Here is a 131,197-nt window from a genome sequence, read left to right as displayed (position 1 = left end):
CAAATAAGACTATGAAATGAAGACAAGGTCATATCGTTTAGTAAAGGTGTAATAAGCTGGGGTAAGAGGAACTTAGTTAAGTCTGTTTTTCTCCATGAAATATCAGTCAATTACTTTATCTGATCTTTGCATGAGAAAACTTGAATTAAGCCCAAGTTTAAATCGATAGGTGTTCTATCCTGTGGGAGTCTCTACCATTGAAATAAACTGTGCAAGGCTGATTGACACATTTTTTATGCAGCTTATAAAGCTTTGTCTGATAGTGTGTCTCACATAACAGTGAATTCAACAATTTACCAATGAAAATTAACGCTTTTCAGAAGACTATTTACCATATTTCGGTAATGTTTGATGGATTGTTGCTTAATTAAAAAAAAATTAACAAATGAAAATTAGGAAGTCATTAGAGAATTTGTTAATGAAATATTAGATTTTAACTGTGACATGGAAAGTATTATACAAATAAAAGTTTTCAAGAATTAATAAATTCATATAATTAGTTGGCTAAATAAGTCTTGCCTTATCTGTCTCTTCATTATTTGTTAGACCTTCTATAAAAACCCTCTCTCAAGATAGCCTATTATGTGAATGTCAATGAACTAGATTCAGGACAGATGTTTTGCACAAAGATCCTTTGTGATGACAATGAATTTTTTCCTTAATTAAAAAATGTTTATTGTTAATTTCGAATAATCCTTATGTGCATTACATTACCGCTACATTTTATCGTTATTATTGCTACATACTCATTACCGCTACCAAAAAAGTATACATTACCACTACATTTACAAGTATACATTACTACTACATTTATAAGTATACATTACCGCTATTTTTCACGTGAAGATTTCTAGGCTTTTTGTGTTTCTGTATAGCCCACCCTTTGTAAATTTTTTGTTTGTTTGATCACCTTGGGACAATAAATTTAAAAAAAAAATGGGGGGGGGGGGGGGCTAATCGATTTTTTAGACTTATGGCAAATCGCATTGTATATATTTTTGGCAAAAAATATGTTCAGTTAAACCAAAATTCTCCACATAAATGAATGAAGGTTTCACTTAATTTTTAGCTTTTTTGGTGCAGATTTTCTTGAGCAATGATTAGTTATATTAATATGAAAGTTAGATAAGTTTGTTGAAATCATAGGACAGCTTCAAATTATACAACATGCATATATGCACGAAAAAAAAAATTCTCTAGAACAGAAAGACCATGTTTGTAACATTGATATTGAAGCTTCCCCGTGATGTGTAGATTCAAGATTGGTAACCCTGAAACCTTGAAGCTAGGATGGGTAAAAAAAAAATATTGGAATAAAGAGGAAAAAATCGTTGAAAATCTGCTGAAGAAGGCCAACAGGAATGCAATTACACAGGTGAGCAGTGTGGCCTATGGGATTCGTGTTTCCTGAATGAATTGGCTGTGGCTTGTTTCAGGCATGTTAGCTTCAGAAGGACGAAAAGTGTGCGCATTGACGCGAACCGTCCTTGATATAAGCAAGATTGTACTTTATTGACCTAATGGACAGGTAAACTGCCCAGAGTCCAGACACATGTGCAAAAAAGTGGGTCAAGCACGTGGCGACTCTGGAGAGGCCAGGTGATCGGATTTAAATCCCAGTCTTTCTATCATCTTTAATGTGGACTTATTCTTTAAAAATAGGATATGCTGAAGCTGGGGGGGGGGGGGTTATCGGTTAGACAGAGCGGGAGGTCTCGTCTTTCACAATGTATTGGCGCTGGATTTCTAAAATGGACTTCAAAGCCTAAGGCTCCCCTGAACCTCTCTTGGGGTATTAAGCGTCGTGTTTCTATTTAAACCCTTTCAAACTCTTTTTTACTAAAAAACAGAATGATGGAGGGTAGAGTGGCCCCTCCTATTGTCTAGTAACAATGAAAGAAACATCAGCATTACTATATTTGTCTTGTATCAAAGTAAAGGAAAAATATGTTGAAGTCTGTGCTAAATTTTTCCTCATTTTGGATTGCTCAAAAATTACTACGTATGAATATCTGCTATGAGGATGTTACATCATTTACACAGATATGCAATTTCTTCTAAATCATCGTTTCTATTTCACTGATGAGTACATATAGCCAAACTCACGATTTTAATCCCCCCCCCCCCGCTTTTAACTCAAGTTGCTTATGCATCTTAATTGTTGCTTTTAGAGTAGCATGAAAGACCTAACATGGAAATTTATAAACCCTGAAATCATCTTGAAAGATACACAATACGTCAATAATTTATAATGATATATGTTCAGGTTACATCGTAAAAAAAACGCATTAATAATCGTTGATTAATCTTGTGGAAGGATTGGTACATCTCAAACGTTTACATTAGAAACAGACAAATTATTGTGATTTATATCTACAGATCAAGGCATTGTGATATTGATTTTCTATTTTCCCCCGTTTATAATTACATGTGCTTTCTTATCTACCATATGACAACATATCTGAAGGAAGAACGAAATATTTCAGCAGTCCAAAATCTTGTTTCCAGAACACAAGCTCTGCATCAAACCTATGGCCTTGGCAAGACTCACCTGAAATGACTCAGTCTAGAACACCTGGTGTCCCCTGAGTCATTGAACATTGTGTCCACAACAGAGACATATGTGTATTGATATCTATTTTAACATTTATATGTAGCTATATATGATCAAAACGGTAAGACAGCTAGATAGAAATGTATTTTATAGCAATACAGAGAGAGAGAGAGATTCCATGCACACATAGTAGTATTTTCTTTCGAGAACCTATCATGTTCATTTGAGTTTCTATTCGATGTTTCTAACTTTTATTAATGACTAAATAATCAAGTATAGTTTTCTATTAATTTACAATAACTATACTAACAATATTTGATCCATCCTTTTTTTTTCTATCAGACCAGCATTGTGACACGAACTTTTCATTCTAAATATAACCTACATAAAGTGATCTTTCATTTATTGAATTATAATCAAAACAACAGAATGATACATGTGTTTAATAAATTCATACGTAGTTAAACGACACAGACACAAGCCTTAGAAAATTATCATATTTCCTTCCTTTATACATGTAGATAACAGAGATTTTTTGATATTTTGAAATATATACGTGTCGACAGTTCTTTAGGTTAAAAGGAATATATACGGGTCAACAATTTGTAAAACAAAAAGAGTATACGGGTCTACAGGTCAATAATTCAATAGATTGATAGTATTAAGAGTATACGGGTCTACAGGTCAACAATTCAATAGATCGACAGTATTAAGAGTGTACGGGTCTACAGGTCAACAATTCAATAGATTGATAGTATTAAGAGTATACGGGTCTACAGGTCAACAATTCAATAGATTGATAGTATAAAGAGTATACGAGTCTACAGGTCAACAATTCAATAGATTGATAGTATTAAGAGTATACGGGTCTACAGGTCAACAATTTAATAGATTGAAACAGATCGACAGGTAAACAGTTTTATAGATTGATAGTAATACGAGTATACAGATTAACAATTCAATAGATTGATAGTAATACATGTAGGAGAAAACAGGTCTACAATTCAATAGATTGATAGTAATACATGTATAGGAATACACAGATCTACAGGTCAACAATTCAATAGATTGATAGTAATAGAAGTGTACAGGTCTTTAGATCGGCAATTCTATAGATTGATGATAATAGAAGTGTACAGGTCAACAGATCTATAGATTTCTTGTCAGATAAATTGTGTCTGAATAATGATTCGGAAAAAAAGTAGAAAAATCAATACAAATCAAACTGCAACAGTAAGACCCACTTTTCAACTGAACCTAATCGAGATAAATTGTCAACAAGAAGTGAAAAAAGCAGCTCACTGTAGATTGTCGATTTGGAGACGTGTTCGTGCTCACAGTTTTATATCAAAAGAGCTTCTTCTGAGAAGAACACTAGACCTTCACCAACGCTTAAAGTTAAGAGGATGACAGATCCTCAATTTGGAGACTTCTCGGCACGACATTTCAGCAGTCAAGTGCTCACTGTTTGGGATCAAACAGATCTGTTATCTACCCAACTATGTTCGAAACAGTCGTCGACTCACGCAGTTCTCGCGCAAGAACTACTAGATATAAACACCTGTAATCATATAAGTATAGTTAACTGTTCAGAGATCAAATAGCCTAACATTCGCCTTCTCGCATTAGTAAAGAAACTATATATACAAAGTTGTAGATTTTATGCCTGTGAATAACTCAGATCATCAAACGTTACATAAATGATTGAAGAAAAGACATAATACGAAATGACAACCAATACAAAAATTTGCCCGAAATTTCAAAGTCTCTGAACCACTGAAGACTTCTTATAACATCACATAAAGTACTCTTACATCTCCCTGGCGTACACATAGGCGCTCCGAAATGGTAGTCTACATAGTCCTACCCTGTATACTATAATAGATTTTATAGTATAGAGGGGTAGACATGTGTAGACTATCATTTCGTCATCTACAAACTTACATGGGGAGCGCCTTTGGCCATACACTGAATATTGCATTATAGAATTATATATTTTAGTATTTCAAATCATCAAGATATGGAAATGCAAGAATATGTGGCTGCCTGGAAACCGGAAGGTTGCGGTTGTATCTAGTCTGAACAGCATAAGGTAAGTCTCGAGAAACAAGCATTCCTTTGTTGTACTTGAAAACCACACCACACTGGCATAATGCAAGTAAGCGTGCATATGAACGAAAAACAATTTGTTTTCTTTCTTAAGCACCTTATTATTTCAGCAATGTTGCTGGTATCTAATTACTGTGAAATTAATGTTAATATTTACTGGATAAAAATAATAACGAAATCACGAACTTGATATTCTTTCTTTGTGGGAAGAGACCTCATGCAAGAATTACATTCATACATGTATGTACATGAATAATTATTCAGATACTATAATATTTTGATGCTCTATTAAATACTACTCCTTTGACTTATTTGCATCACATTGTTGATACTGTAAGGTGAACAAAAATTTATAGCACAATTACAAAGTTTGAAAAAATATGCAGCCTTCATTTAAGAAGTTTTTCTAAACTCATCTTGCTCAAACTAATTAAATGTCAAATTATCAACTTTAAATAATAAACGTAATACTTCCATTGTATCAAGATTTCCACCAAGTCCTCTTAATACATAATTACAACCTTGAAGCAAAAAATTAAAAATTCTACGGAGCTCATACTGGTTTTCAGCAATTTTTTTGTCATGCATAACAATGAATAGCATGTACATCATTCTAATTTCAAAAAGATTAAGTCACATTTGTACAAGAAATCATCGTAAAGAAATAATGAATTCTTGTATTTAAACTATACTGATGATATAAGCGGAAAGCTCAAGTGACCTTTTCTGATCGACTTCTTCACTAGAACCACTTGGCCGAATTCTACCATGCAGGCTTGCCACATAGCATCCTTGTGTGAAGGGAATTCAAGTTTGTCAACCCCTTGATAATTAAGAAAAAGTTAAAATATGGTTGGGTCATTTAAAATTCTTCTCAAAACCAATGAACCAGAAAAGATGAAACTGAAACTTCTTTGAAATCTTCCTGAAACATTTTTCACACACTGAATTGTCTACGGATTTTTCCGTTTACCCGATCATGCATGACAAGGAGCACACGGCGGGTGTGTCCGGCCGACAGGGAATGCTTACTCCTCCATGGCACCTGATCTCACCTCTAATACTTGTAGAGGTCCGTGTTTCAATGCTCTGCTCCTGATTTGTGTTGTTTCAGAGGACTTTTGAGCTTGATCACTGTTCATTATCTCCATATTTCACAGTGTAGACTGTTTTTTTTTTTTTTTTTCAAATCATGCCCCCCCCCTCCCCGGGCTACATGGGGCAACAATAAGGGTAAAAAGTTTTATATGGTAGTATATTGGGATATTGGGAAATGTTTGAGGCTACGATTAGTCTTATTATTATGGTAGAATTTCACAATTCCATCTACATTTACCTTCTGTCTTCTAGCATCCTCACAATGTCAGGGGTCCTAAGTCAACATGCTGCCGTACGTTGGACCCCTGACAAAGATCATTCGATATTTTTCGGGCTTGCTTTTCTCTTTCAGAAGCATGCATCAATCAAATCGAAGCTTTTATACGTAGATAGATATGTAAACAGAAATGAATCAGTTGACAATGGGGTTAAGGTCGGGTTAACATAAATAAGGATTAAAACATGTTTAAATTCTTGTCTCCAGATCTGCAAAGCAATTTCAGTTATATAAATAGTGAAGTATTCCCATTTTGCCTTGATTCAATTGTCTACGGAATAGAATGTAATCTTTGTGGACTCGTTTATGTTGGTGAAACCAAGGGATCACTTAATAAAAGAACATCAGGTCATAGATTTCAGATAAATAATGGGGGTCAGCAACTTTTATACAAACATTTTAATTTACCTGATCATTCTATTTTGTCAATGAAAGTTAGAATTCTGGAAAAGATTTACCACCACACAAACAGTCCATCACTGAGTACACCTTTCCGTAGACAACGAGAAGAATTTTGGATAAGAAGTCTAGGGACAGCCTTTCCCTATGGATGTAATGACAGTGTCGATAGTGTTGGTAATCTTTCCAGTCCACAGTGTAACAATGTACAGTGTAAATGTGATGGCTTTTTAACCATACACAGAGACGTAAGCGTAGTCATGGGCATCGGTCTTACAATAAACCTTTAATATACGATGTCTCTTTTGATTCATTACTACCTTATGTAAATCAACAGTAAGGTCTACATCATATTCGCACCAAACTTTACTCTGTCCCTTTGAAACTTTTAAATAGTCTTCTTGAAAAGGTCAAGGAAAGTCCATTTTTTGATTCCTCGACACCAGAATATAGGCTCGGATCTGTAATTATGGATATTGCCAATCACAGGCTTTTTAAACCCCGCGTTTTACTGAAGAAAATGCAGCAAAAACAATCCGTTTTTACCTTAAACTTCAATATGCCAACAAAGGAATTGACGCGGTTAATATAAGTAATATTCTTAATCACAAAAGGGTGCAGTCTTGTATTTCACCATATTTCAAGTTAAAGACTACACCTTGTATTTCCTATACAAATATACATCGACTATTGCTTCCAAACTTTTTAATTACAAGAAAACTTTACAGGGCCTGGATATCGAATATCTGAAACATAATCCTCCATCGTGTTCATGTTCTTCTTCGCCCTATAACTATAGTCCTGCTGGACACGTTATTACTGGTGACGTAAATATAGTTAATAATGAGGACCTTAGATCACTAATTTTAAAAGGTCCTAAATTTAGGGAACCAGATCCTTCAACTGGCATCAGAATTTCATAAATATTATGGATTCTGTAGAGGACTACGCCAGGCGATGGGCCAGACATGAAAAAAAAGACCTTGACACTTCGTCAGAATGGATTAAATGTATCAGATGTATGTTAAAATCGCGCATTAAAAGATTGAGAGGCAATATGAAAACCATCTATCCTTCTGTATTCAATAATCCAGAAGTGAAAAAAGAATTAGATAGATTACATGATCAGTACGTACTGGTCCCTGCTGACAAAGCAGGTAACAACATTGTCTTTGTTTGTAAGGCTCATTATATAAAATGTATTTTAGAGGAACTTGGATTTAATTCTACAAGTGGTAATCCAACTTATACTCATAGTTCCCTTTCTAAGGAAGAAATTCTTGAAAATCATATGTCAGTTTTGAATATTTTTAATATTCCAAACAACCAAAATGAATTTGAATTACAGTATTTATATTGGATTCCAAAACTTCATAAAAATCCTTTCAAACAAAGATACATAGCGGGCTCCAGTAAATGTTCAACCAAGCCTCTATCTTTACTCCTCACTAAGATTTTAACAGTGGTGAAGGAGAAACTTCAAGAGTACTGTGCAACAATATATTCGAGAAGTGGTGTAAATCAGATGTGGATACTTAAAAATTCCAAGGAACTTTTGGAAAATTTGAAATCACAAGATTTTACCAAAATCAACAGCTTAAAAACTTACGACTTTTCAACTTTATACACAACCATTCCCCACGATAAATTAAAGTCCAGGCTTTATGATATCACTGACAATTGCTTTTTCAATAAAAATGGAACTCGTAACTATACTTACCTTGTCATTGGTCATTTGCAAAATTATTTATTTTGTTAAAAACATTCTGATTGTACACACAAGTACTCTGAAGTTGACATTAAAAAGATGCTTGAGTTTCTGATTGACAATATCTATGTGGTTTCGGAGACCAGGTCTTCCAACAATCTGTTGGAATTCCCATGGGTACTAATTGCGCCCCGTTATTAGCAGACCTTTTTTTGTATTCATCTGAAGCAGAATTTGTCCAAAATCTTGTTCGTGAAGAAGAAAACACTTGCTGTGGCCTTCAACTCGACATTTAGATATATCGACGACGTATTGTCAATTAACAATGGCTATTTCCATTCTTATGTCGATACGATATATCCTGGTGAACTTGAGATAAAAGATACCACAGAGTCTGACACATCTGTTTCATATTTGGATATTTTACTTGAAAAAAAAAACGTTAATGGTAATCTAACAACCAAGCTTTATGACAAACGTGATGACTTTAACTTTTCAATCGTCAACTTACCTTACTTATGCAGCAATATACCTTCATCACCTGCATACGGGGTATACCGGTATATCTCTCAGTTGATTCGATACGCAAGAGCATGCACTACGTATGTGCAATTTCTAAAACGAGGTAAATTATTGACAAATAAGTTGATGAAACAAGAATATCAGCTGTCTCGTTTAAAGTCATCATTTCGTAAGTTCTACGGTCGATACGATGACCTTGTCAGCAAATACAATTTATCATTGAGTCAAATGCTGACTGACGTTTTTCATACTAATTGTTAGACCATTATTTACACACTGAATTGTCGACGGATTTTTCCGTTATTTCCCGATCATGACAAGGAGCACACGGCGGTTGTGACCGGTCGGCAGGGGATGCTCACTCCTCCATGGCACCTGATCCCACCTCTGGTGTTTGGAGGTCCGTGTTTGCTCTGCTCCTATTTTGTATTGTTTATTGGACTTTTGAGCTTGAATACTGTTCGTTATCTCCATATATTTCATTTTTGTTAAGTTAAAATCCATTAAGACTTGGCTAACAATATGTGGACATAGATTTATATGGGAATAGAGAAAAATCATTGTTAAGTCTCCCGAACAGCAGGGCCAAAGTGACTTAGGTTAGCATTGTGAAAAAAGGACCTCTTGTTTGAGTAGTAAAAAGGATCTTTTACGAGGGTTGCTCCAAAAGTAATGTACAACTGTTATAAAACCTTTATTAATCAAAAGTATTCAACAAAACTTTAAATACTATAATACATCAATCTATTTTGACCTTTTTGCCATAAATTTCATTCAGATAAATGCAATACTTTATAACAGTTGAAAAAAACACAACGTTGGGTTTCGTCTATCGCCGCACGACAAGAATGTACCGACGTCATTATGACGTTTCTCTTCGACACTCGTTTTGAATCTGATGATACATAAGGTTATCGCTAAAAGTAATGAATTAAGAAGTAACAACTGGACAAAGTTCAAATAGTTTTATTACTAGAACTCAAAACAAGACGGTTTATAGCAAAATGGCAGTAAATGTTATTAAAAAGAAGCACGGGAGAGGTTAAAAAGTTATGCGGATGAGCTAAAAATGAGCGCCGAAAAGTAACTCATAAAGACGCGTCGGTAACATTCTTGTCATGCGGCGATAGACAAAACCTAACGTTGTGTTTAACTTGATATTTTAAAAAGTATTTCATATAATCGAATGAAATTTTAAGGCAAAAATCAAAATAGATAGGGTTATTAAAATGCCAAATTTAAATATACTATTACCCGCTGATTGATGAAGCCACGCCCTCCAGCGTAGCAACAGTCAACATTGCTTGACGACAGGTGATATTCCAAAAAAATAGTGACTGCGCAAAATTTGTGGGCGCAAAGTTCACTGTTATATGTATTTGTATAAAACATTCAGTACAATGTAATAAATATTGCATGTAGTTGAGTGTACACTCAACTGCATGCAATATTTATATATTAACAACAATTGATTATTAAAGATTTTATCGCGGTTGTGACATTACTTTTACCTATTTACTTTACGTATCTCGTAATTCTTGTTTTTCATCTTACTTGACCATACTTGGCTATATCGTAATTTTTCTTTATATCCAACTTCAAATTATTTTTTATTAACATTTTGACTCTGGTAGCCAAGTAGTTTCGGTTGTTATTTTTACGGTGTAAAAAAAGATGTCTGTAAAAAAAAAAACAATTTTACTCAAAGGAAATTTACAATATTTCACTGCTGAAAATTGAGGCATGGTACTGTCAAATAAGGTTGTATAACAGAGGTCTCAACAGAAACTTTGTATACTGTATGTCTGACTTGCGCCACATGTGGTTTTTGTCAATAAATAAAATAAAATTAAAAATCAACATAGCAAACTACAGTATATTGTGGTTATAATAATCCTTCGTTGGGTCAAATTTTTTGGACTGGCATATATCATACAAATTGTTAAGTTATTGACCATTTTTAATACAAATTTGACTTCAGATTACACCGTTTACCTGATCAGTGCACAGTAGAGGGATCACAGCGGGGATGCTCACTCCTATGAGGTGTCATATCCCACCTTGCTTCTGTTTCCAGGGGTCTGATATCCCACCTTGCTCCTATGTTTCCAGGGGTCTGATCCCACCTTGCTTCTATGTTTCCAGGGTCCGTGTTTTGACTCGTTCTCGACAGTATTACATGTATTTATATGACTTATGATATTGACCACTGTTAGGTATCTTCATCTTTTTTAAATATGTTTATGTATTACATTACCTATATGATATCACAATCGAGAGTGCATGCTGCAAAAAATTGTTTTTGTTTTAGCTTATATGGGAAAAATAGCTTAATACCAATTTTAAGAGAAATATTTCTAGAATATGTAAAATTGCTATCCATTTTGTCGTCAACAGTAATTTGCAATAGCAAAACAGATTCATTTCATTTTTGTAGTGCTATAAATAGTAGCTCAAAAATAAATAGTCAAGGTCAACTTGTTTACAGGGGAAAATAGGTCGACGTATTTGCTCGTACGAATTGTTTATATATGAGATGTGCAATCGTTAAAGTACTGAATACTTTAAACAGGAACCACTTTATTACATTGTGGACAATTATTCTTTGACCTGTTTCTGAAATGCAAAGTTCGGTCTCGTAAGGCGAAATTTAAAATGGTTGAATGAAAATAAAAAACAGCAGCAATTAAAGTATGTTGGATTCTTTTTTCATGTTTAAAACTAATTTCAGTATTTTGATACGAAGTGTATATAATTTTATACATATATATATTATTTTAAAGCACAAAAGATGACATTTCTTTGAAGGACTACAAAATTAAATCTATTTCTGTTGTTCCTTAAAAGGTGAACTGAAGATTTTGAGTCGTACATAAAACAAATCGATAAATTTGCTGAACTTGCAAATTCAGAATGTATGCTAAATGATTACTTTATACCGGTAATTTCTCAAACGAAAAAAAGTTATCATGACAAGTTATACTCAGTAATCCAGCAGATAAGGTGCCAAGGTCAAGTAAACATAGATATCGGTATCTGCAAGTTAGCATTATTTGAGTATTTTTCAAAACATTTAGGCACATATAATCACTCGTGTACTCTAAAACTGCACACGTGGTAATGTAATGATAAAGTATATATTCTAGTAGTGTCAACATTTTTTGTAAATATATTGATTATAAATAATAACAAAAGCATACTTAAAGACTTGTCTTGTACATGGTTCGAGAAAGCAGAAAAGGATTCACATAAATTGATAATGCTAAAACCTAAATATCACAAAATTAGAAGAAAAAAAAAATTCGTATCCCCCCCCCCCCCCAAGCCGGGTTAATACTGCAATCTATACTGGAATATATATGTACATATTCAGGGTAATTGTCTATAGGCGTTGGCATTACAGGGATTACTGCGAACCATTCATCCTTTCGTTTTCACTAAATCAGAGGTGAGACTACATGAACAATATGTTATGGTTCCAGTAGACAAGGCGTGTAACAATATCGTCTTTGTAAGGCTTATTATTATAATGTATTTTATAGAAGAACTTAGTTTTAATTCTACGTTTGGAAATCCAAATTATACTCACTGTTCACTTTCTAAGGATGAAATTTTTCAAAATCACATTTCAGTGGGTAAAACTTTTAACATTCCAGTCAACCAAGGTGAGTTCGATCTACCCTACCTGTACTGGATTCCTAAACTTCATAAAAATCCTTTCAAACGAAGATACATTGCTGGGTCCAGCAAAAACTGTACCAAGCCCTACACAAATATTAACTGCTGTAAAGGAGAATATTCAGACGCACTGCAGCATTTTCTGGAAGTGGTGTATATCAGATGTGGATTCTCATAAACTCCAGAGAACTTTAAGAAAATTTAAAATCTCCATTTTCCCCCAAAACTCAATAGCGTTAAAACGTACGATTTTTCTACAGAACCATTCCTCACGATAAATTAAAAACTAGGTTTTTTGATATATATTAGACAAGTGCCTCTTCAATAAAAATGGAACTCGGGAAATTTTCGTATCTTGTGATTGGTCGTCAACAAAATTATTTTGTTAAAAATCACTCTGATTCTACACACAAGTACTGTGAAGTAGGCATCCACAGGATGCTGGAGTTCTTCATTAAAATCATTTATGTAGTCTTCAAAGACCAGGTCTTCCAAAATAAGAAGTTGAAATTTCGATGGGCACTTATTGTTCTCCTTTATTAGCCGACCTGGTTTTATATTTTTATGAAGCAGAATTTATTCAGAAACTTCTACATGAGAAGAATGAAGCCCTTGTGGTCTTCAACTCGACATTTAGATATATCGACGACGGTTTATCAATTAACAATAGGTCCATTCATATGTCGACTCTATATATCTCAGTGAACTGAAATAAAAGACACTACAGAGTCTTCAACATTTGTTTTATTTGGATGTTTTACTGACTATAGACAATAAGGGCCAACTAACAACTAAATTGTATGACAAGCGAAATGACTTCAGCTTTTCATCTACTTTCCTTATTTAAGAAGTAATATTCCGCTATCACCTTTTTGTGTTTCTGAACATTTTGTTTCCATCTCTCAACTATTCGATACTAAAGAGCAAGCTCCGAGTACGATCAATTTTTAAACCGAGGCAGGCTACTGACAGATAAGTTGGTGTTACAGGGATTTCAACAACCTCGTTTAAAAGCATTTTGTAAATTCTATGATCGTTATAATGACTTTGTTAACCGATATAACCTATCAGTGGGTCGTATTTTGGCTTGTTTCATACCAATTGTTAGGCTATATGGTTGTTATACTAATTTTGACTTTGGAATATTCCGTCCACCTGAACTATACATAAGGCGCATGGCGGATGTGATCAGTCAACAAGGAATTTCTACTCCTCCTAGGCACCTGATCCCACCACTGGAATTTCCTAAGGGTCCGTGTTTTATGCCCTGTTTTACTGAATTGTATTGTTTGTAGATTTTTTTTTAGATCCACCACTGTTCGTTAACTTCACCTTTATGCATTAGTGAAGACAAGTACCTGCAATATCTCACTCATCATTTTTCCATATATGAAGATATCTGAATGTGAATAAAAATTCTATCTATTAGAAAATTGCAGGGATGTGCAACATAAACCATACATGTTAATAAGTGACTATAAGGTCCGTCTTATCAAAAGAAAATTCGACTTTACAGTATTGGAGACAAATAAAAGTTAAAATGGAAATTTAATGACATAGGACATTGGCCTTGATAATTTATTTTTTCCAAACGTGAACAACACAAGTAATTATGCCCTTAAAAAGAAATTTATTTTGAAATTTTATGCTCATTAAAATTTCGTTACAAATTCTTATGCCACATTCATTTGATTATCAATTTAGTGTCCTCGTTTAGTGAAACGTCTCATTGAAATTGTAGACACAAAAGGAATGTTTGCTTAATCATTCTAAGTTTTAGAATATAAACGAACATTCATTTTTAAATGATATATATTTCTAAAATTAAATAAAAACCTTACGTACAGAGTTTTATATTCAAATACAATATTATAATACTTTATACCTACGTCTATTTGAAAAATTCCCATATTAAATATTTTCATCACTGATTTTCATTCTGCATTACGTGCTTCTTTCCACGAAATATTCTTCTGATCGGAACAGAATCACTCATGTGTAAAACAACAATAACTTCTCTCTCTCTAGAATTTACGACCTTGAACTGATCATCGCATAACAACAAGTAGACAATTAATAATAAAAATAATATTTCAGGGGAAATAAGGACATGTAGATTTGGAATTTGCTGGTTGTTTGTACATAAAATCTTTGGAGTCTCCATTATTATATACATGTATAACGTATTTCTATGCTTTTAACAGCTGTTTAAGGTGAAAGGTAAATCGAATTGAAAGTGGTTAGGGGAACTCTCACAGATTCTGAGTATTCATGATTAAAAAAAAAGAAAAAAGAAAAAAAGGCTTCTCTCTTTCTCGATTGTGGTGTAGAGATAGAGGATATTCAGCGTGGAATGACGAGTGCCCGGGTCGGATCTTTTCCCGCGAAGCATGGATGTTTAGTTTTGGTAAGAATAAAATATTTGAATTTTTAGTTTATTTTTTTAAGACTTTCTAACTTGTGCTGCAATATGGTTCCGTGAATTTGAGATATACGTGCTGCGGTTTATATCTTTACACTAAACTGATTAAAATTTCAGTGTTGAAAATGTAATCGAAATACATCACTGTATACATACATATCATTATCTTCAAAAGTAAGCATTCATTGCATTGTAAATAATAATGCACCAATATTACTAAAAGGACGGAATGTTTAAAATATCAAATTAGAATATTTTATATACGAAAACACTTACATCACCTAAGCAGATCGGGTATCAAGCTTCATTTCTTCAATGACTTCTTGAAAAAATAGATTGCTTTGCACGAGTTTTACCTATCATATTAATAACTGTAAAGAGCAAAAGTCAGACAAATGCTTTAATTCTTTATTAAGATTTCATGTATTTCTCTTTCGATATTATGTCTAATTATTTTAATATTATAATATCCAAAGAATTTTTTTAAATGCATTATGACTATTTAAAATGTTCATTCACCTTATTGTGTCTGACTTTCTTGTTACTATGAAAAGATATCCACAAATTTCAGGTCATCTGTTATATCAAACTATACATCCACGTACGAACAATTTCTAAAACGATGCAGGCTATTGATAGTTCAAGTATATCAACAATCTTGGTTAAAGAAAACGTTTTGCAAATTGTAGATGGTCGATACAATGACTTAGTTTGGAAATAAAACATGTCGTTAGGTCGAATGTTGACTGACGTCGTTCATAAAAATTATTAGGCCATTGTTTTCACACTGAATTGTCTACGATTTCTCCGTTAATTCGAAAAGGAGCACACGACGGATGAGATCTGTCGACAGGGGATGCTTACTCCTCCGTGCCATCTGATCCCAGGTCTATGTTGGCTCTGCTAACAATCTCTTTGTTTTAATGGACTTTTTAGCATAATCATTGTTCGTTATCGTCACACCTCATCAAGAGAAAGTTCGGGTATATGTCTTTTTATATTTCATATTAATATGCGCGATAAGCTATTTGAATATGTGCTTAGGTTTAGCAATAAATAATTCTTAGACAATATACAACGTATAATGTAATATATTGTTTTAATTTGAAAAGAGAATATCATTAATTGACCTTTCAACAAAATAGCTTCCAAAGAATGAAAAAGGTGAAAATAACGGTGATTTTTCCCATACATTTATGACTATTAGTGATTTCTCAGTTAAATTATTACATCTGTAACTGCTACTAGTATATTATTATTTTTGCGCATGATATAAAATTCCAGAAATTATTTGAGCATTGTTAGATCGTTTGATTAATTCAAAACGAATGCATTTCCCTACTCTCTTGATTTTTTTTTTTTTTTACCTATAAGGAATAAATATTTTCAGAATGCAAGTAAATTACAGTAGCGTAAATGTTCCATTATGAACGATGTCCTACAATGGAATCAAGTTATTTTGGTAGTGACCACATATCGTTATCAAATGTAAGATGTGATAAGAAATTCTAAATTTGAGAAACGTATTTATTTTCTTAAAAGATTAATCATAAAGGACCGCCCCATTCTGTTCATATTAAAGATTGTTTTACTGATGATTTTCTCATTTTTAATTCAATTGCACACCCTGCAAGTCAAAGTTTGAATGACATTTTGATTTTTTTTAACAATTTGGAGAGAAATGACCTTTGATCTTGACAATTTTATAAAGGAGTAATAGCAATTTATTCTACTGAGAGCAATTTCTCCTATCAGAGGGTCACTGAACCTTAAGAAATGCAGATCCAAAATAAAAGTATAATTGGTGAAGAAAACACAGGCATGAATCAATATATACATGTCATAATTTCCTTAGTATAATCTAAATGATATTCCGGCTTCATTTAAAAAAAATATAAATAGCAACACAACAATTAAGAATTCCCAAGGCCAGCGTGTTTATCTTAGTAGTCAAATATATAGGTCATGTTTTTTTCACGTTCGCATTGTTTATTAATTAGTTTTCTACAAAACCATAAAAAAAATATGTTATCAATGAGCAGCCAAACTTCCCTGTAGACGCTTAATTACTCTTGACCTTGGTCCACTAAGTCGGGTCAGTTGAGGTAAATCTAACGTGTAACGATTTTAAGGACAACACTCCCTCAACGCACTTAATCCAGCTCCGCTGTATGTTTGCAATCTTATCGATCAAGTTTAAAATATACGCAATTTAAAAGACCCTGATTACTTTTACCTTTACACCTGTATGAGGTATAGACAGGACTTTACTACACTGAATTAAAAACATGAGTATATATACCTTGTACAAATTACTATCTAATGACAAATTGTCACATGAAACTAAAATCTGGGATTGTGAGGTAATAAATTGAACTCAGGTTAGATTTTGAAATTTACAAAACAGAATTATAAAGTAAGTATTTTAGTCTTAAAAGATTAAGAGATTGAATCGTTCTTAAGGTTAATTAATTAACAAAATATATATAAAGTATAGACTGATTAACAGGAAACAGTTTACGGTTGAAATCCCCTTGGGTTGTAAAGATCCTCTTGATTAATATCGCCAATATAGTGTACTCCAGTTAAAATTTATGTTCCTTTACAGAATTCTTTGATCTCTAGACTGACGTGTAATTAAAACATATAAACCCAAAACAGACGCTGTTTTTTTGGCATAACATTCAATACTGCATTTAAAATTGGACGCATCGGTTAAATGCGACGTAGAAATAAAGTTTTCCTTTTGCACATGTAGATATGAGCACAGACTAGTTTCCTGGTCTCAGTCTGAGAAATGTTTTATGCAACGTTCACATTATTTTCAAGTTACAGCATGAGGAAGTTACATGTAGTTTGAACGGTTTGAATATTATTTTCGATTTACCGATATGTACATTTTGTTTTTCTCTGTCAGATTGTATATATCAAGACTAATTTATTAATTCCTTAATTTCAAACTTAAATTTTATTTATCTAGTTATCTTGAAGGAAAACTCATATTAAGGAAGTATCTGTCGGTTGCTGACCTTCGACTTGTTCTAGTTTATTTTTAAAATAATACAACAAATAACTGTTTGTCATTGGGTGATAAAGGTATTTGTTTTATATGTATATGTAATACATTTTCATTTTATTTAGGAATATAACAATTTTCCCTGAATACCTTAAAAAAAGTAAACAACGTAGTTTATAAACAAGGTTGCTCAAGTTCTGCACGTCAGCATTCGCTGAGCAGACGAACCAGAAGGGTCTCGGTTCCAGATCAGCTGATTCCAGTGTCTGTGATATTTAAATTTTTTAACAAATTTAAGGTAAGCATTTTCACCTGAACATTCCTAATTTAACAATAGTTGGTTTTCAATCCTGTTTTAAATGAAGATTCTTTGTTATTATTTCATTCTCCATCAGAAACCACCTTCAAGTAACCTTCAGTTTCATCGATTCCTTGTGCCTGCTTCCAAGGTGCATAAAAGCAATAATCAGTTATCGTGCCTTGAATTAGATTTTTTTTCTACAAAATCAATTTGCATTCTGTATATTTACTACAAATTGTGAATATATAAACAAAATATTTCAAGAAAAACTACGTATCTTTTATTTTACCAAACCAGGACGTAATGTTCAACAAGAAAAACTATTTCCCTAAGATGTCTATAGCTACTTGGGACATAAATACCCTTATTCAATTGTTATATGAATTGCATGGAATGTTTTTGTGATTTACTGTAAGGTGTAAGTATTAAGACATCCATTCTTTAACTTGCTGCATTGTTTACTATAGTGAAGCATGTTTAGCTTTAGCCACCTACTTAAATATATGCACTCACATAATAAAATATTGTTTATTGGACGTTTTCATTTTTAACAATATTTGTATATTGATCCTTATTCATTTTGCATATGAAATTTTTATCACAATTATGTCGTCAAACTGAGGATCAATATATTGTAGTTGGATTTGTACACGTATTTTATGAGTGGGACGGGATTAAATACTTTGATAATATCCAACTTTTGTACAAAAGATTGATTTTTCTGCATATTAGATTTTCTTGGTTTTTTTTTTTTTTTTTTTTTTTTTTTTTTTTTTTGTTTTGTTTTGTTTTGTTTTGTTTTTTTTCATTTTGTCCCTATCTACTATTAGTTGTAAAAATTGAGCGACTGTGAGACATCATAGCTAAGAGAATGTGAGATTGAAAATTGGATTTTAACAGTGTCAAGAGGGTTTATTCACCATTATTATATATCTATAGAGAGTATTTTCTTTAAACAATCTTCGTGAAGGGAAAAAGGGTTTTGCTGCGAATTCGTTATTTCACAGTAAAAAAGAACACGCCTGAGAAAATATCAGTTTTATTCAATGGATAAATTACAGTTTTTTGTAAAATGTAGTGTATATAATATATATAATAATTAAAATATATATATTTGTAAAATTTCTTACTTAAATTTTTATCTACTAAAACTTAAAGAATATTAATTTAGGGGGAGGTGGGTCTTGTATTTTTAACATTAATCGTTATCTTAAAGATATAATTCTATATAAAAAAAAATTACCAACTAGATACGCAAAAATATGTACGTCGCAAAAACCAAGGTTTAAAGCAGGAGCGGTTTTCCTTTAATGGAATTCACCGCAAAAATTGTTGTAGTATACTTCTCTAATCCCTAAAATTATAACGCTTTTATGAGCACACGTTAAAGAATGTTCATGATCTTAAGTATTAGAATTCAATATTCCACAGTTATACAAATGTTCAACAGTAAACTTCTATTTCTAATCATACAGTGTAATGTTTGAAAATCAGGTAATTTGTAATATCTTTCAAAATCAAAATGCCCAAAGTTTTATGTCATTTTAAAACAACTTTTCACAATACTTTCCTGTGTTAGACTTTTCCCCCTATTTTGGCCTACCCTAAATTGAAAATTTGGAAAGTTCACACGCGCGCAAAAGACTGAAAGACGGATATCTGACACTTCGATAAAAAAAAATTACTTGAGATTTTGTCTCAGGTAACCTAGCATCCTCAGGAGTCCTGTGTTAACTCTTTGCCAGGGGACCCACAGTAAGGAATTGATACAGGGCCCTTGACGTTGTGAGGATGGTAACCTAGCAAAATTTTATAGACTCTTTCCATCCCACCTTTCTACACAAGAAAAAGTCAGCTAAATACACTTTATCTTTCATAAGTGACAAGAAATAGTAGCTATGATTTAACCAGAGCCACTAGATTTGATAAAATTATCTTTATTTTCAATTGTTTTATATTTAGCAATATCAATAAAGTTGCCTGGTAAATTAATCTTTAGAAATATCTCATAAAAATCAAATTATATCTTTGTCCGAATACCCGGTACTTCTCATAGAACTACTAAAATGGACAATGAAGCAACATGAAACAAAATGTCAAAATAATGTTACAACTGCTAGAGACCATCTTCGGACCAGTCTATCTGGCTGGAGTGAAAATATTCCTCAGACGTGTCAAAGGGTGCTCATAAAATAACAAATCATGCTGAGATACGGAGGGGAGAAACAGCCCTTCAACGTTACTCCTAGACATTTTAATATGTTTAAAGGTACTGCAAAATACTAGTACCTAAACCCGAACCGAATAAGAAATTAGAATGAAAGAGAATGCAAAATACCCCAAACAAGCAAAAACAAACAAACAAACATAAAAGCAAAATGCAAAACAAAACATAAAAAACAAAACAACAAAAAAAGGTTTAAGTTATTTCAGATGCCCACGATAGTTTCTCACATAGACTAAGTGAAATAGTAAGATAACGAACAGTAATTATGCTCATATGTCCAGTTAAACAATACAAACTGTGAGCAGAGCAAATATACAGACCTATGAAAACATCAGAGGTAGGATCGTGTGCCATGGAGGAGTAAGCATCCCCTGTCGACCGGTCTAATCCACCGTGAGCCCTTTGTCTTGATCGGGTAAACGGAGTAATCGATAGACAATTCACGAAAAAAATGGCCTAAAAATGTGTACTAAATGTGTCAGTCAACATGGATCAAAGTTCCAAACGTCAACTGCTGATATTGCACACAAAGTCATTGTTTCGACCAATATATTTGCTAATTGTTGACTTTAAACGAGATTGTTGATACCCTTTTAACTTGCAACTTAATTGTCAGTAGTCTGCCTTGGTTAGATACAGAACTTGCTCTTGCGTATAAAATCCACTGGGAGACATATCAAACACCGTATAAAGGCTTATATTGCTACATAAATAAGGGAAGTTGACAATAGAAAAGTTGAAGTCGCCACGTTTATTTTCATCATAAAGTTTAGTTGTTAGTTTGCCATCATTGTCCAGTAAAACATCCAGATGGAACAGATGTGTTAGACTCTGAGGTGTCTTATGAGTTCCTTTGTACAGCGACCATCAGAATTTCGGAGCGTAACATGGATCTGATTTTAATCAGATTGAGTGGGATATATCGTATCAGTGAATAATAAAAAGTTTTAATTGACAAAACGAACTCGATAGGCCACCAAGAGACTTATTTCCACTAACTTTAATTAAAAATAAAATAAATGAAATACATAAAATAAACCTCGTTCAGAAAATATAAGAAAATTCTATAATTCACGATTTTCTACTCAGTAAAAACATGTAATCCCTTTATTAGATTTTCGTATTTATTTGGTCAAGGAACATGAGATATACCGGTATGTGTGAATCTTTTAAAAGTTTTTATAATTAATGTTTTAATGCCAGTCCTTCTTATTTGACTAGTGATGTAACCTTGAGACTCGTCGGCAGCTAGCTGTAGAGAGTAAGGACCGAACCCTGAGATATATATAGCCTCTGGAGGGACAATCAGCTGATTTTCCTCTTTACAAGCAGCATGGCGGGAATCAACTTCGACAACAGCTTATCAGATGAAGAAATGGAAGTCTGTGAAACTATTGGAATTAACAGTAAGTATCACAACATTTTAATTACTGTTAGAGTTCATCTGATTCCATTTTTGTAAAGGGAGGTAAATTCGTAATAGTGCTGAATAAAATTTTAACACAAAATAGTTGTCACAAAGATTAAAACACCAAATGATGAAAATTGGTCTAGAGAGAGAGAGAGAGAGAGAGAGAGAGAGAGAGCATTGTATAGAGGTATCAATCTTACTTGTCTTAGTGAGTGCTCCCGTAAACTATTCTTATATCTTTGATAAGATCTATAGAATCTCTGGATTACACTTACATGTAAGATCAAGTGTTCTTTAAGATTGCCTTCGAAGTATATGTTTTTATAAGTCTCCTACCTGTGAAAACAGAGGGGACTATAGACGTCTTAATTCGGCTGTCTGTCGATCTGTCTGTCCCTCTGTCTCAGTCAGTCTGCCCCATTTGGTTTTCTGCTCTTTTTCTATGCTTGCAGATATTGAGTTGAATTTCGGGATGTGATTCAAGAATCACGTCCTTTTTAGTTTAAAGGACCTAGTATTGCTTTGATAAATTTATTTCCCCCTTTATGAAACATTAGAGCACATGAAGTCGGGAATCATCACAACTGCAATAAGTGTTTCAAAAATTGATAAACTTTAATTCAATCAACACATTTGACAGAGTATTTTTATTGTTGGATTATCCTCAGCCATTCAAATTAAAAGATATTTATTGATGAATTATGAATGACAGATTACAAAAATGTCCAAAGATAATTATCAGAAAGTACATTTGGAATTTATACACACACACACACACCCTCACACACACACACACAGAGAGAGAGAGAGAAAGAGTATCTATTAGTTGTCTTAACTAGTAAGTATTAATATTCCTTCATATATTATAATTAAGTTTGCATAAATTATAGGTGTAAAATTAATGGTATCCACCATCAAAGTTGTAATTGGGTATTAAAGAAAATAAAAAAAATATGAAACAATTGTTACCCCTATGTCATGAAAAAATGTGTGTAGGACTGTATAAGTACTACTTTGTCCGTCTGTTTCTGTCGGTCAACTTGATCATGTCTAGGCCATCACTTAATTGTAATGATATTGGATCAATTTATGAAGCTCTTACTTAAGAAAAAAGATTGCTAATGAGCTGTGGATTTGTCCCGACCTTGACCAGGGCTGAGCGTGATAGGCAAGAATACAAAATGTTTTATTCATATCCGAGCTCAGTAATAGAGAAACATTAGATGCTGCTATCTAATACACAAAAAGTGTATCGAGAACCTGATTCAAGGTCAGTTGTGTAAGTCCATTGGCATTGACAGAAAAAATATTCTCACTTGTACACTTACTAACTCGCTAATTAATAATAATGATTATAATAATAACCTGATAATGCCATGAAAGAAGCTCGAAAGCTATTTACCCCCATTTTCATTCAGTTAAGGTTAACAGGGGAAACGAATAAAGAGTAGCGATTGGGGGGGGGGGGGGGGGGGTTAACTGCCTTGAAGTAAACCAAATACTTTAGTAACCGTTTACCGGTATATTGATGATTTATTTTATTTCTTTGGAACTTTTATATGTACGTATACTATCATTGAAACGTAAAATATCTCCCTGAGTTCATTATTAGAAATAATTATAGATAATTATCAACAAAATCGGATAAAATTTGCCTCTCGACACGTACGGTATCTCGTTTATCTTCATCTGTAATGAGTCAGACAATATGATCAAATGTTTATCTTCAAACTAATGAGCATATTTTAATTTTTGATAAATTATCATCATCCTACATTTTCCGATCAATTGTTTGCATATTCTGCTACAAATTATTATGTCTGAATAGTGTTTATTTAACAACTACAAATCACATTTTTTTTCATTTCCTCTGAAAGATCCTGCCTGTTTACTGATATGATTCAAGGTCATCCTCTGTCAGCTTGAATATATCATGGTGTACTTTAATTCGGGAAATAAATTACACGTGCCGGACTTACCAATAAATGTCATCTGAATTAAGGTAGGAAGAAGGAGCGCGCCAATGGCAATAGGAATAAAAATTTACACAATGCGCTGTAGATATTCACTATTAACCTTAAAGGTTCCTATCGTTATTCGCCGATTTCTTCTACATTTCAATTGTGAATTAGCGATTTCGTTTTGCTCGATCGGATATATATGTATATATATATAATTCTTTAAGGTTCAGAGTACATTCCACTAGACATAACGAAACTTTAGTACTATCTTGACTTTATTTATGTTTCAGTTAAATGTATAAAAATATAAATGAATGCAAAAGCTAAAATAACATATTTTTTTTTCAATTTAAAATATACAATGTATTTTTTTTTTCAAAAAGTGGTGGCGCACCAGAAGCCAAATTTTCCCTAATTTATCTGAAAATGCTATTAGCTCTCTTATTGTGTTCAAATGAAGATAAAAATAATTCAACTTCTAAAAAAAAGTGTATGTGTTCAAACAAGGAAGCAGACTAGAATAATCTTCTTATGTCGGTTTCCTTTACAATATATGTAAGAATTCCTACATTGGCTGCTTTCCATTTAGTCCGTATCCGTAACTTCAGTTATATATCATTGTACTGTGCAGAGCTTTATGTTTTAATTTATTTTGCAAGGCATCAGCAGTTTTAAATGAACTTTAACTTTGTTTTTTTGTGTATGGTGGGATAAATCTGTCGCTTTTATCTGTAACTTAACACATCATCAATCATTACCTGAGCGTCTCCCAAATACACCAAAACCTTGACCCCCTCACCGCTAAAACGGGGTATTTATGAATGAAAGTTCCGAGGGTGTGTAAACATCGTACAGCTGGGTTTACCGATAAATGAACTTGTTTGCTTCGCAACAGACAGACAAGCTTTTTTGCGCAAAACCAGTCATTATCTTTTCCCGGGTAAAATGAATCACACTATTGATATATTACTATGTACTTAAAACACTTGGAAGCAAAGTAACGAGGACTCTTAAAGACGGTTATCTCTTGAAAAGTTTCATTTATTTCTAATTCCTTTTGCTTGTGTATGAAGGCAGGTTTCTTCAACCTATAAACATGTTTATAAGTTTTAAAAACAAAATTATCTCCACTTGCAAGATAATTATGTCAACATGCAATTAAAATATGTCACATGCAACACTTAAATGTTAACATGCAAAAAACAAAACAAAACAAAACAAAATCAAACAAACAAACAAAAACCCTAAGATTGGAAAAAAAGTTGCCAACACCTGTATGTGCGTGTCAGCATGAATAAATTGTATGTTAACATAAGCAAGCATGTCGACATAAATTAGATGCATTTCGACATAACTACGTATTTGGCATCCTGCTGTGTGAATGATGTATATGGTGACATATTTCCTGCTTCTATACACGTTACTTTTTATAGAATGTGTCTACATTCAAGATAGCTATGTCGACATGCAGAATAAATGAGGTCAACATGCAACATAACTAATTTGACATGCAAGGAAAGTCATAATATATCAAATATATATCACCATATATAACATCTAATATGCGAGATTCAGCCTATAAATTTCGGCATGCAACTGAGTTAGTTGCAATGCAACTTAAATGTTGATCTTGACATGCAACTTACATGTATTTGATTAGGTAAAAAGTATCGGTACCTTTACGGTTGTAAGGTGAAGGCAAAAAAAAAAAAAAAAAAAAAAAGAAGGACAAGGACAGAAATATTCGAAATCAATAGAAACAGTTCATTTTAGAAATGACCGAATTCTAAAATAATGAGCACCAAGTTGAATTTTGTTTTTAAAAAATCTACTACCCATAACATATTTTTCACTTATACATGTATCATCATATTGTACGTGCATTCTATAGTTAAAATTCCTGAAGTTGCAATAGAATAGACAATTGGATAAAAAAGTTTTAGGATTTTTATCAGTAAAACTTTATTTAAAAAAAGAAAACATCAATACATCCTAAAAGACTTTCGAAAATACATAATCAAATTTTTATGCTTCAATACGGTATCAGGGATATAAATGATTAGATCTAAACCTCGATTGAGTTTCTTCTCTTATATATATGTGGGAAAAAATTGGCTTTTTGATTGTTATTTTACATTATTTTTTTTTTAAATTCTGGTTTGAAAAGTTTTAATATGAAAGTAATATGAAACAATGAAATTCCCCAAAAAATACTTTTTTGTTCATTTAATCTAAGGCAAAAAATGAATTTCGATATACAAGTTTTCTTACAAAAAATACTAGATTTTGAAGTGAGACTATTTTACATTACAGGTGTATTGTGTTGCACCCCTGACATCTGATATGTATTTCATTTAATATTGTTTAAAAATTATAATACACATTCTTAGTTTGTAAATCAGTTTGTCATTTTGATATTCTTTATCATTTACGGCAAGTTTTTCATATTTTCAAAACTTCAAAACATGATTACTTGCACTGTGTAATTTATTTACATTGTATTTAAAAATATGTTACTTACTTATTTATCCTCTCCGTGCCCCAGAGGACGCATGAGGCATTTAAAATTATGTATTAGTGATAAAAACTATTATAAAACAGTTTTGTTGCACTCCTGACTGCAGTAAAATTAAAAATTGATACTATAGAACACAAAAAATTATAAAGTTTTGGCAACATCAAGTGGTAACGAAAATGTGCAATATTTACAAATAGTCCAATACTTCATAATTAAACCACATGGAAGTATTTAAACTTGACTTATGTCTTGAATTATTCTCTTTTTATGTCAAAAACTAACTAAAATATATATATTTAGAAGATAAAATATATTTTATAGTATGTTTTCCTTCATAGGACAAACACTGTTAGCAACTGAGGTGAACCAGAAACATTCTACTCATCAATTAATTTTTTCTTTATATTTATTCATATTTTATCAGCAATAATTCTAATATATTTGTTGCACTCCTGACCAAAAGGATGGGAGTCTTTAGACTAGAATTTTGAAGCGAAAATTACATCAGAACTTGTTCTGTTGTTCAGTTAAATTGAGGTGGAATTACTTGAATTCTGTAACAATTTTTCAAAGTGTTTATTTTTTTTACTTTCATAAAAATAATAAAAGAAAGGATAGAAACACAACTGAATTGATAAAATAGAAAAAGAGAAGTATTGAAATAACAAAACTGTCAATAATTTATATTGAATTATTCAAATAGATCATAATTAATCAAAGAATATTTCTTTGCATGAATAGAAGTATTTTTATCATATAACTTGAATCTTTGGTTTGAACATATTTTATTGTAGTTTCTAATTACAAAGGGATTGGGCACAAGTTTTAAAAACTTATTACGCCCTCTCCCTACATGTAAATTACAAAAATTAAATTAAATTTAATTAGGTCACAGTTAAATATTTACTTGAATCTTTAAAAAAATGTATTGCACTCCTGACCATAGAAATACATAGACATACCCTTTAATTGATAAATCTTTTTGGTAAAAATGTTCTTTGTGTCTCTATTTTCCAAAATAAAAATCAGAGAATCATAAACTGATAAAAGTTTTTTCATGCTGGGGAACAAAACATCAAATGTTGCACTCCTGACATTATTGGGTGTGCACAGCTACTTGATGCTGCTTGTGATTTATATAACATTTTAAAGTTTTAAATTGTATATCAGTTTTTGTTTTACACTTTGAAATTTTTTTGACTTAATTGTCTTTTAGATTTTTAAAATCATTTTTTTTTTGGTTTTTTGTTTTTGTTTTTGTTTTTGTTTGTTTGTTTGTTTTGTTTGTTTGTTTGTTTTTTTCTTTGCAATACTACATTTCTTCTGTTGCACTCCTGACATGGTATAGCATTTTTTTTCAACATCAGCTATGAGTAATGACCACAACTTGGTCAAATAAAACTTACTACAGTCTACATTTAATGCTCAATACTTTGAATATTATCAGGAAAGTCTTTATTGCCAGCATAAACCATTATTATTTATTTCACAGATCTTCAAAAAATATTAATTTTTCAAAATGTCACAAAAAGGTGTTGCACTCCTGACATTTTTAGTATCATTTTTGGGCATAACTTTTTTGTGAATCGAGATATCAATGAGATATTTGGCAGGTATTTAGACAGTATCTAAAGACATAGACATTTATTCCCATTGCCTGTATTTTAGTGCAGATTGATAAATATGTATGTGGTCATTTTTTTTAATTCACCCAAATAGATGTGTGGCGAAATCAAGACTACACTCGGTATTATTTTCAAAATGACAGTATGCAGTGTAAGAGTTGTGAATTGCTGACATTAAATTGAACTTTCAGTATATATATATATATATATATATATATATATATATATATATATATATATATATATATATATATATATATATATATATATATATATATATATATATATATAATTGTGTGTGAGAGAGCGTGTGGCGTGTGTGTGAAAGTTCAGTTAAATCAAATCATTTGAACATTTGAATTTAAAAAGATAAGTCTCATAATTAGGTCATGGTCATGGAAGAAATGCTTCCATTTGCAAGTTAGAAGTGCATTGACTAAGAGCTATCATGCACTTCGCAAGTGTTAAGGGAGATTTGGCAAAGAGTTTTACAGCAATAAAAAGGTGTTCTCTGACCAAGAGTTAGGGAAGATGTGGCAAAGAATCTTACTGCAATAAAAATTTGTTTTCTGACAAGTTTTTATGATACAGATCTTTACAGCTTTTATACAAAACAATTTGCATTTGACTTCCAAACTTTTATTATTTTCCTACTGTCCTTTCTGGCATATTTCATATTACCAAATAAAATTACCAAATAAAATCTGCAACATGACTTTTTTAAAATAGTCATGTTGCAGATTTTATTTGGTAAAATAAAATATGTCAGAAAGGACACAACCATTTTTCAATATTATTGAAGCATTTTTTCTAACAATTTTAAAGATAAATTTAAAGATAATTTTTTTTTTAAAATATTTTGTGTCAGAATACACTGTATTAATATAATTTTGATTTATTTATTATTTTCTACAAGTCTAAACATTTTTAATATTAGATAAGCAACTTTTGTGACAAAGACTTAAATATGTATTGTTAATAGTTTACTCAGAACCTTCACATTAAATAAATCATCATTTTACAACACCAATGCAGATTGTATTTTGCTGGGAGAAAAGTCACAAGATAATGTTAAATAAATGAATTTGTCTACTTGTACATGTCTTCTGAATATATATCTTTGGGGTTTCTTTACGGTTTATGATTTGTCCAGATGATAGAAAACTTAAAGGCCAAACCTTTCAATTTGCTGTCCATGGATTATATATTGAAGGAAAATTAAAAGTTTGAATACACATACACAATGATATATCGCCCCCATCCAAACAGTTATACTGCAGGCAAGAAGTACTAGTAATTCTTGTAATTGGGGCAGTTAAAGATACTTTTTAACAGGTAAATGGGTTTTTTTCTTTTCGATTTCAAAATTTAGCATTTTTATCTTTTCCTATCTAAACTGCACAGTATTGCAGCAGGATCCATCACTGTCACTACGTAAAGGTTTACATGTGTATTTGTTTTACACACCAAACGAAGTTTTTTGTTATCAAACGAGTTTTTGTGTTATGAAAATCATACTAAAAACGGGGGTTGGGGTTGGGATGGGGGCTTGAAATTTACATGTAAGAAATGGAGTGACCTCACGTGGACTTTGCGTGGACCATTGATCGATGTGTAAACCTTGGCCTCTTAGCAGGTTAACCAGTTGACAAGCCTGGGGCAGTTCATATGGACACAATACCTTTACGCTGTTTTACAATGTCGGAGGTCGACATATGTCATTACCCTGTGTTCTGATTTCATGCAGACCAGATTTCAAATCAGCACCAGAAACAGTAAAGATGTAGCTTGTAATTAATTAAATAAAGTTTTATCAAGGTACGTGGTATGTCGAGGCATATATAGAGAGATTGCACTTAAGAAGATTTCTTTACTTATTGATTTGGAATCTGCTTTCCTGGAATTCTGTAGTTTTTCATGTCCTGTCCAATGGTTGTTTTTACATGTACATGCAGTATCTCGCATGTTCTTTGGTCCTCTCGTAAGATATAGGGATTTTCTTGCTAGGATCAGAATTTTGGTGAGTAACTATGTACATATCAAAAGTTTGAATCTTAATTCAAACTTATATAACACGTTATACCTATCTCACATAGTTATACGTATAAGTTAAAATCAAGATTTAAACATTTAATGTTACAAATTGCCGATCAATTTGAGTTTTGATCCTTGCCACCAACTTTGGATTTTGAATAAAAATACCAATTTTATACTTGGAATGATTTAAAATTACATATTGATTTTAATTTCGATTCCTACGACATCCCTGAAACCAGATAAGAAATTTGTGACCTTGAATTTTGTTATTGTCTTACAAATACACTTATATAGAGAATTTTTTGGCAATGTTTGCAGGTATTTTTACTGAATATAATGGTGTGCATGTAAATCTATAATAAGCTGTTGCAGTACTCGTTGCAGATTGGAACTCGTGTTCTGCAGAAGCTGCTTAAATGGATAATATATATGTATATATAGGTTTGGCAGTAATCCGCATTAATTGTTTTCCAAGTCACTCCCATACAATGCTTTTTCCTCTTAGGAGACTCTTGTGTGTCATTTTGACATCCTAAATATTTTTATTGTGCGGGATTAAATTTATACCAAACCAAAAATTATCTGAAGATGTTTGATTTTTCCTAGTAAACATTTCTGTGAATTGCACTCACTTCTTTCGGTAATGAAAAAACACGAAAACTACCAGTAAGACGGTAAGTATAGGTGTATTCAAAGGGCCGTGTCAATTATTACTTGTCTTGGATGAATTTCTGTGTAGGGAATACGTGTTATTTTTCTTCTGATGTCAAAAAATGGCATGGGAAACACATGCTCCATTGTCTCTGGTCTTATTTATTTATTAATCAGTTAAAGGGATTATTAAAAAACATGCCGCGTGCATGCCTTTAAATTGTGGGACGACAGGATTGATTAGACGATATACAGTGTTTTTATGATCTTATTGCCTGTTTTTATGTAAAGGTTAGATCTAATTACAAAACCTCAATTGATTGTTAGTGCAGGGGTCTTAGGTTGTTTCTATGAATTTTTATACAATACAGAACTGTTTAGCATCATGGCATATTTCGTTCATCTTTAAAATCTTTTTTATCAATTATCTACTTTAATTCTTTAGAAGGTTCTAACCTTTGAGATACTCTGGTTATAAAACCACTTCATCATCATCATGACTTAAGACGTAATCATCACTTGGACACGGATGACTTTAGAGTAGGTCTGGCATAATACAAGATAATAGATCAATTCTACTTAAGAGAAAGGAGATTTCCTGAATATTCATTTATTACACGTCATGCAGATTCAATACAAGATTACAAAACTTTTATGATCAATTGTTGCCATTTTTTTTTCAATTTTAATTTCCGTGGTATGGTTATTATTTAATAAATAGAATTTTGTTTTAATTGAAAGCATGCAAAATATTTAAAATAACCTTGAACCTATATACTTTATAGGGTAGAAAACCAACGATATACTATTGAACACTAACTATAATTGGGACAATTACCGATAATAACAAACATCAATGCATGTACACTGATATTAGCATTCTATGCCTCTAGGGTTTTATTTTTTCCAGAAAGTTCGTTGTCCTTTCGGACGATTACTTTATCTCTCATGCAGAAACATGTGATAGTGATATATTATTGAATGAGTTTTTTTCCCTCAGACTATGGAATCAAGGTACGTAGTAACGTATGAAATTATGTTTTAATAATCGAAATAAATGTTTTGTTCAGTGCAAAATGAAACTTGTAATTTGATGAACATAATTGATAGTGTTATTTCGCAATACAGTTTGTTAACATTCTGAATTCATATTCATCTTGTAAATATCTTTATTTATTAATTATTTGTAAGTTGTAAATGAGAGCTTGGAAAATTGTGTTTTTGTCTTTTTGTTGTGAACACAACTTTACTTCTAAAAAAATATTCATGTACATGTATATTCTTTGTCCTTTCTGTCACATTGTACGTTCTTTCCTTCCGGTAACTATAGAAAACATTATCATTGCTCAAGGGAAAAAAATGTCAAAAGATTTACATCAATTTTCATCTTCTTTTATTTCTATGGAAAGAGAACATCTCAGGAAATTATTCCACATTGTGTGTAACGAATTTCTCACTATAGAAGATGTTGCGCAATATTCACATTTCAAGGTAAATCAAAGAAGGATAGGTTAGGTGAAGACGATATAAAAATTGAAGTCTAAACGTGAATGGAAAAGTTATACATGATTTCAGAAGATTATAGAAGCGTCAGCACCACAGACAGCATCGGGCTTTACAATACCTTTGTAAGACCAATCAATATAAATAAAGGAAGGAGAAACTCTTGTCAATTTTCAATAGAATTGCATAAAAAGGATGATAAAAATAAAGTAAAAGAAAAAAAATATCCAGACAGGCAAAACTGGACAACCTGAGAGATAAAAGGAACTTTATAGCAAAACTCGAGACCTGAAAATAACATGAGATTGACAAATTGACCACTTTGTTCTCTCCAATACATGCACTAAAATGGGTGCAGATCCATACTATAGTTATACACTATTGAATATGAATATTCAGTTAACTCAACATTCAGAATATTATATAATTATTATATGATAAAAGTATACAAGTTCATAATTAGATTTATCCTCGAGACAATAATTACTAAACAATGGCATGCTACTTTGCCTTGACAGCATTTCTGTATTTTTCCACAAAAGTTGTTATATAATATCAACTAATAACTACATGTGGAGTTTCTAGGATATCTTGATATTTTCTGGGGGTTGTGTCAGGAGTGGAGAACTGTGTGTAATAACTTCTTAAAATGCTGTCAATTCATAGACCTAGCATAGACAATATCATTAATCATCTTCATGTTTTAATTAGTCGTCTTCATGTCTTCATCCTCTGTACTCATTCTCCGGCACTTCCTATAGTGGTGGATCCACAATTCTTGAAAAGGGAGAGGGGCAACAGATTAAGGGTCTGGGTACATATTAAGAAATGCAATTATTATATTTAACATCAAAAGAAATGATTTTTAAAAAATATCAATATGTATATATGCATGTTTATTATGTGAATCCGTCCGTGACAGTTTTCCCTATGAATTACTGTAGTTAGGCCCCCCTTGGCAAATCTCCATAGGATTTTTCCTTTATTTTTTTTCATAGTTTGTCATGTTTTTGGTCTTTTTTCATCCCTGAATTCATGTTCAGTTATTTTCAGGTCTAGAGATATGCTATAAAGTTCCTTCTATATGTTCTGTCAGTTTGTTCATTTTTGCTTGTCTGGCTATTTTTTTTTCTTTTACTTTATTTTTATCATCCTTCTTATGCAATTCTATTGAAAATTGACAAGAGTTTCTCCTTCTTTTATTTATTGATTGGTCTTATAAAGGTATTGTAAAGCCCGATCCTGTCTGTAATGGCGACGCTTTTAATCTTCTGAAATTATGTCTGATTTTTCCATTCATACCTAGACTTCATTTTTTTTTTCGTTTTCACTTAGCCTATCCTTCTTAGATATATCTTGATATGTGAATATTGCGCAACATCTTCGACTAGTGAGAAATTCATTGTACAAAATGTAGATATAATTTCCTAAAATGTCTTCTTTACGTAGACATAAAAGAAGATGAGAAATGATATGAATCTTTTGACATTTAGTTTTTTAACTTAAGCAAGAACATTCAGTGCCTAATCTTATCTTAGACAATAAGTCTGGGCCCTGTTTCACAAAAGAACTTACGACTAAGACCAAAATATTATTATGCGAACATTTTTTTTATACATTTTTTACATTAATTTTAAAATGGATTTAATCTTTTTTTTTAAAAATTGAAAAGATATTTTTGTGCAATCAATTTTTAACAGAAACATTAGTACAGGTTTTGTAGGATTTAACAACCAACTAAAGTTTTTGGTCTTGTAAAACGGTCTCTGGTCTGCAAGTGACATTTGTTTTCACGTTATATGGATGTTCGGTTGCCCAACCATGAGGTGACTGATGTCTTTGGTTTCTTTACGTTTAGTAATTGATTATAATTTCATAGGAAAGATGTTAGCCTTGAATTTTATAACGACTTGATGAAGGTGATTAATAGTGTGTGTGTGTGAGGGTGTGTATGTGTGTGTACATCTGTTGATGATTTTCTTTGGTTTGTGTTATCATGAAAATGATTTAGAGCAAGGCAGTTCAAAATTATTAAACTGGACTCGGTATTTTTTTATTGAAATGACTACTAGCATGTGAATAATACATTCTCTAATTAGACATTTTTGCAGATTTTTTAAAGTGAGATTTTAATGTTGATCGACTCTTGATTGCTTACCATTTCTAGTAAAATGACATTGTGTTTTTCTATTCTCCAGTGTCTTACTGTATCTTTAATGCATTTTTAAAAAGATATTCATGCACTATATCGTATAGCTGCAATAATTACCAGTTTTATTGGTTATTGCTAACGCATTGATTTATGGATTCCTAATAGCTAGAACATATTGGTGTTTGCAGACGACAAGTGGACAAAAAATTGACGACATTTAGTCAAGTTCGTAGATTGGTTGTTTTCATGATGCATGGCTTTAATTTTGATGACAGTTACAGGTTGTGGAATATAATTGATTTTAAGCATGAAATTATCAGGAGTTCCCTCTGACTTTTGAAACAAACTGCTTGGTAATTTTGCCATATCTGAAGAAATGTAATGTTTTGGTCTCATCTCTTTTTTTTCTCGCAAGATTTTGCTGTTAGTTTGCATTTTGTTGTAAGAGATCAGGGGAGGTGTTTTTGTTTTGTTTTTTTTTGTTTTTTTTTTTTTTTTGTTTTTTTTTTTTTAGTAAATTTCCTAATTTGTGAGAAATTCGAGGCAAATATTGAGTTTCAATATTAAAACATTTAACAATGCTCCATTTTTCACTGATACATGTTATAAAAAGGGAAGATAAATTAATATATCCGGTTTAGGAAGTTGAACTACGGTATCTCGAATATTGATTTCAATGTATTTTACCCTCGATATCTCGAATCCTCGGATATCTCGAAGTTTTTTCTCGGTCCCATTGAGTTCGAGATAACGAGGTTTGACTATATATATATATATATATATATATATATATATATATATATATATATATATATATATATATATATATATATATATATAAGATAATTATATATATAACAGAAGTAAAAAAAATCCATATTCCAGACTAACTAAAGTAAAAGTACCTTGCCTATGACAACTGTTGCTCAGCCTTCACCGATACGATGACACTGACCTCAATCGAATAAATGTTAAAAAAAACCATTCTTTTGGAAAATGAAGTATTCACCAATTTGGGATGTCGCTGTATGTGCACAATTTAAAACATATATCAAAATACTGACAACACTGAAATGCATCTGAAAAGCACATATGTGCACTTTAAAGGCAACTGGAGGCCTTAGGTGCAAAGTTTGAGATTTGCTGTAGTTTTTTAAGGGGACAACCATTTGATTGGGGGGGGGGGGGCAAACATTTTCGAGTCAGGTTATTCATTTTCGTGCCAGTCAAGGACAGATCATTTATTTTGAAGATGATCAAGGACAGATTATTAATTCATCAATTTTCTTCTTTTCTGAAAAAAAGTTTGACAAGCAAAATGAAAAGGAAAATGCCCAACTCCAAAACTCTATTTGTTGGGGGGGGGGGGGTTAGCACTAGTCAAGGACAGATTATTTATTTTCTTGCCAGTCTAGGACAGATTATTTTATTTTCAACATTTTCGAGGACAGCTAGATTATTTATTTCCGTAATCTGCCAGCCCCCCCCCCCCCCGAATCAAATGGATTCTACCGTCATTTCAGAGATGTGATAAATGCAATGCAACGTAACACATTAACAACAGACATATGTACGTATAAAACAACTGGCAAGGAGGCTTCAATAAATATTGCAGTGTTGGATCAAGACGCATTTATCTATTAAGTATGCATTCCATTTAATTTTTGCTATTGCGTGTAACACAAGAGGTTTGCTTTTAATTATTAATTGTGTTTCATCTATAAATGCTATTGTTTCGAATGATCGAAAAAGAATTTCAAGTTTGTTTTCAAGTTCATGAAGCTCATTTTTCATTCAAAAGTGAAAAAAAAATGAAATTGAAAAAAATGCATAAAGATTACTATACTCTATAAAATATACTTCTTAATCTGATTCCATAACTTTAATTCTGTCTTTTCGCTGAACTTTATATGCCTTCTTTAATACTCTTCAATAATGTCGAAAAGGGGATGATTTAAAGAAATGAAGTATATGAAATGTTGAACAAATTAATATATTGCGTAATGCAAATTTTTATTTTACAATTTTATTTTCAATCATAAATTTACATTTTCTCGTTCTATTGTTTGTTTTTTTTTTAATTTATCTATTTTTCCATATCATAAACTACACTTACAGAAAAGGGTCACTGTATTTCCATATCGAAGTATTCGCACCGAGTTCGTTTACCTCCAGCTATGTGTGAAGGGAGGTGAACGATCGGGTAAAATAATTACGTCAGATGCTATTGTATAAAACAGATTGTGTATTTAAATAATAAACTTGCAACTGGCGGGAAATTCATTGAAATTTATAAAGCTTATGTTTACTTTGAATATATATATATATATATATATATATATATATATATATATATATATATATATATATATATATATATATATATACACACACACACACACATGTACTTGTATATACAGTGAAACCTGTCTAATCCGACATGCACTGGGAGACGAATTTTGTGTCGGAATAGAGAGGGTGTCAGATTGCACAGTGTAAAAAACATGAACATAGTAAAATTGAAATAAAATTTCACGTCAGAATTCACAGTGTGACGGATTGCACAGGTGTCGGATTAGACAGTTTTCACTGTATATATGCGGTCACATGTCCACGTGTATCTGGTAGTATGTAATGATAAAGATGAGGTACCATCAGTGTTCAGAGAAAGAGAGAGATGCGAAATTGTTTGTTTTGGAATATTTTTGACAAATACTTTAATTTGTGGAATCATCATTGTTCGTGGAGAACCAATGTTCGTGGATTTCATGGGTCACCTTTATACCCACGAATTTACATCTCCACGGACGATAAGGTTGTCATCTTAACAGTACAATGAATCTATTTTCCAGTAAAATTTTGGTCAATTGTCTTATGGCTCCCACTAATTTAAATGACCCCATTGTAGTAAAAGATTTTTAATAATTTTATTTATTGCTTTATTGTTTTAAGAAATTTGCAGCCATGCATCTATTATACAAATGCTGTGTATATGCTGGTATATTTAAGAGAGTGTGTATAGATTTATTTAAGGACATATAATACTCAGAAAAATATGTTATAGAAATTTATAAAACAACTTGAACAGGGTTTGTTAATGTATTACAAGGTTTCCCTGTCAAACCAGTCTTATTTTGTCACTCTCCCAAAATCTTGACCCTTAATTTAAATCTATACTTGACCCTTAATTAAATCTATACATGTACTGAAATTCATTTCAAAAGCATGAAAAAAAAATGCATGAAAATATAATTTTACCGTAAATTTAACATGAACACATTAATTTTAAGCTTAAAAAATACGAGAAGAAGCTATGATACTTATAGATTTCTGGTATCCCATGACCTTAAGTTGCAGCATGCATTAATAAATGAAAAGTTCTATACACTGTTCGATCACTGCCCTATCTTGTGCTATTTAAAGTCATCTCTGTATCCTGCATACAAGCATTCCTTTTATTATCTTTAAATATAATAATTTTGCACACTAGCTATAACTTTCGTATTTATAGCTTTCAGGCAGTGATCGTAGGGCTAAGGAAACAATTCTCCCCCGTCATGTATAGCATTACAATAAACCTGTGAGTGGTGTATGCATGGTAGGCGCGTGGCTTGCCCTCTCTTTGTACCATAGTCGAAGGTTTTATTAAAATTGTATATCAGCTGTTTTGATATGGTAAAAGCGTGGTTTATTTATTATGGCTTCAGGGCCTGTTATGTTAAGGTCAGAAAATCAGACACTTATTGAAATTGGTGATGGCCCAGTTATTTAAGAAAATTCTTCTTGTCTGCCAAGGCTACCTAGAAGGAAACTTTTACTCGATCTGCGAATGTTTAGGTAATTATGTATAAAGTACTTTACTTGATAGTTATTGCTACCACTAACTGTAATATTCCTTTAAAACATCAACAATTCGTTGTTTTTTTTTAATAAAAAAAAATATATTCTCACTGGTGATGCCATCTTATACTGGAATGATTGTGATGTGTGTATACGTGAATGATTTATATATTGCGATCAATACACTAGCTAAAATATGAAGTTCTGTAGAGGCAGCAAAGGAAACATATATAGGCCTATATTATGTGTGTAAGTCCTATGAGGAAGAAAAAAGTCATATTAATAATATTACAAATATTTGACGTGTATGGTTTTCTTCCTTGTATATAATTTTACTAAGCCACAATGTCGTCATGTCAAAACATTGTGCTTCAATAATGTTTATCATTATACTCGCAAGGAAATCAGTAACGAATTCATGTGAACTGTGCTCACTCTATAAATAAGGGATTCAAAGCTTCTAGCAGCTAGGGTGATATCAGTGACATTGTGCGGGTACAAAAATGGAGAAGTAAGTATATATATGGCCATGGTTAGGATATTGATTCACTTCTAATTTTGTTGTTAAAAATGGTGTTTAAAGAGGAAAAGTTACTGTTTGTTGTAGGACCTAGATCTATACACTGCTATAGCTTGCTTGAGTTTTTAGCCGACATTTAATTTTTTTTTTCATCTTCCTGTTTCAAATTTGATTGTGTCAGCATTTAAGTGAAATAAATTGTGTGGGCTGTGTTTGTAATATTCCTCATAAGTTCCTCTAGATGTTACAAAAATATATTGGAACCATCTATCTAGATATAATAATTTTGAAATTTTCAGATTTCTGGCAAGTTAAAAAAAAAATTTCATATCTTGCAAAGAGCAATTTTAGTGAAAGAAATTAAAAAAAACTGTTAATGAAAGAATATTGATTCACAAGTAATATATTGACATGTATGTCATTGTGGTATACTGTACATGTAGTGATGTTCTACAGCATTCAATGTCATTTCACGTGCGATCAGCCGGCAGACCAGCCGACTTTCCTGGGTGTTGATTGGTCGATATTAATAAGCGGCAGCTGAACACGTGAACATAAATCGTCCTTGACATTGTCAACAATGTCGGGGCTCGGTGAAATACACATGTACTGTGATATTCAGTGGGATAACTCAGAAGAAGTACATGTAATTCATACAGAATCGAATAAGGTAATTGTCTTTATGTCTGTTGTTCATGGGGTGGTTATAGTCTTTCGTATTCATTGTGGACTTTTGTTAGTGGAAGTGGTTACATGCAGTTTCCTCCCCGGTGTATTCAAAATTATTGATCAAGCAATTGGGGAAAAAAACTTTATTCATAGTTTTCTCGAGTGGAAACAATTTCGTTTTTGTTTTTGTTTTAATTTTAATGCAAATCAGGAGTGCTTTACAGGTATGTTATATGCGCAATTGCATAAATTATGATCATAAAACAGGTTCCAGCCTGGATATCGATATTTTTAGCCTAGTATCTCTGAGCTGCCGGTAAATTACCGGCAAGCAAAAACTGTAATTTTGTGTTTTACGCGCCTTGGGTTTACAATTTTAAACTCGATTTTGTGTATAGTTGTAATTTTTTGAAGTACATTTTATCTCATTTAAGATGTATGGTTTCGTCATTGATTGAAAGTTTTCATCGTTTATTTTTTTTTTCCCAGAAAAATATTGACTACAAGAAACGTAATCTTTGATGTACACGATTAGAAATGTTAGAAATGTTATTACATTTGAAGAAATAAGCAGATCATTGTAGTGGTGGTGATTAAACGAAATAGCATTGATTTATATGACTGCATGTTTGTTAATAAAATAATAAATAAATAAACGTACAACACACTTTCATTATGACTTGCAGGATAAGTAATATGCTGATCATTTGCTTTGTCATCTAATTATGGCTTTCATGTACTCAAAATTAATAATAGTTAAAAATAATTAATATGATTAAGTATTTTAATCTGATCAGCTTAAGAGTTTTATTTCTGTCTCACCTTAAATAACCAAGGTTAAACCAGCCATACCCTGAGGATTAGCACTCAATTATTACCAAATTGAGCTGTTACATTCAATTACATTATTTTTTTCATCTTTGAGCCCTCTACATTCAGACACAGTGGTTGCATGTTTATTTGTTAGCTGTTGTCTGGGAATGCCTGGAGCATAGTTTGGTCAGAAATATATTTGTTCCCTGTAACTTGCTCTAAAAAATCAGGTTGCTTATTAGGCCTATACAGTCAAACATCAATATCTCAAACTCAATGGGACCAAGGAAAAAAGAGATCTCGGAAGGTTCAAGATATTAAGGTTAAAATACAATAAGAAACAGTGCTTGGGAGTTTCAAATCACTTTGACATATCTATGGTATTATATACAAGGTACTGAAGTTCAAGTTGTATGCATATATACTTGCAGCTAAGACACAAGGAGTCTAAAATATCATTCACTGTGATATGACCCCCTAAATGCAACCTTGAACTTCTTCAATATTCCTAAGTTTAATGATACATGGGATAATTTTTCCATTTCAAAAAAAAAAAAAAAAAAAAAAAGACTGATAAAGCACATGTATATTTGTAACATCTTTACATTTATTCTCACAAATTCTTGATATTCTGATGGCTGATAATTCTTTTGTTTGCGTGTTCAGACTTTTACCTGTGGCCACTGTACGCTACACTGACCTTGATCATAAATCTGACCATGGAGTGCAGGTTTTGCATCTGTATTCTGTACCTGTGTGGAATATTTCACTGGAAAAAAAAGTGAAGACTGCATTCAGATATTACTTATCAGAGTAATACTAGTGCCTACTCAATCACTGAAGGTCTACAAGCAATTGATGTGATGGCACCTCCATTGCTAAATGTTGCAGAGGACATTTGCACCTTACAGTATCATACTTTCACCTGATTTTCCTTTACAAATGTAACATATCAGACATACTTGTTTCATCAAGTTTATCTAAAGAAATCAACAAAGATTCATAAACAAGAGTGTTTATTATTTGTGACAGATAGTTGGATGAGAATCAACATCTGTTTGGAAACCGTTGGACTTTCTGAGTATCAAATAAACATGATGAATAGATAGTGTATCTTATATATAAAGTGCATGGGTTTTGTTTTCCCCTAACCTTTGTTGGTTCCCCTAGTTTTGAGAAATCATCATGTCTAGCAACTATATGTGGTGGTGTGTAAATGGAATGTGAACACACAGGACTTTCTTGTAATTCATCAGTAGGTACATATTTGTTCTTTGAATGTGATGTAATTTTATGATGGCATATCTGAGAATTGACGAATTTACTTGTGGTCATGATTTTTTTAAACGTTCTGGTAATGCTGATTTAAAATACAGTCAAACCTTGTTATCTCTAACTCAATGGGACTGAAAAAAAAATCGAGATATTTGAAGATTCAAGATATCCAGGGTAAAATAGTTAAAGAATAGGGGGCTGGGACTTCCAAATCACTTCAACATATCTATGAATGGTATTTGAGATATCAGTGTTCGAGATATCAAAGTTCAACTGTATATTTGAAATATTTTGTGTATATATATATTTCTATACATAATTACACATTTTTGGATTGATATTAATATTGTGAATTCTTGCACGTATCATCTAAACCTCCCTTTCAAAGATGACACAGGGTTGGTATATAACATGTTGTAAGCATTTTTATTCATATCCGTAAATTAGATCAGTTAATCATAGTGAAGCTGAGGGGTCAGCTTATTTGATCAGGAAAAGGAAATACTTGAATCGGTGTAAGCTGATGTCAATGTGATTGAGGCATCAGCATAAATACCCTCTTTTCTGATTAAAAAAAAAAAAAAAAAGAATTTAAAAAAAAAATGATCATATGTACATAATGAATGAGAACAACAGAATTAAATGAAATGAGTGGAATTGTAAATTTTTATTTATTTTTTTTTTAAAAATTTTTTCCCACAAGGCTATACTTTTTAAAAAATGATACTTGTAATAATGAGGAGTGTTTTCCCTTAGAACCAGCCACTGGCCAAATTAACCACTTCAATTGATAAAAATGCCACTTAGAAATAAAAAATTTAAAAAATAATTGTTGTAAGATTTTGTTCATAGACCTTAACCATTAGCCTGTTACAATCGATCTCTAACCCTTTACTTTTAAATAATGGGAAAACACTGAATGAGCAATACTGCGCAGTTTGCTTGCCCCTGTTGTCTGGTTTATTTATACAACAAAAATAGATTAGCGTGACCTTGCTGACTAGCATATTTTAAATTGTTTATCAGATGTTTTGCGCTCTTACATTGTTGGTGTCAGCAAATTGTTGTCATTTCATTAAAAGGAATTGAGGGATACAGTTGGTATAAAAAAGATAAAAATGGGGAGCATTGAGTGAGTCATGGAGTCATCATATGGTCATGTACAATTATCTCTATTTATTTGGATTATAGCTTTAAAAAAAATGAAAGACTGTTGAGACAGTTTATAAATTTGAAGCTGTTCAGTGTTTTATTTAATATTGATGAGTAATTCCTTTGTTAATGAATTTTTTACAAATTTCAGATATTTTTGATAACAGGTGTTTTTTTTCTTCAGATTTCCAAATGCTAAGAACACTGTCCCACAGTTTTACACTTCAAGAAACAATGCCTGTGGATTATACAACTTATCTTCTGTCAACAAGCCCACCTGCTTCCATGCTGGAGCAGTTATTATCAAGTCACTGTGACAAGATACCTACACATGACTTGAATAGAAATGTGTTTTCGTTCTCGGAAACAGCAGCTGAGGTCAAACTAATGGAGAATGAAATGGAAAAGAAACCACCCAAGTCGATAATTCAGCGCTGTAACAGTTATGAAGAAGAAGAAGTTGAATCTTCTTCAGGGTGTTCATCCGGGCGCGAGTCTCCTACTCCTCCTTCACCAAAGGGGAAAAAAAGAGTTTCGTTTGCAGACAATCGAGGATTTGCTCTCGCAACTGTTAAAATCATGACAGAACCTTCAGATGTACCTCCAAGACTCAGACCTGAAATTCTGGAGTCAATAACTCAGGGGGCTACAGCTGGGGTTTGTTCTGGACCTCCCCTTATTCTAGATTTCAAACAACCAGCCTCTGACTATCTTTCCTTCAGAGACAAATTGGAGAAATATTGTGTTTCTTTGGAAAATGTCATAATTCGAGACTATACAGTCCTTGGAACTGTTAAAGTTAAAAATCTATCTTTTGAAAAGAAAGTGATTCTGCGATGCACTTTTGATTCTTGGGAGACACACATGGATGTAGAATCTAACTATGTGCCATATTCTGAGACTAACAGTATGTATGATACATTTTCTTTCGAATTTGAAGTGCCTACAAACTTCGACCAGCAGAAAAAGATGGAATTTGCCGTCTGCTTCGAGGCAGATGGAAAGCAGTTATGGGATAACAATGAAGGGAAAAATTACAAAATTTTTTCAGCAGATGCCAAAGCTTCTCCTCAAGAGGATGCAAAACCTGTCAAACCTGTGGAAGATATCTCCAAACTAAGAAATGTGGAGTCATGGACACAGTTTGCTCCATGGAACAAAGTAGACACATCTCTTCCATATTGGTAGCATTTTTCACGATCCTTCTTGAATTGCTGTGGTGATCAAACCCACAGGTCTAAGAACAAGGCTCTGACAACCAAGAATTTCTGATGAAGTTCCCCTTCACAGAAGTTTAGTCAGGTCTGTGAATCTAGAAAAAAACATGGGTGTCATTGAATGGACAAAAAATTCATCCATCAGACTAGTGTCTACCCAAGGTTGTGCTGGCTGTGATGTGATAAACAGTTGCCAATGTCAGTGTTTAACACAGGCATGAGACTGTACATTATGTGTACAAATGTAGAAATCATGTATATGTATAATCTATAAATACATGCATATGAGATACATTTTGTAATATAAGTTCATGTGTCACTCGAGTGTTTTTCATCTTGTTTGAAATCAGTTGATGAGGAATGTTATTAATTACTAGTAATGTAATTACTGAATACTGGCATACAGTCTAATTTCCTGTAAATTTATTGTTTAAGATCTCTTATTGACTTCAATATGTGAATATTGGAAGAATCTATATTGATTTCAGTGGATTTTTCAAATGTGAATGAATGTACAAGTCGACACAAACGAATGATGTTGATCTTATGGGTGTCCTCATAATGCTACACAAGTCATATCTGCACACAAATTTAATATTTAAGAAAAACTGAAGAAAAATCATATTGAAGTCGATACAATTTTTAAAAATATTTTTAAAGTAATATTAAGTAATTGCAGTGCAATTTTTTATATACTATTACTTGTGCATGTAATTTTTACATCACATATATATATATACTTGTAACTGTATGTTCACTGTATGTCTATGCACAGAGTGCACGTTATACTATGGTTTCATCAAGGGAACAGGTACTCCTTATCTCTGAAGAATAGGGCAACAGATAATATAACCCTGTCTCCTCATCATTCAGCATTCACACACCATGGGCATTATCAGTCTGACGTTACCCCTGCATAACCAACATAAAGAAAGATAACTCTTACTCTTTCCACGGTAGACTTGTATATGTCATAATAATAATATTTACAAGGTGGTACACAACCATCTGCAGGTTATGTAGGTTAGTTATTCTTTGTTGCTTTTATTGTTTTGTTATCAATATTATTTTTTGTTGTAAATTTTGTGTCACAGCTTTAACAATCAAATCATTACAGATTGATTTTCAGTACTAACTACTTGCTTTCTGTGTCATAGTTTAAGTATATATGTATTACTGTATTATCATTTTCAATCCTTGTTGTTTAATATCTATAACAATGTACATCATTCAATTTGAAATTTTATGATGAAAAAATTCATTTTCTTGATTTAGCTTATTCAAACATGTCCAATACATGAATCATTTCTGGAGGAATTAAGCTTAATTTGTATAGAATTTGCATAGAATCTCCTTCTGTTGCAAAGTTCTTTGTAATAAGAATGTACTGATTGATGATTGAAGCACTGATGTCCTAACACTATTGAAGAATTTAAACCTTATCAATGAGACAATTGTTCTGAATTTGTAATGATGAACAAGACTAATAAGTTACAGTTCAATTCTTAGATTTAAACAGGATTTTTTTTGCAATTGAAAAGGAACATATAATGATTTCTGTTCCATTTTGTATGTTCAGTATTACGCTATTTTTAAGGTAATGACATTTTCATGGGGGGGGGGGGGGGGGGGTGAGTGGAAGTAAGGTTACATTTCCTATTCTTAATTGTTTTTTGCTTTAAACAAAACCTTGTTACTGTGATAAGATAATGGACAGCCTGATGCCCTTTGTAAATAGCTTTACTTTTGTAAACCAACATGGTAGACAAACTTTTCTGTCTACTGTGGTATATATATCCTGTTGTTGGGTGCTAAATACATATTAATTAACCTGTTTATAAATATCTACATGTATACTATTAAATAGAAATAATATATTTTTATCATGAGAGAGAAACTACTTTGCACTTATAGAGTGAGTGAAGTTTGAGTCATAAGATCTGTTTTCTGTAGAGAAAAAATCATTTAAAAGCAATAAAAAATATCAAAAATCTGTTTGTTTGAGATTTGTTTAGCTTGCAGCTCTTACTTATATTGAGTTTGTCCAAAAATTGGAATTTAATTGAATGCTTTCAGTATAGATTCTGTTTACCATGATATCATCAAGTTAGCCCTGTCTTAAAATCTTTACCATGGGTCATTAATTTGACAATTTTGATAGAGTACTCTGTGTTAATTATAATACTGTAAAACATATTTACAAGGAGGTCACTGGGCCTCTGTATCACAAAGATTCTTCATTTCTACGTAACATAGGAACCTGGTGAAAACTAGTCTACAGGATCTGTAAAACTTTCCTTATAACTGGGGTATCCTTATGAGTAAATTCTTTATAATCAAGTTTTACTGTAATACAAAGATTGTCTGCCAAAAGAAGTTTTTTTTAAAAGTCAACGTATTTTCAGTTCACATGTTTGACCAACTTAGCTCCACCTTGATCATGTTGATTCTTGGTATACTTGATTTTAAAGTTTATTATAATCGAGGTAATTATTAATTTGCCCGATAAAAGTCCCTGAGTAATGACTAAATATTTTAATTTAAATATATGACCATCTAAGCCCCAACAAAGGGCCTGAACTATAGACCCAGGGGTTTTAGGAAAGGATTTCATTTTAACAAATCGAGATTTAAAAAAAAAATTTTCGTGTAAGGAAACAGTATGAACAAAGAAAGATAACTCTTACAAAGATACATTTAAATTTATATTTTCCTCATGTGTACGTTTCATGCTGAGAATTAACACGGATGTCACAAAGCTTCGGAAAATTTGTAAATCTTCGATAAACCACACGGCAAAAATTTGATGTGTTACGAAACTAGAAGTTTTTGTGGACACTGAAGCTCAGCATCTACTGGTGTGTACTTGGTGTATCATGTACTACAATGTCTTATTGAAAGCGGACCAAAACTGTGGGAGGAGTAGTGTTTTGAAAGAAGTTCACAGAAATTATTTTTAGTAGCCATGGCAACACTGTTTGTCAGAATCAAAAACCAGTATAGAGAATTATGTATCTTAATTGGTACAGTGTACTTGTATACTAAGTCTCATCGAAATTTGGAACAATGTAGGAGGAGTAGCGTTGTGGAAAAAAAAATGTTTACAGACAGAAAGACGGACGGACGACGGACAAATAAACATCGCAAAACCAGAAGTCTCTGATGTGACTGTAGTTCTACTGGTTTGTAATTTAAACAAAGGAAGAGAAAATTAGTAGCGCTAACATTTGAAACAATGCAACAGCAATGAATAGAATCCTTGATTTAGTTTCTTTTTGTGACAAAATTTATTGCAATCAGACTAAAACTGTAGGGGAGTAGCCTTTTGCAAGAGTTTTACAGAAATTTCTAATCTCAATAACCATTACAACACCATTCATCGAAGTAAAACACTCACATACACACACAAAGAGAATTATGTATCTCGGTATAGCCGGTGTACTTGCATGCCAAGTCATATCAAAATCAGACCAAAACTGTAGGAGGAGTAACAATTTGAAAGTATTTCACATAAATTTCTATTTTTAGTAACCATGGCAACACCATTCATCGAAATCAAAAACAGTTAGAGTTACTATAGTATGTACCTTAGTGTAGTCTACTTGTGTGCCAAGTTATATTAAAATCAGACCAAAACTGTAAGAGGAGTAGCATTTTGAAAGTATTTCACAGAAAATTTCTATTTCTAGTAATCATGGCAACACCATTTATCGAAATCCAAAATAGATAAACAGAATTATGTATCTTAGTGTAGTCTACTTGTACGGCAAGTTAATATACTGAAATCAAACAAAATCTGTAGGAGTAGCGTTTTGAAAGTATTTCACAGAAAATTCTATTTTAGTAACCATGGCAATACCGTTGATTGAATTCAAAAACAGATCTGTAGAATTATGTATCTTAGTGTAGTCTACTTGTGTGCCAAGTTATATACTGAAATCAGATCAAAACTGTAAGAGGAGTAGCATTTTGAAAAATTGTTTGCAGACAGATGGACACCATAAATTACTATGGCATTTCTGGTCTCTGACCAGTAGAGCTAAAAGGGGCATAACTGACACTAAATTTAAAACACAAGTATACATGTATATATAGGCATCATGAATGGACAGAGAAACAAATTCCTAGAATGCAGTAACAGCAGCAGTAATGTAACAGCTCATCAAGGAATTCAAAGTCAGCCAGGTAAACAAGGAATTTAGTATTCCTACATACCACTCTACACAGGCCATTTTGATGGCAACTTAGATTCCTTAATTCCTCCAATAAAATGTACGTGCAGTAAATCATTTTTATATAAAACTACCTGCTTTTTTTGTTATCAATTTCACAAACACAATTTTTTTCAGAGAGTGTAAATGTAAAATCAGTATGCCACATGGTGAAAGACGAGAGGCCCAAGGGCACCTGAGTTTAACAGTGGCAGATCCAGAGTTCCTGAAAAAGGGGGGGGGGTTGACCAGTTGGGGATCGGGGTGAGGGCCCAGGGACCACACCAAAAAATTAATTCATTAAATCTCTTTTTTTTTTGGACACAAAAGGGGGACTGGGCCCCTCTAAAATACAACAATTTAGAGGATCCATAAAGTATAAAATATACTGAAAGGTGAAACTTTGTTGCCCAAGAGCAAGATACATGGGATGATCAGGATCAACGAAATAATTAGTCTAGTATTCAGTAACAACTCATAAAGTAAGTTCTCATCTGTCCCCCATTTATCACTATCACCAGACTATTAACAAACTATTAGTCAAAAAGTACTTTTTGTATTATACGGTAAAATTTCTTTCATATTTCTCTTATTCTATTCTTATTCTATTACTCTTTCAAATACAAATATTTAAAGTAATTAACTAATTATTAAGCGTGAATGGCAAAGGGGAATAGCTTCTCTCAGTAGAATACAAAAATTAATAGAGCCTTGGCCAGGACTAGAACACTTGACCAAATGGTCCAGATGTTCAAAAATCTGGTAAAAATACCCTTGCTTATTAAAACTTTTACACTGTTAGCCTCCAATATGCCCAGGAGCAGAGAAGATTTTCAAAGAAATAATGCATTTTCACTACAGATTCAACACAGCCACAACCCAGGATCATGAAATTCAGAAATTTGACAGAGGCACCCTTGCTCATCATAACTATGTACTTAGTCTGTTTAATACCCAGGAGAGAAGATGATTTTGAAAGAATTAATGCATTTTCATTATATTATCAAGAGCCCCTTTCCTAACACCAGAACCCCTGACCCAGGGGCCATGGAATTCACAATTTTGGAAGAGGCACCCTTGCTCATCATAACAATGTACTTAGTTAATTTGTTTAATCCCAGGAGCAGAAAAGAAAATTTTCAAAGAAATAATGCACTTTCACTATATGATCTATATAGCTCCACCCTAGCACAGGAACCCCTGAGCCTAGGGCCATGAAATTCACAATTTTGGTAGAGGACTCGATGCTTATTACAATAATGACAGCAGTTCAACTGCTTGATGTCCAGGAGTAAAGAAGAATTTTTTTATGTAGAACTTATATGTTCATTATCCTGAAATCAAGGAAAAAACACCTCTTATTTGTAAGAATTCATCAGACCCCCATCAGGGCTTTGCACTGGACCCACTGGGGCTTCAATACAGCCCCCAGGCCTTCTACTGCCCCCCCTCCCCCCCCCATTATAAAATTCCTGGATCCGCCACTGATAAATGCCTATATTCCAGCAGTACCATATGATAATGAACTGTAACAAATAACCCTGCTTAAGATTCTTTATTTTAGTTAACTTTTATGTACACATCACAAAAATACAGAACATTAGTATATAAGGTGGGAAAAAACAATAACCTTCTCCTTGATATCTTACAGGTATATATATACATATATATATATATATATATATATATATATATATATATATATATATATATATATATATATATATATATATATATATATAATCCTTTCTGCTACAACTGAAAATTTGGAATTTTATACCAAGAACGATTTCAATATACAAAATGTAACAAGTTGTTGCAAATATAACAGTACTGTATTACAAAAAATTCAGTTATCTTTCTTTCATTTCTTTTAAAAATAATTTACAGCATTTTCAACTTAAAAAAGGAAAACTTTAACATAAAACAGTTATTAATCAAGCGAAAATCAATTCTATGCAGAGTTATAATTACTCAAAGTTGTAGTAGAACTGATATATTTTTTTTTTATATAAAGCAAGACCCTGTTTTACAAAAAGACTTTACCATTATGACTGAAAAATCACACTTGCTTCTAAAATTTCCCTACTTAATAATGTTGTGAAAACATACAGCTGCACATGTCTAAAATAAAATCAATTCTTTTTTTTTTTTTTTTTCCATAAAATCATGTATAGGACACATTTTTGGTTTTATTATGGGTTTTTTTTTCCACAAAAATAAACCCAAAAGATTGAGAATACCAAAACATGTAGGCAACGTACACCCTTATGCATGTCTTATGATGGTGCTAGGGTAAATGATGAAATGTTAAACAAAGAAGACACAAAAATCCACAACCTTAAAGCTCTCTTTACAGTGTACCATGGCTTCTCTTCCTAGTGTGCATACAGTTACATCCAGCAAATACAGTTACATCCAGCAAATGATAATTTACAGACTTGACAATGACACAAAATGTGAACATCCATCCATATAATATTCAAAAATTAAGTTTTGAATTTTCCTTCAAATTATCTCCCCTCCCACTTTGATCTCTCTTCTTCTTCTAAAACAAAAAATCTCAAACACTATTCAAACTTAAATATATGAAGAATATAAGAATATGAAAGAATTTGGCAGTTCAAAATGAAATAAAATTATTTCACAATACTGAAAACTATAACACACTTAGAACATTTTGAATACTGCTAAAAGATATATTGCTAGGGGTTAAAAATATAGATGAAACATGAAGGATTGTTATTAATGATTTATGGATTTGAATCATTTAGCTGTGGAAAGGGACATCTGCACCAACAATGGAGAACTTCTGCACCAATAATTTGCACAAAGTTGCAATTTTCTATTTAACTGCTTGGAGCTTACCTTGAAAACATCTATTGGTCAAAACATTTTTACTGAAGAATAAATTACACAATTTTTTTCTTCAAAAACTTCAAATAATTTGCTTTAATAGTGACTGACTCTCTATAGAAGTGATATCTGTTTTGTTTAAACTTTATGTTTGACCAAGCCACATAATTTGAAGGGGGAAAATATAACCTTACAATTTAATCTAATCTTTGAAAAGTTTTAGAATTTGAAGTACAAGTATGTGAAGTTTTGTTTCTTAAAGTTTCTGGGAACATTTTCAAGAGCCTATATTTACATTAAAATTTCTTATTGGATTTCAACTGCATGAAATATCTTTTTTAAAAAAAAGAAAAAAAAGCGCCATTTTTTGTGTACTTATTCTTAATTAGCACAGGCTTTAGATTCTAGGAGTGATTTTTTTTCAATACCATTGGCTGCTTTTTTTAAAAACAAAATTTAACAACTTCTTACAAAATGCCAACTCTGAAAATACATGTGTTTTTAATATTAAATTCACGTGCAAGTTTAATGGCTTCATGCAAATGTCCTCTTTACCCCCGCTCAAATGTCCTATACAAAATGTCCTGATACAAGTCAGTTTTCCAAAGAATCCTTCAATCTTTGAGCTTTTTTTTTCCTTTTATTAATTAACAAAATTATGTAATGATATTCTAATCAACAAAATGAAAATAATTCATTAAAGCAGGACTAGAAAGGGGGATATATTTGCACACTACCATTATTGCATTTTTGTTAATAGCTATTAAATTAGCAAAATTGTAATTACCAATAATAAAAGACTTTTTGATCCCCAATATGTTTTTTTTTTTTGGATGACTACTTTCTACTTCTGGACGGCTTGTCACAAGAATGTATAAAAAAAAAATTATGAATAGAAAAATAAAAACAATATCATAATATTCTAACTCATATCTAAGCAAAGAAAGAATGCAATTAAAACTAATGTTATATAATAAATTCTGTGCTTTTTGACTTTCCATTATTTGTGCATTTTAAATTTGTTTATGAGTACTTTTATCTTCTAAAACAGCAAAAAACCATTTCCATAAAATATATTACTTCTATAAACTTAGAAAAAAAAGTTTTGCTATATTTATAAACTACATGTATCTCTATTTTTTTTTTTCCAAATCACAAATTATACAAAATACATTGTTCAAAGAGGATACACATGAAAACATGAAACAATTTACTCTGCACAAAACCTTTCTTGTATGGAATGTCAAGAGACAATATAAACTATACAAATTACTGGCAAATAACAAACTAATATCAGAGACGATAAACTACAAAACTGTGAAAAATATAACGCAAAGAGACACAACATATATCATCAAACATTTGCCCTCAAAGATAATTTACTCTGCTTGAGTTTGTAAATATAATTGCTCATTCATAACTGATTGCATTTGTTCAGTGCACTTTTTCCAGAGAGTGCTTGGAAAGGGAGTTTCGTGTAAATGCAAAAGACTCATGAAGCCACAATGCTCACCTTCGTCTCCTTGGCCCTACTTTCATCAGATTTTCATCAGATTTTTGAAAAATAAAAATTCCCTTTTTATTTCCCTTGAGAAATGTTTCCGAATACCTAGCCCCAAGACGTTATGATGTAATTTTCTTGATAATCTCCCTTTCAAGCGAATATGGCTCTTCAGTTGAAGAAACTTGAATTCCCTTCATCTAAGGATGCTTTGTGGCACGTTTGGTTGAAATTGGCCCAGTAGTTCTGGAGAAGAGGTCAAAATGCAAAAAGTTAACAGATGGACAGACAGACAACAGATAACCAGAAAAGCTCACTGAATACTTTTGTTCAGGTGAGGTAAAAATTACTCTGTGCTAACAACATAAAAACAGATAAAGGTTTCAAATTGTTAACTTATACAGTTGTTGAACACTCAAATAGTTTCATATAATACTGGGTATTTCACAAGACAATGTATATTAGAATAATCACTTCCATACTCAACATCACACATAAGTAATGCCACATCCAGTGTACTACACAGTCACTATATTACATGTTCATGTTTGTATGTGTAATATCATTGACTTAAACATGTGATTTCTGAAAAAACTGAACAGCACAATAGAAACACAAAGAAAACACAGTGAACAATAACAAAATATGTAACATACATAGATTTGCATAAAACTCCTAGAATTGTCTTAACAGTTAAAAAAAAGAGAACTTTTGAGATAAAAAAAAATTCCTTCTCTTCTAAATTTCAAAGTTTTCAAACAATTATCAATAAGTTTGATTAGAAAATAATACTACATTGATAATGATTAAGGTTGTCAAAGGACATTTCAGAAACCTTTAAACTTTTGTGACCTAGCTACAATGGTGAAACACACACAAAAATCCCAAAGCATTGTGACCTTACTTATAATGCAATAATAAACAAATAACAAGATAATAGAGTACTATCATGCATTGCCTGTTTTTAATCAGAAAATGCAAACAAACAAGTTCTACACAATGCAAGCCACCTAAAATGTATTTCCTTGTTATAAATTATGAGTACAAAATGAGTAACATTCCTTGACATTTTATTTCACAAAAAGATATTGTTAGTGCACATCCTTGATAACAAATGCATGATATGCTTTTATACAGAAAACTGACATGCTAGGCCTATTGGCTAAATATGTTAAATATCTCTACTTCAAAACATTGATCAGTCAAACAGTAAGTATTGAAAAGCGTCATTAAAACATAACGATATTCATCAATACTAGAAATAACAAAACAATGTCTAAATGTTTTCATATATGCATGTTTTTTTTCGGAATTAGAAAATTTTAAAAACAAGAAAGAAAAATAGCAGCAGAACCTCGGTATTACTCTGTTGTCAATGGTTTACGAAATTTGTGTCATGAAGACTCTTGATCTCTATCACTGACTTTACAGGTGCTTGTTATTAAGGGGGTTTGTTCATGTTGTTCTGGGTGGCCTTCATTGTCAGATTTTGCATCCTCCCATCCCAAACTATCACCGCTGTCTCCAGAACTTACTTTGGGCTCCAGACACTGAAGGGCTAAATCATTCTCATTAGGTTCTGTAGCAGACCTTTCCCTAGTTTCAATCTTATCCGGGTCACCTGACACGTTGTGGATGATAATTCCTCCATCTGTTGAATTGTGGACTCTCCATTCACCAGACTCAGTTCTGGTTTGTATCTGATTGGTGAATGGAACAGATAAACTAGAAGCCCTCCTCATTTTATCCGGATTACGACTGTTGTTAAGATGGTGGTTGTCATTATTAGACAGGTTGGACAAGATTTTTGCCTTGTGCCACTCTTTGGCAAAGGCTTCATCCTCACTCTTGACATTGGCTTTGCCCATCATGGTTGCCCGTCTAGCTGCAATATACTGAGCACGCCTTACTCTGACAAATAGTAGGTTTGACTCCACCCTGACTGAGAAATCTGGTATGTAGGGCTCTACCTTACTATACAGGCTCTCAGTACTGCTTGGGTAAATCAGAGAGTTGTCAGTGATCTCTGAAAAACACACAAAAAAAATATATTATTTAAGACTTAGTTAATAATACTTATTACATGTATAATAAACAATTTATATAAGCTTTATTTGGTAATAACATATCATTCTGAAATATTTCACAAAACAGCACCATTAGACATTTGTTCAGTTATAAATAAAAAAAAAAAATTACTGAATACAGGGAAATTTTCGTCCCCGTTTTATTTTCACCCTTTTTCGCCCTACCCTCAGTTCAGGGATCGACATTAATGGTTGTCCGATTGCCCGGGACAAGTAAATTCCCAGTTGGGGCAAGTGAAATTGTTGACGTACTTGTCCGATCGGGCAAGTGAATTGTTCTCATACATTTTAATGTACATATTGATTTAGTTTACATTAATTAATAAATAAAACAATAAATTGAACACTTGATTTCCGTCACGCACCTGAATGACAATGTTTTTGCATTCGAAATTCCCTTGAAGCGTTTCTGGATTATACCGTTCATTTAAAAATCGGGTTCGTTATTTTCTTTCATAATAAATATGCTCTATGTCTAACAAAATTTTATTAATTTCTTATTATGAAATTAGATTATTTATTTACGCACAGAATATATAACTATTAAGTACAGTATGACACGATGTATCCTGATCAAGATAAGATGTATGTTTCGTAGCAACTATCTTCATTAAGCGTTGCTTCACAGTTATCTCTGAAAATCACGAATCACAAAAGGATCCTACCGAAAATAATTTTTTAACAAGAGGCCCAAGGGCCTTAACGGTCACCTGAGTAGAATACAACAATTTAGAGGATCCATAGAGTATTAAAATGAAATGAAAGGTGAAGCTTTGTTGCCCAAAAGCAAGAAAAATAGGGTGATCAGGATCAACAAAATAATTAGTCTACTATTCATTAACAGTTCATAGATTAGGTTCTAATCTGTTCCCCATTTATCACTATCACCATACAGTATATTAACAAACTGTCAGTGCTTTTGTACTATTTTAATTCCTTGTTGTAATCTCTTACATTGGCCTCTCTTGGTCTTTGATGAACATTTAATAAGACAAGTTATTTTTGTCTCATTTTTATTTATCTATTACTTACAAGTCCACATGATCATTAAAACTATGAAAATACTTTTTGTATTATACAATAAAAATTCTTGCATAATTCTCTTATTCTATTAATTTTTCAAGTACATTATTTACAATGATTAATTATCAAAAGTAAACGGCAAAGGGGAATAACTCCTCTCAGTAGAATGCAAATTAATTGAGCCCTGGCTAGGACCAGAACACTTGACCAAATGGTCCATATGTTCAAAAATCTGGTAAAAATACCCTACCTTATTACAACTGTTAATGATATGCCCAAGTGCAGAGAAGATTTTTAAAGAAATAATGCATTTTCACTACAGATTCACTATATTATCAATAGAGCCCCTCCCCCCCCCCCCCCCCCCCCCCCTTCACCACTGAGAAACACCAGAGCCTCTCACCCTGGGACCAGAAGTTTCAAGTTTGCTCATCATAAGTTATCACTTTGTTTAACTGCTTAACATTAAGGAGCAGACAGGATTATTTAATAGAATTAATGCATTTTCACTACATTATCAACAGCCCCACCCTTATACCAGCACATCTGACCCAGGGGTCATGCAATTCACTACTCTGAAAGAAGCACTCTTGCTCATCATAACTATATACTTAGCTTCTTTGCTTTTTAACCAGAAGCAGAAAAGAATATTTTCAAAGAAATTTTGATTTTTCACTATATAATCAATAGAGCCCCCCCCCCCCACCTTTTGACCAGGACCCTTGACCCTGGGGCCATGAAATTCACAATTTTAGAAGAGGCATCCTTGCATATCATAACAATGTACATAGTTTGTTTAAATAGTACCCAGGGGCAGAGAAGAAGATTTTCAAAGAAATAATTCACCTTCACTGTAGGAGCTATATAGCCCCACCCTAGCACAAGAACCCCTGTCCCTGGGGCTATGACTTTCACAATTTTGGAAGAGGTGTCCTTGCTTATCATAATAATGTACTTAGTTTGTTTAAATAATACCCAGAAGCAGAGAAGAAGATTTTTAAAGCATTAATGCATTTTCACTATATAATAAATAGAGCCCCGCCCTAACATCAGAACCCCTGACCCAGGGGCCATGAAATTCACAATTTTGGTAGAGTCACTCTTGCTTATCATAACTATGTATTTAATTTGTTTCAATAATACCAAGGAGTAGAGAAGAAGATTTTCAAAGAAATAATGCACTTTCACTATATGATCTATAGAGCCCCCCCCCCCCCCCAGCACCAGAACCCCTGACCCTGGGGCCATGAATTTCACAATTTTGGTAGAGTCACCCTTGCTTATCATAACTATGTATTCAATTTGTTTCAATAATACCCAGGAGTAGAGAAGAAGATTTTCAAAGAAATAATGCACTTTCACTATATGATCTATATAGCCCCGCCCTAGCACCAGAACCCCTGACCCTGGGGCCATGAATTTCACAAATTTGGTAGAGGGCTCAATGCTTATTACAATCATGTCAACAGTTTGACTGCTTGATGTCCAGGAGCAAAGAAGAAGATTTTTAAAGATTGCATTAATTTTGATGGTTTTAGCCCCACCCCTCAGGCCCCAGGGGGGCAGGGACCATGAAATTCACAAATTTTGTTCCCCTTCACACATAGATGCCACATGCAAAAATTGGCTGAAATTGGTTCAGCGGTTTCAGAGAAGAAGCTGAAAATGTTCAAATGTTAACACACGACGCACGACGGACGACGACGGACGAAAACAGATAGCAATAGGTCACCTGAGTGACTCAGGTGACCTAAAAATATGAATTTTATTAAAAGGAAATGGAGGGTTAATGCTGCATTGCAGTACGTGTTAACAGGTTAAATTTTACAAGTACAGCGGTATACATTTATGCACAAATACAGCATCGAAATTTTTTTTCAGGTAGCTCAACTTGCCAAATTGACAGTTGTGTATTTGGTCACATTTTTTCTTATCATAATGTCTACAGAAATTGATAATTTTCTTCTTAATTTCTTTCCTTATTTTGGGCAACCAAGTTTAGCATTCGGACAAGTCAAAGTATAAGATCACTTACCCGAAGGGCAAGTGGATCTGAAACTTAATGTCTATCCCTGGAGTTGGGTGAATTTAAAATGGGGCGAATTCAAAGAATACAGTACAATTTCTTAAACAGAACTGTGACTTGACGAATTTAAGATGGAGTAAAATGAAGTGGGGCGAAAATAACCCTGTATACAGTAATTGAAAGATGTTTTATTAATTTTGGAAATTTCCTGAAATACATTTAATACTATATATTCAGACAAATATCCTTAAAACAATACACATACTCAATGCTTGACTGCCATAATAAGAGAATGCTCCAGTGACAAACCGCAGTCCTTCTTTACCGACAGTCACCTCTACATTACCTGCAAATCATAAACAATAAATTACATCATTTACATAAACTTACTACATGTATATTCTCCAACACAAACTGTTATTAAGTATATTCTCATATAAAATAACAAGAGGCTTGTGTGCCTTAATGATCACATGAGTGTCACACAATTTTTTCCCCAATCTTTCATTTCGAGGAAAGAAGATGGGCGTGTTTGGCGTGTGCTCTGCAGGAATCATGTGTACGAAACATTTATAGTTTAAATGTCCAGGATTTGGTTGGCTGACCACAGCTGGACAGGCTTTACATTAAGCTACGCACATAAGAAAATGTTATATTTAGTATGAAATAACATGTCATATTGTAATATTTAGGTCCGCTTATCTTAATAATCAAACTTTAAGATAGTAATGCTTCACATAAATAATAAACACCTACAAGATAGTAAGGGTATAGTTAAATGCAATTACAAGTACATGTGTATATTAAAGTATTACATGTAGTAGGTTGGAAGAATTGCTTTTGCTCTTGATGCAACAGAACCAGAATATATCCATTTTAAAATAAATCAGGACAAAAATATTAAACTGACAAAAGAATTGATTGCTTTCATTAAAAAAATATTAACGCTCCATGCGAGGATCGAACCAAAAAAGTTTCCGACTCCATTTGCATTGAACGGGTAACGCATATTACTGAGAACAGGGAATTATTTAATCTTAGACTAATTATAAATCCTGGATTTTCAAAAAATTTTGAAATCAGGTGTAGTGCCTGAAAACTAACTTAGTTTTGCTTGAAATATCAGTTTTCACTGTAGTAGATACTGTCTAAATGGGTAAGTGTGTATATAAGAAGCTAATATAATTGAATTATTGTTTATTTTTATTCATTCATGTTTTTATTGTGTTCCAATTTCATATTTTTATTGTTTATTTTCAGTCATAATTATTATTTCTAGGGTAAGTGTCTTTTATGCAGTGTATCTGGTGTTCTAGTATTGTATCTGTAGAAAATGACGCATGCGCAGATGGGGGTTAGTCGATGCCTGGCATCAAAAAACGACTAACCCCCATCTGCGCATGCATCATTATTTTCTCGCTAAATTCTGCATTTTTTTGCAATCAAACGGCGATATTAAAATAATCCATCGATTGTCCGTCATTAAATTATCCTACGACTCAACTATTATCGCAAAACGTTCCTTCCGAGTTGTAGATATCCATTAAACATTGCCAACAACGCACGGCTTCATAGTCCCCATGAATGCAGACCCGACTGAAGAAATGACACGCAGCAAACGAAAATACATACCGATGCGTATTCAGCACGACAACTGCTAACACCTACATATGTTTTCACAACCGTAACAACTTTTAAATCCCACGAAACGCCCAGAAAAACGCAGCGATGTAAACACTACCAAATTTACAGCAGCTTCCTAATGCAGACAACCACTACTCGACGTCACAGTCGTAAAATACGACGTCACAGGTACACTGTTTTCCCGAACTTTTCTAAAGCAAAATGGCGATTAAGCATTGTACGTAATATAAGGCATACTGTCTTTGTTGTTCAGCACACGTACTTTTAATTGTTTGCAAAAAGCTTTCACGGCTACACATACAATTTGGCTTTTAAAACGACAATAAAGCACCGCATTTACACATTGGAATTTTTTTGGAAAAAGTTAATTTTTTATGGTCTCTGGGTATTCTCTCCATTTTTTACAAATGATTGTTTGTTTCTTTGAATTAAAATTCATACAAATAACGTTTGAAAATCATGGAGAGATGACCCAGAGATAGCAAATTTTTAGAAAAACGTGTTTCAAAATGTGACATTTTGTACCAAATGAATCATCTAGCCTATTTTCAAGTCATTTTTTAGCAAATCAAAATTCAATTTTGGGAAAATATTTCCCTTTCCTATTTCACAGGAACCCAAATGATCAAAAGAGTGCTAAAATTTCGTTTGATAGATCAATGAAATTTTCACTTTTCAAGTGCGCCCAGATTCCTGCCGAATGCCAATCAAAAGAGCCCTCGTTCTTTGCTCAGAATATACAAATTGTATCCCTACAAAACGTCCAGGAAAAGACAAATATTTCCTACAGTTTATTAATTTTTAGAGCATATGATCAACATCAACTTAATTTCACCTGTGAACCTCTAGAGATGTACATTTCTTAATATTTAATAGACAGCATATTACTGAAACTTTACCATTTAGTTGACAAGGAAAAAAGTAATGGAGTATCCTGGTCTTTTTTTTATTTTAATAATGAAGTCAAAGATAGATAACTCCTCAATCCTACCTTGCAGAAGCAGTATAAAGTAATCACAGGGCACATTCTCCCTGAACAGGTATTGATCAGAGTTCTCTTTCTTGACAATCTCTTCAACAACATTTTGACGAATCAGTTTCTTCAACACATTCTCTGACACAAATTCTTCTTTGAACAGTTCAACAGCTGAAATACATACATCACAAATTGAAAAAAAATCAAAGTATATATAAGTTTATTCAGCCACCATGATGAAACAATACATTCTACTTTTTTATTTAATATTTTTTTTCATTATTGAATCATGGATATTCCAGTTTAAATTTTGAAATTTGCCCTTTTTTCTATCAATTTGCTTGTAAAGAATCTAGGAATGCAAAGTAACTCTTAGAGACAGTAATTATACATATATGATTATTCCCCTTACAAGTTGACAAGAATCTGAATGCAGCCAAGGCCAGCTGAGGAGAAATAAGTATAGAGTTGGTCTCCGATGTGTTGAACACACTGAAGTCTTGCTTCGCCAAAGTCCTTCTGGTCTTCTTCCTGTTGTCAACTAATACAACACAACAGAATAATATAATTTTATCTATGAATTTATAAATACTGTTTGTCCAAAACAAGTATACTGTATACGTGGAATTTTTAGCAAGATGCAAAAGAGATTTTTCGTAAAAAGTCTATATTTTATTTTAGCGAGAGGTAATTTTAGCGATTTTGTGATACCTAGAAAGATAAGGATAACCTCCAATGAGGAATGAATTGTTAGCAATATTAAATTTTAGTGATCTCAGCAACTTCGCCAAAAATGCCAAAATTGAATCCTTGCTAAAATTTCTGCTTATTACAGTATTTCATGTGTATACGTTATCTGGTTGCTCAGTCTGTGCTTAAAATGGCCAAGAGTATTAGAGTATAATTTTCCTAAACTATTCTTATGATTTTTTTAATTTTCTCCTTTCAATTTTAACTTTACAAACATAAAACTGTCCAAAACCAATGCTTTTTACTGCAATTGATTCTTAACTCCCTATGTACACTGAAATTTTTTTAATGACATTCCTGCATCGAAGCAACCACACAATACTGAGTCATCGCTATTCATGTTTTTCAAGTAATAAAATGTGTATCCCCATTGATTTCCAGTTAACAAGAAGTAGTCGCTATTGGAATCGATTCTCTGTCATGATGCCGGCCCAGGTATTGATCGATCACACATCGGACAATAGTATCCACTCATTAAAATACAAATATAAGTTATTAATTTCATATCAGATTCTATCATAATATGGGAAGCTTAATGATGTCAAAAACCTTATATAATAAAAAATATTAACAATACCAACAACAGAATACAATGTCACCCTGTACTTTACTTCTATAACGTATGTGTTGAAGCAGTTCATTCCTGCAGAGGCAATTTCTCAAAACCAGTAATTACTTTACAAAACCTGCCAAGAAACTTATCCACAATCATCCTAATGGGACTCAATTAGTATCAGCCATAAGGCACACAATAAATGAGATACCTTTCAAATGTGTTAGCATTGACCTAGCATTTATTTCAATTACAGTGATGAACTGTATACCCCTTATATTTATTACAACATACTTCATTGTGACTTTATTTTTTAAACATAGGTAATCAGAGATTACAGAGCTCACCTCAACGAATGTTGCTTTTAAGTAAGGTCAAGTCCCACACTAAACTAATAATCTAGGAGTGTGCATCCCTAGTGGGCTTGCAGTTACTTGGGAATAGACTTACCTGAAAACTTAAAACTAGTCACTCATCCAGAAAATGTAAGTCAAATCCAGCATCCGAAGCAAGTTTTGAGATTGTTCGTCCCTTGATGCATCATCCATGCAAGTTTTGATCAGATAGGCCTTATAGTTACTTGGAAATGAGATCTGCTCCAAAAATTTTAATCTGGTTACTCATCCGGAAAATGTAGGTCAGATCCAGCATCCGAAGCAAGTCCAGTAGTGTGAATCCTTAGATGTATCATCCATGCAAGTTTGGTCAATATAGGGCTTATAGTTACTTGGAAATAAGATCTGCTCCAAAAACTTTAACCTGGTCACTCTTCCAGAAAATATAGGTCAGAATCAAGCATCCGAAGCAAGTCCAGTAGTGTACATCCTTAGATGTATCATCCATGCAAGTTTGGTCAATATAGGGTTTATAGATACTTGGAAATGAGATCTGCTCCAAAAACCTTAACCTGGTCACTCATCCGGAAAATATAGGTCAGATCCAGCATCCGAAGCAAGTCCAGTAGTGTGCATCCTTAAACGTATCATCCATGCAAGTTTGGTCAATATAGGGCTTTTAGTTACTTGGAAATGAGATCTGCTCCAAAAACCTTAACCTGGTCACTCATCCGGAAAATATAGGTCAGATCCAGCATCCGAAGCAAGTCCAGTAGTGTGCATCCTTAGATGTATCATCCATGCAAGTTTGGTCAATATTGGGCTTATAGTTACTTGGAAATGAGATCTGCTCCAAAAACCTTAACCTGGTCACTCATCCGGAAAATGTAGTTCAGATCCAGCATCCGAAGCAAGTTCAGTAGTGTGCATCCTTAGATGTATCATCCATGCAAGTTTGGTCATTATTGGGCTTATAGTTACTTGGAAATGAGATCTGCTCCAAAAACCTTAACCTGGTCACTCATCCGGAAAATGTAGGTCAGATCCAGCATCCGAAGCAAATTCAGTAGTGTGCATCCTTAGATATATCATCCATGCAAGTTTGGTCAATATAGGGCTTACAGTTACTTGGAAATGAGACCTGCTCCAAAAACTTTGACCTGCTCCAAAAACTTTAACCTGCTCCAAAAACATTAACCTCGTCATTCTTTAGCTGAAATTGCACCATCTGAAACCTTGACTGGTACAATGAAACACACTAGAAGCATCCTCCATGCATCTCTGACTAATATAGGCCATAGAAGTACTTGAAAAGAAAACTGCTCCAAAAACCTTAACCTGGGACGCCGACGGTATTACATAAGCTCCCCCAACTTCGTTGAGGTGAGCTAAAAAGGCAATAGCATTGCAATCATTAGCAAAGCATGACTTTAGCATATCATCCAAACAATAAATAACTGAAATAACTTATTCTTATTGTTGATTTTTTTTCTAATCATTACAAGACGATTTCCTGATATATATTCAAGTATGATTAGAATTCAGGTTTATCTGGTTTAGATGATATCTTATTCTTAAGAATAACAATGTGACTAGAATGAGAATGAGAGTTTTGGGGGAAAATATGGAAGGTATTTCATTCTCCAAAGTCTAAGGAGAAAAAAACATCAAAGAATTATGCACTTTTCTAAAACTGTGACATGATATTAAGTCTCCTCCAAAGAAAAATATTGTTTGTATCATCTGTCCTTAAGGTAAGAAATTCTAATTATAAATAAACAAGAGGCCCATGGGCCACAACGCTCACCTGAGTCAATATGGCCCTGTTGTTCTTCATCAGCAGATTTCTTCTCTTATATATTCATATAAAGCTTTGATGGCCTGTTCTAAGCATACCCTACCCCCAGGTGCCATGTTTTGAATGAAATTGAATATAAACCTTCTGAGGATGCTGCTATATTCAGATAACTAATCATGGTTTTGCTGTTCTTTAAAACAGAATTTTAAAGATGTCTGACACCCTACCCTGGGGGGGGGGGGGGGGGGGGTCATGATTTGAACAAACTTGAATGTACACTACCTGAGGATGCTTCCAAATCAATATGACTAATCAAGACTTTGTTGTTCTTAAGAAGAAGATTTTTAAAGATATTTCCTATATATTTTCTTTCATAAAACTTTGATCCACCATTATGGCCCCACCCTACTACTGGAGGATGCATTGAACAAACTTGAATCTGCAATACTTGGGGATGCTTCCATATCAATATGACTAATCATGGCTTTCCTGTTCTTGAAAAGATCTTTAAAAATTTTTCCTATATATTCCTATGTAAAACTTTGATCCCCCATTGTAGCCCCACCCTACCCTCGGGGGTCATGATTTGAACAAACTTGAATCTACACTACCTGAGGATGATTCCATATCAATATGACTAATTCTGGCTTTGTTGTTCTTTAGAAGAAGATTTTTCAGAATTTTTTCTATATGTATTCCTATGTAAAACTTTGATCCCCCATTGTGGCCCTGCCCTACCCCTGGGGGTCATTATTTGAACAAACTTGAATGTACACTACCTGAGGATGATTCCATATCAATATGACTAATTGTGGCTTTGTTGTTCTCAACAAGAAGATTTTCAAAGAATTTTCCTATATATTCCTATGTAAAAATTTGATCCTCCATTGTGGCCCCACCCTACCCCCGGGGGTCATGATTTGAACAAAATTGAATCAACACTACCTGAGGATGATTCCATATCAATATGACTAATTCTGGCTTTGTTGTTCTTTAGAAGAAGATTTTTCAGATTTTTTTCTATATATATTCCTATGTAAAACTTTGATCCTCCATTGTGGCCCCACCCTACCCCTGGGGGTCATGATTTGAACAAACTTGAATCTACACTACCTGAGGATGATTCCATATCAATATGACTTATTGTGGCTTTGTTGTTCTTGAGAAGAAGATTTTCAAAGAATTTTCCTATATATTCCTATGTAAAAATTTGATCCCCCATTGAGGCCCCGCCCTACCCCCGGGGGTCATGATTTGAACAAAATTGAATCAATACTACCTGAGGATGATTTCATATCAATATGACTAATTGTGGCTTTGTTGTTTTTGAGAAGAAGATTATTAAAGAATTTTCCTATATATTCCTATGTAAAACTTTGATACCCCATTGTGGCCCCACCCTACCCCCTGGGGTCATGATTTGAACAAACTTGAATCTACACTATGTAATGAAGGTTTCACATAAGTTTCAACTTTTCTGGCCCAATGGTTCTTGAGAAGAAGATTTTTAAAAGATGACACCAAATTTTCACCAATTCTTAATTATCTCCCCTTGGAATAGGGCATGGCCCTTCATTTGAACAAACTTGAACCCCCTTCACCCAACGATGCTTTGTGGCAAGTTTGGTTCAAATTGGCCCAGTGGTTCTTGAGAAGAAGTCAAAAATGTGAAAAGTTTACAGACGGACGGACAGACAGACGGACTACAGACAAAATGTGATCAGAAAAGCTCACTTGAGCTTTCAGCTCAGGTGAGCTAAAAAAAATTATAAAAGATAGGAAGGCATTTCAAATATATTGAACTTTACCATAACCTTTAAGATCTGTTAATTCTTATACTGTGTGAAAAATGTACTGTGGATTTGCAGGAATGCATGTTTCAAAAGTAGTTTTATTGGCAGATACCTTGGTAATCAGCACTGGAGAAGTTTGATTGTAACCATGCAGCTCTGTTTTAGGCTGATCGTTTTAGGGAATTTTGTGTACATAAAATGTAATACATGTAATATGTATAGAGTATCTGAGAATCTGAAACCCTGAACTGACCAAGATTACAGGAGTAAGCTATCTGAACTTTCAGTCTGCATCCTTTCCATGTGAATAACTAGTTTCATTAATAAATTTTAAATATGTGTACTTTCAGTTACATAGCCTCCATGATAAAAAAAAATTATTATATCATTCCTGCCCATTAATTTTATAACATAGGTGACATCAAGACATTTGTTGCTTTAAACAACCTATGAAATTGCTAATGCCCTAAGGAAATAGAAAAATATATATTATGCAAAGTCTAATACAACCTTGATGTAATGAAGACTGAACATCCACTAAAAACAAGCATTTAAAGAGTATTGCATATACTAGTCCCCTACTGACAAATGTAATTAGGTTCTTCTTAAGAATTAAAATGGCTGCAATTCAATAAAAAAATCATTGAAGCAGAATGAAAAGCACACCTGCTCTGTACCTCATCAAGTACACTCACATACCAAAAATATGCTCAATAAAACTCAATATTCATGAGCATATTTAGAAAAAAGTGCAGAAAATCAAGTGGGACAGACAGCCGAACAACCGAGGAGGAAACTTACAGTCCCCTCCAGTTCACTGAAATAGGACTTATAATATGTCAGAATTGTGTATTTAAAGATTTTATAATCAAGAAAAAAAAGCCAATGCTCACTAGTAATACCCCCGCTCTGATGTGAATATACCCTCTTATGAATCCCACCATATGGCAGGCCTAAACAAAGATTGTGCTAAAATTTCAAGCATCAGCAATGAGTAATTGCTGAGAAAACTGTGACAGAAATTTGGTACAGACAGATGCATGGATAATCAGGAAGTTGAATTGGATTTAATGAAAATGAATCCCTTCATATGGCATGTCTAAACAAAGTGTGCTAAAATTTCAAGCAACTGAGTAGTTGCTGAGAAAACTGCGACGAAAAATTTGGTACAGACAGACGCACAGCAAAACAGGAAGTTGACGTCAGACTTGTACAAAAATGACTCCCACCAATCCATATGGCATGCCTAGACAAAGAGTGTGTTAAAATTTCAAGCAACTGCAATGAGTAGTTGCTGAGAAAACTGCGACAAAAATTTATTAAGGACAAACACACAGATAGACACACGGACACACAGACAGCTAGACACACAAGGGTAAAACAGTACATCCCCCTCTCCTTCGGAGCAAGGATATAATTATTTCATGACACTTTTAAAAAAAATAAAATATAATTTACAATATACATATATATTTTCATTTTGTTTTTTCCTAATGAAAACCTGAAAAGTCTCTCCTCTAAGAATTCCCTATTGATCTGTAACTAACTTTGTTTTCTTGCTAGAAAAAAAATTCAGAGAGTTCAGAGCTCTTTCTAACCAGCATCTAAATGCTTATTCAGCACAAGTCTTTATGTGAAATCAATGAGATCCACCTTCTCTTATTCAGGAGGTTTTTTCCCCAATGCTGAGGATGGGTTTTTAAAGCTAGAGAGTAATTGAGTTAATGACACTGCGGTGTATCCCATTACCGTGGCCAGTAATTTAACCATGGTCTGAAATATACATGTACCAGCCTTCTGAACTCTGTCTGTCACATGGTGTTTTTTAAAAATACCACATGTTTAGTGGTAATTTTTTTTTTACATATGTCTTTTGACAATGTTTTTTATATGTAAAAATGTGCATATTACTGTACCCCTATCATCAAATTTCTGTTGAACAGTAACAAGTAATATAATATTGAATGCATATCATGTATGTCCCAGAACTAAGCACTTGATGCCAAGTTATTTTAATAACTAATTTAATGACATTTACAGATACAATTTTAATAAGTTTAAATATTTTTTTAAAAGAAACCCTAAAATCTTTCAATAAAATGAAATTATCTCAGGCAGAACCACAATATATTTACATCCACTGAATATTTTCTTCTATATTTCTTATGAAAACTACTTTCCTTAATCAATCTATTAACTCTAACATACCCTTGGTAGTTAGAACAGTTTATTTAAAGCCATCTGTGTGAAATTTTTTTAACAGTGGACTAGCTGGGCTCTTCCATCAAAGAAATATAAGTTATTATCAATAATATTCTGACTTATAGATCAATAAGTTACACAATATTTTATGTATGTAAACCTACTTTACATGATTATTTATACAATGAAATGTATTTTGTTGTTTGTTAATGCATGGTTGATGGTTGCAACCATTGCAGAAAAAAAATTCATAAACCACTTACACAGATTATGTATTTTTTTGGCAATGGCTGCAACTGTTACACGTAATTCCTGCATAAACAAAGAAAGAAAGCATCTATTCTCAATGAGCATGCATACTTTCTCATACTTTATAATTTTCCTCTTTGTAACTGATCATTATTTTTTAAACTCTGAAGTTTAACACTCATCATCTCTCTGAATACATAGTTTTTCTGACTCATTCAACTGTGATATGTCTGTTTAGTATTCATACTATTTAATTTATCTCCCCAATATTTAAGGATATATATGATGATTTCTCAAATAAAATAACTAACTGCTCATAGTCATAGTATTGTTGTCTTCTAGTTTTTGATTGGCTCTTACTTATGATATCTGTTTCATCTATGATCTCTGATTGGATGATTTCCTCGATGACATCCTCCAAAGTTAAAACACCCAGGGTTTCGTAGTAAGGATCCCCGTCTCCTTCATTATTAACCCTCCTTACTATTGCCATATGGGAGTGACCTGTGACAAAAAAGAACACACATCTGAGTGACATCGCTTCATACATGTATTTACAAAACTTTTCTAGCTTACATTACTCTCTATCAGTTTGGACATCCAAGTTATATCCTTTTGTATTACTTTAGTTGAGCTGCTAAATTTAATACTGTAGATATACTTTTTTTCTGCATGAGATTTATTTATAATATAATTTAGGATATGTGTCATAGATTTTCCATGGAAATATGTCTCAGCATATTTTACGTACATCTTAGACACACAATGGCAGTCCAAGAAATCGGAGTAATTTTCTACCCTCAGATTGAATAGACAATTGATTCCGTGGAATAATGACCTCTTGGGAAAAAAGTATATTTAAGGTATACAAATAATGACTGCCAAATCCTTAAATTATATTTTTTCTTCTTGACATCTTACATCATTTACTAGAATATTCATATGGCCTGAGGAAAGTCCATAAATCTTGACAAACAGAAAATACACACAAAAAGTCAAAGAGCACACACACAGAGAGAGATAACACCTTAAAAAAAAAGCTTAAACAAAATTAAGTTTCAAAACTATGATTGTCTTATGGACCTGTAATTTTTTCTACTTTGAGGAGGAAAGTGGGAATCTAAGTAAACACCAATGACAATGTCAATAGTGTATGATTAATGAGTATATATAAATATGACACATCAAGTGCTTCAAAGATATTATAATAAGACAACAGGATACATCAAGTTAGGTTTAACAAGGTTCAAGTTGTGGAAGATAGATCATGTACAAGTATACAAAGGCTAAAAGTGTAATGATAACACTAATTACAATCATTGTGCAATATAGGGCAAAGTGTAATAGCAAAGATAGGAAGTGTTAACTTCAACATATTTTAGAAAAACTTCTGAAATTGATACTTAGATCTATAATCTTGTAATCAAACTGTATCCATTAATATGAAAATCATACACTATTGTAAGTTTTTATCAATAGGCATCTTAATTTATTGAGAATGACCTAAATCCTTGAAAATAATCAAGGTGGAACTATTAATGCTTTAGAACAAGTAGATCATGTAGAAGATGACTATTCTCAAAATTAAGTAGACTATTAACCGTGCTTTGATATACTTTGCTTGAAATCCAACTTCATGTCTAATTCTTAACTATAAGCAATAACAGAACAAGTGCTACTGGCCATGTATCAAAGTAGATGTATTGTTTGTACATGCCATTGACATTGTACATACCGGTAACAGAAAATATCACCAAGACTATAATCTAAGCTATATACATGTACATGTACATGTATATATTATATAAATCTATAATATATTCTTTGTATAGTGTTGATATTTCTTCTATTAAAATTGTTATCATGGTTATGTACAGTGCTCATGCATTTACATATAAGTATTCTGCAGTGATATAGCATTAAAAAAATTCCTGTCACCTGCACACGTCAAACTTGAAAGTATTTTGCAGGACATAAATTTTTACTGAATGTTTAATTATCATTTTATGTCATACTGTAAAAATTTGATTTCAAGGTAAGTCAACAAGTTTTGTACACTGCTAATCATGTGATCTGATTTTAGAATCAAGATGAACATGCATGATTTCCTTAATCATGTTTATAAATATTATCAAATTAAAATACTGCAACAATAAACATGACGTACTTGTCATATCACAAGATCACAAGGTACAAATTTACTATTCGCTAAAGCCTATCATAAAACTACTACACTGCAAAAAGAATTAAATTGTAGGAGTATCAGTATGTGTATGTAAATATTTATAAGAATATTTTCAAACAATTTCATCATGTTCATGTCCACTACAACACAGATGGGGGCATTAAAATATTTAAGCAAGAAACACAGTAACTGACACTGACAAATGTTGCTGTTTCATTTACAGTATGTAAAATAATTATAAAGAACATAAACTTAATGCTGCATATGTTTGACTTTACACATTACACAATCAGTTAAAGTAATATAAAAAGTTGTGTTCTGCATGACATACTGAAAAACGACTCTCTGACTTTCAGTAATTAACACACCCCCTTTGCATAAATTAAGCCGACAAACATGTTGAGATGAAATATTAATTAATTTAGAACTAACTGTAAACATGGCAAAAACTAAAATTTAATAATTCTAAAAACTAACACAATTTAATTCCTACATTTCATACAAGAGAATGTGTACTGCTATCAGACCATAATTCTCAGCTTACAAATCTTTAAAAGGATTCAATTGTTCAAAATGCTAAGTGATTTTTTTGTAACAAGGGGAAACTTATTTATAATAATATATATTTTACTACAAGAAGCATGCTTTCTTAATTTACCTTGACGGAATTCGTGCAGCATGGTGTCAAGTTTCTGATCATCAAACACAAAAATGAGTGGATGCTGATAAAATTTGATCACAGTTCGTATTGGTGTTTTATCATCAGGATCAATCAATGCCAAATCTTTGATGTTAAGAAGGGCTACTATATTTCCTTGCTCACCCTCATAAATAGGAATACGTGTATATCCACGTTTCATTATTTCTGACACAGTTTCAAAGTCTAATATGCTATTGATGTCAAGCATGAAAACATCTTCAATCTTTGTCATAACTTCGGTGACAGACTTTTTTGACAAGTCTAATGCCCCTGATATGATATTAACTTCATCATTCTTAAGATCATTGAACTCTTTTGTCACTTTCACCAGCTCTGATAGCTTTGCTCTATCATACACATTTCCAATTTCCTCCCCAAGGATTTTGTCTAATAACAAACTTATTGGAAAAGAAAGAGGAAAGGTCAGCAACATAAAAAGCCTTGTAATCCAAATGGTCCGAGCTCCTACAGCTAGTCCATGTCTAGAACATATGGCTTGAGGTATAATTTCACCACATATTACAATGCCCAAGGTTGCACCAATAACAGCATACAAACCATTAGAGAGGTCATCTAACAATATAGTAAGAGAGTTGTTGACAAGCACGTTTCCCAATAAAAGTGTACAAAGAAGGAAATTTCCCCTCTTACGCACAGGTTCAATAGCTTTTGCATACTTTTTCTCTGAACTTGATCCACATTTTGCAATAAGCTTCAGTTCAGTTTTATCTAATGCCATTAAACCTAAATTTAATCCACTGAATAAACCTGAAAGTGTTAACAAGAAACAAATAAAAATAATTTGTAGCCACAGAGGGAGAAGTGTGGTCTCCTTATCCTTGACAGCAAAACGAGTCAACGTTTCCTTTCCTCCATGTTCCCATTTCTCTACTCCTTCCACAGAATAGCATACGTGATAGTACGTTTTTCCATTTTCTGGAAGAGGTAAATTAACTATAACAGTTGCCAACGTCCCATTTTGTGCAATAGAAAGTATTGCAAAAGTCTGTGATCTCTGTCCATCACATGTTTCCCTCTGCGAACGAACATCGGTCGTGAAAGCTATTCTGCTTGTGTTGGCAAAGTTGCTCCCGACTAGCACAATTCGTTGGTTTGTCCCAGCGGTCAAAACAAGAGACCCAGTCTCATCCCTGGTACTGACAGCTTCCTGGGACAAAATCGCAGATAACTGCGGTAGATCTACACCGAGAATAACTTTAAAATTTAACAAGAAGAAAAACTTGCAGAAAAACCTGACATATCGAGGAGCCATCTTATTATAACAGGAAGTTGTGTAAAAGAGAAGTTTGCAATCGATAGTGACTTTCTAATCCCGGATTTTTATCCCTTCAAAATATTTTAAGGGGATCTAACACTCTGATAAGAGAGATAACTTCCCAACTAAATATATTTTCCCTTGTTTTGATATAATTTTATTTGACTTAAAAACTTTGCATCCAGATTAAATTGACACAGTTCTATATATTTTTTGAAATATTTTTTAAAAACTGCAGTAATGCATCACGTACAACTTTAAATAGTATTTGTATTAGTCGTGCAATTTTTTTTCCTAGTTAAAAATATTTTAACATAACTTGTTGATGAATGCATTTTTTTATAAGCACAGATAACAATGTGATATTCTGACTCAAAAAGAAGCGCATTATTATATTTTCTAAAAATATGAATTTAATATATGTCTGACACTATATAAATATGATTTCATACGAGTATGTACCTCATAATCAATTTTTTTCTTGTGATAATAAAATATTGCACTTCCTATTCTCGGTGTCAAACTTTCTCCATGTCATGGTCAGACATAAAAATTCATTTCTGAGAAAATAAGCACCTCCTCATATTGGACAGTCATTATATGGATAAAAACAACTACACATTGAAGACGATTAGAATTTTATATTTAGACTGTAATGTGATGTGACTATCACGTGGTTTTAGCAAATGTACCTGCAGCATTCGTCTGTAAATTTTGATATTGCAAAGGTTTATTCAAATTAAAATTTTAAGTTTAATTTATAAATATCTTCATAGGCCCTAACCTATGTAGTTTATGAAAAATACTGCAAACTTACTCATATTGTACTACTTGTTAAAATCTTTCCCATTTCAAATGCTCGGAAAAATGCCAAAAATTAAGCAAACGTCTCAAGTTGAAATTTTCAAAATGAAAATATAATAGATAGTGAATTAAAATATGATGATGTTACATTGTTTCTTAAAAATGTGGTATCAATTTCAGAATGTCTTACAACAATACACGAGTTTTCTAACTAGGCTGGATTGAAGTTGAATATAGATAAAACTGAATGCATATTGACAGGGGCATTGAGTCATATCAGAGACAAAATAGAAGGTATAAAAGTTAATACTTCACCATTTAAATGTTTGGGCATATACATAGGTAAAAATAAAAAGGAATGCTACAGAAACAAGAGGCCCAAGGCCCTTAACGGTCACCTGAGTATAATACAACACTGTAAAGGATCCATAGAAGTAAAAAATAAAATTAACTGATAGACGAAGCAATGTTGCCCAAGAGTTTCAAGACGCTGGTAAAAATACCCTTGCTTATTGTAATGTGATAGACCCGAGTGATCTCCTTGGGATCATACTTGGTTTTCCCAAGTCTTACAGGGATGATATTGAATGCAAAATATACAAATACAATGGACTCTTGCCTATTGTGTAAGGTATTCAATATATATGGATACATTGACTGTATATAATTGTCACTTGCCTAGTGCTACAATTCAGTACACACAGACTTGGGTATAAAACGTGGCTATTTGCCTCTTGTCACTATATTACAATAAGTCACCCTGGCTCTTTGTGATTCTTTGTTCACTTTGAAAAAGTACAAAACAACATTATCCAGTCTCTTGTCAACCATGACTCTACAAGTGACAATAACTCATCTGCTGCCAAACAGCTCACCACAGTGTAAGCATACTGTATATAATTACAACTTCTGCTAAATATATAAATAATCTTTATGTCAATCTTTTATATTGCTTTCCAGGCAAGAATCTGACTTTGAGCATGCTTTGCTCATTTAAACCATACATTCATTTTCATTTTGTTTCTATATATATATATATATATATATATATATATATATATATATATATATATATATATATATATATATATATATATATATATATATATATATATATAACATTTTTTCTTGTATTCTCATACAATCAAATAACCTTTTAATTAAATTATAAACAAGGATTTCTGGATTAACAACATCTAGCAAAGGGGAGTAACTCTCATTTGCTTCACGTAATACAATTGTGTACTCTGTTTGCAAAGAAAAGGCACATATACTTATAATTATATTTAATACATTTACATTGATATTATTGCATTTAGTTTGTTTGCTTAGTACTCAGGGGCAGAGGAGAAGATTTTCAAAGCATTAATGCATTTCTGCTTATTAATCAATAGAGCCCAACATAAGCATAAGAACCCCTGACCCAGGGGCCATTAAATTCACAATTTTGGAAGAGGCACCCTTTCTCATTATAACTATGCATTTAGTTTGTTTGCTTAATACCAAAGGGCAGTGGAGAAGATTTTCAAAGCATTAATTTATTTTCAGTATATAATAAATAACCCCCCCCCCAGAACCCTTGACCCAGGGGCCATGAAATTCACAATTTAGGAAGAGGAACTCTTCCTCATCATAACTATGTACTTAGTTCATCGGCTGAATACCCAGGAGCAGAGGAGAAGATTTTCAAAGAATTAATGCATTTTCACTTTATAATCATTAGAGCCCCACACTAACACCAGAACCCCTGACCCAGGGGCCATGAAATTCACAATTTAGGAAGAGGCACTCTTGCTCATCATAACTATGTACTTAGTTCATCGGCTTAATACCTAGGAGCAGAGGAGAAGATTTTCAAAGAATTAATGCATTTTCACTATATAATAATTAAAGCTCCACCCTAACACCAGAACCTCTGACCCAGGGGCCATGAAATTCACAATTTTGGAAGAGGCACTCTTGCTTATTAAAGGCACTCTTGCTTATTATAACTATGTCTATGTACCTAGTTCATCGGCTAAATACCCAGAACCACAGGAGAAGATTTTTAAAGAATTAATGCATTTTCTCTATATAATCATTAGAGCCCCGCCCTAACGCCAGAACCCCTGACCCTGGGGCCACGAATTTCACAATTTTGGTAGAGGGCTCAATGCTTATTACAATCATGCCGACAGTTTGACGGCTTGATGTCCAGGAGTAAAGAAGAAGATTTTTAAAGATTGCATCAATTTTGATGGTTTTAGCCTCACCCCTCAGGCCCCCCGGGGGGGGGGGGGAGGGGGGCAGGGGCCATGAATTTCACAATTTTTACTCCCCTTCACCCATAAATGCTATATGCCAAAATTGGTTGAAACTGGTTCAGTGGTTTCCAGAGAAGAAGCTAAAAATGCATGTTCAAAAGTTTACGACCGACGGACGACGCACGACGGACGAAAACAGATAGCAATAGGTCACCCGAGTGACTCAGGTGACCTAAAACTTGGATTGATAAATTTGAAAATATGCAAAAACTCTTTAAATCATGGATAAAAAGAAAACGTACAATTTTTGGTGAGACTTAAATCATAAACAGTTTAGGTATGAGTAAATTTATCTATGTTGTGTCTTACCTATTCCGCGAGAAAACGAATTATAAAATAAGTAAATTAATATTCTGCTTCCTTTGGGATTCCAGAGACAGAATTAAGCGAAATACATTAATTGGCAAAATACAGGAAGGGGGGATTGGAGTAGTAGAATACTTACCAATTCCAAGCATTAAAAACTGATGGATACCACGCCTCATAAATAATGCTAATCACAACTCTATGCTTTCCCACCTTGACAATTTATTAGGGGTGTGTAATGTAAATTTTGAATATATATTAAAAACCAACAGTACTGGTTTAAATGACTTTGACTTCTTTAAAAGACTGCCTTTGTTCTATAAAGAAATCTTTATTTATTTCAATCAATGTAAAAACTTCCCGACATAAAGAAAATGAATATAAACGAAAATTTACAAGAATAGACTCTTTTTGTTTAAGGGGAAAACGGTATTCTTTAAAAATTGGATTAAAAATATAAAATATAGGCCATAGCAAGAGACTTAAGCTTCTTTTCATGAAGAAGATTTTGAAAAAATTCCGCTTCATTAGATCAAAAACAGACCACTTACAAAGAGGCATATTAAGTTTCCATGTAAATTGCAACACATTGTTGGAAAACCAGTTTTCCGAAGACTACATGAGAAAAGTGAACAAGGAACTCTAGAATCTTTTAAATATCAACCCCCAAGAACTTGTGTTTAGAATCAGAATGGTTTTTATAGTATTTAATTTGTAGATATCCAATCACATCTGATGAAAATTTCCAGGTTCAATTATTATCAAAGAAGGTACCCAAAGCTTGTCTTTAATTTGTGAGGAATGGCTGTATAAGGTACGTGGTGTGAAAAGTTATAAGTATAGATGCTTCTGATTTTATCGAAATATTTTCTTAACGTTCTTATGAGGATTTTGTATCCATATTTGATTAACATCTGCTTTGGAATATGTTGCACAAAACTGTTACTTAAAGTTTTTCCTTCACTGATTTTAATACTACTTTCGTGAAGAGTTAAGAGAAAGGCTTGGTAGAAGATTTACTACATCCTCTTCTTCAATCAAATTCAATTCGGTTGTTGGGATTATGAAAGTATCTAAAACTGAGATATAATTTTGAAGATTCACTTCCTTTGAAGGGGAACCCTGAGTTTCTTAAAGTTGGATTACCACTTTTAGTGTAAATCCAAGTTTCTCTAAAATGCAATTGTATTAATGAGTTTTACATAAAGACTATGTTGTTACATGTTTCTAGCTGGAACAAGTACATTATGACCATATAATATTTCTATTCATTATTCAGATAGAAAGCCATTTCAGTATGGGAGGTACAACCAATCAAAATCCTTGACAAGCAAAACAAATCAAAAAAAAAAGGTTAGACTTTTTTGAGGGTGCACAAGCACAAGGTATACTGTATATATATATATATATATATATATATATATATATATATATATATATATATATATATATATATATATATATATATATATCGGCAAAATTAAGGTAGGGGAACATCATATAACAGAGAATATGCAAGCAGAGCGATTGCTATTCATTACGCCATGTTCACTGAATATCGTTGTTTATTACTTATATTTGCATTAGCGTATGCGCTTAAAAACAGAATACATTAAAAAGCTTCCTTTTTTTTTTTTGGCTAGGAATGAGGACCAATATTGACGATTTTTCTGCATGCTTTCAATATTCTACACCATAGATTCACATGATTCCCCCTCAAGTCAGAGTAAAGCAGAGACGGATCCTGAACACACGCCCAAGATTCTCCCATTCTGTAGGAAACAGGCTCCAGGACAGACGCAACGAAAGTTATCCACCCACTATCTGTAAGTAATACAAGATGTAAAGACTGTGTGTTGTTTTATGTTTAATTTTCGAGTAAATATTTACAGTGTATTCATATTATAGATTTAAGAATGTCAAATTATTAACAGTATACTATATACAGGGATTGATGTTGTTACAATGAATAACATGGTATGTTGTAAAATAATGAACCTAACAGAGAGAAATTAATTATTACTTTCAGCAAATATTAAGACTTAAATTTCTCTTCATTCACAAGCATAATGCTAAAATAAATCGTTTTAATGCCAGTATCGCATGACATGCTACAACTCAAATATGATGATAGTATCTGTCGGACTTTATGACCGAGCTTCTTCAGGAACTGATAAATCTAAAAAAAAAAATTGAATTGATAATAATTGTCTAAAATTCATCATGTTGGGAATAATTTTTTATAGAATCTTGTGCTTTTGCAACTTAAAGCGATGAGCTGTATTGTTACACGAGTGGAAAGGATACACATCCTAACTTTTCTCACTAAGACTTTGAACGTTTTCACTAAGTACATATACGTACCGCTTGTCTCCTGTATTAGCATTTCTCTTTTCAGTGTAACACGATCATGTAACTTTCCAGCTTCAGTTGGACGCTTTCTAATTGGTTTGTAAGTAACAAATGAAATTACCGCCCCTCCCTTCCTCCTCCCTCTCTTTCTATATATATATATACTTACATTTGCATTTCTTTGAAGAGGATATGCGGATAATTAAAATAATATGATGGCTACGCACGCAAACACGTACCTACACGCGCAAAAACGAGTTTAAAATATAAATTTGAAATTCGTAAAAGCTGTATCACTATCCAGACAATAATCAACTAAAATATTGACGATGTATTTCTTATTGAAAAGAAATTCACTGCATACCTGGGCATTTTACTATCATGCAGGCTTTCGTTTCAATTTTCTCGGATTCACCCACACAAGATCTTCCTTGATTTCCTGAAATCGAGTTTTTGCACGTCCGTGTTCTGGTTTGGGTTCCTTTGTTGCATGTTTGACTACATTCTGACCACTCTCCCCCTGAAGTGACCGAAGGCCATTCACCTTTATCTGCACTCATATATCAAAGGAAAGAAAAATTACATAAGATGGGCTTCAATTACCATTATAAGTTGTAGCATACAATTTGAATAGATATTCCTTATGTAGCTTTCAAACATTATAAATATTACCTTGACAGTTGTTTTCCCATCACATTTAAATGAATTATATTATTAAGATAGCATAGATGAAACTTAATGTTGATTTGAAGTCGGATGTAATGATGTGAAAAGTGATCATAAATTCTATAAACGGTACGAATCGTAAACAGGACAAAAAAGACCCCTGGGAACACCAGAAATCGGATCAAGTGACTAGTAGGGGTAAGCATTCCCTGTAACACCCACCGTGAGCTATAAGTATAGAACAAGTAAATTAAGTTATCCGTGGTCAAAAAGTTTATTTAAAAAATAGCCTAATAATTGGGAAAAAAACACATCAGTAACAATACGAACTGTCAATAGGTTGTATTTGCAAACAAGGTTATTATAACGACCATAGAATTTGAAAAAATGCTGATTGTTGAAAGCCATGTAACATCAACTTAGTTGTCAGCAACCTGCCTCGGTTTCAGGGCATGGTCTTGCGGACCAAATCACTTAGGAGAAATAAACACCGTTCGCAGGTGATGGTGGAATATTACTACAAAAAGGGGAAGTTGACGGTGGAAAAGCTGTAGTCATCTGAGTTTTATTTAATTTCTCTAACATCAAAATTAATAATATTCTATTTAGCCGATACAGCAAATTAAATTTGCCTTTCATGCAGAAGAAGAAATGACTATTTTTGTTGTAATATATGCGTTTGTTCTTTTACTAATTGAACATTTTCAGAACCTTTAAAAGTCTAATATATGCATCCTCACAATGTCAAGGTTTTGTGATTTCGGAACTCCACACAAACCCTTGACATAAGTCGTTATTTAAAAGTTAGGCTTGTTGTTGCGCATGACGTAATGAGTAATTATAAACTAACCGATGAGAATATATTTTTCAAATCCGTCATTATCAAATTTCCCAACTCCAGAGCATATCTTTTGTGATTGTATATGTTGTAAGGAGGACGATCTTCAAAAAAATTAATCCCCGATGTTTCATGTACAGTAACTAGTCGCAAATCCTACAATATTGGCACGTTCCATTTTAAAGATGAGTCATATTTTGTTTTTATAAAACTTACCTACAGTAAAAGCTGTTTTCTGATTGGTTCCAATCCTAGACCAGGAACAAATGAAATAGTAGCTTTCTAGACCAACTTTTAAATAACGACTTATGTCAAGGGTTTGTGTGGAGTTCCGAAATCACAAAACCTTGACATTGTGAGTATGAATATATGCATTAAGATATTGAATGCTTAGTGACAAGCTCTTGATATTAAGAAAGATGTAGAAAAAGGTAAAATGTATATAAAAATTGTATATTTATAATCGTAAAGTAATTATATCCAATTACAAAGAATGGCTAGATAGGATTTGTTCAATTTATCATGCTGTACTAAAGGGGAATTCAAATAAAATTCATTTTTTAAGTTTATTATCATTTAAAATGATGATTGCCCACCTGGACACTGTCTATCTTTACAGATCTTTGTCTCTGTTTTGACTTCATTTCCGACACATAACTTTCCACCATACTGAGGCTTGGGATTAGAACATCTTCTGGACAAGGTACGAGTTGCCGTTCCTTCTCCACACGACACAGAGCAGGTCCAATTAACAGAGACAAAATATGGTGTCCAGTTACCATCAACTTGAAATAAACAATTTACTATCATCTTGAAGTAAAACCAGTTAGTTATTCATCAGCTCTACATTACAATTTACCAGTGATTTACTAGTGATTAAAAATATCAACTAAGTCAACAGAATCTGATATATTTACCATGTAAATATGTATTTTGTTTGACTCCAAGGTCTGGCGAATGATTTCCCCTGCCGAATATGTAGCAGAGCAGTTTTAGCATCATCATATTATTTTCACATGTATTTTCAATATTTGTATACCTGGACACTCCCTGACTTTACAAGAACTAGTTTCTCTCCTGGAAGCAGGCCCTTGACACTGTTGTCCTCCATTTTTGGGGACTGGATCTGTACACTTTCGGGTCTGAATCCTCGCTTTGTTCCCTGTACCACATGTTTTGTCACAATTGGACCAAGTTGACCAATGTTTGTAGTCTGTCCATTCTCCTTGAACTAGTAGGCAAAAAAATACACTCAATTAAATGTATTGAAGAAAATACATTATATTGACAATATTGACGAGTTCCATCCATCATCAACTATTTTAATCAAAATCTAATCACCCCAAAAGCAATCTATGTAGTATATGCCTATTAATAATCTATTATACAATGGAATAATGTAGCGATATTAAAAAAAATTACCATAAAGAAATAGTAAAAAGAAATTGGTAAGATTAATGTAATTTTGTGTGAAATTGAGATTTACGTGGACATTCTCTATCTTCACAGATTTTGGTCTCCTTTTTTCTGTAATTGCCGACACAATTCTTTCCACCATACCGAGGCTTGGGATTAGAACAACTGCTGAACAAGATACGAGTTGCCGTTCCTGCTCCACATGACGTGGAACATGAGGTCCAATTAACAGTAACTATATAGGGCGTCCAGTTACCATCACTGGCGGATTTAAGGGGGGGGGGGGCGTTTGGGGCGCACGCCCCCCTAAAATTTTCAAACTATGATATGAATAATATTAATAATGCCATACTTAAGTATATAACTAACCAATACCACTATTTTTGTGCCTGGTTTTACTCTTAAAATACACGAAAACCCAGGAGCTTCCGGGGGCTTCGCCCCCTGGGCCCCCTCTATTCAAAGTATGATATGATTAGTATTAATAATACCAAACTTTGGTACATATAAACTAACCAATACCACTATTATTGTGCCTGGTTTTACTCTTAAAATACACGAAAACCCAGGAGCCCCTGGGCCCCCACCAGGGCTTCGCCCTGGACCCACTGGGGGCCTTAAGGCGGCCCCCAGACCCCCTGCCTGAACGAAGTCATCCACGCTCCCCCCCCCCCCCCCAATCACAAATCCTGTATCCGCCCATGACCATCAACTGAATGTAAAATTTTAAAGGCCATATAACATATAACATTTGCGGTTATTACAAATTCATTAGAAGAGATAATATACGAAAATATCATGGTTTGGGGGATATGTATTTTCCATTTGTAATTATAAATGCTTGCAAATTTCAAATTTTTTTTTTAGATATTGATTCACTTTAAATAAATGAATATTTTTTTGTACTTGGACACTCCCTGACTTTACAGGAAACCAATCCTTTGTCGATAGTGGAACCTGGACATAGTTTGCCCCCATACTTTGGAGTTGGATTGGTACACGTTCGTGTTCGAGTCTTTGTTCTAAAGCCATTACCGCACGTTTTGTCACAACTAGACCAAGCTGACCAAGGTCTATAGTCTGCCCATTTTCCGTCAACTTTGGTAGAAATAAAGGGCAGATTGAATGTACAGATTAAACTTTTTGAAATAAGTTTCAAAATCTTTTTTCATGACAGACAATTAAAAGTACGTCTTATAACCTTTGGAGATATCAAGCCTTCTTGTTTAGATAATTTTTCATCCTTAGACAAATTCAATTTAGCGAAATATGTGCATAAATGCCTTAATTTATCATCAAATTGTTCGTATGTAAATCACAATAAATAACTGTCATTAAATATTCATGTGTACTTGGACACTCCCTGATTTTACAGGAATCCAATCCTCTATTGTCAGTGGAACCTGGACAGAGTTTGCCCCCATACTTTGGAGTTGGATCGGTACACGTTCGTGTTCGAGTCCTTGTTCTGAAGCCATTACCGCACGTTTTGTCACAACCAGACCAAGATGACCAAGGTCTATAGTCTGCCCATTTTCCATCAACTTTGGTAGAAATAGAAGGCAGATTGACTGTACAGATTTGACAATTAGAACATTTTTTATTATATAAAATACATAATTTGATTTGGTTGCAGACAATGTCTTTATAAGCCTTTTCCTTAATGTACAGATTAAACTTTTCGAAATTTGCTACAAAATTTATGTTCATGACGAACAATCAAGTACCAAGCCATGTAAAAATCAGGAAGATGGTGATACAAGGAAATTCATAGAATTGTATGATAAAAGATTACATTGACTTAAGCACTGAATTCTTATTTTTGGATGTCTTAGCGCGGTATGATAAATTGTCGGCATGGACAGGTGCTGTTATAGGACCGACGACATCCAAAAATAATTCAAGGCTTATATTTACATTCTCTTATTTTCTCTCTTCGTAATTATTAATTTCGTTGATTTTTTTAAAAAGGAATTTAGGGTCTTTTAGAGCTCGTGTGCTTAGTAGACGTAAGAGCCGTTGTGACGTGGAAAGTTAAATAATAAAAAAATGACAAATCTATTTTAAACGTACAACTGCTTTATTTTTACAATAATTTAATGAGGAAAATTAATTGTCTTTTCTTTAATTAAACAAAAAATATATATTTGGTGTTCCTAGAGTATTGAAAATGCATATAGTTACTACTGTGTATTCTACCGCGCTGTGACAATGTTTCGTGTTTGTTTATAGGTATTGAACGTTATAGATTTCCAATGGATTTCATTAAGAAAATTACACTGAATGTAAATATTATGCAATGATTTCAGTTTTTAAAGTTGCACAATTAAAATGTTCAGTACTATAGTTCCCCAAAGATTCGCGTCACTTAAACCTAAACGTTGTGTTTATTAATATTTTATAAAGTATTATAAATATTTTTTTTTTCAGGCAAAAATTCAAAATGGATAGGGGTATTAGTATGTCAAATATTGTTGATAACATTAGATCATTGATGATTTTGTATTAGTTGTGACATTACAATTGGATCAACCCTCGTATTTATAAGCAAGATATATTTATCACGATTTCTGATTACTGTTTTACATATTGTAAGTCAAATTCACGGTGTTAAAATTTCACGATTTCTCAAAAAGTACCAATCGCGATGGTTTTAATTTCACGCTGCAAGAAATTAATTTGAAATTCGTATAAGCATTTAAACGTTTTCAAAAACTAATAATAGCATTCATAATGGGTTTAATTTCGCGGGAAAATGATGAATCGCGAACACAATGACTATTTGCCAATCTACAGTAATCTTTAAATATAAAATTATACGCAAAAGCGAAATTTTTGCGAGCGCACCGTCTCGCGTAATTATGCGAAAATATAATTCTTGCGATTAAAAGTGATTTACAATATAAATAAAATGAGTACTTGGACATTCCCGGAGTTTACAGGATCCTGATTCTAGCCTGATAGAGGATCCCATGCAGTGTTTGCCTCCAAACTTCGGGGCAGGGTTTGTACAGGTTCGGAATCGAGTCCTAGTTCTGATGCCAGTATTGCACGTTTTACTACAACTTGTCCAAGTGGACGGAGGTCTGTAGACTGACCACTCTCCATCAGCTTGTTGATAAATATATAAAGTTTAAACATAGATATAGGACTATTTCATACTACCAGATACATTTTTAAAATATGTGTATGAAACACAACAAAATATTATTAATTAGTGCATATGTACTTGGACACTCCTTTTCATTACAAGACTTAGATTCAGTGTCTTTGGAGGATCCCGAGCAGTGTTTGCCTCCATGTTTTGGTCTAGGGTCTGTACAGGATCGAGTTCGAGTCCTCCTTTTTGTGCCACTTCCGCATGTTTTGTCGCATTTGGACCACGTGGACCAAGAGGTATAGTCTGACCATTGTCCATCAACTGGTTAAATAAGGAATTATTGAGTGAATAAATCGCTTCACTTTTTTATCATTTACAGATATGAGAAACAATTACGATTTACGTAAGGTAGTCCTATAATTTTTGTCAAATATAGTTTTGAGAACAACCTAAAACAGCTGATTGTCTTTACATATTGAGTTTATGTTCTCAAGATTTTTTTAAGTTCATAAAATATGCTTTTGTTTTAAACTTTAATTCTCACAAAACATAATATTTTGTCCTGAAAATTATCTAATACCATGAATTCTAGTACTTTAAATAATCTTTGTAAATTCTTAGTCTAAGGGGTACATGAGGTACCTCTTAGAAAATATCTTTCAATTAAAAAACACACTTCTTAAATGAGGAATTGGATCAACTTTCAATGAAACACTTTTTACCTGGGCTACAAAGATAGGAGCAGCGTGAACTTTCCATTTTATAACCATCTCTAAGAATCAAAATAGAAATTGTCAGTATAGAAGAAATGTTTTCATTTTGACGCAAACCTTTGAAAATAGTAAATATATGAATATTTTTTCTTTGTTATGGATAGAATTTAAGTCAGTTCCTCTTTTGGAATATACGCTGTCATGACATTAAGCATCACAGTGTAAATTTCTCCCGTAATATTCTACTTTTTTTGTTTTTTAAATACGTACGAGTATCTCCTACACCGACTCAACCACAAGAAACCACACGAGTCAGAACCCGACACTGTATTGTAGTAAACTCTTTTATAGCACCATTTAAAACACACATTATCTTGGTAAGCACTGAAATTTTTATAAAAAAAATGTCCTTAAGTATCTCATCTAAAAAAGTGAAGTTTACTAATCTCATTATTAAATTCATGCAATGTTGCACACAAAACCCATATACATGCACCTGTACCTATATTTGGGATGTAATTTATAGAATACATGTAAGTGCATCTACTGATTTTTTTTTTTTTTTTTTTTTTTTTTTTTTTTTTTTTTGAGGTGATTTTAGAACTCGTCAGGTCATAATATGCAAGGCGAAGAAGCTATGCACGCATGCAAGAAGTATCAAATGCCCCTAGGTTAGTTATCATCCCCAGAAACAGCTAATTTTCCATATGTATATGTGTATGTTTAATTGGTGTCACACAATCCTTTCATATATCTACTACACGGATTGTACAGATTCGGCTGATAAGAGTTCTATTGATTGAAGGACCTTTTCTCTACTTTAATGATGCCTAATGATGATGCACACCTCCTGTAAATCAAACTTTGAGGAAATACCAGCTTACGCTATGTTTTTGTTAATTTTCTTTGAAAACATAAGGATTTTAATCATCTGATATCTTTCAAAATAACCATTGCAATGCATGCTGAATTGTTGTCTAGGAACATCTGTTGAAACATAATTTTAAATTAATCTTGAAAAAATATCAATCGGTGATTTACTTTTTAAAGTACATATTCATGTACATTACGTATGACCTGAAGAATCTAGATATTCAACGTACCTTCTTGGGTGTACACCAGTTGCCAAGACGCAACTCTTCGTGAGAATTACCAACAAAATGGTTGATTGCATCCTTATCTTTGTGATCACATACTTTGTAAAGAGAGAAATTTGAATCTTGCTGTTTAAATTTGAATTCACATATTTATTCGTAGAATTTTTTTTAAAATCATTTAAGAGACATGACCTATTTTTATTATATCTATCAGATAAAGAAAACGCTATTAACAATAGATATAAAATTTGGAAATCTTCCCAATTAATTTATTGTTTTATATTCATTTAATTGGAAATAAATCTATGGATGAAATAAAGCTCATTCCTATAAAAGCCAAATAAAAAATATTTAACTCGATATAACGAGTTAATTATCTGTCAGGAGCCTGCCTCGGATAAGAATTGTGTTCAGAGCATGCTTTTGAGTGCCAAATAAGTTGGGAGACGTAAAAACAATATACAAATGATAGCGGCATATTATAACATAATGAGAAAAGTTGGCCCTTATCGTCTATAGTCAGTAACACATCCAAATAGAAAACAGATATAGCCGACTCTGTGGTATGTTTTATTCAAGTCCATTGGGATAAATCGAGTCAACATATGAAAGGAAGTAACTATTATTAATTTAAAAACGTCATCGATTAATGATGGCCACCACAAGTGTTTTCTTCTTCTCATGTAGGAGTTTCTGAATAAATTCTGCTTCATAGGAATATAAAAACATGTCGGCTAAGAAAGGAGCACAATTAGTGCCTACCGAAATTCCAACAGTTTGTTGGAAGACTTGTTCTCCAAAGGCTACATAAGTGTTGTCAACGAGGAACTCAAGCATCCTTTTGATATCAACTTCAGGCTACTTGTGAGTAAAATTAGTGTGATTTTAACAAAGTAATTTTTATGACCAATCACAAGATACGAAAATTCCCCAGTTCCATTTTTATTGAAGACGTACTTGTCTATGATATTAAAAAGCCTTGTTTTTAATTTATTGTGAGGAATGGTTGTATAAAGTGTAGGAAAATCTGTAAAAAGTGTATAAGAAAATGTTATTGGATTTTGAAAATTTCGGTGATTTTAAATTTCTAAAGGTTCTTTGGAATTTTTTAAGAATCCAAATCTGATTTACACCACTCATAGAATATGCTATAGCACAGTACGTCTGAAGTTTCTCTTTAACAGCAATAATTATTTATGTGAAAAGTAAAGATAAGGGCTTGGTAGAGCATTTGCTGGATCCAGCAATATATCTCTGTTTGAAAGAATTTTTATAAAGTTCAGGAATCCAGCTTACGTAGGGCAGATCGATCTTACCTTAATTGACTTGAATTCATGTTAATAGTATTATAGATTGAAGCATTATTTTGAAGAATTCCATTCTTAGAAAGTGAACTGTGAGTATAAGTTGGATTTCCACACGCAGAATTAAAACCAAGTTCTTCTAAAATACAGTTATAATAATGAGCCTTACAAACAAAGACGAGATTGTTACAAGCCTTGTCTGCTGGAAGCTAACATATTGTTCATGTAGCCTTTCTATTTTTTTTTTTTATCACCTCCGATTTAGTGAAAACAAATTAGAAAATTATTTATTTACAAAAATCAACTCAGCACAGACACACAGACAAATATACTTTAAGTGAAATCACATGTATTGAAATATGGAGATAACGAACAGCAATCAAGCTTAACAGTCCAATGAAACAATACAAATCGGGAGCAGAGCAAATACGGGCCTCTAAAAAAAGATGGGATCAGGCGCCATGGAGGAGTAAGCATCCCCTGTTGACCTGTCACACCGTGTGCTCATTGTCATGATCGGGAAACTGAAAAATCCGTAGACAATTCAGTGTTTTAATAATGGCCTAACAATTAGTATGAAAAACGTCAGTCAGCATTCGACTTAATGAAAGATTGTATTCTCTGACAAGGCCAGCGTATCGATTATAGAACTTGCGAAATGATGACTTTAAACGAGACTGTTGATATCCTTGTTTCAACAACTTGTTTGTCAGTAGCTTGCCTCGTTTAAGAAATTGTTCGTACATGGAGCATGCTATTGCATCGAATCAACTGGGAGATATAAATCCCATATGCAGGTGTAAGGGAGATTGCTACATAAGTAAGGGTAGTTGACGATGGAAAAGTTAAAATCATCACGTTTATCAAAAGATTTGTTGTTAGGTTACAATTTATCTTTTTCTAGTAAAATATTCTTATATGAAACTGATGTGTCAGACTCTGTGGTATCTTTTTTTCAAGTTCACTGGTTAATTGGAGTTTGTGAAAAAAAAATAATTTCAATTGAATTTATTTCATATCAAGCTGAGCCTCCTTGAATGAAATTCCTACAAGTTACTTCGGTAATATCCAACCAAATTCTTTTGACAATCTTTCTCATTTAAAAGCATGACACCAGTCCAGTTTTTCTTTCTTTTATTGGATAACAAATCTATATTTTTGTAGCCTGAATGCACTGCACTGAAGAAAGTTTTTCATATACATTGTAAATTCAGTGCGTAATTGTGAAGTCCCACTTTGCCCAACAATCCACTGTATCTTGATTCTTCATGTATATAACATTGTATAACGTGAAGACAATTGAGCATTTTTTTTTTAAATTTTGTGTTTGTATTCTTGAAAAAAAGGTATGTATACATGTCATCTCTGTTGAATCCAGATAGGGCCACGTAGTTCACTATCGCACTATCAAGCATCGACTGTTGGGTCGATGGCGCTATGACAATGACGATGAGACGATGGTGCGATAACGATGAAACGATGGTGCGATAGCGCGATGAAAGATGCGATGGTGCGATAAAGCAATAACGACGGAGGGATGGAATGAGTGAGCGATATTGAATATTGCTTCATAATCATCGTATCACCGCTCAATCGTCATCGACCTATCTCGTCATCACTATTGTACCATCGCGCTATCGCTTCATCGTGCCATCGTACCATCGTCATCGCACTTTTGCATCATCTCTTCATCGACATAGCATTATTGCATCATAGCCCTCGATGGTGCGATGATGCAATAGTGAACTACATTGTCCTATCCGGATTCCATACTTCTCTATGTATTCCAGTGTTAAAATTTAAATTACTTTACTTTTGACCCACCATGGCCCTAGGAATTATGATTTAGATAAATTTTTAACTATTATATATATATAATAAATTTTATAACCAATTTCAGGCATGTTGTCCTCGGTGTGATGGCTGTTAAAAATTGAATCTACTCAATCCTAGAGAATACAATGTATTTTGTACATGCATATGTATTTTATGGAGAATCTGTCATAGCAATATGTCATTGTAACATTGCTATTTTTAAAAGGAATATTTTTGAAAATTTGACGCTATTTCTTTAAAAATTCTTGAATTTTAAAGAGATCAAAATAATTAATTTGAACAGATCTGAAATATTCTGAGAAGAGTGCTGTATACCAAGTTTTACTGAAATTAAAGGACAACGATTTGTTAAATGTTTACAGACAACATTCAAAGACGGAAAACTAATCAGAAATGCTCAATCAAGCTTTTGACTATCTTGAGTAAGGAATGTCAAATGAATTATAGTAATAGACTTTAAGGGTGCTATTTAAAAAAGATGATAGGAAAAAGATGGAGCATTTCAGCATATTATTGAGATGATCAGAAATTCAACCTTAACAGAGTTTTGAAGAAACATTGCCAATACAGGTTAACACTTAATTTCGTTCGAAACAGAGAATTCGTTATACCTTTTTTGAAAATCCCTTCATATTGCATGACGTATGGGTATCTTCCCTGCATCATTTTGTGCAACAGGACTGAACAAGCAAAAATTAGTCAAGACATTTGTAATCACTCGAGGACACAAAGCAAGGACAGATATAATTAAGCATTGAATTCTTATTTTTGAATGTCGTCTATCCTATAGCTATAACTGAATTCTGCACTTTTGTCGGCACAGACAGGTGCTGTTATAGGACCGATGACATCCACAAATAAGAATTTAATGTTTTTTTTATATTCTCTAATTTTCTCTATTCGTAACTGTAAATTTCGTTTATCTTTACTATGAATTTATCGCCTTTCAGAACTGGTGTGCTTATTACACGTAGATATAAGAGCCGTTGTGACGAGGAAAGTTAAAAAAAACGCTAATGAATATTGCTAGGTTGAAAATAAAGGTAGAAAGTTAATTTTAAAGGTAAAATTGTTATATTTTTACAATAATTCAATAGGACAATAGTTTTTAATTAAACTGAACCAAAACAATATACATTTGATGTTCCTAGAGGATTGAAAATGCGTATATTTTTGACTGTATTCTACCGCGCAGTGGCAAGGTTTGGCATGTGTTATAAGGTATTGAATGTTGTAGATTTCAAACGGATTTTATAAAGAGAATTACACTGAATGTAAATATCATATAATAAGACACTTACCTAGCTGATTGTAAAGATTTCATACAGAGACCAAATTGATGTTTTAATGTACATTATTCACAATATGTCAACATGTCCCGACGAAAATATTTATGAAGATTTGGCCTAGAGAACAGCTAACATATCAAGGTCTACACACTTCATTTTGTTTTGGCATTTTACGGAGACCTAATATCAAATATATTTGCAATTCTTAAAAAAAACCCATTAATAATCTTAATATTTTAATTTTAATCCTTTAATTACCACTATACCCGGAGGAATGATAGTTATTCAAATGCAACTAACTCTTGTATATAAGTGAGTTGGACCAATTAAGACAAGCATGATTATTTTAGATAAGGGTCCATTTCAATTAATTGTGTACAATCCTTTCAAAAGGCAAATGGACATGGAACAAAATTGTAGTGCACGCATTTTGGAGTACATTTCAAGTAGATTTAAGGACCGACTTATAAGGTACTCTAACATATTGTGTATAATGTTATCACAAGACATAACATGTAATTATTTTACTTCACTAAAGTAGCCTTTAACAAATAGTGTCGTCCCCACGCATACCATAGTACCACTAATTCAGATATTACAAGGAGCTGAATACTCGCCCTAAATATCTGAAGGCTGTGGTCGTTTAAACTCAGTTTTCATTGTGATCTTTTTTGGAAGCGCATAATTGATTTCCGTCTACAGTACACGTCCGTTACAGTATAGTGGTATTTACGTATGATGTAGATTATCCTATTGCAGTTACTGGTCTCTTGTGTTGCAGAAAAAGCAAACACACCTGGTTTACCAAGAATTCGTATGATGGAGAAAAATTTGCTTATTAGCAATATCTATGTAAAATTTTAGCTTATGCTATACCTATATGCTGTAATAAACTGGACTGAAAAGGCAATTTTTATGCAAAATAAGTTTTTAATAATCATTTAATTCGGATGAGACCGTATAAACCGAGGTCCCGTGTCGCAGTATGTGCTGGCATGATAAAGATCCCTCACTGCTCAATGGCCCTGAGTGCCGAGCATAGGTAAAAAGTTGCAGCTCTACACCGGCAAGTGATGGCGTCACCATATGAGTGAAAAATTCTCGAGAGGGATGTTAAACAACAAACAAACAAACAAAAACAAATTTGGTATAGTTCAAGTTGTTGCATTGCATATATAATTATCTGCAAGCTGCTAGGGTAGATGCACAAGGAGGGTAATGAACTGTTCACTTTGATCCCGGTGAATTAAACTTGGCGTCTTATATAATTATCAGTCGAATCTAAAGACCTGTACAAAAAGAAAAATTGTAATATAATACAAATATTATAATATTTTTGTATTACAGTAATTCCTTTGATTACATTTCAACAGTGAGATACTGAATTTATAATGAATAAAAGTGATATTTTGTTACAGTGTGAAAGAAAATCAAAGGGATATTTTGTCACAGTGTGAAAGAATATCATAAGTGAAGTAAAACTCTCGATTTCCCTTCCCTTGAGGAAAGATGTTGTATAAATCACTCCCTGGTCTGTTATAATTAGTTAGAGAGAGTAAACAAACGATCCTGACAGAGACAGTCGTCACGGTAGCTCAGTCAGTAGAGCGCTCGCTCCGTGATCGGAAGGTCGTGTGTTCGAATCACGGCCGCGACTGACCTAAGTTGATAAAAAAAATTGGTAGCAACTGTCTGTTCCTTCGCCAAACGCTCGGCACTTTGAAGTGAAAGTTGCGGGTCCTTCGGATGAGACATTAAAAAAACGAGGCCCCGTGCCACGGTAGGCGTTGGCATGATAAAGATCCCTCACTGCTCAATGGCCCTGAGTGCCGAATAAAGGTCTAAATTTGAAGCCCTTCATCGGTATATGGTGACGTCTTTATATGAGTGAAAAATTCTCAAACGGGACGTAAAACAACATACAATCAATCAATCAATCCTGACAAAGACTAAAACTGCCAAAGTAAATTCTCCAAATATGTTGTTGATTTCTATGTTACAATCTCACAATTGTTATCTCCACCACCCAACTATGACGTCACAACCTGCGTGACAAAAAGACAGAGGCAGAGGGAAATTAGATGAAAAAAAATGTAATAAGCAGAAAATTCAGTATATGGAATGTATTCAATCGTGAGACAGTATTAGTTTATATGTTCACTCGTGCTTTGCATTCTTGAAAATGATAATAAATCCTGTCCCACTCATAAAAATTATGCCATATCAAACTACAAAACATTCAATATTCTGTTTGTACACACACTAGCTAATAGCAGTTCTAAGAGATTTTACATAGAAAAAATCACGTGTTGTTTTCCTGCAATATTTCTCACAAAACAATTTCAGCACAACTGTACAATGGGGTAATAATTATTCGTGTATATTTTTTTTAGTTCTCTTCAATATTAGTGCAAACATTTTGTATTTTTGCATTGATCTGAATCGCTTGAATAAATGGAAGAAGTTAATGACATATATCGCCAAACACCTTAACTCCGTCACTACCCTAACTGCGTCAATTTCGGAAAACTCCGCGCTGTTTGTAATCGAATGCGATTGTGACGTCATTTTTTACATGCTGAAAATTTACAATCAAATGCCGATCAATTTTTTCAGTCAAGTTCAAAAATGCGTCAAAAATAAAAACAATTACACATGATCTATTGTATTTATCATATTTTATGTGAAATCAGTAAGTACTTTTTCCAGTATGCGCTATTCCATCGATACCTCCAACAGGTGCGTCAATATGCTCATTTTTACATGTCAGTCATATTTATGAAGGTCTTTGCCAAAGGATTAATATGACCTACCATATTGAATACGGCTAAAAATATTTTATTTTTCGTCTCAATATGCCCTAATACGCTACATGTTGGAGATAACGTAGCGTGGCGTAATTACATATAAAATATTATATTAACGTTATTTTCTCTGTTGTTGATACGTTTCTAAAAATACAATTTAACACTATTTCAAATCATCAGAACTTATTTTCTATGTTTACAAGTAAAAGATGAAGGGAGAAAACACTAAACTGGAAAAAAACCAGAAGTCTCTGACGAGACTGTAGCTCTACTGGTTGTATTTATAAAGGAAGATAAAAGAAGCACTTGGACTTGAAACTTTGCAACAGCAATAAGTAGAATAATGATCCTTAGTTTAGTCTCTTTTGTGGCAAGATTTATTATTATATCAGACTAAAACTGTAGGAGGAGTAGCCTTTTAAAACAATTTTACAGAAATTTTTATTTAAGTAACCATGGCAACATCATTCCACAAAATCAAAAAACAATAACACCAATTATGTATCTCTGTAGTCTACTTGTATGCTACATTATACTGAAATCAGACAAAAAAGTGTAGGAGGAGTAGCATTTTGAAAGTATTTCAAGAAAATTTATATTTTTAGTAACCATGGCAACAATGTTCATCGAAATCAGAAAATCAATATAAAGAATTATGTATCTTAGTGTAGTCTACTTGTTTGCCAAGTTATACTGAAATCAGACCAAAACTGTAAGAGGAGTAGCATTTTGAAAGTATTTCACAGAAATTTCTATTGTTAGTAACCGTGGCAACACCATTCATCGAAATCAAAAATCGATACACGGACTTATGTATCTTATTATAGTCTATTTGTGTGCCAAGTTATATTGAAATCAGACGAAAACTGTAGGAGGAGTAGCATTTTGAAAGTATTTCAGAAAAAATTTTATTTTTAGTAACCATGGCAACTCCATTTATCGAGATCAAAAACCGATACACAGAATTATGTATCTTTGTATAGTCTACTTGTGTGCCAAGTTATATTGAAATCAGTTCAAAACTGTAGGAGGAGTAGCATTTTGAATGTTTTTCACAGAAATTTCTATTTTTAGTAACCATGGCAACACCATTCATCGAAATCAAAAACCGATACACAGAATTATGTATCTTAGTGTAGTCTACTTGTGTGCCAAGTAATATTGAAATCAGACCAAAACTGTAGGAGGAGTAGCATATTGAAAAATTGTTTACAAACGGACGGACAGACAGACAGACAGCTAGACGGACGGACGACGGACACCTTACTATCGCATAAGCTCTTCTGGTCTCTGACCAGTAGAGCTAAAAATCTAATTAATACGTCGACATATTGCAGAGGGCACTGGTGACGGAGTTAGGGTTCATTTGACGTAATGTACACGGATGTGATATGCGTTCTATTTATAGTAGTTTTGTATAAGTCCAATGACTGATTTTTTTTAAATAGTTCTGAAAACAATGTTTAAGTTCATTACTAAGTGTAGCAAACATAAAACAAATCAAAAAATAATTCAGAGGGTAACCTGACGTCTTTTCCGCTTATGGTGACGGAGTTTGGGTAGTAGGGGATATCATTATGATATTCTTTGTAATTATGGAAATCTACATATGTAAATTGTAATAAATTTCTTGAGTCAAAGCAACAGGCGTTATAAATAATAACAGGATGCTTACTACATGACCCTGCTGTATAACAGAACCATCTGATTGGTTCGGCATGAGCATCACTGAAGAGACATAATTTGTCGAAATGCCCATCTGGTGCATCAAAATTGAGGCCTCTGTTGGTGGACTGTTAGTCCCCCAGGGTCTCTACAGCTCAGTAGCTAAGTACTTCGGTACTAGCTTGAAAATAAGGATATATATTATATTGCAGTGGTAAAATTTAGAAATTTATTTCAAAATGAAGGAATATCTTCCTCATTTATAGCTCTTATCCTTTGACGTATTTGGCACTAGTTTGGCATAGTTTTTTCAGCTCTTCAAAGTCTTTTTATTTAATATTTTGGATTTCCAACGTTTCGGCATGAGCATCACTGAAGAGACCTAATTTGTCGAAATGCGCATCTGGTGCATCAAAATTGGTACCATATATGATTTACATTGGAATAAAAGGTCAGCTAAGATTTAGATTAAGAAATAGAACATTGCTCTATTCAAGATTACCAAAGTTTTATTAGGTCAGAAATATCTTATGATACACTTTATTAAGAGTGTACACACGAGATTTTGTTTCGTAATACAAGTTATTATAATACAAATCTTACCTTGTACACGTGTGTCGGTGTAAAGACGAAGAATTGTGACCGCGGTCATTATTCGACGTAGAAAAATGACCCTTTTGCCTCTAGAAAAAGTAACATCACCCTTATAATCTCCATACCCTACGTAAAGAACACTGACCTGTAGAATAATGACCCCTTTCAAATTTTATTAGAATATTCTTTTCTTGGGGGGGGGGGGGGTTTAAAAAGATTAAGAATTATAAGCCAAGAGACGAGCGCCAAAATACTCATTTTAGGTAAAAATTGAGGATACAGCGATGATATCTTGGACTCATTTAATCTTTCGAACAAAATTGTATGTTTTTTATGATAAATTGACAACACCAATCGACTTAAATCTAGACTATGTGAAAATGATTCCATATTGATTTGTCAAATTATCATTGTTTTAAAGAACATTTTTAATTCATTCCTTATATATCCTAGAGAAAGAAATGTCTATGTTTTTTTTACCTCAATGATTGTAACAATGTACATATATGGAATTCTTGGACACATAGCAAATATGTCTATCAATTTGAATAAGAAATATTAATAATGTTTACAGACGCTTGGATCAATTTCATTTAAACCGAAAAAAAACTATCCTGTGCAAACGGCAAACAAAAGTTGAGATAAAAGCAATTTTAAAATAAACTGCAAATAAAACTTCCATGAAATCTCAAAAACCACAAAGGAATGAGTCAGTAAAAAAATTTATCAGATACCCATATCTCATCCCCAACGTGCACTGGATCCATATGCTGTAGCAGCTTCCATACAAGCATTTTAATTAACCTGATCATTCTAATTTGTCAACGAAAGTTATAATTCTATAAAAGATTTACCATCATACTAATAGCGCATCTCTGAGTACACCTTTCCGTAGACAACGAGAAGAATATTGGATTAGAAAACTAGGCACGGCCTTTCCATATGGTAGCAATGACAATGTCGATAGTGTTGTGAATCTTTCAATTCCACAGTGTAGTAAAGTGAATGTGATGGGTCTTTTTAACAGTACGAAGAGACGTAAGCGTAGTCATAGACATCGGTCTATAATATAAGTAATATTCTTAATCACAAAAGGGTCCAGTCTTGTATTCCACCATATTTCCTATTAAAGACTACACCCTGTATTTCCTATAAATCGACTATTGCTTCCAAACCTTTTAAATACAAGAAAACTTTACAGAGCCTGGATATTAAGCATCTAAAACATAATCCTCCATCGTGTTCATGTTCTTCTTTACCTACAACTATAGTCCTGCTGGGCACGTTATTAATGGTGACGTAGATATAGATAATGATGAGGACCTTAAATCACTTATTTTAAACGGGCCAAAATTTAGAGAATCCCAATCTTTCAACTGGAATCATAATTTCATAAATATTATGAATTCTGTGGAAGATTACGCCAGATGATGGGCCAAACATGAAAAAGAAGACCTTGACACTTTGTCAGAATGGATTAAATGTATCAGATGTATGTTAAAATCTCGAATTAAGCGATTGAGGGGCAATATGAAAACCATATATCCCTCTGTGTTCAATAATTCAGAAGTAAAAAAAAAAGAAGTGGAAAATTTAAAATCACAAAATTTAACCAAAATCAATAACATAAAAACGTACGACTTTTCAACTATGTATGCAACCATTCCACACGATAAATTAGAGTTCAGGCTTTTTGACATCATTGACAGCCGCTTTTTTAATAAAAAAAATGAACCCGTAAATTACTTACCTTGTCATCGGTCATTTGCAAAATTAATTATTTTTTCAAAAAACATTCTGATTGTACACATAAGTACTCTGATGTTGATATTAAAAAGATCTCTTGCTATGGCCTTCGAATCGACATTAAGATATATCAACGACGCAAGAGATTCTCTACGTATGAAAAATTTCTAGAACGAGGTAAGTTATTAACAAACAAGTTTATGAAACAAGAATAACAACAGTCTCCTTTAAAGTCATAATTTCGTAAGTACAATGGTCGATACAATGACCTTTTCAGCAAATACAATCTATCATTAAGTCATTTTCTAACTGAAGTTTTTCATACTAAAACTAATCGTAGGCATCATTTACACACTGAATTGTCGACGAATTTTTCCGTTATTTCCCGATCATGACAAGGAGCACACGGCGGATGTGACCGGTCGACATGGGATGCTCACTCCTCCATGGCACCTGACCCCACCTCTAATGTTTTGTTTGCTCTGCTCCCGATGTGTATAGTTTAATGGATTTTGAGCTTGAATACTGTTCGTTATCTCCCTATTTCATACATGTACTATCTTTGATTTTCTTGATACTGTCCTTTATCAGAGGAATGATAAGTCTTGTCTAAAGAAGAATATCAATTCTGTTCGAACAAATTTGTATTTCAGCAAGTTGTCCATGCAAATATCAAGTTCTTCAAAACAATTCCGAACATAAAAATATATACTTTTAATTTCTCCTAACGTACGAGTATATTTAATTTATATGAAGGAAGAATATATTTGTCCAAACAAACATCTTGTTCGCCCGACTGGTCAGAACAAATATCTTTTTTGTCGATATAATTATATAATTCGTCAAAACAATTATATATTTTTGTCTTGGTTTCAACAACACAGTACTATTGCCTTTAATTCCGTATGTGTAAAAGTAATGGCCTTCATGAATTCTTTTAAATGTGCTAAAGATAACACGATTCTAAAAAAAAAAACTTAATGTATTTGCTAGCACTGTCATTACGTATAATGACACTGGAATTTTCGAAACGCTGACTTTGATTTAGACCGTTGAAAGCTCTGTAAAATCAACTTATTTGTCAGTATCCTGACTAGTTTTAAAAGTTGATTGTACTCAGCGGATATTCTGGCTTACCGAATAAGTTTGAAGACATAAATTCTATATGCAGGTAATATTGGGATATTACAGTACGTAAATACATATAAGAAGTTGTTGATGGAAAATTCAATTCAAAAGATATCCTGTTTATCTGATTTTTTGAATTGTTAAATGGCCTTAAACGTCTATATTCAGTAAAATATCAAAATTAAAACAACAACAATAACAAAAAAAACAACAACAAACAAACAAACAAACAAACAAAAAAACCAACCAACCAAACAAAAAAAAAAATAAAATAAAACAAAACAAACCCTAAACAAAACAATAAAAAAAACCCCCAGAACTTTTAGTTAACTCACTAGTTTTGTAAAAAAAAAAAAAAAGATTCCCGCGTCGTTTCCATTGCAATGATCGTCATTTAAAAAAATTAAATTTAGAGAGCACGACTAAACTAGTGTTGCTGATAGTTATTTATTTAAGTTAGGTTTCAAAAAGATTGTCAAAGCCGGCTGCAAGAAATTTGTGAACAAAATTTGTCATTTTCCATTTGTTTTTATGGCAACGGCGGTCATTTTGAAAAACAATGTCTAAAGCATATCTAAAATTGCTGATCGTCATTTCTGAAAATTTTAATTAAGATTCTTCCAAGACATTTTCGAGAAAATGCTCAGATGAAATAAATTTTGGCGATGATAATATGTTGTCCCGACTACCGTTATGTAAGACATAAAAAAGGTCTTAACAGATAGCCACTGTGACGTATATGTTGTTCGTTTTTATTGTGTTTTGAGAACACAATATGTCTAATAGATTGAAACGCATGTAATGCTATTACAAATGTATATATATATATATATATATATATATATATATATATATATATATATATATATATATATATATATATATATATATATATATATATATATATATATATATATATATATATATATATAATTTTAATTGTATGTTCGTCCAGTGTTCGACAGAAAAAAAACTTACAAGTTAAGAGAATTAAACGCTGAGCCCCAAACTTGGCATCAGTGACCTCTTTTAAACTTAGTACTTCTTTGTTAGGATGGGGGTCATTTTTTAACGGGAGTCAATTTCTTATAGTAGAAAACTGACCCCTAGGGTCCTACAAAAAAGGACATTTTTTACGGCTGGGCTGGGGGTCATTTTCCGACGCCCGGTCATTTTTCTATGGGGGTCATTATTCGTCCTTTTTATTCTTTTAATAAGGCTAATTCCTGCAATCCTGTTGTTTATCTAAATGAATAAAAAAGAAGAACACACAAAGAAATACTTTAATTGACATCTTCTTACCTATGTTTTTCGCTTCTTTCATTAACAAATGGAAATGATTAGAATATTTATGAGGAAATGTTCAGAAGAGTTCTTTTAATATAAAGTATAGTTTTGATAAATCATTTTTTATTTATTTTTCAACTGTATGTCTTTAAAGCCACTTGCTCCGATAGTTATGGTTAAAAAATATATCTGGTTGTTTGTAAAAAATAATTCTCCTAGAAAGTTTCCATTTTCGTAAAATTATATTCTCAGAGTCGGTGTCTTTTAAAATATATTAATATATTAAATTTTAAAAAGTTGTTGAGTCACACCAAAAAAAAATAGAAAGAATGCAAAGCTTGCGCATGTGTAGCGACTTTAAAAACAAATCGCACGATTTAAGTCAAACGAACACATGGTAGTCCAAAATCTCTGACTCTGGGCTTAAAAAAATGAAACCCAAACAGGAAAGAGACCGAAAGTAGTGTATTCATATAGGAAAACACGCAGAGGAGTAAAAGTTGGAATCGCCCTGGATGAACTGCAACTCAAAACGTGATACAAATTATGTCAAACGGTAATTTTACGTGTTTCTCACCTCAGTTTGGAAGTCACGTGGTCTCACTCACTTAAATATCAATAGCGTGTTTGTATTGTCAAGACTAAGATTTCTCTTAAAAATATTGTTGTAAAAAACCAAAAAAGTTGCATGAGCTACATTTACTAAAGTATATATATTCCATGTAAACATGTTCATTTATTGTGTAAGAAAAATATGCATGTTAAAGATCGGTTATACCCGCAAGAAAGTATGATGTAATAATGCGTTTTATATTATATACATACATTTTGCGTTTGATATTTTATCAAATCTCGAGACTAAATCATATGTAACAACATTGACCGGCCACATAGACTGGCCAGATGACTGTATTGCGTGAAAACACAAGTAAACAACGAAAAACCATTGAAGCAATTTTTCAACATCTTGTCTATACATGTAATTAATAACAATACATTTATATCAATTCAACAGAAATATAACTTTGCATTTTTTGGTTTCGTTCACAAACTTTTTCAATGAACTTCATAAGTTATATTTATGGTTTCTCTTGTAGAAAAATATTCTTTACCAAATGCGTTGTCTATTGCTAAGCAAGCGACAGTACTTCCACCAAAGTTGTCAAACGTTGCAGTAACCACTACACGGCTTTCATAACGACAATCACTAGTCACCATGGGTCCCGTAAATATTTCTGTTATGTTTCTCGGAACCATTTCATAAGTTTCATTAAAAAGGATAACAAGTGACAATGTTGTTGTATTAGGATTCATTATTGCAGTGCAGTTGATGGTGTCACCACCCAGTGAAGCATTCAGATAACTAGGTTCGATCTCGATGGACACATCGGTAGGAGGTGCTGAAATGTTATGAGAGTTAATTCAGTTCATTAGACACTGATATAAGGATTACCGTTTAAGCTTAAAATTTTCTAAGATCTTACTTAGGCCTATAGTTTTGAATTAAAATTTTAACGAACAATAGACTGTCTCATATCTCCTCGGAAGTACATGTAATTTTGACAAAATTTACTTGAATTCAAAGCGGAAATAGACTAATGTAAAAAAGATCAATAATATTTCGCTTTTACTGATCCGTTTAATTAATGTCTTTCTGGCATTTCTATTAAATCATTCTCATATTTAACAAATTGTGCGAAAACATCGAAGTTATTTTTGAACAGTGGAAATTTGTGACAGATAAATGTCCTTAGACTTTGAGTTTATGTAGCAATTATTCGGCTTATATAAAATATTCGAGCAAAATTGCATTCTCCGCCGTCTTATGATATCACACCAAACGCATATTTTTGTTCATTTATTTTTATGATGGCAGAGATTATACAGATATCAATCAAACTTTGTCCTCGGAAATCTGAGACAAATTAACGGCTAATACAAGAGTAAATTTCTCACTGATTTTTGAAAACAACTCTACAAATGGAAAATGAATTTATTTATTTACCTGCTATATACAGATAGCCAACGTCATCTGCAGGAAGAATAAGACTCTCGTTGAAGGTATTTACTTTACAAAAGTAAGGGCCAGCTAAGTTGCAAAGGTCATCTCCGGGTCGGAGGTCAAGGGTGAAATTCACTGCTCTGTACTCATCAAACTGATTGCTAGTATATACTGCAGATATTCGATCATTCTGGGGTAGAATAGTATAGTTGTTGTCAGAATTTATTGATATAAGTGGATAAGAAGAATCGTTGAAAAACTGGAATGCAGAGAAATAAGATTGAGAGAGAGGAATTCTGCATTTAAAGGTAGCTGTTGAGTTCAGCTCTCCATATAACTTTTCTGGCTCCATATCAGCTTCGACTGCAAGAGAATGAAAAATATAAGAAATATAATCATATATGATGACTTTCCATTAAGCAAGTTACCTTGATTCAATATACTGGGTATGCTTTGCTATTTTGATAGTTTAGATTTCTAATTTATAACTACATGCATAGGTGACTATAGATACTTAACTATAATTAATCAATATATAATTAATTATTTTTTATTTAAACCTCTACATCAAAATTTTTATGTTCTAATAATTTTTTTTATCTTAACCTATACATCAAAATTTTTATGCTGTCTTAAAACAAACTACCTTGCGTAACATTGATTGACACGCACTTTGTTGACAAAGTTTCGTTGTAGAGGACATCGTTACCGTGACATCGGACATATGATCCATTTCTTGAATCCATCAAAAGTATGTGATAGCTATACAGTACTTGATTTGTACAAAAGGCGTTTTTATCGCTATCCAATTTGAAGACCTCTTGAACCACTTTTTCTGTTGCCTGTATATCCTCATACTTTCCATTTTGACAGACTTCCAAGGAAACTTCTGTGTCATTAAGGTCTCCAAGCTGAACGGTACAGTTAATGGTAACATTGGACCCACTGACGTAGGAATAGTCGGCAGTTATTTCAATTGTAGACAAAGGAGCTAGAAGGGTACAAGAAGACATGAATATTAAGCGTTTAAACTGGGTATAAAGTTACACGTATACACTGTAAGTGTGTATTGGATTAGAAATAGCTAACTATTCCTCTTTTTTCCTTTATTTATTTTAAACCAATTCAAAGCATATAACATTTTCTTGTACATTGTATTATTATGACTGCATGCTAAAGGCTCTCGTGGACCCACTCTTTCTTTTTTATGATAAAAGGTAATGTTCGTAGATCCACTCTTTCTTTTTCTTATAAGACAAGATAATGTTTTTTAATAGAAAATGCATATACTTAGTATCAGGAAGAAATACTATTAAATCATTTTAGTAAATAAATATTTGTCCATAATCAAACATACGTTTCATTTTAATCTCACTATGGAAATCTATAGTTTTAACATCTCGGACTTACCTTGTATCATAAATGAAGTATTGGCACGTATAGTTTGAATTGATGTGTCCGTGAGAGTAATGTCACATGAGTAATTTTTATTTAGTTCACAAGCATTCGAGTCTTTACTTGTATTGAGGAAAACTGTAACATTAACATATTCATCATCAATAATAACTGTGCCTTTGATTTTAGAGTCCTGAGATTCTATCTTGCTATCATTATAGATAGTTAATAATACATTGGATGCTGTTTCGTTGTGTCCTTTTATAAAAACAGATGTCCATGTTAACCGCATGGTTTGTATGAAACAGTTCATTTCTGTAACAGTATCCAACTTAGCAGATATTGATGGAGTCATTTCTGCAATCACTGTAATAAATAATAGGCAACATTACTTACGTGTCAAAAGTGTAGAAAAATAAAAACACATCAGCGAGCACAACTAGTATATATGATAGTGGAAAACATTAAAGCCTAAGGAAATAATTAAAAATACACTGATTGTTGATTAATTATGGCCAAAATAGATATAAAATTCCTTGACGATCATTCATAATATTAGTGATATTTTAACCAGCATCCCGTGTTACTAGCATTAGGACAAGTTCCTGGTAATGAAATTGTTTTTCAGCCAAAATTATTTTGAAATTCTCTCTCTCTCTCTCTCTCTCTCTCTCTCTCTCTCTCTCTCTCTCTCTCTCGTGGTTAATAAGATATGCTAAATGTATGACTCTCTCCTCTTGGCATTTTATAAAAAAAGAAGTAATATATAACAGTTGAAAAAGCACATGATGTGATGCTATCTAAAATAAAACTCAATTATTCGAATAAAAAAATATGTTTAAAACTACTCCGTAATCAAAACTTAGGAAATACCTAAAACAGGAACGATATTTGGTTTCGTGCAGTTGGAAACCATCGTTGTATTTAAGTCGGAATTGTAAAATCTACATCTGAAGAATACATTAATCTGATTGTCAAAAGGAACAAGATGACTTAGCAAGATTTCATGAGAACAATTTTCGTTTTTCAGACTAGTCTCATTAAAAGCAGATGTTTTCAGAAAATCCTGAATCGGAGTAAAAGTAGAATCAGAATGACAAACTTCCAGGGACAGAGAAGTTGTTGATGGTTCCATTGTCTTTGCGCTACAGTTGATGAAATCATCTGTTCCATATTGATATTGAGGACGAAGGTGGAGAGTTATATCAGAGACGGGAGCTGAAAATGGAAAACAAAATACTATGGAAATACTTAAATTTCTTTGATATAACCAAGGTATGCTAACGAAAACATGGAAAAGAGGTGTGTCCAATTTACCTGAAAAGTTCAAAACTGTGCTCGCGCTTTCTGTAGCGATGTGTTTGTCTACCATATCTATGGAGCATGTGTACATCCCGGACAGAGAGCAAGCATCCTTCGAAGTTGCAAAATCCAAGACAAAGGAAACATTCACGAAATACGAATCTACACTCAAAGACGCATTTATTCGATTTTCATTCGAGGTTTTGCTGCTGTTTGTGACGCTTACGATTGTTTGAGAGATTAAAGATTCGTTTTGAAAGTCTAACCGAACAGCCTCCCATTCAAAACTGCTCACATTGAAATGACACAACAATTCTATCGTTGTTTGTATCATAATGACATGGCTCGAAGTATCCATTACAGCAACCACTGAAAAATACGGATAATATAGGTAAAGAATTTTTGTAGACTTTGAACGTCTTAGACAAAGCATTGCAAGAAACAAAAATCAGCAAAGAAAGCTCTCAAAGAAATAAAACATCTCTTATTACTAGAAAAAGTGATATGGTCGGTAACTCCCCAATTAAACCCATGAAGACAAATTCGAGATAATACCACCTTATACTTATTGCTCATTTCAAATGATTGTAAAACACTCTAAAAGGTTTAGTTCAGAAATGAAATTTATGAAAGAAACTTCTCGTTTCTGAATCTGAAATAGCATCATTAGTAGGAATGAAACACTTTCCACAAATCAAGAGAGAAAACAATTCAACTTAATACAAAACATTTCCAACAATGCGACTGAATTGTTATTATGAAATTGAATTAAAGTCTCCTTTGTGTTTGTGGGAGCAGTGTCACATCTCATAATGATATGCATTTTGATGTAAAATTTCAATGGTATATTAGTTTGCTTTTATGAACGTTCTGATGAAAAGGTAAATATTCATATCAGTACTTTCATTCCTGAAAGTTTACATTCATGATGTGTATTTCTTGTTTGATCTCAAGAACATCGAATGTAATAAATTGAGGATGGTATCACTGGAAATTATCACCCATGAAAACTTGAAACAACATAGGGCTAACAAGCATAATCTGAGAGGAAAAGACGACGATTTAGAGTTGAAAAGATTACCCAATGCAGTTGAAATGTCGGGAATCTCACAATCTGTAGACAATGGTGTGTTCATATCAGAACCATGAACTGTACATCGCAAGGAGACGTTCATTTGATTATTGAAGAGAACACGGTGACCAAGCAGCATTTCCTGAGAACAATTTTCGTTTTTCAGACTAGTCTCATTGAAGACAACAGAGGATATATTATATTTCTCGATGGGAATAAAAGTAGAATCAGAATGACAAACTTCCAGGGACAGAGTAGTTGTTGATGGTTCCATTGTCTTTGCGCTACAGTTGATGAAATCATCTGTTCCATATTGATATTGAGGACGAAGGTGGAGAGTTATATCAGAGACGGGAGCTGAAAATGGAAAACAAAATACTATGGAAATACTTAAATTTCTTTGATATAACCAAGGTATGCTAACGAAAACATGGAAAAGAGGTGTGTCCAATTTACCTGAAAAGTTCAAAACTGTGCTCGCGCTTTCTGTAGCGATGTGTTTGTCTACCATATCTATGGAGCATGTGTACATCCCGGACAGAGAGCAAGCATCCTTCGAAGTTGCAAAATCCAAGACAAAGGAAACATTCACGAAATACGAATCTACACTCAAAGACGCATTTATTCGATTTTCATTCGAGGTTTTGCTGCTGTTTGTGACGCTTACGATTGTTTGAGAGATTAAAGATTCGTTTTGAAAGTCTAACCGAACAGCCTCCCATTCAAAACTGCTCACATTGAAATGACACAACAATTCTATCGTTGTTTGTATCATAATGACATGGCTCGAAGTATCCATTACAGCAACCACTGAAAAATACGGATAATATAGGTAAAGAATTTTTGTAGACTTTGAACGTCTTAGACAAAGCATTGCAAGAAACAAAAATCAGCAAAGAAAGCTCTCAAAGAAATAAAACATCTCTTATTACTAGAAAAAGTGATATGGTCGGTAACTCCCCAATTAAACCCATGAAGACAAATTCGAGATAATACCACCTTATACTTATTGCTCATTTCAAATGATTGTAAAACACTCTAAAAGGTTTAGTTCAGAAATGAAATTTATGAAAGAAACTTCTCGTTTCTGAATCTGAAATAGCATCATTAGTAGGAATGAAACACTTTCCACAAATCAAGAGAGAAAACAATTCAACTTAATACAAAACATTTCCAACAATGCGACTGAATTGTTATTATGAAATTGAATTAAAGTCTCCTTTGTGTTTGTGGGAGCAGTGTCACATCTCATAATGATATGCATTTTGATGTAAAATTTCAATGGTATATTAGTTTGCTTTTATGAACGTTCTGATGAAAAGGTAAATATTCATATCAGTACTTTCATTCCTGAAAGTTTACATTCATGATGTGTATTTCTTGTTTGATCTCAAGAACATCGAATGTAATAAATTGAGGATGGTATCACTGGAAATTATCACCCATGAAAACTTGAAACAACATAGGGCTAACAAGCATAATCTGAGAGGAAAAGACGACGATTTAGAGTTGAAAAGATTACCCAATGCAGTTGAAATGTCGGGAATCTCACAATCTGTAGACAATGGTGTGTTCATATCAGAACCATGAACTGTACATCGCAAGGAGACGTTCATTTGATTATTGAAGAGAACACGGTGACCAAGCAGCATTTCCTGAGAACAATTTTCGTTTTTCAGACTAGTCTCATTGAAGACAACAGAGGATATATTATATTTCTCGATGGGAATAAAAGTAGAATCAGAATGACAAACTTCCAGGGACAGAGTAGTTGTTGATGGTTCCATTGTCTTTGCGCTACAGTTGATGAAATCATCTGTTCCATATTGATATTGAGGACGAAGGTGGAGAGTTATATCAGAGACGGGAGCTGAAAATGGAAAACAAAATACTATGGAAATACTTAAATTTCTTTGATATAACCAAGGTATGCTAACGAAAACATGGAAAAGAGGTGTGTCCAATTTACCTGAAAAGTTCAAAACTGTGCTCGCGCTTTCTGTAGCGATGTGTTTGTCTACCATATCTATGGAGCATGTGTACATCCCGGACAGAGAGCAAGCATCCTTCGAAGTTGCAAAATCCAAGACAAAGGAAACATTCACGAAATACGAATCTACACTCAAAGACGCATTTATTCGATTTTCATTCGAGGTTTTGCTGCTGTTTGTGACGCTTACGATTGTTTGAGAGATTAAAGATTCGTTTTGAAAGTCTAACCGAACAGCCTCCCATTCAAAACTGCTCACATTGAAATGACACAACAATTCTATCGTTGTTTGTATCATAATGACATGGCTCGAAGTATCCATTACAGCAACCACTGAAAAATACGGATAATATAGGTAAAGAATTTTTGTAGACTTTGAACGTCTTAGACAAAGCATTGCAAGAAACAAAAATCAGCAAAGAAAGCTCTCAAAGAAATAAAACATCTCTTATTACTAGAAAAAGTGATATGGTCGGTAACTCCCCAGTTAAACCCATGAAGACAAATTCGAGATAATACCACCTTATACTTATTGCTCATTTCAAATGATTGTAAAACACTCTAAAAGGTTTAGTTCAGAAATGAAATTTATGAAAGAAACTTCTCGTTTCTGAATCTGAAATAGCATCATTAGTAGGAATGAAACACTTTCCACAAATCAAGAGAGAAAACAATTCAACTTAATACAAAACATTTCCAACAATGCGACTGAATTGTTATTATGAAATTGAATTAAAGTCTCCTTTGTGTTTGTGGGAGCAGTGTCACATCTCATAATGATATGCATTTTGATGTAAAATTTCAATGATATATTAGTTTGCTTTTATGAACGTTCTGATGAAAAGGTAAATATTCATATCAGTACTTTCATTCCTGAAAGTTTACATTCATGATGTGTATTTCTTGTTTGATCTCAAGAACATCGAATGTAATAAATTGAGGGTGGTATCACTGGAAATTATCACCCATGAAAACTTGAAACAACATAGGGCTAACAAGCATAATCTGAGAGGAAAAGACGACGATTTAGAGTTGAAAAGATTACCCAATGCAGTTGAAATGTCGGGAATCTCACAATCTGTAGACAATGGTGTGTTCATATCAGAACCATGAACTGTACATCGCAAGGAGACGTTCATTTGATTATTGAAGAGAACACGGTGACCAAGCAGCATTTCCTGAGAACAATTTTCGTTTTTCAGACTAGTCTCATTGAAGACAACAGAGGATATATTATATTTCTCGATGGGAATAAAAGTAGAATCAGAATGACAAACTTCCAGGGACAGAGTAGTTGTTGATGGTTCCATTGTCTTTGCGCTACAGTTGATGAAATCATCTGTTCCATATTGATATTGAGGACGAAGGTGGAGAGTTATATCAGAGACGGGAGCTGAAAAATTGAAAACAAAATACTATGGAAATACTTCAGAGAGAATGTCACGAATCATCAAGCTTCAGATGGAAACTTAAATTTTTTTCCTCCTGTTTTCTTTTATTGGTTGTAAAAAGTCTTCATAGTACACAACTTTTACATATATGAAAATGATGTTTGACCAACAAAACTATTATTTTTTTCCCTTGCTATGTGTTGCCATGGAAACCATCCTAAGTTTAGAAAAATAGCTTCAATTTTAACATTTTTGGAAGAATATTTTAACAAAACGAATACTGATATCATCTACAACAGACTTTATGCTAATTATTATAGATATGTAGTATACAAAAAAGTTTAAAAGCAAATCTAAATACCTAGGAATCTGTTGCCATGGCAACACAAATATTGTACAGTTTTACAATTTGAAAAATTGAAAATTACCTCTCAAGTTTAAACTTATATATATAAAATCTACAACAAGCTGAGCATTAAAATGAATTTGATTCCTGCACAATACATGTTGATTTTCAAGAATGACATATAAAATTGAGAAGCATTTTTATTGTTTTTGTGGAAAAAACGGTTAAATTTTATGTTTTTACTCTTAAAAAATGTTAAAAATACACAGCAAATTTTAAGGAAAACTTTCAATTTCTTCCAAATTGATAATTTTTAAATGTATATTTGCAATTATACTCTTGCGTTATCAATAAATATAGTGATATTATGAGATAAAAATCCTGTAATGTGCCCATAGCAACCAATTTCACTGCATAACAACCAAGGCATTTTCAAGAGAATGTGTCAAAAAATAAAGGAGAACATGTATTTAGATATAAAAAATTAGATAAAAAAGTTTTATTTCACTTAGGAAATAATAAAACATACTTAAATTTCAGCATCAATCATATTCTGTGCATAGCAACTAAATGATGTCCATAGCAACAGAGCTGAACAGACATTTTGTTATTTATGAATTATCAAAACCTATTGGAGACACTCCAATGGACTATTGTAGTTATGAGAATTCAAACAAATAATCTAGTAGTGTGCATCCCTAGTTGCAATATTTATGCAATTTTCGTCTGATACCTTCATTATCTTGGTCAATCATAATTATGATTGACCAACAGAACTATTATCTTTCCTCTTATTATCTGTTACCATGGAAACAACAGTAAAATTAGAAAAAACTGCTTCAATCTTAACAATTTTCTAAATACATGTATGTTTAAACAAAACGTATATCGCTATCAAATTCAGCAGAGTATGAACTTATTATTAAAGGTATGTATTATACAAGAAAATATAAACGCAGATCTAAATACCTTGGATCTGTTGCCATGGCAACACAAACTTGTATAGTTTTACAGTTTAAAAATTTGAAAATTACCTCTCTAGTTTAAACTTGTATATATCTAATCTGCAACAAGTTGAGCATTAAATTGAAACTGAATCATTCAAAACAGAGGTGATCTACAAGAATGACATATAAAATTGAGAGACATTTTTATTTTTTTGTAGAAAAAAGATTAAATTTTAAGGTTTTACACCAAATAAAGGTTAAAAACACACATCAATTTTTAAGGGAAAAACCTTCAATTTCTTCCATGTTGATACTATTTCATGTATATTTGCTAATATTCTCTTGCAACATCAATAAATAAAGTGATATAATGTTGAAATAATTATGTTATGTGCCCTTAACAACCAATTTTACTGCATAGTCACCAATCTATTTTCAAAACACTGACAAAAAAATGAAGGAGAATATGCATTTATATACAGAAAACAAGATATCTAAGCTTCATCTCACTTATGACTTATAAAACATATTCAATTTTCTGCATCAGTTATGTAATTCGTGTATAGCAACCAAATGAGGTCCACTGCAACAGAGCTGAACAGACATTTTGTAATCCTTAAATTATCAAAAAATGTTGGTAACACTCCAGTGAACTATTTATGAAAATTCAAACAAAAGTATGTTCAATTTATTTATGAGAATTCTTTTCTTTCTTTTTACATAATTTGTCTTGAATTCATTATTTCTCTTCTTTTAATTGAGTAGTCATTCCTCATTCGATGAAAGCTTTAATCCATTTATTTCTCATCTGTTTCTTGATAGGAAAATGCCCATGTCACAGCATTCAAAGAAATCATCTCAAACTGTACTTTTTGGAACATAACCAGAGAGACCCATAATGCTAGTGGCTTCTGTCATCTCACTTCTCTCACTCATGTCTGTGTCTTGACTCCCTGGCAATCACAGTACTAGTCTCTCAAGAAAATCTGACTGCTGTGTAAAAACTTAAAAAATTAAAACAATATTACACAAAGTTGTCCAAAATATTTCCTTAAATGGAGAAAAAATGACAATCTCAAAGGATAGTTTATTCCTTTAATCTGAGTAAAATTAAAATATTACCTTGGGTTCAAATTAGCAATTTATGAATTAAAAGAAAAAAATTAATAAGAAGAGTTCCATAGGTCACACTGCTCACTTAAGCCACCTAAGCAATGCTATTATTTTTTAGAAGTTTTTGAAAAACATTGCAATCTATATTCCCATGAAACATTCATGTTCTTAATGGGGCTGTACCCTAGCATCAAGAGGCCATGACTTATGCATACTTGAATCCACTCACAACAAATGCATATGCTGGATAGCAATATGACTTATGTAGCCAATCTGTATAATGTAAAATTTGCTTCCAGATTAGGCAGATTTTAGCCCCCCTCAACCCAGCTTGTATCTACAAGACTTGGGAATTTTGATTTTCTCATGAAATATATTGCACACCATTTATAATTTTGCTTGTTATTGGCACACTAGGATACAATGAGTTCATTTAAGAAATGAATTCAACTTTTGATAATTCATAAGGACATGAATTAGGACGCTTCACACAATTTATTTTAAGAAATGTGATTTGAACAAATTTAAATCTACATACCTGAAGATGCTTCCATATCAGTATGACTGATCAAGGCCTTGCTGTTTTAGAGAAGATGATGTTTAAAGATTTTTCCTATATATATCCCTATGTAAGACTTTGATTGCCCTTGTTGATCCCATCCTACCCCAAAAGGTAAAGATTTGAACAGAGCTGGATCTACACTATATCTGTTTATTTTAAAGATGACACTAAATTTTCACTAGGTTTTCTCCCTCTTGAAAGATTGTATGGCCTTTCTATAAATAAACTTGGATTTCCTTAACCCAGGGATGCTATGTCAGGGTTCGAAATTCACTATATACAACTCGCAAAACGCGAGTTAGAATTCCCAAACTGCGAGTTAAAAATTAGGTAACTCGCAAAAACTTGCGAGTTGAGTTTTTTTGCATTGAAACTGTAGCAAAATTATATAATATGACAGAACACAATACTTTTGGTTTAAATCAGTAATTTAAATAAAAGTTACACTGTAGTTGTATTTTGTGTATTGTACAATAGTTACTTTTTCCTTAAGTTACATGTATTTAATTTATATCAATTTAACTTTACATAAAAATTGCGAGTAGTCTTATTAAATTTTGAGTTCACTTTGTTGGTACTCGCAATTATTTGCGAGTTGTAATTTTAGGGGGTTTCTAACCCTGTATGTAACACTTTTGGTTGAAATTGGCCTAGTGGTTCTGGAGAGGAAGTCAAAAAGTTTACAATTGGACAGACAGACGAACACTGAACAAATGTGACCACTTGAGCTTACAGCTCAGGTGAGCTAAAGGGTGCAAATGAAAAAAACTCAATAATTATTATACATGGTAATATACATACATTATCTTAAGATCCATCTGTGCCTAATATAACTGATAGTTTCAATAGATAATTTCTTCATTCTCTCTATGAAAGTATTAAAAAAATATAATTATAGGTTTGACCTTGAAATTATGCCTGTTTTTATACTGACTTTTCGGTGAATGTCAAAATGTTATGACACAAATCCATTTATCTTGCAAACTGAGAAATATTGGAGGAAATAAAATACATTTAAGCAACATGTTTTTTTTTTAAATGGACAGAGGGAATTAAAATTCAGTGATCACTATTGGAAGGTTTTACATGCATGGGCATGTACATTATGATGCAGTATTGTACTGTGGAAATATTAATTTTACGGAGTTTTATAAATTTTAACAATGCCACACTTCTTCAACCATGAAATTAAATATTTTTTCTCAAACCTTGAAAATTTGACCCCTCAAAATTAAAAAATATATATTTTACAGTATTTATTTTCTTCTGATCAGAGACATAAACAACAAATAAATAAATAATGATTTATATTTCTTTTCTTATTTGATAAGTCTTTCTATTTAAAAATAAATGACTGCTTATACCAGTGAATAACTGCAAAAGGCTAAATTGGTTTTTTTTCTAGATGCTAGCAGCATTTTTTAAATATTCTGTTGAATCTGTAGAGTGTAGAGTACATGTATCTGCATGTAGAGCTACCCTGTATAATTTACATGAAGTTCTGTACTGCTGCTAACAAGAGTTTTTCTTGGCTTTTGTAGAGTAAAAAGGGAAAGAATATAGAAATACATTTATAATACATTCATGCATTATCTTTTATCTGAAAATAAATCAGTTTGACACTGTCATCTTGCAAAATTAATCAATGTATTGCAATTTGCAATTTCCATACATGTGCAAATCTGATCTATAGACTTTCATAGTAAAAGTAACAGTAAAATGACCTTTGCCGAGGAAACAAGGATCCCTCTTATATTGGTAAGCATAGTAATATATATGAAGGAACTGACTTGAGAGAGTATCTTTTCATAACACCCCCCCCCCCCCCAAATCCTGAAATTGAAAAGGTTTTTCAGTGATTTTTAGTTTTTTTTACTTGCATGTCAAAATTTTTATGTTTGGCATCTGTTAAAGTTAATGTGAAACACCCCACCCCCACTCCATCCACCGCAAAAAAAAAAAATCTTTGATCCACAACCTGAATTTTTTGTTTATGTGTTTTTTTAATGTATTTATACAAATTAATGTTTCGCTTTAAGGAAGCGATTGCAAGGCGTCACGTGATCGACTCATGTGATGTTTAGAAAAAGAAGATTTACGGTAACCATTTCCGGAATAACAGCTGAATAAGGAGCGTGATTATGATTACGCCCATGACAAAAGATCTTCGTGGCAATATTTTTAAAGCAGAGAAAGAATAATATAAAGATGTGATGTTGCAGAGTGTTGGTGAGCGTCGACGCAGACTTTTTTTTTATCCCTGTGTTTTTTTTTTTTTCGTTTCGACACGTCTACCTTTTGTCGTAGTTCTGAACACTGAAATCTATTTCATGAATAAATTTAATTCATATCTGGATCTTTATGTCCTCTAGTTTTATTTAAAATATTAGAATTTTATTTGAGATCGGTTTCTTTCCTATAGGATCTACATCTATGAATCGATATTCATTTCCTAGAAGCTTCAGACGGCGTGATTTTCTCAGTGATTATAATGAATATAGGCCTATATGGATGGACAGATAAATGAATGCGATTTTCATATATACGTGTATAGACCAGTTTGAGGCCGCAAGCTGGACATGAACGTATTTTTAAAAATATCGCAGAGGAAATTGTTTTCCTTTGTAAGATCTTCTCTAGCATTTTCAACTCTTACATCGACCATGTAAACATTGAATCGTCGGCACATTACTGTGTAAACATTTAATTGTTGTGGTAAAATGCTTTATTCGTCGTATTTGGTAAAAAATTGAAACTTAACACACTTCTTCTGACAGAAAAGAAAAGTTTCTTTTTGCAAGTTTTCACATATCTAGCAAAAAATGCGCGTGTAAGAATGACAGACGAAACTAAGAGAGGTTAATTCTGACAATCGAGGTACTACGGAGGTACCAGGTATACCAGAGAGAGAAAATTATTTTGAGCATATTACATTTATAAAAAAAAAAAAACAAAAACATTTCAACTCATCATGCTCACGGGAATATATTTGAAAAACGAAATTTGATTTTTTAAAATTCACGAGGACATAAACTAAGACGTTTCACCTCAGCATATTTCATGAACCGCGTGAGCATGAAGCGCAAATTTATAATTTATGTCATTCAACGATTATATTTGAAACAAACAGTTTGCACTATAGTTTTGACGTCAAGTGTGGCATTATGACGTCACAATGGAGATATGTAGGCTTACCTAGTTCATGAAAAAATGAATTGTTTTCTAACTTGCAATGAATCTGAAGGAAAAATATTTGCAAAATGTAAATATTAAATAGCAAATCATAAAATTTGTCAAATAAGATAATAGTTAGGATTTTTATATACGGTGTATATTGCAGGTACAAGTTCTCTGAAAAAACTATTCATTCAATGTGTTCAAGTGACTCTCTCCCCACCCCCCCTTTCCGATTCCAAGTCACAGTGTAGAGAACTCGATGAGTGTTCAGAGCATGAACAATTTGGCCCTTAGACCACTGTGCACTGGTTTAGAATGTATATACATGTACTTATGTTGATATAATAACGGAATGAATATTTTGGAGATGGGGGAATAAAAAAAAATATGCATATTGTTGTTTTTTGTGTACATTATACTTATATCATTCTGCTATCATTCTGCTCTACGTATAAAATGAGCAACCACTACAAGATTTTCAGGAAAAATATGCATATTGTTGTTTTTTGTGTACATTATACTTATATCATTCTGCTATCATTCTGCTCTACGTATAAAATGAGCAACCACTACAAGATTTTCAGGAAAAAATATTTATTAATCTATACGTATTTTCTATAGTTTTTAACAGATTATGCATATTAAAGGTTCAGCAACAAACCATCAAATTAAAATTTATGAAATCTTTTAATAATTTAGGAAGGGGGGGGGGGGTATTGAAATGCATGTAGCTTAAAAAAGAATGTGACGACCCCACTTCATATTTTAACAATAAGTCACTTATAATAATTGTTACAAAATATATTCATTTTAGGAAAATTCATTGGGCAATTTTTTGTCAAGACGTTGAAAACTGCTCTTGGGGTGAAAATATTACTGCAAATTTACAATGACTACTCCCCAAAGCAACTGTGGCATTAGTACATCTATCAATAGTTTCCGATACAATTTTTATTTCCGATGAATATAAAGCATATTATTTAATATCTGGTGAAAATTATTTAATTTGTTTCAATTTTGATACCTGTATGGCATAATTTAAAAATTCACTACATAAATATCAAAATATTGAAAAACGGTGGTTACCATGGCAACCATATCTTCCTTATAACCCTGATGACCATGGTTGAAATTTTCATATTATGATACCATTAACGTAAGGCAAATTATATGTAAAAATGAGAAAAATTCATAGAGCGGATTTTTTTCATGTACCCTTGCAATCTCTTCCTTAAGAACATTTTAAACTGTTAAATAAATTTAAATAATGAATAAAAAATCTGTGATTATATTTATAACAAATAAGAAATAAATATAGTGAAAATACATACATGTACCAGTTCGATAGGTGTCGGTCTTGATCATGATTCAATAATGCCACTGCATCAGCTGTGCATGATTATTCGTGTTATTAAAATATTTGTATCAAATGAATATAATTGTTTCTGCATACTTCTGCAAAAAGGAAAATATTTTTAAATTGAAGTAATGTGTGTGGCGAGTTTTTTGGATAATAAACAAAGGAAACTAATTCATTTGTATTTTACATCCAGTTTACTGCAAACAGATGAATGGAGAAAATTCGGATAAGAAAGAAAGTGATGGCTTTTAGAAATAAATATTTTTTTTAAATTGTATTACCTGATTTGTCATAAGGTTTTTGTTGTTGACAAGATTCCAAGCTTATGAATCTTTTTCTCTCTTGAAACAACATGAATTTTCCTTGAGTCAGTGCTCCCGAACATCCAAAGGTTGCCGACATTTTTTGTTTCTATCACAGAAGAGCTTCCAAGGGAGGTAATTCATGACAATAAAAGATGGGAAAAGTACCCATCATTATGATAAAAAATCCTTTCAATTTAAGTCCACTTAAGAATGCTTCTCAATTTTAATTTTGATATAAACAGTAATAATGTTAACCTTTTTGAGAATAGCATCAGATATATATTTTCTTGTTGTAGATTTGAGAATTCAGTCACCGAAAGAGGGTCAAAAATAGGCTAAGTGCATGTAGAAAAACTAATAGAAATTTAAAAGTTTTTGTTCACATGCAGACAAAATATAAAAAAACTAATTTTTAAAAAAGTTTTAATCAGTTCTATTAATATTTATTGATTTTTTATTTCTTGTACTATGCAAAAGTACTGCAAATTGACTGAATCTGAATTTTTCTAAAGCGTGTATTTTACTTACTTTGATATATGGTTACCCTGGAAACGATTTGGTTGATCATTGTAAAATTTTACCACAAATGATCAAACTGTTAAAGAAGTTTATTAACGCAAAAATCCCGAAATTTTCAAATTTTATAGTTTCCATCAATTACACTGAGTAAGCTTGATGATTCGTGACATTCTCTCTTAAATTTCTTTGATATAACCAAGGTATGCTAACGAAAACATGGAAAAGAGGTGTGTCCAATTTACCTGAAAAGTTCAAAACTGTGCTCGCGCTTTCTGTAGCGATGTGTTTGTCTACCATATCTATGGAGCATGTGTACATCCCGGACAGAGAGCAAGCATCCTTCGAAGTTGCAAAATCCAAGACAAAGGAAACATTCACGAAATACGAATCTACACTCAAAGACGCATTTATTCGATTTTCATTCGAGGTTTTGCTGCTGTTTGTCACGCTTACGATTGTTTGAGAGATTAAAGATTCGCTTTGAAAGTCTAACCGAACAGCCTCCCATTCAAAACTGCTCACATTGAAATGACACAGCAATTCTATTGTTGTTTGTATCGTAATGACATGGCTCGAAGTATCCATTACAGCAACCACTGAAAAATACGGATAATATCGGTAAAGAATTTTGTAGACTTTGAAAGTCTTAGACAAAGCATTGCAAGAAACAAAAATCAGCAAAGATAGCTCTCAAAGAAATAAAACATCCCTTATTACTAGAAAAAGTGATATGGTCGGTAACTCCCCAATTAAACCCATGAAGACAAATTCGAGATAATACCACCTTATACTTATTGCTCATTTCAAATGATTGTAAAACACTCTAAAAGGTTTAGTTCAGAAATGAAATTTATGAAAGAAACTTCTCGTTTCTGAATCTGAAATAGCATCATTAGTAGGAATGAAACACCTTCCACAAATCAAGAGAGAAAACAATTCAACTTAATAAAAAACATTTCCAACAATGCGACTGAATTGTTATTATGAAATTGAATTAAAGTCTCCTTTGTGTTTGTGGGAGCAGTGTCACATCTCATAATGATATGCATTTGGGTACATACCTCTAATTATTTTTAGAATCTGTAGGGGAAGAAAGTAGTGCAGAAAAAATGACAAGTTCCTTAATTTGCAGACCTGAATAAAAAAAACTGTGATAATGTATTAAACTGAGCCTCATACTTGTTGATAAGGAGTATGTTCCCTTGCAAAAAAGCTTGGCAGATGTAATTTATCAATAAGATTAGCAGAATTATTTTATGTATTATAACACCAGTGAGAAGTCTGGAATTCCCCTACTTTCACTTTCCTTTTCAGAGATTAACGCAGACAGACGCATTTTGCCGGAAAACGAATCTGACATGCCACCTCGAGATTTTAACCAAGGAAAGACAACTTGATGTGCTTTGATTTGAGGGGTCACTCACTGCTGAACGAAAATTAGGGACATTGCTATGTGAAGAAACGTTAACATTGCCGCCTATGGGAAAACAATTAGTGAACTGTACCCAATATGTGGAGCCTATTGGTAAGAGAAAATTCTCATAGATCTTTATTTTGTTTTGAACTCGGTGTTTATTATCATTTCCAATTGTTTAAATTTATGAAGGAAGCACATTTTAATTTGTTTATACATATTTTGAAACAAATTGATTTGTTAATAGCCCCCCCCCCCCTTACCCCCTTAGTAACAGACAGCTTATGCTCATATCTTCCATTGTGTACACATGTACATGTAGCATGTAAATTAAATGTATCGATTTTATACAATTTATTAATTCAGAGCCATTAATAGATATTTAGAAAAAGAACAGTTATTTTAGAAGTACATCTACCACTATTGTTTATTTTCAATACACAAAAATTCACAAATGAGGTCGGAATCGGTATTCAGTGAAGTTCAAGGTCAAAGTGAAAGTAGAGTGGCAGTAAGTTATCGGAACTGCTTAGTGCTACCTAGTGCAGAGTCTTGCAGTATGTAGGTGATATGCACTTGTCATTTTATGAAAGAGGTAAAGAAAAAAAAAGGTTTCCATGCCTTATTACAATATTTGTAAATGAAAACTTTTATTTTCATGGAAAAGAATTATATGAATGAGGACATAGTATATGTAGCATAATGATTTTTTTTTATCTTTATTATTTTTTTATATTTACTTTTCTTATTCAGTAGATTAGTATGTTTTTATTATTTTACTTTTATTCTTAGACTAGATTGTTTATCAATGTCTTGACCCAGACTGCGAACAGGTCATGGGGAGCTGTTAATTAGGTTAGGAGGAGGTTTTATACAATGGTAGTGATTTATAGTGTTTAGACTTTATAGCTTGACCTTAGTTTACTTTAGGGGAGACATTAGGAGGAGTAAGAGGAGTCATAAACTATATAAGCAGGCTCATTTTATAATGAGAGGGGAGTAATTTGGGGGAGTAATTTGAAAGAGTAGTTTAATAATGGGAATTTAACTTGAGTTACATTGGAATAATTATTTTAAGTGCCTTTCATTCAATTCTTTTGGATTTATACTTTGTGACATTGATTTGAATTATATTTTATTTTCATTTGGATTTAATAAACATTTTACCGTTATTTTGTGTTTTATTACAAAGAGGAATTATGATTGAGAGCTACCAAAATATGAATGTGAAAAGGATTTACTCGGAAACGCTACAAATGGTGGCAGCGGTGGGATAATTTGTTGATAATTTGTGGATTTTATTGTGAACTAAAATGGATCTTAACGGACCTAAATTTGCAAATGTGTTGGATTATAGTGATTCTGGAGATTTGATTTTCATTGGATTTATTCGTGTTGATAATCGGAAAGAGTGTCCAAATTGTTTTGTTATGTTTTTGAAGAATGAAAACCATCATAAAATTTGTGCGGACAATGGAAAAATCATTACTCAATATTATAGATGTCCAAGTTGTAAATGCAGGATTAAGGCACATGTTAAATAGAGAAAACGTTGAATGAAAAATGGATGAAACGTCGTATTCGTTAATGGACATGGAAATTACAAATTGTGACAGAACTCCGAAACAAAGGACGCCGGGACTATTTTCAAATTCGGGAATTTCAAATGTCAGGCGAAGATTGGAGGATTCATTTGTGGACGAAAATTCACCTGAAACTGTGCAAAATAGGAGACTTCAGGGAGAAAATTCTTCACATCCAAAATGGAATATGTTAACATTATTTTGGATTTTAATGATTTTCTGTGGATGTGTTTCTGTTCTTGGATTATATCGTTATTTTCCGGGATACATGCTTCTTTGCCTGACCAAGGAATTTCTTATTTCCGTTGGAATTGTTACGCTGTGTTTATTGATCATAAGTTTGATTGCAAAATTTTCTAAGGGATCAATCAAATCAGAAAATGGATGGAATATCTATCAAACTACACCAGGAAAATGTGGCAATGGCAAAGAGCGCAATATTGGAACATCATTTCCGGAATCCACACATCAAGTCAATGTAAAGCGTACTTTCAGAGGAGATGGAAATGAAATATGGACCGAATTCATAAGATATTTTGAAAATGTTGCTGTTCTCAATAACTGGAATTTTGATCGTAGAAGACGAATTTTATTTACTACCTTGAGAGGACAAGCCGAAACATATGCTTATGGATTATCAGATGAACAGAGAAATAGTTATGAGGAACTAATCAAGGCAATGGATAATAGATTTGGACACAAGGCAATGAAGGAAAGTTATGTTGCAGAGGCAAAACTACGAAGAAAGAAGGAAGGTGAATCATATAGGGATTTTGCTCAGTGTCTGGAAGATTTGTATCGAAGAGCTCACCCTGAAAGCCGAGAGTATGTTCAAGAATGTAGTCTAAAGACTTTCCTTGATAACTGCAGTGAGATGGAAAATTTTAGGCTTGCAGTTAGGAGAACTAGACCTAAAACATTACAAGAAGCAGTAACGGCTGCAATGCAAGAAGAATGCATAAGGATTAGTGAACAACAAAACAGAGATCCGAAAACCTTGACAAAGCCCAGAATTTATCAAGTTAGCCAGCCAAATGATGGGAGTAATGGATTTGATAATATGAGACAACGTGTGAAGAAGGCTTGTTTCAAATGTAATTCAACACAACATCTTCTAAGGAATTGTCCTGTCAAAAATAAGGGGAACATAAGCAGTGCAATGAGTGGAACTGTCAAACAGTTAAACAGCGGGAGACCGAGGCAGTAGGCCGTGCGTTGGTCGCTGATATGAATAGGCCTAGTACAGAAGAGATAACTCACAGTAATTTACAAGTAGTTAATAACAGAGCTCATGAGGAAGCATGTAATACTGATTCTATGGATATGAAGCTCAATGAAAGTGATTATTGTGATGTTCTTGAGAAGAATACATCTGACATTTTAATCCCAGGAAGGAATGGATTTTTGGTTAATGGTTTAATTCAGGGAACACCAGTAACATGGAAAATTGACACAGGAGCGAGGAAAACTTTTATCGCTGAAGAAACATTTTATAGCATTCCTTTGGATAATCGTCCTGTACTAGAGCAAGTGAAAAGTAAATTTTTATCAGCTGATGGACGTAAACTAAAACTTTTGGGTACTGCTAAAATGATTCTTACTTTGAAGGATGTTGAATTTCGTGTTTTTTGGAGGAGTCACACATGATTTACTGGGAGAAGATTTCATTGTGAAGTTCAAGTGTAATTGGAACTATCAACATTGTGCTTTGAGTTTTACATATGATCAAGAAAATGATGTGAATGAAGTTTGTCCAACGAGAAAAATTTATAATCTGGATTCTTTTACCATACCAGGCAGACATGAATTTGTTGTAAGATCTATGCTTATGAATGCTGATGGGAAAATTGGAATACCAATGCCTTTGAAAACTTTCGTTAGTTCGTATAAATTAGGAGTTGCCAGAACACTTCTTGATTCAAGCAATACAGAGTTTTACATTCGGTTAATCCAGAGGACCATGCAATTACAGTACCGAAGCATACTGAAATAGCATTACTTGTACCTGTTGCATATGTGAGTCAACCAATTTGTGACAAAGGAAAAATTATAGCAACAATTAGCCAGGGAGATACTCAAGAATTACCAGAGTACCTGAAACCAGTCTATGAAAACGGAATTACAAATTTAAATTCTCAAGAGTCTGAAAAGTTCAAGGAATTTCTCATTGAAAGGAGAAATGTGTTTGCTGACCCGGATGGAGTTTTGCATAGAACCAATATTGGTGAGCACAGGATAAATTTGAGTGACGGAACGCCGTTTAAGGAGGCGCCGCGGCGGGTTCCATTGTTTAAAAGGGAAATTCTAGATCAAGAAATATGGAAACTACTTGATCAGGGAATTATTGAGAAATCCAGCAGTCCATGGTCGTCGCAACTTGTTCTTGTTCAGAAGAAGGACAAAAGTTGGCGAGTTTGTGTGGATTATCGTCGTTTGAATGCGAAGACGATAAAGGATGCATATCCGATACCTAGGATAGATGATAACTTGGATGCATTGGCTGGATCTGTTTGGTTTTCGTCTTTGGATTTGAATATGGCTTATCACCAAGTACCTATGTCAGATCAGGACAAGGAGAAAACAGCATTTGCTACACCAAGAGGAGGGTTATATCAGTACAATGTTATGCCTTTTGGATTATGTAATGCTCCAGCGACTTTTCAGAGAATAATTGAAAGAGTGTTAAGTGGTCTACAGTGGAATGTAGCTGTACTTTATTTAGATGACATCATTGTCTATGGAAAAAGCTTTGATGAGCATTTGGAGAATTTAAAGCAAGTATTGGATAGACTGGAAGACGCTAATTTGAGGTTGAAAGCAAAGAAATGTTCATTTTTCAAGAAAGAGGTGTCATTTCTTGGATATGTTGTTTCTAAGACTGGAATCAAGACAGACCCTGCTAAAACTGAAGCAATAGAAAAGATTTCAATACCAAAGAATGTCACAGAATTAAGGAGTTTTCTAGGATTAGTATCTTACTATCGGAAGTATATTAAAGATTTTGCTAATATTGCAAAGTGTTTGCATTCTCTGACTAGCAAAAATAGCAAATGGATATGGACAGAAGAGTGTGACCGAGCTTTTATTGAACTAAAGAAGAAACTACAAAATGCACCAATATTAGGATATCCAGATGTCGATGGTGGAAGTTTTATATTAGACACGGATGCAAGTAATGAAGCCATTGGATGTGTTCTTTCTCAAATCCAGAATGGGAGAGAAAAAGTTATTGCATATGGAAGCAGAACACTGAGCTCAGCTGAGAAAAACTATTGTGTGACGCGAAAGGAAATGTTAGCTGTTATCTACTTTGTGAAATATTACAAACATTATCTATTAGGAAGAGAATTTATCTTGAGAACAGATCATGGATCTTTAACCTGGCTTCATAAATTCAAAGAGCCAGATGGACAAATTTGCCGATGGTTGCAACAGTTAGGACCATATAACTTTACAATTATACATAGGGCTGGAAAACAACATGCAAATGCTGATGCACTTTCAAGATTACCAAAAGAGGATTTACATGAAAAAACATGTAAACAGTGTATACAAAAACATAGTGTCTATGATGGTGACTTAGTGACTCATGTGAAAGATCTGCGGGAAAATTCAAAGGAGACTATCGAGGGGGCAAATGACATCATCTGTGACATTTTCCAGTTATTTAATGTGACAAGTGAGGATGAAGAGAGGAGTGATTCTGAGCCTGAAACAGTACCAACTACAAGGAGAAAACGTAATCGTCCACGTCGTGCTAAACAACGAGAAATACCAGATCTACAACTTACGTATGAAGAAATTCGTAATCAACAAGAAAATGACAAAGGAATTGGGCCGATTCTTCAATTATTTGAAAAATTTGGATCTGAAAACAAACCATCTAGTAGTGTAATCACAGAACTTGATCCTGAGTGTAAGTTTTGGTACAATAGATGGGAAATTCTAGAAATCCATCAACATGTTTTGTGTGTTAAATGGATGGAATTGAATAAAGTGAGATTGAGGATATGTACACCAAAATCAATGCGTGATGTTGTGATGTGGTATCTCCATGATTCACCAGTTTCAGGACACCTTGGAATTCAGAGGAATATTCGTAAAGTGAATCAAAGTTCTTATTACTGGCCAAATATTCGTGAGTATGTGACCGATTATGTGAAATCGTGTTATGTGTGTGAAGAAAGAAAGAATCCACAACGACAAAAGCGAAGTATTATGGAATCGTTCATTGCAGGGGGACGTTGGGAAAGAATAGCAGCAGATATTGCTGGACCGTTTCCAAAAACAGCTAGTGGAAATGTGTATATTCTTGTGGTAGCAGATTATTTTACAAAGTTTGTTGAAATATTCCCGATTCCAAATATGGAAGCTGAAACTGTCGCTAATGTTATATTCAAAGGATGGATTAAACGTTATGGATGCCCTTATGCGTTACATACAGATCAAGGCCGACAATTCGAAAGTCAACTTTTTCAAAACTTGTGTTCATTACTTGGAATTCATAAAACACGTACAACTCCGTTTCACCCAAGATCAGATGGAATGGTAGAGAGGTTGAACCGTACAATTAAAGATATGCTGTCAAAATACATTTCCTTACATCAAAATGATTGGGACAAATTCATCGATGGAATTTCCATGGCTTACAACAGTACTGTGCATGAAACAACTGGAATAAGTCCGTACCGAATGTTATTTGGAACAGAAATGGTCATGCCGGTTGATTTATTCTCTGATCAGGATAATAATGTCATAAGTGACTCAAACAATTATCATGACTATGTTCGTGAGTTGAAACAAAAATTAGATCAATGCCATGAAATTGCTAGAGAAGAAACCAAGAAAAGTAGCCAAACCCAGAAGAAAAATTATGATCAAAATGTGAGAAAAATTCAATACTGTGTTGGTGATACTGTGTGTCGTTTCCAACCTCAGCAAATATTAGGAACCAAACTTAAACTTGCAAGAAATTGGAGTGGACCTTGGGTAGTGACTGAAAAACTCAGTGGTGTGTTATATCGAATTCAACATTCTATTTCTTCAAAACCTGTCGTAATTCATGCGGACAATCTTAAACCATTAAAAGTGAACAAGACAACTTATTTGAAACTGCAACGCATTATTCAGAAAACTACAAATAGTGAACCAGATGTCATCATTCCAAATTTATGTCCAAGTGATGAAGTCCCCGAAGACATTGAAGATCAATTTAACAACACTGGAAATTCTGAAGCCGAAAACACCTTGCCAGTTAAAGACAAGACCCAGGATATACCGTTAGAGAGGAGCAGGGAGGAGAATAATGGACATTTGTCAACCCCAACCCAGATGGAACCCAAGAAAACAAGACTGGGCAGGCTTATAAAAACCCCAACAAGATTTAGAAAATAAACACTTAAAATTTACTCTATGTGAAAATGTTCCAATGTTTTGACTGCAATATTACGTACAAATATAAAAGGAATTTACAAAGACATTTAGAAGAACACCATTTTTCCAAGAAGAAAGTTTATCAATGTGACATTTGTCAACGGATATTTACAAGGAATTTCAACTTTAAAAGACATTATTTTTCGCAACACAGTTTAATGGAAGTTTTAGATGACCTTTCACCAGAAGATATTCCAAATTTTTCTAATGACCGGAATATGGATTTTACCGTGAAAAGTGATTTATATGAGGATATTTCATCTGATGAAGAAGAGTTCGAGCCATCAAAAGATTCTGAGGATTGTGACAAAACAGAAGAGAGTGCCGAGAACAGTAATGAGGAAGAAAAAGACAATGTTTCTGAGGAAAAGAAATCCATTACCATCCAGTTAATTCATAGGAAAATTAATCACAAGGACGGACATTCAGAAATTGTTAAAGAGATAAACTTTTCTTATACCAAAGAAATGAGAGAGGTGCCAGTGATGGACTTGATATCAGATTTCATGGACGATTTCTTGGACAATTCTAATGAGAGTAATAAATGAACTGTGACCGTGTATAAATTTGTAAATAGATGACATTTTAATATTTTTTTTAATTCATCATTTATAAGTATTTTTGTTTTAAAATGCCATTATTTTGCATATTTTTGATGATGTACATGATTGATTTTGTTTTATCATTTGCTTTTATTATTTACATTGTCTTACTTTTGTTTGAAAGGCTTTTATTTTTGTTTAATTGTTTTTGTACGGGGTACAAAGCTAAGCAGGGGGAAATGTAGCATAATGATTTTTTTTTTATCTTTATTATTTTTTTTATATTTACTTTTCTTATTCAGTAGATTAGTATGTTTTTATTATTTTACTTTTATTCTTAGACTAGATTGTTTATCAATGTCTTGACCCAGACTGCGAACAGGTCATGGGGAGCTGTTAATTAGGTTAGGAGGAGGTTTTATACAATGGTAGTGATTTATAGTGTTTAGACTTTATAGCTTGACCTTAGTTTACTTTAGGGGAGACATTAGGAGGAGTAAGAGGAGTCATAAACTATATAAGCAGGCTCATTTTATAATGAGAGGGGAGTAATTTGGGGGAGTAATTTGAAAGAGTAGTTTAATAATGGGAATTTAACTTGAGTTACATTGGAATAATTATTTTAAGTGCCTTTCATTCAATTCTTTTGGATTTATACTTTGTGACATTGATTTGAATTATATTTTATTTTCATTTGGATTTAATAAACATTTTACCGTTATTTTGTGTTTTATTACAAAGAGGAATTATGATTGAGAGCTACCAAAATATGAATGTGAAAAGGATTTACTCGGAAACGCTACATATACATGTGCATTCTTTCAAAGAAGTTGGTCAGGCTACAGTTCTGTGGAAGTTAAGCAGTGTGTGCGTGAACATGCACACTAACATTTTTTATATTTTACATGTATTAACTGCATTACATGTATTTATCTAATGTATAATTATTGTCAGTAAACCTGCTTTTTACCTGTATTATTAATTTACATGTAATTTAACAATGTTGAGACTAATCAGCGCAAATTCATTATTTTAAATTGATATCAAATTATGGGCATAAAAGGAATGTGGTAGAATTGTGTGTGTTTGATGTCTGCCTGTGAATGTTTTAGGTGCTTTTGATGCTGATAAATTATTGCACCATTTTTTAAATTGATTTTTCTTTTAGGTTCATGGTGATACAGGACAACTTTGAGGTTCATGCAGATGGTGTTTAAAGCTATCAGTCAGTAAAAACAAACTCATTTGAACACATCTTGAGTCTTCACATGTAAAATGATGACAGTACTTTCAATATGTAAGTTGAATTTTCTAAAGCTTCTTTGTGTGTGTGTGTGTGTGGGGGGGGGGGGGGTGGAGGGGAGGGAGGTGGTGTTAAAGCTTAGAAAATGTAGATTTTAAATGAATATTTGAGCTATGAAAGTGACCATCAAACTAATCTGTACATGTATGCTATATATTTTACAGCTAATATAATTTGAAAAGAATTTCAAAACAATATTTAACATTCATAGTGTTGTGTATGATAAAATATTAAGATTAAAAAATATTAGAGTTAAAATTTCTTTAATATTTGTCAGTCAAAACGAGCGACTTGTAAGGAAATTCAAAATTTTCAAAGTTCTCTTTCATTTTTCTACAAATTACAAAATGGTTACCATGGAAACAAAACATTTTCTGTAGACTATTTATTTGATTTGCTCATGCAAGTATTGTTATAATGAATATTTTAGTTCTAATTTCATCTTTATTTAAAAGTACGGGAAAAGTAACACTACATGTGTAATAAGCAATCCATTATTATGATGTCATTATGACGTCATAGATGAGTGAACTTGCATTGGCGTAAGAATTGCTTTGAAACAGATGAATGTACACAAGAATATATAGGCTTATAACTTTTTCATTCCTTCACCAATTTCCCTGAATGATACATCAATGGACAGGAAATAATCAGTATTTTCTATTTTTACTACTTTCGGGGTATTTGTAAACTTAATTTTTTTGTCTATCATGGAGAAACAATGAATTCAAGGGTGAGGGATGATCAAATTTTGTGCGAAAATGCATTGATTTTTTGAAATAAGAGAAATGGACCCATATGAGTGCATGATTATAATTTTGCTTGATGTATTTAAAGTCATGAAAGAGAATAAAAATGGTATAAGTACATTAATAGGTTAACCGATGACTTAAAATGTGGGTGCAGTTGTGGCTAGATGGAAGCATTTTTAAAGGATTTTGCATATAGAACTGTGCATGCTGTAAAATCTTTATTAATGATTGAATTTTCCTGAAATTTGGCATAGTGTCACTACATAGACTGTAGTATGACTTATGATGTAAAATGTTGTAAAATCCAGAAAATACTTTTTCATATTGGGTACATACCTCTAATTATTTTTAGAATCTGTAGGGGAAGAAAGTAGTGCAGAAAAAATGACAAGTTCCTTAATTTGCAGACCTGAATAAAAAAAACTGTGATAATGTATTAAACTGAGCCTCATATTTGTTGATAAGGAGTATGTTCCCTTGCAAAAAAGCTTGGCAGATGTAATTTATCAATAAGATTAGCAGAATTATTTTATGTATTATAACACCAGTGAGAAGTCTGGAATTCCCCTACTTTCACTTTCCTTTTCAGAGATTAACGCAGACAGACGCATTTTGCCGGAAAACGAATCTGACATGCCACCTCAAGATTTTAACCAAGGAAAGACAACTTGATGTGCTTTGATTTGAGGGGTCACTCACTGCTGAACGAAAATTAGGGACATTGCTATGTGAAGAAACGTTAACATTGCCGCCTATGGGAAAACAATTAGTGGACTGTACCCATTTTGATGTAAAATTTCAATGATATATTAGTTTGCTTTTATGAACGTTCTGATGAAAAGGTAAATATTCATATCAGTACTTTCATTCCTGAAAGTTTACATTCATGATGTGTATTTCTTGTTTGATCTCAAGAACATCGAATGTAATAAATTGAGGATGTTATCACTGGAAATTATCACCCATAAAAACTTGAAACAACATAGGGCTAACAAGCATAATCTGAGAGGAAAAGACGACGATTTAGAGTTGAAAAGATTACCCAATGCAGTTGAAATGTCGGGAATCTCACAATCTGTAGACAATGGTGTGTTCATATCAGAACCATGAACTGTACATCGCAAGGAGACGTTCATTTGATTATTGAAGAGAACACGGTGACCAAGCAGCATTTCCAGAGAACAATTTTCGTTTTTCAGACTAGTCTCATTGAAGACAACAGAGGATATATTATATTTCTCGATGGGAATAAAAGTAGAATCAGAATGACAAACTTCCAGGGACAGAGTAGTTGTTGATGGTTCCATTGTCTTTGCGCTACAGTTGATGAAATCATCTGTTCCATATTGATATTGAGGACGAAGGTGGAGAGTTATATCAGAGACGGGAGCTGAAAATGGAAAACAAAATACTATGGAAATACTTAAATTTCTTTGATATAACCAAGGTATGCTAACGAAAACATGGAAAAGAGGTGTGTCCAATTTACCTGAAAAGTTCAAAACTGTGCTCGCGCTTTCTGTAGCGATGTGTTTGTCTACCATATCTATGGAGCATGTGTACATCCCGGACAGAGAGCAAGCATCCTTCGAAGTTGCAAAATCCAAGACAAAGGAAACATTCACGAAATACGAATCTACACTCAAAGACGCATTTATTCGATTTTCATTCAAGGTTTTGCTGCTGTTTGTGACGCTTATGATTGTTTGAGAGATTAAAGATTCGTTTTGAAAGTCTAACCGAACAGCCTCCCATTCAAAACTGCTCACATTGAAATGACACAGCAATTCTATTGTTGTTTGTATCGTAATGACATGGCTCGAAGTATCCATTACAGCAACCACTGAAAAATACGGATAATATAGGTAAAGAATTTTTGTAGACTTTGAACGTCTCAGACAAAGCATTTCAAGAAACAAAAATCAGCAAAGAAAGCTCTCAAAGAAATAAAACATCTCTTATTACTAGAAAAAGTGATATGGTCGGTAACTCCCCAATTAAACCCATGAAGACAAATTCGAGATAATACCACCTTATACTTATTGCTCATTTCAAATGATTGTAAAACACTCTAAAAGGTTTACTTCAGAAATGAAATTTAAGAAAGAAACTTCTCGTTTCTGAATCTGAAATAGCATCATTAGTAGGAATGAAACACTTTCCACAAATCAAGAGAGAAAACAATTCAACTTAATAAAAAACATTTCCAACAATGCGACTGAATTGTTATTATGAAATTGAATTAAAGTCTCCTTTGTGTTTGTGGGAGCAGTGTAACATCTCATAATGATATGCATTTTGATGTAAAATTTCAATGATATATTAGTTTGCTTTTATGAACGTTCTGATGAAAAGGTAAATATTCATATCAGTACTTTCATTCCTGAAAGTTTACATTCATGGTGTGTATTTCTTGTTTGATCTCAAGAACATCGAATGTAATAAATTGAGGATGTTATCACTGGAAATTTTCACCCATGAAAACTTGAAACAACATAGGGCTAACAAACATAATCTGAGAGGAAAAGACGACGATTTAGAGTTGAAAAGATTACCCAATGCAGTTGAAATGTCGGGAATCTCACAATCTGTAGACAATGGTGTGTTCATATCAGAACCATGAACTGTACATCGCAAGGAGACGTTCATTTGATTATTGAAGAGAACACGGTGACCAAGCAGCATTTCCAGAGAACAATTTTCGTTTTTCAGACTAGTCTCATTGAAGACAACAGAGGATATATTATATTTCTCGATGGGAATAAAAGTAGAATCAGAATGACAAACTTCCAGGGACAGAGTAGTTGTTGATGGTTCCATTGTCTTTGCGCTACAGTTGATGAAATCATCTGTTCCATATTGATATTGAGGACGAAGGTGGAGAGTTATATCAGAGACGGGAGCTGAAAATGGAAAACAAAATACTATGGAAATACTTAAATTTCTTTGATAAAACCAAGGTATGCTAACGAAAACATGGAAAAGAGGTGTGTCCAATTTACCTGAAAAGTTCAAAACTGTGCTCGCGCTTTCTGTAGCGATGTGTTTGTCTACCATATCTATGGAGCATGTGTACATCCCGGACAGAGAGCAAGCATCCTTCGAAGTTGCAAAATCCAAGACAAAGGAAACATTCACGAAATACGAATCTACACTCAAAGACGCATTTATTCGATTTTCATTCGAGGTTTTGCTGCTGTTTGTGACGCTTACGATTGTTTGAGAGATTAAAGATTCGTTTTGAAAGTCTAACCGAACAGCCTCCCATTCAAAACTGCTCACATTGAAATGACACAGCAATTCTATTGTTGTTTGTATCGTAATGGCATGGCTCGAAGTATCCATTACAGCAACCACTGAAAAATACGGAAAAGGTAAAGAATATTTCTAGACTTTGAACATCATAGAGAAAGAATTGCAAGAAAAAAAAATCAGAAAATTAAGCCATGAAGGAAATAAAGGATCTCTTACTAAATTAGAAAGTGATATGGCCAATGACTCTCTTATTTGATACATGAAGACAAATTCGAAAGGTAATTTCATTTTTTATGATTTTGTTAATTCGTACACTTTTAACTGATCTCAAAAAATGAAATGTTAGAAATTGAGGTAGCTGTC

General features: G+C 32.8%; 6 protein-coding genes and 1 long non-coding RNA gene across 12 annotated transcripts; 2 read left to right on the top strand and 5 right to left on the bottom strand.

Annotated features, from left to right (window-relative positions):
* Nucleotides 1-21,532: 21,532 nt before the first annotated feature.
* LOC133180896 (protein phosphatase 1 regulatory subunit 3B-like) lies at nucleotides 21,533-45,097 on the top strand. Of its 6 annotated transcripts, none has more exons than XM_061315343.1 (2): nucleotides 21,533-21,717; nucleotides 42,623-45,097. In XM_061315343.1, the coding sequence occupies exons 1-2, from the start codon at nucleotides 21,645-21,647 to the stop codon at nucleotides 43,624-43,626; spliced, it is 1,077 nt and encodes a 358-aa protein (XP_061171327.1). In that variant the 5' UTR covers nucleotides 21,533-21,644; the 3' UTR covers nucleotides 43,627-45,097. The 6 variants fall into 6 exon arrangements, with proteins under 6 accessions (XP_061171327.1, XP_061171326.1, XP_061171329.1 ...); XM_061315342.1 differs by lacking the exon at nucleotides 21,533-21,717 and adding an exon at nucleotides 37,910-38,006; XM_061315345.1 differs by lacking the exon at nucleotides 21,533-21,717 and adding an exon at nucleotides 38,466-38,520.
* A 6,637-nt stretch (nucleotides 45,098-51,734) lies between these two features.
* On the bottom strand, nucleotides 51,735-71,817 carry LOC133180895 (metal transporter CNNM4-like). Its single transcript, XM_061315340.1, has 6 exons — nucleotides 70,503-71,817; nucleotides 68,020-68,163; nucleotides 60,392-60,520; nucleotides 59,995-60,150; nucleotides 57,625-57,705; nucleotides 51,735-54,249 (listed from the first exon to the last, which is right to left on the bottom strand). The coding sequence occupies exons 1-6, from the start codon at nucleotides 71,815-71,817 to the stop codon at nucleotides 53,618-53,620; spliced, it is 2,457 nt and encodes an 818-aa protein (XP_061171324.1). The 3' UTR covers nucleotides 51,735-53,617.
* A 5,480-nt stretch (nucleotides 71,818-77,297) lies between these two features.
* LOC133181120 (hemicentin-1-like) lies at nucleotides 77,298-84,375 on the bottom strand. Its single transcript, XM_061315662.1, has 9 exons — nucleotides 84,328-84,375; nucleotides 83,735-83,926; nucleotides 83,463-83,616; nucleotides 81,858-82,076; nucleotides 81,412-81,603; nucleotides 80,129-80,320; nucleotides 79,686-79,874; nucleotides 77,950-78,135; nucleotides 77,298-77,412 (listed from the first exon to the last, which is right to left on the bottom strand). Exons 1-9 carry the CDS (start codon nucleotides 84,373-84,375, stop codon nucleotides 77,381-77,383), a joined length of 1,404 nt encoding a protein of 467 aa, XP_061171646.1. The 3' UTR covers nucleotides 77,298-77,380.
* Nucleotides 84,376-100,046: 15,671 nt separating this feature from the next.
* LOC133181199 (uncharacterized) lies at nucleotides 100,047-103,492 on the bottom strand. The gene is made up of 5 exons (XM_061315735.1): nucleotides 103,342-103,492; nucleotides 102,484-102,834; nucleotides 101,720-102,064; nucleotides 101,077-101,436; nucleotides 100,047-100,471 (listed from the first exon to the last, which is right to left on the bottom strand). The coding sequence occupies exons 1-5, from the start codon at nucleotides 103,382-103,384 to the stop codon at nucleotides 100,128-100,130; spliced, it is 1,443 nt and encodes a 480-aa protein (XP_061171719.1). The 5' UTR covers nucleotides 103,385-103,492; the 3' UTR covers nucleotides 100,047-100,127.
* Nucleotides 103,393-108,232, bottom strand: LOC133181119 (uncharacterized). The gene is made up of 8 exons (XM_061315661.1): nucleotides 107,878-108,232; nucleotides 106,812-107,165; nucleotides 106,365-106,712; nucleotides 105,299-105,652; nucleotides 104,852-105,199; nucleotides 103,786-104,139; nucleotides 103,483-103,686; nucleotides 103,393-103,418 (listed from the first exon to the last, which is right to left on the bottom strand). The coding sequence occupies exons 1-8, from the start codon at nucleotides 108,140-108,142 to the stop codon at nucleotides 103,393-103,395; spliced, it is 2,253 nt and encodes a 750-aa protein (XP_061171645.1). The 5' UTR covers nucleotides 108,143-108,232.
* A 10,246-nt stretch (nucleotides 108,233-118,478) lies between these two features.
* Nucleotides 118,479-128,352, top strand: LOC133181198 (uncharacterized). The gene is made up of 3 exons (XR_009720437.1): nucleotides 118,479-118,561; nucleotides 126,693-126,821; nucleotides 128,169-128,352. It is a non-coding gene; the product is annotated as an uncharacterized LOC133181198 (long non-coding RNA).
* A 47-nt stretch (nucleotides 128,353-128,399) lies between these two features.
* On the bottom strand, nucleotides 128,400-130,906 carry LOC133181118 (uncharacterized). The gene is made up of 5 exons (XM_061315659.1): nucleotides 130,582-130,906; nucleotides 130,135-130,482; nucleotides 129,069-129,422; nucleotides 128,622-128,969; nucleotides 128,400-128,410 (listed from the first exon to the last, which is right to left on the bottom strand). Exons 1-5 carry the CDS (start codon nucleotides 130,655-130,657, stop codon nucleotides 128,400-128,402), a joined length of 1,137 nt encoding a protein of 378 aa, XP_061171643.1. The 5' UTR covers nucleotides 130,658-130,906.
* Nucleotides 130,907-131,197: the final 291 nt, after the last annotated feature.

The sequence above is a fragment of the Saccostrea echinata genome, unplaced genomic scaffold, assembly GCF_033153115.1.
Source record: "Saccostrea echinata isolate AGI-Se365-2 ecotype Australia unplaced genomic scaffold, CSIRO_AGI_Sech_v1 ptg000008l, whole genome shotgun sequence".
NCBI lineage: Eukaryota > Metazoa > Mollusca > Bivalvia > Ostreida > Ostreidae > Saccostrea > Saccostrea echinata.
This window is presented reverse-complemented; position numbering and strand designations above follow the sequence as displayed.

Bases quoted from the DNA above. Each gene is read 5' to 3' on its own strand.
- LOC133180896 (XM_061315341.1), top strand. From the start codon at position 39,212: ATGTCTGTTGTTCATGGGGTGGTTATAGTCTTTCGTATTCATTGTGGA. The intron at 39,423-42,622 runs GTATGTTATATG...TTTTTTCTTCAG, and splicing joins AAATCAGGAGTGCTTTACAG to ATTTCCAAATGCTAAGAACA.
- LOC133181199 (XM_061315735.1), bottom strand. From the start codon at position 103,384: ATGGTTTCCAACTGCACGAAACCAAATATCGTTCCTGTTTTAG. The intron at 101,437-101,719 runs GTAGTTTGTTTT...ATTCTCTTGCAG, and splicing joins GTCAATCAATGTTACGCAAG to TCGAAGCTGATATGGAGCCA. The intron at 100,472-101,076 runs GTAAATAAATAA...ATAACATTTCAG, and splicing joins TGGCTATCTGTATATAGCAG to CACCTCCTACCGATGTGTCC.
- LOC133181118 (XM_061315659.1), bottom strand. From the start codon at position 130,657: ATGTACACATGCTCCATAGATATGGTAGACAAACACATCGCTACAGAA. The intron at 130,483-130,581 runs GTAAATTGGACA...TTCCATTTTCAG, and splicing joins CACAGTTTTGAACTTTTCAG to CTCCCGTCTCTGATATAACT. The intron at 128,970-129,068 runs GTAAATTGGACA...TTCCATTTTCAG, and splicing joins CACAGTTTTGAACTTTTCAG to CTCCCGTCTCTGATATAACT.
- LOC133181120 (XM_061315662.1), bottom strand. From the start codon at position 84,375: ATGGTTATAAAATGGAAAGTTCACGCTGCTCCTATCTTTGTAGCCCAG. The intron at 83,617-83,734 runs GTACATATGCAC...TTTATCAACAAG, and splicing joins TAATGAAAAGGAGTGTCCAA to CTGATGGAGAGTGGTCAGTC. The intron at 79,875-80,128 runs GTATACAAATAT...GTTTATTTCAAG, and splicing joins TAAAGTCAGGGAGTGTCCAG to TTGATGGTAACTGGACACCA.
- LOC133181119 (XM_061315661.1), bottom strand. From the start codon at position 108,142: ATGGAACCATCAACAACTACTCTGTCCCTGGAAGTTTGTCATTCTGAT. The intron at 107,166-107,877 runs GTAATCTTTTCA...CGTATTTTTCAG, and splicing joins CGACATTTCAACTGCATTGG to TGGTTGCTGTAATGGATACT. The intron at 105,200-105,298 runs GTAAATTGGACA...TTCCATTTTCAG, and splicing joins CACAGTTTTGAACTTTTCAG to CTCCCGTCTCTGATATAACT.
- LOC133180895 (XM_061315340.1), bottom strand. From the start codon at position 71,817: ATGGCTCCTCGATATGTCAGGTTTTTCTGCAAGTTTTTCTTCTTGTTA. The intron at 60,151-60,391 runs GTAAGGGGAATA...TATGTATTTCAG, and splicing joins ATTCAGATTCTTGTCAACTT to CTGTTGAACTGTTCAAAGAA. The intron at 54,250-57,624 runs GTATGTGTATTG...TGTGTTTTTCAG, and splicing joins TTATGGCAGTCAAGCATTGA to AGATCACTGACAACTCTCTG.